The sequence below is a fragment of the Myotis myotis genome, unplaced genomic scaffold, assembly GCF_014108235.1.
Source record: "Myotis myotis isolate mMyoMyo1 unplaced genomic scaffold, mMyoMyo1.p scaffold_m19_p_3, whole genome shotgun sequence".
NCBI classification, from domain to species: domain Eukaryota; kingdom Metazoa; phylum Chordata; class Mammalia; order Chiroptera; family Vespertilionidae; genus Myotis; species Myotis myotis.
The window spans coordinates 204688422-204810317 of record NW_023416335.1 but is presented as its reverse complement, the minus strand read 5'-3'; the positions used below and the strand labels follow the sequence as shown (position 1 = coordinate 204810317).

The 121896-nt window shown below is 51.1% G+C and overlaps 1 protein-coding gene across 1 annotated transcript; it reads right to left on the bottom strand.

Annotated features, from left to right (window-relative positions):
- Window positions 1-279: 279 nt before the first annotated feature.
- On the bottom strand, window positions 280-58848 carry ISX (intestine specific homeobox). The gene is made up of 6 exons (XM_036299047.1): window positions 58739-58848; window positions 56584-56661; window positions 8861-9081; window positions 3496-3647; window positions 1504-1620; window positions 280-519 (listed from the first exon to the last, which is right to left on the bottom strand). The coding sequence occupies exons 1-6, from the start codon at window positions 58846-58848 to the stop codon at window positions 280-282; spliced, it is 918 nt and encodes a 305-aa protein (XP_036154940.1).
- Between the last annotated feature and the right edge of the window lie 63048 nt (window positions 58849-121896).

Here is a 121896-nt window from a genome sequence, read left to right as displayed (position 1 = left end):
TCACACAGCATGTTGGAGGAAGCACAGGTGCAAGACAATGACCTCCTGGTTCCAGAGCTCCCCCTGAGGTCTGAACGCCTCTGTCGTTGAGTCAAGGAGGGCCACCTTGCTGCTGAGCCTGCTGCAGCCTTCCGAGGGGCATGCGGGGCGGCTTCCTGGGATGTGGGCCGTCTCTGGTTCAGGAGGTTGACTCCCCCAGACGCCTGGGCCCCTTCCTGCCACTTGTCATCACCCGGGGAGGAGCGTGGCCCCACGGGGGAGAGGATGTCCATCAGGTCCCTATGTGGAAGTGGCGCAGATGCCGCCCCATCTGGGGTGTGGAGGTGGAAGGAAGCAGAGGGTGGGGACGCAGGTCTGCAGGATGACAGGGCCCGGGAGAGGTGGTGTCTCCCATGGGTGATGTGGGAGGAGAGTGATTCCAGCAGGAAACCAGGCAGAGGCCAGCTGACCTTGATCCGGCGGATAACACCCTGGGGGAGGCACCAGCCTGGACAGCGCAGGGGGCGGCAGCAGGGGGCCCTGTCACAGGAGAGGTCAGGAGGCCGTGAGTCCTCAGCTTTACCCTGGGCTGCCCTGGAGCTCCCCAACCTTCCCCCACCATGTGGGCAGGGGGCGGGGTAGGGGACCAACCTGGGGAGAAATGTATGCACGGGGGTGAGGTGAGGGGTGGGGAGGGGGCCCGGAAGCTGGCCCTTATTCCACCATTCACAGCAATTGCTGGACGTGGAAAAGTCACTTGGCTTCTCAGAGCCCAGTTTCTGTGTTAGCTGGAAAACAAGGATAAATAAAAAATCCTGCCCAGCTGGCCACTTAGCTGGTTGAGCATTGACCTATGAACCAGGAGATCACGGTTCGATTCCCGGTCAGGGCACATGCTAGGGTTGCGGGCTCGATCCCCAGGGTGGGGAGTGCAGAAGGCAGCGGATTAATGCTTCTCTCTCATCATTGATGTTTCTATCTCTCTCTCTCTGAAATCAATAAAAAAATATATTAAAAAAACCCCTGCCTCCTAGCATCACTGCGGGGCTGCACAAACCTTTCGCCCAGGACTGTCTATTCCGCGTAGTGCTGCCTCCCCAGAGGTTAGCATCTGGTACACAAATAGATGTCCTAATGGGCGGCCAATACGCTCATCCTCATCAAAACTATATTGACCTCGGAGGGGCGCGTGACTCTTCCTGGCCACCCTGCCGCTGAGGGCAGAGCTGGGACCCGAACCTGGGCAGTCGGACTCCAGGGTTCACCCCCTGGGTCCAGCCCTTCACTCCATGACCCAATTCTGTAAACTGTGACGTTTTACACAAGGAATCAAGGAGGAGGGAGAAGCCCGCGATGACCACTCAGGGGGTGAGGACACGGGGACAGAGGGAGGCCGCGATTTGTCGCAGGTCCCACAGACTTCCAGAACATCCCATGCTCTTTCTAAAAAAATTCCCCTGAGGTGTTTCCTCCTGTGTGGGTCTGGAGGGGATGTTCCCAGACCGTGGGTCCCCAGCCACTCACGGCCACGTCCAGCTGTGTGGCTGGGGCCACGTCGGCCTCACTTGGCTGCTGCGGGACCTCAAGGTTGCCCATTTTCTCCTGCTTCCGCCACTTGGCTCGCTGATTCTGGAACCAGATCTGATGAGAGAGAGAGAGAGAGAGAGAGAGAGAGAGAGAGAGAGAGAGAGAGAGAGAGGGAGAGAGATGATGGAGGTAAGCAAAGGGTATTTTCTCCATCCATCTAGTGTCTCCCCCAACATGCCTAATAACCACGCCTCCCGAGAGACTTTGCGGTTTAGAAAGCTCACGGCATCCAGGATTTCTCTGGCTCTGGAGGTCAGCCTTCTGAGAGGGGTTAGGGGCCACAGCCTCCAACGCCTGTAGGGCCGGATCATTTGGGAGGGCAGCAGCTGGGTGCCCCGTAATCAGGAGGGGTGGGGTCCATGGCCCCCAAGCCTAAGGGGGCAGTCTCTCAGCTTCAGCCACCAGCCACCAGCCACCACGTGAAATGTGAGCCCAGCCTTGCAGGCTCATCCAATTTCTAAGACAGAAATCTGGATTTTTCTGTGAGAGTTCTGAGCTTTAAAATACTGTGCAGACCAAATAAAACCCACCAGTGGGCTGTTGCCTGCTGGCAGGCCACCAGTTTGCAACTCCCGTGGGCCCCTGGGCATCTGCAGGAACATTGGCCATTTCCTGTATTCATGACCATCCTGATTGTCCCTGACACGTGGCCATTTGTACTGGGTCATTCTGCTGAGGCGCCGCTAAATTTTGAGCCACTTAGCTGGGGCTACCAACGTAGCTGGTGACAGATTTCTAATGGAAAGAAAAAGGGGAGAAGTCCGAGGCAGGGGCATCCTTAGCCAGAAGAAAAGTAGGTTGGGATAAGAGAAAGAGTAGAATGTTGACCTGGGCCCTCACTGAGATTTTGAATTCAGACGAGATTGGGCGCGTTCAGGGTGGTATGGCCGTAGACGAGATTTTGAATTCAAATGAGCCCATCATGTTTGTTAAAAAAAAAAAAAGAGTGATTTAGAAAACGGAGAGCATACCAACAGTGCAACCATTGGATTTGGGTTTGCTAGAACGGTACTTGCAAAACTGGGGATGTGCCAAGAGGGCAGGACCCACGCCTGGTGAGTGATAAGGGGCTACTGTAACCACAACCATGGAAAAAGCCAGAGACACTCAGGGGTGAAGAAACTGCACAAGGATTACAAGGAGGAGGGAGAAGCCTGTGGAAAGTTTCGGATTAGGCAGTCGATGTTTGAACCAGGCCTCAGACCTTGGGTCCAGGGTCCTCTCCATTTCTCTGCTGTCAAAGTGATGACAGCCATGTGGTCCAGATCAGGGGCTGGAAAACTAAGGCTTGTCGGCTAAGTCTGGCCCGCCAGCTGTTTGTGCATGGCCTCCCCATGAGTTAAGAATAGTTCTCACATTTTTAAATGGCTGCAAAAAATCCACAGAAGAATATTTTGTGACACATGCAAATTATATAAAATTCACATGTTAGTGTTTATCGATAAAGTTTTATTGGAACACTGCCATGCTCAATTATTTGTGTATGGTCTGTGGCTGCTCTGATGCTACAATGGCAGGGTTGAATAGCTATGACAGTGATCGGATGGCCCCCGAGGCCCAACATAATTACCACCTGGCCCTTTACAGAAAAAGTGTGTTGACCCCGGTCTAGATTGTCAAGAGGCATTTTGTGAATGAGGCTGCATAGTGGATGATGTTCTGAAACTGTAGCCAAGTGGAGAGGCAGGGAATGGGGGCATCTATCGATGGCCATCAGCGATGCCACCTCACTCCATTTTCATCCTCCAAGGAGAGAAATCATCTTATAACTATGGGGACCTCCTTTCCTGGAATGGAATGTTTAGCAGATATGACTGTATTTGTGGGACAAAGCCAATGGCAAGTTTCAGACAGAGCAGGCCCGGAGGTCCAGGATCCATAGCGTCTCGCTCAGTGTATTGAGGTGGGGCTAGAGCGGGAGGGTTGTACCTGCACCCGAGCTTCCGGGAGGTTGATCCTGGCTGCCAGCTGGTTGCGGACGTGGATGTCTGGGTAGTGGGTGAAGCGGAAGAGCTTCTCCAGCTCGTGCAGCTGCTCTGTGGTGAAGGTGGTTCGGACCCTCCGCTTGCTCTTCCTCTCCCCTGGATGGAAGGGGGAGGGGCCAAGGTGTGTCAGTGACCTTGCAGTTGGCTTTAGGTTACAGACCACAGTGGGCATGAAAAAGAGGAGGCAGGTGAGAGAAGGCAGAAGAGCACGAATGGAATAGGGCACAGAGAAAAGATGGCGCACAGGGCTCAGCCCGTAGAATTTTGGACCTCAGTGAACCAGAGGCTGGGAAGGCAAGCTCATGGATGGGGTGCCCGTGCACTGGGCAAGGTTCTCAATCCCCAGGAAGGGCTGCGATCTCCTGGGCCCAGTCAGAGAGGACGATGGGGGTGGTGGGCCCCATTTTCCGAGCCATGGAAGGGGAACTGGATTGGGAGGGAGAAAACTCTTGAGTTCCGGTCTAGGCCCGGCATCTCAGGCCCAGGAGCTGGTGGCCACAGTGCAGCACACCGGCTGCGCTGGCCGAGGGCACCCTGGAGGGCACCAGGTGGGGGGAGGGGGGACAGGGGTGGGGGAGGGGGGAGGAAAGTGGTGGGAAACTGCCCCCCTTCCAGGTTGCTCCTCTCCCCGTTATTAATTGTGCAGGCTGTGAATCACACTCCGGTGGGTCTTCACAGAGAACGAGTCAGCAGAACTTAATTAAACCTGAGCCGTTTAGCACATCGATCATAAGAAATACACAATTTACACAGGTGATTAGGCCACCTAATTATAAACCGATGTTTCTCCTCGCTCGGCTCCCTCCCCTGATTGCTCCTTCTCTGGGGTCTGCTAATGGGCCCTGGCTGCTCAGCTACAGGCCCTGGGGGCTTTGCACGGGCGAAGTCTCTGCAAGGGCCTGTCCTTGTCTTCCTGAGGCAGCGGGCTCGGCAGGGAGGGGATCCAGGGCACCCCTGGGAGCCCTCCTGTGGGCCGGGGACGCCTCCTGGACATGGCAGGTGGGTGAGGTGCAGGGCAGGAGTCTTCCAGGGCAGACCCGCACTGGCTTCCTCTCTCCAGTCGGTCAGGGACTTCCTGTAGTTCCCTTGTGCCCACAGCCAACCTCCTCTGGGAAATCTCCCCTGGCCTCCTCGATGGACCAAACCTCCCGTAGAACAGGCCATTAGGGTGCTGTGTCACCCCTCCCAGCACTATCGCCGCCGTCACTGCGCTTTCCTCGTGACTATCGGATGGCCATTTGTCTCCTGCTGGACGAGGCAGGGCTGCGCTTGTGCTCTGCTCTCCGCAGCGTCCCCACTCCCAGCTGATACCTGTGGTGGCTTTAAGATAAGACCCTTTGCATTCTTGTCTCCTTTAATGCGGGCCCACCTTAGTGACGCCCCTAACAGACGGGCCATTGGAAGCGGCAGCTCCCGCTTGGCTCCCTCCCTCTTGGATTGCTCGCTCTGAGCGATGCCACCCCCATTTTGGGAGGACACTCAAGCAGCATGTGGAGAGCCCTGCCTGGGGAGAAACTGAGGCCTCCTCCAACGGTTGGCGCCACTCACCAGCCATGAGCGCCAGCCACCGTGGGAACAGATCCTTTTTTCTGGTCCTGCCTTCGGGTGACAGCAAGCGACACCCTTCCTGCAATCTCACAGGGACCCTGAGCCAGACTGCCCAGTCAATTCATTCCCAGATTCCCAACCCACAGAATGTGAGTGACATAGTAAGTGTTCATGGTTATCTGAAGCCACCAAGTTTGGGGACAATTTTCGTGTGTGCAGCAATAGATAAGCCTGCCACCCAGCCACCATTCAGTAGCTCGTTGCATGCCTGGATGAAGCATATGATGAATACATCGAATTTAAATTATAGCCGATGCTAAAGCCTCTGCTGTCCACTCAGCTTTCTCCTGGCTCTGACGCGCTGGGGGCCTGTTACCATAGTAATGTTGTCAGCGCCCCGCTTGCTTCCCTCAGACCTTTGTGTGCTCCAGAGCCGCTTGCTACTGCCAGGGGATGACTTTCTAGGCTGCAAAGCCCACATAATTCCAAGGAGTATATTTGCTCCCTTTCCCAAAGGATCGAAGTTCAGTTTTGCACAGTGGTCACTGCCTTCAGCACTTGGGCTTAAATCCTCCCTTCAGCTCTGCTTTTTGGGGGATCCTACAAGAATACAATGTTTGTTTGTTTTGCAGGCAGGAGTCCAGCATTGTACTGCCTTGTACTCCTAACAGGGCCTAAGAAGGAATCGGCTTCTCAATTCTAGAACCAGCCTTCAGGTCCCCCAGACCTGTAGGAATGTCCCCATGGCCATGGTAGGTTGTGACTGGTGGCAGGGACTGAGATAAGAAGAGAGAGAGAGAGAGAGAGAGAGAGAGAGAGAGAGAGAGAGAGAGAGAGAGAGATATTACCACACTTATCCTGGGGGAAGTACAGGCTTTTAGCTCTGCATCCTTTAGCCCTGCTGCTGTCTGCTCTCATGGGAGCCCAAGGGCAGAGTCATTAATGAGCCATGAGACACACCCTAGGCCTCCAGGGAGCTGGCCTCTCTCAGAAGGAGGTAGCGGTCAGCTGGCCTCAGCATCCTCTTAAGTTGGGAGACCCTCTTGGAATTTTCCATTGGCTGAAGACCTGGGAGGGTCCAAGCCTTAGATGAGGAGGGTCCCTGTGAGCGTGGAAAGATGTGGGGAGGATGCACCTTGGCTGCTGCCAGGAGACACGGGGGAGCGGAGCACGGTCCTTGGCCTGGATGACTGGCCTGGCCCCAGCTCCTGTAGGTATTGGTTCTGCCGCTCAGAACCAGCCACTCTGCCTCCCTGGGCCTCAGCCTCCCCAAAGAGTGGTCTTTGGACCACCTGCATCCTTGGACCACTTTTGGGAGAGCTGGTTAGAACTGGGATTCCTGGGCACCGTCCTGGACCTAGAGTCAGAGTCTTGGGTGCCAGGCCTGCCATGCGGCATTTTCAGGAGCTCCCTGGATGTGCCAGGCAACCTCCACCAGCCGTACCATGGAGCCCTTAACGTGGCACGTGAGGCCAGAGGACTTTACTCTTTTGTGGTTATTACTGGGGTGATGCCAAGAGGGAAATAGGTGGAGTGGGGGTGGGGGTCCTGTGAGGGTGGTAGAGGCCGCCCCTCCTGCCACCCTGCCCTGCCCTGCCTGTGGGGAGACCCTGCTGCTGGGAGGAAGCTCTGAGTGGGAAATTGCCGTGAGTGAAACCACAAGGCTTCTCAGCACCCAGTTTGCTGGGGAGCTGGTCATGGTGTCAGAGCTGGGAGGGACCTCAGGAATGGTCCTGAATGCTCTTTCATGCTCCACATGGGGAAACTGAGGCCCAGAGATCCCAGGCTCGCCTGAGGCCTCCCGTGAACAGGTGCCAGCTGGGCGTAGAGGCCAGATTCCTGCAACCCCAGCTTCCTGTCCCCCTCGCCCAGCGTCTCACAGACTCTGCTCCTTCACAGTGTCTGCCAGTGACCTCTGTGCTTTCCGACAGGTCGGCATCCCATCTGCATTATTATTTGCTTAGCAGCTTCCCAAATAGACATTTTTGTAAACATATTTAAAAAGAAAACCTCACATTGTGACCAAAAAATGGGGAACCAGCATCCTGGGTCCTAAACAGAAGCTTCATGTACAAATAATTAGAACTATTGGCATAAATCATCTCATCTTTGTCTGCGCGCCCCTCAGAATCATCTTGAAAACCACCCGGGGGCCCTTCACTGGCCTCGGAAACACGGGATTCCCGCAGAGCGCCGTGCTCAGGAGTAGCCTGGAGGGGGTGGTCTCAGGCCTCCAGGGTGCAGTCCTCGTGCTAACACTCATGTGGTGTTGGCAGCCGATGGGTCTTCTCCTCCTGGTGCAGCATCTATAAGGTGGGGGCTCACACCTGTGACAATTTGATGGCAGGTTGGCCATGGAGTGCTGGGAGCCAGGGGCGCTGTCTCACCCACCGCAGCTCTTTGGGCGGTCACCCCTGGGGTCTGCTCTGGCTGTAGCTGGATGCACCGGCGTCTTTAGGGAGGTTCAGGATGAGTGGCCGCCTGCCTTTTTGCCAGAAGCCATTGTCAGCTAGGAGAAGGGCGGCTCCTCTGGTAGGGATATCAGACCTCTCTCTCTCTCTCTCTCTCTCTCTCTCTCTCTCTCTCTCTCTCTCTCTCTCTCCCTCCCTCCCTCTCTCCCTCCCTCCCTCTCTCGTCATGGATTCTATGAAGCTGCAGCAGGAGAGACTGAGGCTGGACCCCCCGGAAGAATGGTTTCTGTGAATGCCCGTCCACTTCACTGGAACATATGAATGAACTTCTGGCAATGACGCTGGGGATCCTTCCCCATTTATAAGCTCAGCTACAGGGGGACCCGCCACCTCCCTGGGAAGGAGGGGTCCTTCATGGTCTTCCCCTGCAGCTGGGGAAAACCCCCTCTCCGGAGACTGGACTGGGGGGCTGTGGGTTGTGTGTGGGGGTTCCCTGGATTAAAGGGGTGGGAAGGAGGAGAGAACTGGGACCCTCATGTGAGAACCGCGGGCTCATTGACTCTCAGATGCCAGTGGGCACTTGAGACATCACCTCGGTGTCCCCTTCCTTCCCTCGACCGTGTCACCGAGGATAAAGCTTGGCCCGAGGGGGAAAGGGACGTCCTGCGCTCACACAGGCCAGGCTAGCACTGAGTCAGATGTCACCGACTCCTGCTCTTAGCAGGTGCCTTCCCCAAGCCAGCTGTCAGGGAGGGGTCTGGATGTGGTCACTGCTCCTTGGGGACATGCCCTGGGGGGAGCACTGGCCTGGGGCGGGGTGCTTAGGATGGGCAGATCCGGGCAAAACCTCAGCCACTGCCGCTGAGCTGGCTGGGCTGCGCTCACGGAGGAGAATGTGTGGACTGAAGTGTTTAGGGGCGGCCTGAGCAGGCTCGGACCTCGGGTCTTCTGCTTACTCGCTGGGCAAGTCGGGGACACCGTCCACTGCTCTCCGTTCACAGATGGGTTTCCACATCTGTCAGGCTATGGTCATGATGAAGGCACATGGGAGGCACACACAGCCTCGGGGACAGTGCCTGTCACGTCGTAAACGCTGAGTAAGTGCCTGGCAGCAGCATTCCCACTGGGGCCTGGTGGCAGGACAGGCCCCGTCCCTGCATTCTGCAACTCACTGAGCCTGGTGCCGCATCAGAACAGCCACAGTTCTGGGCTGGGTAGAAAGAGATTGAAGGTCTCAGCCCCATGCCTGGCATCTCTGAATTTTAGAGCCCCCTCTCCTGTCACCACAGCGTAACCCAGCTGGGTCGTGGAGACTCAGGAAAGGATAAGAAATGACCAGAAGACACTTACCCTGGGGCTGGTCCTGGGGGGGCCTCTCCAGCCTGGAGCCTGCAACGGCCGCTTGCCCGGTGCCCCGTCCACCTGCCCCTTCCTGCCGGCCCCCGTCGCTCCTCTCGGCGGGCCTCTTTAAGATCTCCTCGATGGAGAAGGACAGGCCCAGCTTCCTGGGGGCCTCACAGCACCCCGAGTCCTTCCTCTCCATACCCCGCCTGGGCACTCTCCGTGGGCGGCTGGGAGGAGGGCAGAGGGGGCTTGTGGATGCCCAGGGTGATGCTGGTGGCGGGTGGCTGCTTCCTCCCCTGAGACTCCTGGGATCAAGAGGGCAGGCAGAGGTGGAGAGCCGGGAGCCTCATGTTGGGTTATCCGGGCACGACGCCGCCTCCCCAGGGACTTCCATGGGCCGCTGCCGCTCACTCCTGGGATCGAGGTGCGGGTCACACGGGAAGAGCTGGGCCGGCTGTACCCCAGTTGGCTTCAGTCTTACTGCAAAGGGTCTTCTCTGGGCGGGCGGCCTCAGTCTCTAGCCTAGGCCTGGGGCCCCGAGGTCACGGCCAGCGGGCAGCAGGGCATAGAGCTGGGTGGAGGAGAAGCCTGCCCCCAGAGGCGAGCTGGGGCAGCGGGGCCACCTTCTTGCCCTTTCTCTGGCTTGTGGCCTTTCCCGCTGGCTCCGGCCAGGCCTCTGGGAGGCTGCGGTGCCACCCTTGAGTCCCAGGTCCCCAACTCCGTCGGGGGCCGCACCACAGCTGAGGGTGTTCCCAGAGACCCCCCGGGATGTCTCTCAGCTCCGTGGCATCTAGTCTCCAGAATGCACCTTCCGAGCACCCGTGCTTCCGATGGCCTGCAGGTGGCGGCCGGGGCTGGGGGGGTGGGGGTCACTGGGCACTGCCAGGCGCTCTTCGCGATGGGCCGGGCTGAGTGCTGGGCCTCCCAGGCGGCTCTGGTCCCGCCCTGACTTTCTTCGCTCCCCGACCTCACTTCAGAAACCTCTCGGTGGGCACCCGGACCAGGGTGCTTCTTCTCGCCTCTGGCGTCCTTTCTGCTTTTTTCCTGCTTGCAGGCCCCTCCCTGCCCCCGAGACAGCACCAAAGGGCCTTTCTCTCTGCCCCGGAGCCGTGGGCTGGGAGCTGACAGGCATGGCCTGTCCTGGCCAGGAGCTCTGTTCCCAGTGACTGTGTAACCAGGGAGGAGGGGGCAGTAAAACGGCTGATAAGCAAGAAACTCTCCACCCTCCTTAGGGCCAGGGACGCAGGTGTCTGGGGATAGGGGCAGGGGGCAGAAGGAGGCTAGAGGACGGGTTTTGGGGGCTGGGGCTGTGCGGGGGAACTGGCCAAGCTGGAGGAGGTCAAGGGAAGGTGGGGCAGGATGGCCAGGAAGTGTCTGCGGCCCAATGAAACATGTTTACTCAGCCGGGAGGGTTTATGGGTCTCCTTCAGGCTGGAGGCTGGGCCAGGGTGCAGTCTGCTGGGTGTTGGCACAAGAAGTCTCTCTCAGGTGTGTTTGCAAATATGTGGGGACACTGAGGCCCAGGCCAAGGGGCCGTAGTGGATGCCATGACGGTGTGAGCCAAGTACCTTATTGGGGAGTTCCAGAATGCCACGCGGGGCACAGGGGCCGATGTGCATGAGAGTGACAGATGCCCCGGGAGGGAGTGTGCGCAGGAATCGGGACATTAGACTCTAGACCTCTGTCAGAGGGTGGGGGTGGCAGGTGGGCGTGGGGAAGGCTGATCCTCACACCCTGAGGAGGGTGAGTCGGGAGAGTTCGGGACTCACCTGAGAGGGGGAACAGGGCAAGTCAGGGGGTCAGTTTTAGGAGCTGTTCCCCATGGAAGTGTCAGGCTCTCGGGTCCAGCTAGGGGACTCTGGGCACACGTAAACCCTAAAATATTGGGAGCGTCATTGCTCACCCGTGTCACAGCCAAGGTAGTTGGACATTCGTTCAGGGGCCCAGGCTCCTTCCGGGTGGGATGCGACCATCCTCCCGTCCTGGGCTCCAAGTTTCCCAGGGACAGGAGGGAGCGAGGAGGGAGTTTTGTAATCGGAAGTGGAAGTGGTTCCTGGAACTGCTGCTCAAGTTCTGTGTGCGGGGTGAGTCACATGACCCTGTGCCATGCACGGGGGCTGGGAAACGGAGTTCCCCTCTGGGCCGGGAGGAAAATGACCCAGTGGGGTGGATGCACAGTGAAGTGCCTGCTGTATACCCTTTAATGTCAGGAGGCAGAGTCCTGCAGAAGCCAGCCCTCCCCTTCTTCCCCCTACCCTACGCTGGCTCGCGCTGGCTGGCTAACAGAGCTGTTGCCTTCGGAGGCAAGTTTCCTTCACTCGGGGCAGAGAGGCTCCATGAACAGACAGACACAGGACAGAACAGGGAGCTCTTTTATTTTATTTTATTTTATTTTATTTGGTAACCAGAGGCTGGACCTGGCTTAAAGTCGATTCATATTTCAATTTGCTTGGACCTGGGATTCTGGGTGATGGGTTAAAATCCTCCATTTATATCACTTACTTGCAGTCAGTCAGACTAGCCTCCGAAGACCAGAATATCAGGTTGGTGTAAGGCAGTGATGGTGAACCTTTTGAGCTCGGCGTGTCAGCATTTTGAAAAACCCTAACTTAACTCTGGTGCCGTGTCACATATAGAAATTTTTTGATATTTGCAACCATAGTAAAACAAAGACTTGTATTTTTGATATTTATTGTATATATTTAAATGCCATTTAACAAAGAAAAATCAACCAAAAAAATGAGTTCGCGTGTCACTTCTGACACGCGTGTCATAGGTTCGCCATCACTGGTGTAAGGCTTGCAGGTGCTCCTTGAAATGCTCTGGAAACAGTGGAAGAACTGTTACATATGTAATATCATATGTAATATATAGATCATACCTCCTTATGGACAGCTGTAGCAAGCTAGAGGACCATTGCTCACCATGGGATTGATTGAGTCTAGTAGTTCTGGGTGCTAGTGCATGGCAAAGGCCTTTATTCAGCAAACATTCACTTGGTGCCTACTGTGTGTCTGACACTAGGCTAAGTACTGAGTAAGACCAACATGGCTCCTGCCCTGCTACAGATCAGAAAGGAGGCTCAATAAACAAGCAGACGAATAGATAAAATAATTACAAATTATGGTAAGCAGTTTGAAGGACACAGTGCTGTAAACTGTCTTACAGTTAGTCTGTCTTATTTATTGCTATGTTCAGGAAGGTGATTTTTAGGTAGGGACGAAGTGGTAATATCCCTCCTACCTTGACCATACGTATGGCCATGTGCAAGGCTATTAGAACTCATGGTTGCACCTCAGAGAAAGGGGGTATTGCAAAGAGAGGGATGAAACTTTCAAATTGACATGAGTTGCTTTTTTTGAGATCTCTTGAAATGCCACGAGATGCCTTGGGCTTACCTCCTTACCCATTATCAAGGGCGATGTTAGCCAGTTAAAACTGGCTTTGTTGGCTCATTTTGATTTGGGTAAATGTGGATGTTGTCATTATAGCTCTTGGTTTGATAAAGACTGCCAGTAAACAAAATAAAATTATGTCACATGGTTTCCGAGGGTCTGGAATTTTGGAGTGACTTAGCTGGGTGGTACTGACTCAGGGTCTCTCATGAAGTTGTTGTCAAGATGTCAATTGGACTTTGGTTATCTGAAGGTTGGACTGTGGCCGGAAGACCTGCCTCCAAGAAGGCTCACCTACATGGGTGTTGGCTGGAGGCCTTAGTCCTCACTGTGTAGGGCTCTCCATAGAGCTGCTTACAACATAGAAGCTAAATCCCCCTGGACTAGTAATGAGAGAGAGAGAGGGAGAGGGAGAGGGAGAGGGAGAGGGAGAGGGAGAGGGAGAGGAAGAGGGAGAGAGAGGGAGAGGGAGAGAGAGAGAGAGAGGGATTAAGAAAGAGACCAAGGAAAAAGCTGCAGTGTCTTTTGGAACTTAAGTTTGGAGTGACATACCATTACTTCTGACATATTGCATTGGCCACATAGACCAAGCTGACACAACATGGGAGAGGGCTACACAAGGGTGTGGATACCAGGACGGTGGGAAATCAATGGGAGTCATCTTGGCGGTGACTTTCATGGTGTGTGTGCAAGAAATTTAAAAACTTTCTAGTTAATTCTACACATTTAGTCTTGTCTGGATGGACCCAAAGGGTGGATTATCCCACTTTCTAAAGGCTCATTCTCTAGTCCCCCCCAAATGATGGACACATTGTTTTCCTTGATATTCCAACCAAGTCATCTGTCAAGTTTCTTCCTTTATAGAGTGCAAGGCTGAGGGTCTCTGGTTGATATTTTGTAGGAAGAAACCCTTGGGTGTTCAGCATATTTATTTTGTACGACTGACCTTTTTATACCACTTGTGCAAAAACGTGTCAGGAACAATACAAGAATTGCAACAGCAATGACTGATTTCAGCCTTTAACTCAGTGACAGGGAAACTAATTGAGGGCTAAAGGACAGGCACTCAGTACTAATCCTCACCTGCCCCAGGCACTTGGGCAGAACCTGCCCCACAGCACAGGGTGAGGACGGAAGTCAGAAGGAGTGTGTCCTGGGGAAGCCAACCATGATTTCAAGCAGAGCACAAGAACCCAAGCTTTGGTCCCTGCTCCCTGTAATGGGCATTTTATGACTTGAAAGGATTTTTGGATGAGTTGTATGAATGGCCCTTTGTTACGAGGAACAGAAAGTTAAGAGTCTTTTCTATGCAGATGACATGGTTTTATTGTCACCGACCAGGAATGGCCTCATTACTGTCACAAGAAATGGCTCAGGATGAACTGCTCCAACCCCCAGTTGTCATTTTTGGCAGATGCTCTCCAATGTGGAGTTGGCTTTTATTCAACAACCTGTGGCTGGCACTCACCCTCTCAGTCATGCAGGGCTCCACTTTCCTACTCAGTCATCTGGGGGACTCATCAGGAGGTGATAGTTGCTGAATATTAGGTGTCCGTGGGTGCAGTGTTAGGGTTTCCTAAGGCCTTCTTAGGAGATTTGTAAAATGTACTTTGAAGAAAATGTTAAGCTAATATTGTCAAGACTTAGCTAGATGGACTAGGGCATTATTTCTCAGTATGAAAGCAGATTCAGAGCTGCCCTCTTAAGGGAAACAGCTTCTCACAGGCATTCCCACAAGCATTCCCACAGGCATTCCCACAGGCATTCCCACAGGCATTCCCACAGGCATTCCCACAGGCATTCCCAGAGGTATTCCCACAGGCATTCCCACAGGCATTCCCACAGACATTTTCACAGGCATTCCCACAGGCATTCCCACAGGCATTCCCACAGGTATTCCCACAGGCATTCCCACAGACATTTTCACAGGCATTCCCACAGGCATTCCCACAGTTATTCCCACAGGCATTCCCACAGGCATTCCCACAGGTGTTCCCACAGGCATTCCCACAGGTATTCCCACAGGCATTCCCACAGGCATTCCCACAGGCATTCCCACAGGTGTTCCCACAGGCGTTCCCACAAGCATTCCCACAAGTATTCCCACAGGCATTCCCACAGGTATTCCCACAAGTATTCCCACAGGCGTTCCCACAGTTATTCCCACAGGCGTTCCCACAGGCATTCCCACAAGTATTCCCACAGGCATTCCCACAGGCATTCCCACAGGCATTCCCATAGGCATTCCCACAGGCATTCCCACAGGTATTCCCACAGGCATTCCCACAGGTATTCCCATAGGTATTCCCACAGGCATTCCCACAGGCATTCTCACAGGGATTCTCACAGGCATTCTCACAGGGATTCTCACAGGCATTCCCACAGGCATTCCCACAGGCATTCCCACAGGCATTCTCACAGAGATTCTCACAGGCATTCCCACAGGCATTCCCACAGGTATTCCCACAGGGATTCTCACAGGCATTCCCACAGGTATTCCCACAGGGATTCTCACAGGCTTCCCACAGGTATTCCCACAGGTATTCCCACAGGCATTCCCACAGGTATTCCCACAGGCATTCCCACAGGCATTCCCACAGGTATTCCCACAGGTGTTCCCACAGGCATTCCCACAAGAATTCCCACAGGCATTCCCACAGGTATTCCCACAGGCATTCCCACAGGTATTCCCACAGGCATTCCCACAGGTATTCCCACAGGTGTTCCCACAGGCATTCCCACAAGAATTCCCACAGGCATTCCCACAGGTATTCCCACAGGCATTCCCACAGTTATTCCCACAGGTATTCCCACAGGCATTCCCACAGGCATTCCCATAGGTATTCCCACAGGCATTCCCACAGGCATTCCCACAGGCATTCTCACAGGGATTCTCACAGGCATTCCCACAGGCATTCCAACAGGTATTCCCACAGGCATTCCCACAGGTATTCCCACAGGCATTCCCACAGACATTTTCACAGGCATTCCCACAGGCATTCCCACAGGCATTCCCACAGGCATTCCCACAGGTATTCCCACAGGCATTCCCACAGGCATTCCCATAGGTATTCCCACAGGCATTCCCACAGGCATTCTCACAGGGATTCTCACAGGCATTCCCACAGGCATTCCAACAGGTATTCCCACAGGCATTCCCACAGGCATTCTCACAGGCATTCCCACATGCATTCCCACAGGCATTCCCACAGGCATTCCCACAGGCATTCTTACAGGGATTCTCACAGGCATTCCCACAGGCATTCCCACAGGCATTCCCACAGACATTTTCACAGGCATTCCCACAGGCATTCCCACAGGTATTCCCACAGGCATTCCCACAGGCATTCCCATAGGTATTCCCACAGGCATTCCCACAGGCATTCTCAGGGGCATTCTTTTAGCATCTCTTCATGCGGAGGTTGACCCACTTGATTGATTGTTAATGCACACAGGTCTTCCCTCAGCTGGTGACATAGAATGTGCGTGCGGCAGGCTGGTTCTTACTACAGACTATAACTCAGACTGTTTGCTACCCTCATGACATTTCCGGGGAAGGGTGTTGGATCTTCCAGGGCTCACATAATAGTTCCCTTAGGAGAACTGCCGAGCCAGGACAGGCCCAATTCTCTTGAGCTACCGGGCAGTTTTCTAAGTTTTAGAATCACTGTCATCTTGATCACTTATAGGTAGTTGTGTTTCTGTTTTCTCTGTGGCTCCTAGGAAGCTCAGTTAAAACAACCCGACTCGTTTGGCCTCTTGGGTCTTCGAGTGTGCTGAGCTTCCTTTCCCTCACCCTAGTTTCTCGATCTGTTTGTTCTTTAAAGTATGTGCTGGGTTGTCTGTATTCAAATAAGCCTCCTCGAACCTTTCTTTTTTAAAGAATCAAGCAAAGACGTGAATAAACACTAGTATAAGGAATGGGTCAATCCACCTATCATCCTAAAACAATCAATGAGTATTGGGAAGGAGCAGGACCCTGGTCTCCTGACTGCCCAGCTGATGTTTTCCTCTCAGACCGTGAAGCAGGCACATGAGTTCTGTGGAGGCAACACATCCCTGCTCCCACAGGCAGCAATCCTGGGTCAAAGGTACCCACAGACTTTGGGATACACTGGTGAGCTCCACACCTAAGCTGCTGAAACCCAAAGGACCTCAGCGAAGAACTGCGAACCCTGAGAGAAGATGAATGTTGTTAGAGATGGGCGGGGAGGGAGCCCAGCCCAGCACAGCGGAGAAGGTGTAGGCACCGCCAGGCATACTTTCAGGGAAGCTGGCCAGGGGAGGGGCTGGAGAGTGTGCCAGGCAGAGGGAACAGCCTGGGATGGCTACAGTCTCTGGGTACATGCATGTGCATGGGTATGCATGCGTGTGCACCTACGCATGTACATGCGTGTATGTGCGTGGTGTACATGGGTGGGTGTATGCTCAGGGGCGGGTGCCAGGTCCAAACCTCTCAGCCTGACAAACACGCTCTTCACCACCTGCCCTCCGCCTCTGCTTCCCGCTCTGCCCCGAGTCTCCCCGAGTGAATCCTTGCTCCTGAATGGGCACTGTGTCCTCTGGGTGGCTTTCTCTCCATCCCCCCTGCCGGGCCAGGTCCCTCCTCTGTGCCCCTCAGTTCTCCAAACTTCCCACTGTTGAAATAAAATAAAACAGAGACCAGGCTTGAGAAATCTCAAGCACATGAAAACCATTTAAGCCATGGAAGCAAAGCAAAATCTAGCTTATTTCATGAACATGAGCGAAAATCCACTTAGATTATTTCTTGTGAATGCCTCTGGTGATCATAGAAGATACTCGTCATCTTCCTACAATGGTATAAGATAATCCCTTTGAACCGACCCCCTACTGGCTGGAAACCCCCTGTAATAGCCAATCGCGGTGAAGGACACCCACCTCCTCACTTTCGCTGTGTAAGCCGCCTGTGACGCCTGCCTCTCTGAGCTGCATCTCAGGCTTGGGCTTGAAGTCTTTGGGTTCACGAACGGTTTGTTTCTTGCTCAGTAAAATATTCATGTCAAGTCAATGTTCCCTTTGACACCTCTATCATAGTTCCCTGCGGGATACCCCGCACTTCACCTTTCACCCCACACACCTGCCCAGTGGCTAGCACACAGGAGGTACTTAGCAAGGGCTTGCTGAAGGAAAGTGTGTTAGCACATTAGTTAGCATTTTGTTTGGCTGCATGGCACAGAATATGGAAATAGAAGTCTTAGAAATATCAGTGTATTTTCCTGTCATGTAAGTGGAGCCCTGGATGGCCAGGCTAAAGCTACCTACCTTCCTACAAGCCCCATCCTCAAGGTTACCTTACAGCCCTCGCTGCCTGCTGGGGCTCCAGGCGGCGGTTTGAATTCCAGGTGAAAGGGAAAAGGGACTGATTTCTAAGCTCGGTCAGCCCCTTTCCCAAGAGCTTTTCTGGAGGGAATGTCACCTAATGACTTTCTCCTGTGTCTCATTACACCTCCCCTCTCAGCTGGAAGTGGGGCTGGACTATGTAGACTTTAGCCTGGGGACATCGTCACTCTCCATAGCTTGGTGACAAGAGGGAAATGTGACTGTTGCATGAATGTAACAACCGGTGGCCTGCAGTACAGCTTGCCGTTGGGAAGCTGTAATGGACAAGTCTCCTGAGAACCTGGAGAAAGGAAGGGAGATGGCCTTTTTGGTGACGTACGTAGTCATGAGTAATGCACACAACACACGGAAAGCAGAGGGTGCAGAGAAACTTAGCGAGACCCAAGGCCTGTAACCTGCCATGCAGGTGTCAGTGTGAGAGGGCTGGTCGGCCCTGGGCACAGAGACCCCCCCAGGCGCAAATGGTGGGGAGCCTCTTTCTGACCATCGTGTCAGGGAGGGGGCCACGGGGAGAATTTTCGCAAGTGGACTTGAGTTGTTTTGGTACCACGGGGAAGACCACACCCTTGAGATGTGTGTGTCACCAATTGCATACCAGTCTGAGTCAAAGTCACCATCTTGGGTTTCAAGTCGCTATACAATTGAACAGCTCGGACCCTCAGCTCATGACTGTGAGCATGCTGGGAGTCAGACACATAAAGATGCAACGTGGCAGGCAATCAACGCTATAAAGGGACAGAAGCAGAGTAAGAAGATGAGAACGGGAGGGCAGGCATGAGAGTGAAGGAAGCATCTCAGCAAGAAGAGCATAGGCGTCAGGATGCTGGAGTCCCCACCCAGCTCTGCCGCTGCCTTGCAGCGTGGGGCTACGTCACTGGCCTCAGTGTCCACATCTGTAGAATGGGCCCAGAGGTTGTAGTGATTAGGAGCATGGACTGTTGCGTGGGTGCCTCTCACCTTTGAATCCCCTCTTGGCTGTTCACTGAACAAGTGACTTTATCTCCCTGAACCTTGGTGGTCTCATCTGTAAAATGGGGGTGGGGCAGCTACTACAAAGGCGTGTCTGGAGGTGGCTTGAATGAGGCGCCTGCTTAAAGCAGGTGCACGGCTGATAGGGGTTTCTCCCCCTTGCATGCCCCGCTGGACCTGGACACTCTGTCCTTTCTTGATAATCTGCTTTCCGCTGTCGCTGCCCCTGACTCCAGATTCCCTCTTGCAGCCCGTCTCCCTGGTGACAGTTGCTATGATTGTCTCAGAAGTTCAGCGGCTACCACCCATTGCGCAGAAGGCCCTGTGTGCTGCCGTCTGGAGTCCCTTTAACCCACAATTTATTATGTTTGTCGTCCCCAATGACTTCTCAAATGAGCCCATAAATTAGGAGGATTAATAATGTGTTCCTGGGTCTTAAACTGGTAACTTGTGTTATGGGGTCCATTTATGTACCAATTATGATCAATTGACCTTTCGGACCGTATCACCATCCATCAGGGCACAAATGGTTCTTGTCTCGGGGCTCTGAGGGTTGAAGGGAGACATGAGCCAAGGGGTGTAGCGTTATGTAGCTACAGTGATGTGGGTTCTTATTTCTTCTGCACCCACGGGCTCCATCTCTTCTCAGGCGTATCACCTAAATATGCGTCACAACTCTGCCCTGTGTGGCTCAGGGGATGTAGCATCGGCCCTCACACCAAAAGGTGGCAAATTCGATTCCCGGTCAAGGGCATGTACCTGGGTTGCAGGTTTGATCCCCAACCCCAGTCAGGGTGAGTGCGGGAGGCAACCAATTGATGTGTGTGTTTCTCTCTCTCTCACATTGGTGTTTCTCTCTCTCTCTCTCTCTCTCTCTCTCTCTCTCTCTCTCTCTCTCTCGATATGTTAGCTTGACTAATAATCATTTCACTATGTATGTACTGTATATAAAATCATCATATTGTACACCTAAATATATACAGTTTTTATTAAATAAAATTTAAAAGAAGATGAAACCACCTTATGTGGTTTCAGTGGAAGGCTAGATTAGTCACCCACCCAGAAAATCAGGGAGGACCTCCTGGAGGAGGAGGCACTTGCGCAGAACTGGGAGACCCCCTAGAGGTCATCTCTCTCACCTGACAGATGGCTAGAGAGGGGAAATGACCTGCCTGGCAAGTGGTGGGGGAGTGCCACCCAGGTTCACTTTTGAGTTCTGCCACTTATGAGCGGTATGAACTTAGTCGAGTGACATCTCTGGGCTTGTAGTCTCTCATCTCTTAACTGGGACTAGTGACGTCTATGTGCCAGGCTTGTTGCAAGTATTCACTGAGACCACACAAGCAGAGCACAGTGCCTGGCACCCGGCCGGTCTCCACCTGATGTGTGCTGTTATTTCCAAGGCCTCCCAGGGTGGGTGGCTGTGCCGTGGTGGGCGCTGTGGCCGACTCTCCACCACTCATGGCATCTTCGCCCTGTTGGGTGGCGGCACTTCAGTTTGGGGAACTGTCCTCAGCTCCAGGCCTGGGCCCAGATTGGCCAAAATCAAACACCTAGGAATTATCCAATTCCTTCCCCTCGCAGCCCGCATCTAAACCATCAGCATTCCTGTGGGTTAGACCTTTCGGCTGTGTCTGGAACCCCATCACTCCCCACCACCTGCCCCTGGGTTGAGACAGTGTGTCCCCTCCTGGGACAACTGCAGGAGGTTTCTGGTTTTTCTCCTTTCCCTTCCAGTCTAGTTCCATACAGCTGCCATATCTGGTCTCCCTGCTCAAGAACCTGACCTGACCTCCCCCCATCCCCGCTTTCCAGTGAATCCAGAAGAGAGCCAACAGCCCTGTGAAATCTGACCCCACAGCCTCTCTGCTCCAGCCACACAGACCTCCTGGAATGCACCAGACACACTTGCATCTTTGCATGTGCTGTTCCCTCTGCCCGAAATGCTTTTCCCTACACAATCTCATGGCTCACTATTGTATTCCTTCTAGCCTGCTCGAACACCACTTACCTCTCCTCTGACACCCTGATCCCCCGTTTGTTTTTCTGTAGGCTTTAGCTCCTTCTTATGTGCATCTAATTTTCTTATTTAGTTTGTCTATGGCTAAGGGCTTACCGCCTATCTCTCCTGCCAATTGGATCGAAAGCCTATGAGAGTTGGGCTTCTTTGTCCATTTGTTCATGGCGGTAGCCCAACCATCTAGGACAGCATCTGGCACAATAAGTACTAATCAAAAGAGGGAGAGGAAGCCTCCTCCTCCCATTGTCTCCTGGCCTGGGTCCCTGCTCCAGCCGCTCAGTATTTGTGTTTTGCACAGGCAAACTCCGAACTGTCCAATCGGACATCATTCTCTCTCTGCCCAGTGCCAGCCCCATGCATCATCCCCTTGGGTGAGACCAGCCTGTCGCTGAAACATAAAGCTAAATACTTTGAACCTTAGTCATTTGTATCTTATGCTTAACACCATTTTTCTATAATTAAAATAATGCACAAATTTTTAAAAGGAACAAGGAATGCGTCCCCTTTTTCTCTTTCGGGTGGAATTTTTCTGACATGATGCTATAATGGTATTTTAGGACAACCTTCCATTCTTATTAGAGTTTCACGGCACAACTAGGAAGACGGTCATTTTTGCAAAAATGCTTGAGGGCTTCCTAAGTTGTCCTCAGGGCCTCTCTTAGCACTTTGATATTTAAATTACTCTCTTTTGATGTACTTATTCATTATCTTCATTGATTTCCTCTTTGTTAATTATTAAAGGTCTCACCCTTTACCTAGAACTAATAACCAGCATGTTTTGAGTGCCCACCATATGCCAGGCTCTGCGTGTGTATTAATGGGTTTATTTTTCCCGCAGCTGTCCGTGGACACAGTATGCATGCATTATAAGGGAACTGAGGCACGTGAGGTGCAGTAGCTCGCTCATGGGGCAGCTAGTTAGCGGAGGAGTTGGGGCTGAACTACTCATTGGTCAAAGACGCTGTGTGCGATTTGAGCCACGAACTAATATCACTTTTGTTGGCCTCGTGAAGTCCTGCCTCCTTTGTGAGATTTGCATATGCAAATCAAATTAGTTTGCATTTCACCTGCCACAGCATCATGGGATGTGAATGTCCCACAGCCCATGAGGTTGACTGACCGCTGTCCCAATGGTGTGATGAGCTGGTGTGAAAGGGGGTGGGACATTCGAGCTGCCTTTACTGGGGGCCAGTTCATTGATGATTGTTATGTATGGGAGGACTTGCATGAGAAGTGCTTTAGGGACAAGTAAACTCACAGCTGTGCCTTTAGAGTGAAGAACCCAGGCCCCACCGCCCCCGTCATGCTGTTTCCTGGATTCTTTCTTGGACAAAATGTAAACCTGGTCATGATGGACCGATCATTCTGCCGGTGGGGCCAGGGCTGGAGCAGGAGATGAAGCGAGGCTGCAGGACAGGAATTGTGTGCCAGACCTTCCGGGAGATTTAGTTAGTTTTTACCACAAGCCAGAGAGAAAGGTCTGGCATGCCATTTGGCAGATGAAGAAACCAAGGCACAGGGAGGTGAGGTCACCTGGCTTAGGTACGCAGATCTAGATTCAAATTTGGGTTTGTCTGTCTCCCAAACCCATATTGCACCACCTTCTCGTTAGTACAGAAAGATTAGCTGTGTGTGTGTGTGTGGGGGGGTGGAGGGTGGGGGGGGTGGGGGAGGGGGGTGGCTTGGGGACCACTGGCAGGGTTGGGCTAGGAGGCAGCCAGGCGGGTGGTGGTGGCAGGAAGTGGGCAGCTGGGCCTGCAGGGAATGAGACAGTCCCAGATAAACGCCACTGGATCCACTGGACCCGCTTGCCAGCATCTGCTCCCATTGGCTGCCTCCTGGCCTCTCCTGTTCCGAGGACAGCATTTGAAAACATTCGTTCTCCAGGAGCAGAAAGGAAGGATGATACGATCCTCCGATGATACGATCGATTGCTGCCCCTTACAAAAGCCTGAGGATGTGTCACTTCCTAATTCTGGGGCCGCAACAAGGACCCTCTCTGCCAGCCCCCGAGACGTCAGGTTGACCGGCTGGAGCAGTGCCCGAGCGAGGCAGCAGGACACAGGGAGCCCCCGAACACGGGGGAGCGTGCCTCTTGATTCATGTAGCAATTACACGCAGCGTGTTACATTACAGGGCTAACAGGAAGTAAACCGGACGAGCATCTGTCCCCACGAGTCCACGCAGCGCCTGGCTGCTCATCCCCGCGGCCACCTGCGGCCTAGCCCCTGGAGGCTGGTGAATGGGTAATATTTTTGACACATCTAGGAATCCCTGGGGAGAGGGCCACACCCTCCCAACCTGTCTCTCCCTTGGTTTCCCTACATCAGTGGTTCTCAACCTTCCTAATGCTGCGACCCTTTAATACGGTTCCTCATGTTGTGGTGACCCCCAAACATAAAATTATTTTCGTTGCTACTTCATAACTGTAATTTTGCTACTGTTATGAATCGTCATATAAATATCTGATATGCAGGATGTATTTTCATTGTTACAAATTGAACATAATTAAAGCACAGTGATGAATCACAAAAACAATATGTAATTATATGTGTTTTCCAATGGTGTTAGGCGACCCCTGTGAAAGGGTCGTTCGACCCCCAAAGGGGTCGCGAGCCACAGGTTGAGAACCGCTGCCCTAGATGATCAGGGAGGTAGGGTGAGGGGGTCAATATCATCTTTTTGGGCCAGATCCTTTGTATTTGGTCTTTGGCTGAAGACATGAAAGATCCCCCACCCGCTCCTTCCTCCACAGTGTGAGCTGAGGCCACGGCCAGGCAGGAGGCTGCTTTCCTGGGGGATGTGGGAGGGCGCAGAGCCTGTGACTGAGGGCTGGGCTTCTGTGGGATTCTCCTGGGTTGGGCACAGCCTCCACAGTGACAGGCCCTGGTGCTGGGGGTTGGGGGGGCAGAGGGAACCCTCCTGCAGGAACGTGAGCGGTCAGGCTCCCGAGGCTGGAATGGGACTTGGGACTCCCCTCTGCCTTGCCACCCTCTTTCTCATCTCTGCTGTGGCTTCCTTCTGGTCCCTTCCCGGCTCCCTCCAGGCCCCCGACGCTGTGCTCAGGTGACTCCATTAGGACTTCGGGAAATAGTCTTGGGGTTCAAATGAATTCTGGAGGAAATGCAAATGATGATTAGGAACATGACTGAATTATTAAGTGATTCTTAAATGCACGAGGAAACAGCTTCCTCTCATCACTAACCCAGGAAACGGGCATTGAAACCACAGAGTCCTGGAAATCGGCTCCCTACGAGGGAGGGGTGTGGTGAGAATGCTTCCCAGGCAGCCGTCTGGGTTCACTGTGAACTTTTTATTCAGCATAAAACAGTCTGGGTGTGTCTCAAGATGCAAGTGATTCAAGTTTTGTATTTTTCAAAAGTCTCAAATACTGCAACCCCGAACATGGGCCCTTCGATCCCGGGGGGTGGCCCCCAAGCCTCTGCTGGGGGTGGGCTGCTCAGGAGCGAAGGCAGAGCTGGGAAGTCATCTCACCGTCTGCAGCAAGGACACATGAGTGTGACTGGGGTGGGGACGCGCAGAGCCCTGAAGGCCAGCACACCTGGGTGGCATCCAGACCGAGGCGCCGCCTCCCCCGCCCCAACTCCCCCCCATGCTGTGGCCTTCATAAGACTGGGAGCTTAGCCACAAGATAACAGCCCTGATGTGGGAGCAGCAGAGCTGCGGGGGGGTGGGGTGGAGGTGGGGGGAGGGGGGAGAGGGAGGGGAGTAAGGAAGAGAGTCCTGGCTCTGTCTCCTGGTCCTCAGTGACCTTGTCCCCAGGCTTGGTTTGTAGACACAACACCTCAGCCTCTGCCTCCACCATCACATGGCCTCGTCCCTGGAAGTCTGTCCCTGCATCTCTTCTGTGTCTATGAGGCCACTGGCCACCCTGGGTGAGGCCTGCCCTGATGACCTTGTCTTCACTTGATCACATCTGCAAAGGCCCTCAGTCGCAGGCTGGAACTTGCACATGTCGGTTTTTGTGGGGCTGCCATTCGGCCCATAACAGTCAGTAAAGCACTTAGCGTGGTGCCGGGACCTCCTCGGCTTTCAATAAATATTAGCTGTTATGATCTGAGGCTCCAAGAGACACAGCACACAGTCTCTTTGCAAATGCTAACACGCCGGGCAGAGTTACGGCCGGCTCTTTCCTTCATTCGTATTAACCGGAGGGGCCTTGACACAGAGGCAGAAGCTGCAGAAATCCTCAGGGAAGAGCTAGACGGGGAAATGACTACCTCTGAGTGCCCCGGTTAGCGACCGAAGGCAGGGAGGGGTGGGAGGGTGGCAACGGAAAGCGCACGGCCAGCAGGAGGCGTCCCCCCGCAGTTGGTGGCCGCCTGTGAGACCCAAGGCAGACACACAAGTCAGAGCACGGCCAGTCAAGTTAGAAAGAAAATAGCCACCTCTCAGGCCCGAGTCCTCATAGCCGGGACCACCTGGTCACCTGTGCGCCCCCAGAGTCCTGTCGCCTCTACTTCCCAGACAGGCCCCCAGTCACACCCCCTCCCTCCTCCGCTACTGCTGCTCTTCAAGCCGCCATTGCCTCTTACGTGGACAACCGTGAAAGCCTCCACACCCCCTCCCAGCGTCATCCTTTGGCTCCCCACCCCCTTCATGTCCTAACACAGCTGCCAGATCTCTCTTTTAATTAACATAAGTCAGGTCATGCTTACAGCTTGTCAAGGCTTCTCATTGCACTTGGATTGCCTTGACCCACACGCTCTTTCCTGACTGGTATCCCTACCACCCCGCCCCGCTTGTTCCCTCAGCACTCCCTCCCCATTTCTTTCAGTTTCTCCAACACACCAAGCCTGGGCCTGCCACAGGACCTTTGCACTCGCTGCTTCCTATGTGTGGAAAGTCCTCCCTCAGGCCTCCTCCCACTCATCAATCATGCTTGTCTCTCTTCGAATATCTTCCCTGACTGTCCCATGGAAAGGGACTCCCTGCCCCAGACCCCCCTACCCCAACCTTGGTACTTTTTCATTTTCTTTCTAATACCTGGATCTGAAATTATCTTGTATATTTTATGTATTTGCTGTGTGTCTGTCTCTGTTTTTAGAGAGCTGAGAAATGATGAATATGTTTACTTCTGTCTCTTTAGTGCCAAAACAGGGTATAGAATACCATAAGAGCTCAGGAAGATTTGTTGTATGGATGAAAAACAGGTCTGTGACCAACAGTCTGGAGGCATGAGGCAATGCAGCCCTTCTCACCATTCATCCCTTGGTCCCCAGTTTTGACCAGTAAACCTCTGCTTTGCTCCTGCAACCCAGTCCCTTGTTCTCTCACTTCCTCATTCATTCCACAACCACTGATCACCTGCAATGTGCCACGTGCTCTCACAGGTGATGAAGAGGCAGATTTCAAAAGCTCAACGGGGACAAGCACACAGAGACATCTACCCAGACCTGGAGCGGAGGAAATCAGGGAGGACTTCCTGGAGGAGAGGATGCCTAAGCTTGCATCTTCAAGGATGCGCATAAATCGGACAGGCTGGGAATGGAGGTGAGTGGAGTGTGGGGAGGCATGGCCACCAGGCAGTAGCCTAGGGAAGCAGAACAACATTGCCATGCGCTGGACGGAGCACCTGGCAGGGATGATCTCATCTGTCCACCTGGCAACCCTGGAGGCAGGTGCTGTGCCAAGCCCGTGGGGCAGAGAAGGGAACTGATGTGGAGAGAGAGATTCGGGTGTGGGAGGGAACACAGCTAATATGGGGCTGAGATCAGGCGCCAGTATGGGTGTCCCCTCTTGGCTTGAGTACTTCCCTCCCTCTTCTGTCACCTGCACACCAGGAAGTGGCCTGATGCTACAGTCCTTGCTCTATATCCAGTTCTCCCCCCCGCCACTCCCCTCCCCGACTTCACCAGACACCCCCTGTGCAGGGTTGTGAAAGCCTTCCCGGTGGGTACAGTCCAGCGGCCAGACCTTTTGGATGCTCGACTCTCCAAACCTTGGCTTTCCCCAGGCTCTGGACCTCGTGCTGGGCATACCCTCTCTGTAGTTCAGTTACGATGCTTTCGGCTGTAAGCGAGAGAAACCCCAACTCAACCTGCCTTACACAAGGGACTTTATATCTCCAGTGACAGGCATGGAGTCCTGCATCCATCTGCCCCCAGCAGCCACCGCTGCCTGTGGGAACCTGCCTGCCTCCATCCTCATTCCAGAGGGGAGCTGCTGAGGATGCCCACTGAGGCCCTCTCTCAAGGCCACGGCCACGGGAGTGACTAAGGAGGGACCACAGAGACTCAGGTGCCCAGGAAACACCCCGCTACTCCCAGGATGAAGCCCCGCGTGCAGCAGCTGCCGCAGACCCCAGGCCCCGGGTGGTCACAGCGAGACCCAGCACGAGGCAGGCCACACAGGGGCCACGGCACAGACTCTGACTCAGCGGCCTTGGTGGGAGCCTCCGTCCCCCCACTGGGAAGCTGCGGCCCCTCCGGCACGTCACTCACCTCCCAGGGCCTCCGTTTCCTCTTCTGTGAGCTGGGGCCAGTTACAGGCTGGGAAGAAAGTTCCAAGGTGATGGTGGAGCATCCTTTTAAGAAATGCTGCCTTCGTTACACAGAGGCTGCCTTTTGGGCACCAGGACAAGCGTGATTTCGAGTCAAAAGTGAATCAGAAGAGCTAGTCTCGGGGTACGAAGATACCTTAGGAGCACCTCAACCAATTTATTCTGCATCCATTTCCCTTTCTATGTTTTCACAGGGATGATACAGCGCTATGTCTAAATAGCCTAAAACAACCTTCAAAACAAGTAAGCTAAAACGTCTATGTGATACGAAAGCATTGGGCACAGTTTAGTTTGGCAGCCTCTCCCCTTGTTAGTGCTACACAGAGATCGTGCTCCTTACGAACAACGGTGCGTACTTCAGGGGTCGGCCAACGTTTATACCTGAACGGTCAGGAAGTCGGTATTTCAGGGTTCACGGCCGCTGTGGCGCGTCAGCGGGCACAGACAATCCTTAAAATGAATGAGCAAGGTGGTGTTCCAATAAAACTTTATTTATGGGATGTAGATTTCATATAATCTCCATGTGCCACAAAATATTATTCGTTTGATATTTTAATCATATAAAAATGGGGAAAAAAACCCCACTCTTGGTTCCTGGGCTGTAGGAAACAGGCCTGCAGGCTCTGTTTGTGGGATCCCGGGCCCCGTGGGTGAAAGGCGGTAACCCGGTTTGCAGCCGGGAAGCAGGCCCAGAGCATCATTGAAATGTCTCGCTGGGGGGCGGGGGGTAGGGGGGGGGGCGGGGGGGGGGCGGGGGGCGGAGGAAGACTCCTAGATCTGGGGGCTTTGAGGCACTCTCCTCCTGAATTCTGCCAGCCACTCCATCCTGCAGATGGGGAAACCAGACCCAGGCAGGTTGTACATGTTAAGCGCCTGCAGCGAGCCCCTGGCGCCCCTGGGTCAGGATGCTTGGTGTTGTATTGTGTCTTTCAGACACAATAATGGGTGTAAAAGTGCTGAGCACAGTGCAAGGAACGGATTCAGTTCTTACCGATTGTTAACCCCCCCCCCCCCCCCGCTAGCCCTCCCGTTTTGCCAACCTCCCATCCTTTTTGTAGGAGAGGAGGTACCCTCACCCCAAGGCTGTGCGCCCCTCCCAAACCCCGCCCGCACCGGCCGCCTCCGGCTGAGAGGAGACGTGTCAGGAGTGGCAGTAAAGCTCAGCTCTGCGCCTCCAGCCCCCTCCCCACGCCCCCTCCCCGTACCCCCTCCTCAGCGATTTGTGCTTCTTTAAGCCATCACCTCGGCGCTGCCTTCCTCCCTTTACCTCCCTTTCTTTCACTCTGTGCGCTCTCTCTCCACTTAGTGGTTCATTTACTGCTCAATCTGTGATTAATTAAAACAATTTAAATAACTGTGCTGATGCTAAATTCATTTACAGCCACCTCCGCCGCGCATGGCTGCGTGAGCACAGGGGAGCAGCAGTGCGGACTCGTATCGACCGCCAGGGGGCGTTGTGGTCTAAGGTTTAACGGAGACACAGAGTCTTGTCTTAGGACTAATTCCTGTGCAAGGGAACGCGTTAGGGTGGGCACCCAGTCGCCGCCACCCAGCTTGCCTTCTCCCACGTGGGCTCCCACCGTGCCCTGGCAGTCCCCAGAGCACCCCTTGGCTAGCCCAGAATAAGAAATGCCAGGGAGCCCTAACCGGTTTGGCTCACTGGAGAGAACGTGGGCTTGCCGACTGAAGGGGCCCAGGTTCGATTCCGGTCAAGGGCATGTACCTTGGTTGTGGGCACATCCCCAGTAGGGGGTGTGCAGGAGGCAGCTGATTGATGTTTCTCTCTCACCGATGTTTCTAATTCTCTATCCCTCTCCCTTCCTCCCTTTAAAAAAATCAATAAAAAATATATATGTATTTAAAAGAAATGCCAGGGAGACGAACGCCTGTCTCCTGCTCTAGGTCAGCTTGGGATAGTACCTGGGCACATTGGGCTCAGACACCAGGAAGGTCTTGCTTTCAGGGGAAGCAGAGGCTGACTGTGTGAGTTAAAGACTTGCAGGTGGCCTTTCTTGCTGTGGGGAAGGAGCAGAAGTTCAGGACAAAGGCCCCGGCCTGGGTTCCTCCACCATGAGATAAATGTGTACTGGGTTGAGTAGCGTCCCCAAAATTCATGTCTACTCGAAACCTCAGGATAGGACCTTATTTGTGAATAGGGTATTTGTGGACATGGTTCATCAAGGATCTCAGGCTGTAACCATCCTGAATTTAGGGTGGGCCCTAAACCCAATGGCCAGCGTCCTTGTCAGAGGAGAGGACACAGACTCACATGCAGAGGGAAGAAGGCTGTGTGAAGCCTGGAGTGATGCAGCCACAAGCCAAGGAAACCAGGACCGGCCCGAAACTGGAAGAGGCAGGGAAGGATTCTGCCCGCTGTGTCAAGCCAGCCAGGTTTGTGGTACTCTCTCACAGCAGCCACAGGAAACAATGGATACTAAGTGTTGAGACAGAAACCAGCATAGAAGAGCCTACTGTGTGCCAGCCGCTTTGCTGGATGTGCTCACAAATGTTTTCCCAGTGAAGCCTCACCATAGCCAGACAAGGCAGGTTAATAACATCGACATCCCCACTCCGCGGGCCACGCAGCCAGGAAGTGGCAGAACCAAATCCCAGCCCGGGCAGCCTGAACCCACACCTGGCCACCTAGCAGTTTCCTGGCCTCTGTGCCTCGCAGCCCTGCTGTCTCCCAGCATCTCACCTTGAGGGCAACGAGACCCAGGACTTGGAAGTTTGCTGGTGGGCCAGGGGCAAGGGCTCAGGATCCTCTCAGGAGGATCAGCCCGGGGGCGGGACCAGGATGGCAGGAGGACACCTGCTGTCTGCACTTGCTCTCATGGAGGTAGCTCAGCGGGGTGTGGGTTGGTCCCCCCCCACAGAACCTCAGGGCTCTGTCCTCAGGCCAGCTGCCTGCTTACGGATTAATGTGGGCTGGCATGAGTATATATGAGGCAAAGGGACCTTGGGCAGGCGACTCCCCCCCCCCCCCCCCCCGCCTCAGTTGTAACCAGGGGCGATTTTGCCCCCAGGGGACATCTGGCAATGCCTGGGGACATTTTTGGTTGTCACAACTGGGTGAGAAGGGGCTACTGGCACCTGCGAGCGGAGGCCAGGGGAGCTGCTAAAGTCCACAGAGCACCGGACAGCCCCCCACAGAGAGTGATCCCCCCCAGATGCCAGTGGCACCAGGGCCTCCAGGGCCCGCCCCCCTGCTCCTCCGCCATCCTGGGTGCGCTCCTTGGCGTTTTGGTCCCGCAGACATCTGCCTGACCTATCATCCACACCTTTCATGTCTTTGCTCAAACACTCCCTTCTCAAGGAGACCTGTTTTGACCACCTTATTTAAAATCGCAGCCCTGCCCCTCCTCTGTGGCCTCCTAATTCCTCTCACCCTGCTTTCTTTAAAATAAATCCATAGCAATATAATCTTCTAGCATCCTATGTATGTCATTTATTTATTTTGTTGCTTATTTATTACCTGTTTCCAATAAGGAATTATTTTTTAATTTTGGGGCTTATTTTATTGGTATATATATACATATATATATCCTCACCAAATAAATATTTTTATTGATTTTAGAGAGGAAAGAAGGAGAAGGGGGAGAGAGAGAGAGAAACATTGATGTGAGAGAGGAATATCTCATATGTGCCCCAACCAGCAATTGAACCCACAACCTAGGTATGTGCCCTGACCAGGAATTGAACCACAACCTTTTTGGTATATGGGACGACACTCTAACCAAGGAGTCAACTGGCTAGGGTTTGGCTAGTATATTCTTGGTGCCTAAATAATACTTGGCACATAATAGATGCTCAATAAATATTTACTGAATCAAATGATGGCTCCTAAGCTGATTTCTTAGGCCCTCGAGTGAAGAAGGCTAACAGGAAAGAAACAGGTTCATTTGAATATGGTGTTGGAGGAGAGCTCTATGGATACCCTGGACTGTCAGCAAGACGAACAAGTGGGTCCTAATGAAAACGGAGCCTGAAACATGACAGAACTGAAGCTGTCCTACTCTGGCCACATCCTGCGAAGGCAGGGTTCTTTGGAGAGGGTAATAACGCCGGGAAAAGCAGAAGGCAGCAGGAACAGAGGGAGACCAGATACCAGATGATTGACTCCGTCAGAGAAGCCATAGGCACGAGTCACAGGCGCTGAGCAGGGCTGTTGAGGAATGGACATGGTGGACGTCACTCACTCATAGCGGGGTCAGGAGTCAGGGCTGACCCATGGCATGTCTCTCACGCTCACACACACACACACACACACACACACACACACACACACACACAGCCCTGAGAAGTCTGACAGCAAAGAAACCAGTGCCACTTGGTCTTACCCAGGGTTTCTCAATCTTCTTGGCCCTGGAACCTCTCCCTCTCCCTCCACCCCCATCCACCATGCCCTCCTGCAGGCTCACTCTCACAACCACTGCTCTGTTCCAGCCCCTCCTGTGGATGTCCGAGGGCATAGATCCTGAACAGAAGAGTCAGGGATCCTTGTGATGAAGTTGTGGGGGCAGCTCTGCCACCAGGAGAGCTCCGTGGGGACAGGGGCACCAGGCCTGGTCCAGGTGGGCAGGCACCAGGTCTGGAGCCTGGATGCTGGCCGGCCAGCCGCGAGGCGAGGCACAGCTGGGCAATGCTGCCCTTGCACTTGTGTAAATATTTCTTTTTATGAGGCCTGGAGAGAGCGCGGCCACATGTGCCCAGGGGAATTTTTTGGAGGAACCGGGAAAGTAAGCTTTCGCCTCATTTGCCTGACCTGGCAGTCGTCTTGCAGAAAATCAGGGCTGTGTTTAGAAGACACTGGCCAGCCTGGGTGTCCCTTTTGAGGCCCTGTGCACTGGGAAGCGGTACCTGGGGAGCCACTCGATTTGAAGGGATGCTGGCATCCCAGCCTTCACCAGTGGGTGGGGTAAAGAGGGGGAGGTGAGAAGGGGGTGCTGAGTGAAGAGAGCCACCATGGACTGGATGGGTGGACTTGGTCACTGTGACCAAAGAGGCCAGAGCAAGGGCCAATGAGAGGACCTTACCCAGAGAGGCGGGCTCCCCCCGATAAGCCAGAACCTTCCAAGCTCTAGTCCACTTCCCGGAGGATGTATGAAGCAGAATAGTGCTGTTCCCAGTCGTGTCTGAGCAGGGTCCTACGGGCCGTCAGATATCAGAGAATCTCCTGAGATCCTGTGAGCCAGGCCTGCTCTCTCGTTTCCATTTATTCCAGGAGCAAAAGCCCCCATCCAAGTCGACATCATCATTACCAGCCGACGTCTATTTGGATCGCAAACACAGGTCGGAAGGTCCAAATGAGAAGCCCCTCCCTCCCTGGGTGGGGAGCGGGCTTTGAATGTAGGAAGGAGAGCGTCCAGGGAGAGTCAGCACCAGATGGTGTATCGGACAAACACTTGGCGGGCTCTTAGCTTCGGGGGATTTAAGACCGGTTGTGATTGCCCTCACGCCCATCTCAGTGGGCGCCAGGTTAGCCCGACAGGCAGCCTCCATGTCTTGCAAACCTCTGAAGTTACTAGTATTCCCTCCCCACTTGCCTGTTGTTCATCTTGCTCTAACTTTTTGCAGCCACGGAGGTCAGGGTTGTGAGGTGAAGAGCAGGAGCCTGGCGGTGGGAAGGTGGAGGGCAGGAGGGACAGGTGGGCAGTGCGGTGAATAAGGAGGAGGGTGCTCTGTCCCTGGAACAGGTAGTTACGGTGAATCATGATGATAGGGAGCCACGGGCTGAATTGATGTGAGGGGATGGATCGACCCTCTACCCTTCTCTGCAGTGTCTGGCACCCAGGCTTGGCAGTCTCCGTTAGGGGAGGCCAGGTCACAGCGTGGTGGGGTGGGCCGAGGGAATCCATCAAATGAGTCATTTGCTGCAGCCACCTTGAGCCCGAACAGACTGCTCGGTAATAATGATGCCATAAATGCAAAAGCAAATACTATTAACTTTTAGAATTGAGATTTATGGTGCTGATTTCCGGGGCATGGAGAGGCTGTAGCTTCTCGCTTTTAGGTTTCCCAAGCATCAACGATGAAGTTGAATGACTGGAGCCGGAAGTGGCAGCAGAGAGAAGCCAGGGGCCTCCCAGGTGCCGAAGAGGCTCTGACCTTTATGCTGGGCGGGCGGTGGAGTCCAGGAGCTTGGGCCTTGGAATCAAATTAACTCCAGTGCAGGGACGCGGCGTTGCTAAGCTTCAGCTTCCTTCTGTGCAGAGGATCAACGCCCTCAGTCCGTGACTGTTTACTGAGAACCTACTGTGTGCAAGCACTGTGTGAAACGCACCTCACAGGACTCATGAAGGGACCACGAGAGATGTGAGAAGGGCTGGTTGTAGGTCGTTACTTAAGTATCTCATGAAGAGGTGTTACTTTCTATACATACACTACTGGCCCGGTGCATGAAATTCGTGCACATTTAAAGGGAATTAATTAGAGGAAATATTTTAATATTGCTATTTGCCCTTTCTCTATAATAGAAGTGTCCGGCCAGCCCCAACCCCATTGGGTAACACCAAGACCTGGCTGGCCCCACCCCTGTCAAGCCCTACTGGGCGGGGGACACAACCTCACATCCAGGCACCAGGGCGGGGGGTGCGCCCTCAGGGGGGCATGGCCTCAGGTCCCCTGGCCCCGGCCCGGTGCCACGCAGCCTCAGGTCCCTGCTGACCGGTCCTTACGGCGTCACGGCTTGACGGCGTGATGACCATTTGCATATTAGCCTTTTATTATGATGCTCATTCACGCACTCCACTTGTTAAGCGTAAACTTTTTGCTTGAGAATACTTTCAGGTTTACAGAGAAGCTGCAAAGATAGTAGCGTGTCCCCTGTCCCCCTCACCCAGTTTCTCCCATCGTTACCATCGCACATTGCTGTTGCTACATTTGTCAACACTAAGAAGCTGATGTTGGTACCTTACCATTGACCTACCTCTGGACTTCATTTGGAGTTCATCAGTTTTCTACAAATGTCCTTTTCCTGCTCCAGGATCCCACCTCGGCTACCACATTGCAGTGGTGGTCCCGTCTCCCCAGCCCCTTCTGGTCTATGGCAGTTTCTGAGAACACCCTCTTATTGAGAAGCTACTGTACCCTGACGTGTGCTTGCAGCTCCTGCTCTTCCTGTCTTAGAGCCTCTTAATGGTTTCCTTCCCCAGTTCCCCAGCTGCCCACGTCTCAGGAGGACTCGGACTTGCAGGGCATTCTTCGCCCGGATTTCTCAGCATCGTGACTCGTGACAAGCAGTGGATTCACAGATCTGTCACTTAGTGTTAGCCCTTCCACTTGCCAGTTGATACTTCAGGGCAAATGACTCACCTCAGCTTAGATTCCGGAGACAGAAAACTCAAAAGGCTTAAGCAATCAGGAGCACGTGGTCCCTTCCATGATAAGAAGTCCTGAGGTTGGAGGGCCCAAGGCCGGTTCCTTCAGTGGCCCTGTGAGCGCCCCGGGGACGCAGGTTCTCTCCGTCTCCTCACTCTCCCACCTTTAGCTTGTCCCAGACCCTCTGGGGTCACAAGATGACCTGCTGCCTGCTTCGCTCTCCTCCCTCTGCCCCTGGAGATCAGCGGTCCGTCCTCCTCTGAGGTCACCATGGGAGGCTCCTCCCTGGCTCTCTCCCCATGGCCCACATCTGGCCCAGCTTTGCCTGTGCCCGGTGGCTGGGATGTGGCCCCTCCTCCTCCTGCCTCTGCCCCAGACCGTCAGCCGCAGCCTCCTCACCGTAGATTCTCCGGGCACCTGTCATCACTCAGCAAACCACCCAGGTCCACAGGCAGGTCTCCACGGGCCTCCGAGAAGCCCACCTCGCTGGGCCAGAGGAGAGAAAGACGCCCCCGCACCCCCATTCCAACGCCTTGGGCCAGGGTCAGTTCCCAGCACCCCGAGAACTCTCCAAACATAGTCCCTCAACATCCAGCCTTCCTGTGCCGATGTTTAATAGGGTCAGAGTGGGGCTGGTCAGCCAAGGATTGCAAAACCAGGGTTCGGTTACCTCCTCAACACCCCGGAGAGGAGGCCAGCTCGTAACGTGGGGCCTCTTGGGACTTGAAATCGATCTAGAAAGAGCCCTATTTTAGCACCTGCCACACTAGTATTACTGATTTTGTTGCTATAACGTAAGGGGCAGAGTGTGGCTCAGAGTTCTGATTCCCAGAGGGGTCTCCTCCCCCAAACACGGTCTCTCAAGTTCAGGGTCATGTCAGACGTTCCAGGGGACAGGCCCATCATTTGGAATCAGCTCCTTTCCTGCCCAAGCCAGCCAGCCTTTCTCGGGGAAAACACACACACACACACACACACACACACACACACACACACACACAGATGCTCACACGCAGGGAAGGCAATTAAAGGAACCAGCGCGGTGACACAGAGGCAGTCTGTCAACTGCGCCAAGTTGACAAATTTTGCATCGTCAAAACAAAAACAGGAGTGTCCCCCTCCCTCCTCCTGCTAAGAGTGTAATTGAAACAGCGTGTCCCTCCGTCCCTCCTACCGCGGAGGCAGGGCCGGCAGATAAATCTGGGGCCCTGATGGTACAGGCAGCATCGTGGGGTCAGGGGGGTGGGGGAGACACGCGGCCAGAGGCAGCTCTGTGGGGGCCCTGACGGGAAGGAGGCCGGCATTTACTGAGCACCTGAGACACACCAAGCAGGCGGTCTCTTTCACCTCACCACACCCTCAAGTGCGGGGTGAAACCCCCTTTCTCAGGTGAGGAAGCAGGTTCCCAGGGCTGAGGGCCAGCTCAGAGGCCGGCCACGAGACAATGTCCCCATGAGGGTTCAGACCCAGATTTGTTCGACCCCAGAGCCTGGTTTTTGAGTCCCGGGTCTCTGCACCTCACCTGGGGACAGTCTCTTCACATTTCTTCCCGTGGGACCTCACTCCGCTGCCAAGTTTGGTGCCCAGCAGAGCTCATGCTGAACAAATATTCGGGAAACTGACCTCAGCTCCGTGCCAGGATGCCATGGTGAACAAAACCGATCCCCCCAGCCCTGGCGGCTCCCGCGCTGGGGCGGAGGAAGAAAGCAGCAAATCAGAGGCTGAGGAGGACCAGCTCACGTGGGCCCTTGTGACAGCCCTACGGGCAGGTGCTGCAGTTTTATCCGTTAGGGATGAGGGAGGTAAGCAGCCATGGCCACCCAGCCAGTAGGAATCAGCTGGGACTGGAGCCCCTGACCTTGGCCCCTACATCACCTCTCCCTGCAGTCAATGGAGCAGGTTGGCACTCGGCAGGATGGAACTATTATGATGGACTGGGGGGGGGGGGGGATGGAGGGGGGAGCGTCAGGGAAGACCTCTTCAGGGGTGATCTTGGACCAGGTTCTCCCCTCTCTGCAGGGGGTGTCCATCTGGTCAGGGCTGGAGTGTTGAACATAAACAGTGGTCCATGACCCCGGATGCCCAGTGTCCACGGACCTTGTCTACCCAGTGACACTGAACACAAAGCACTAAGGAATATGAAGCATGACTCTGCTTAGGGCAGCATGGCAGACAGCACTAAGCTCACCTTGCCCTTGACCATGGCAGACATCACTAAGCGATCACCGCACTCTGTCCTCTGAGTCTGGTCCAGGATTTCAAATCCTCCCCAACTCCATGTCCCAGTAACAGCCAGTACCAATCGATGCACACAGGGATTCGAGGTGCACCTACCTGCCATGCCCGCTCCAGCGTTGTTTCCGAGAGATGCCAGGGCCTATGAGACTGGCCTGGCTCCTCAGCCCCCGCTCAGCTGGGCCTTCCCTTGCGCATCGGGGCTCCGGCCTCTGCAAGGCCTGCACTTGGCCTGTGGTTTTCTGGCCTACATATTTTCACACCATGGTGGCTCTTAAAAAATATTTTCCTGGCAGCCCAGGGGTGTCTTCCTGCTGGGAGGAAAGGGGAAGAAGAATTAGCAGCTTCCCATCTGAGAACTTCCCCTGGAATTGATTTATCCCAGCAGAAAGAGCCCGGCATTTTCCTTCCAAATTAATATGCAAATGAGGGTAAGCAACACCTCCCACGGGCAGGTTCAGAACACAGCGGTATTATCCCGGAACATTTATTAGCGCTATTAATAGAGTTCACCGCCTGCCTCCTCCCCCCTGCTTTTATTGCCATTCTAATTATGGACCGTTTTGTTTCATTTAATTTTCCTCCCCGGTTCTGGTGCAGGCCCATTGTCCCCGGTTAGAAAGGAGGCTCTGGCATGCGAATGGGCTGGGAGGGTGGGGGCTGCATCCTTTGTGGGTGCCTCTCTCCGGGACACTGTTCTCCTCGCTGTCACCCCATGTTTCTGGCACCACAGTCATGCAGAGAGGAAAGCCACTGAGCTGGGGACCGCCAAGGGGGTTGCTGTTATAACCAAGCAGCCTTCGAAAGAGGGGCTTTCAGAGGAGACGATACCTTGGGGAGCTCCAGCCCTCGGGGATCCTTGTCACGGACGAGGCTCTGTTTCTGGTACCCACCATGGCCCAAGAAGGCGAGGGACCATTAGCATCCCCATTTCCTGAGGAGGAAACTGAGGCAGAGACATTAAGGGACTGCTCCTGGGTTAGCCAAGTCCGGCTCCAGACCCGGTGTTGGCAGTCAGCTGTCCTCACCCAGATTTCCTGCGGGGAGCCTCGCCTTCTCTCTCCTTTTCCTTGGCAAAGAGTTCAGCTCAGCCTGGGCTCCTTCCGGGAGGCATACCCTCCCCTGCTCAGGAGCACAAGACCCCGGAGTCACCAGGATTCACCTCTTTGGGGGACATAGGGAGTGGTGAATAGTAAATCAATTACGTTTCCATTGTTGTAGGGAATCTGCGTTTACTCTAAGTTAAAATCCTTCCTATAGCGCCACCCCATTCACAAGCCTCCCCAGCTTATCTGGCCCCACCCCCTGCAACCCTAACATTCCAGATCCCACAATCATCGGCCTGGGCTGTGTACAGGGCAGCACCTCCCGCCCGCCCCCAATGCCCAGGTCATAGATTTTTGGACTCGGTTGGAGTCAAGTGAAGCGCTTTATTTATGAACTAATTTAGTTCTGGGGCCCATCAGTAAGATGCCCATTCTGGAAGAGTTTCAAGTTCCCCCAGGACCCAGTTCCCTCTGTTCTACTGTGTCCCTTTTAGGAAGCCACACTATACCAAATCATGGTGAGAGGGGAGAAGAGGCAATGAAAGATATTAGCTGGAAAGGCAAGGGAGGGTAAGCCAGCTCCGGGGAGCACAGTGTGGGCCGGCAGCCCCGGGGGCCAGGCTGTCTGGGGGAGGGGAGGGAGGAGGATGCCACCTGAGGGCAGGCAACCCATTGTCAAGCCCTCATCCTTTGTTCAGTTTCCTCCAAGGACCAACATTCTAGGGCTGCTCCAGGCAGCAGCACATTCCATTTCCTCGTCTCTTTACACCATTTCCCACCCTGGCTTAGGAGGTCATAAGTGCTTTTATTTATTTACTAGTGGCCTGGTGCATGAAATTCGTGCATGGGAGGGGGATGTCCCTCAGCCCGGCCTGCACCCTCTCCAATCTGGGACCCTTTGGGGGATGTCCTACTGCCGGTTTAGGCCTGATCGCTGGGGTGACCCAGGAAGCCAAGCCTTCCTGTCTGCTCTCCAGCTGGCTCCATGGCTCTGGCTGGTGCCGCCATCTTTATTGCGAAGTGATGGTTAATTTTCATATTACTTTTATTAGATAGGATTATTATTTTAAAAAATATATTTTCATTAATCTCAGAGAGGAAGGGCGAGGGAGAGAGAGACAGAAATATCAATGAAGAGAGAGAATCATTGATTGGCTGCCTCCTGCATGCCCCCACTGGGGATTGAGCCTACAACCCGGGCATGTGCCCTGACCGGGAATCAGGGAATCGAACCGTGTCCTCCTGGTTCATAGGTTGACGCTCAACACTGAGCCACGCTGGCCGGACCATAAGTGCTTTTATTCCCAGCATCAGGAACAGATGCCAGACTCCTGCTCTCAGCCGAGAGCCGGTGGGGGTTCTTGGGGCAGCACATTCCATTTCTGAGCCTCAGTTCTCTCCTGTGTAAAATGAGTGGGTTGGACCAGAAATGATTGTTTCATACCTTGCTGCCCTGAGGTACTAGGGGTTAGGATTTCAACATGTGAATTGGAGGGGGACACAGTTAAGCCCTCAATAGCTGCCTCTAGCTCCAAGGGAACTGTTGGAAAGATATTAGGGGATGTATGAGATAAGCAGTAGGTGGCTAGACACACCGCATCAGTGGGACCCACAGCAGCAGCTGGGCCATAGGAACAACCTGGAAAGCTTGCAGTTCTGGCCCCTGGTGGTCTGGATCCCTGGCCGACCCCTCCCCTCCCCTCCCGAGAGAGCCCCTGACTCACTGAACCTGAGTCATATGTCCGGGCACCTGAACACTAAGGGGCTGGGAGAGAGGTTAGGTCCTTCAGCCTTCCACTGGGCAGGTGAGCGCTAATGCCCACCCACATCGTCCACCCCGGTCATGCCTGCAAGGCAGGAGGGTGCTATTATGCAGGTTTGGATTCCAGACCATCCTCATGACTCCCAGGTCCACCCCTAAGTAACAAAGGTCTCCCCTATGTGTTGACTTGTCTTCCGAAGCCAGGCTCCAGGTTCCTTAAGAGCGCCTGCCTGGGCCCCAGATAAGTGACGCTTGGCAGGGAGGAGCCAGAGGATGACAGATCCGGGGATTCCGCCAGGATCCCTCCGCTGGTAAATAAGTTCACTCATTCATTCAGTCAGCAAACATTCAGGCTTGATGCTAGGCTAGGGTACCCAATAGTGCGAGCGAGGCACGGCCCGACTTTCATGGAGATATAGGTCAGCAGCAGGGAAGGCATTCTGGCTGCTCTCTGATGTCCCAAACCCAGGCTTTTATCCCTTGTTTCAGAATGACTTCTAAGAGGACAGAGCGCTTCTATCCAGAAGAGGGCTGTAGCCTGGTGGCTGAGGGCACAGACTCTGAGCCTTGGTGCTATGGGTTCAAATCCCAGCACTGTGATTCACTAGCTGGGTGGCCTTGCGCATGTTACTTAACCTCTGCGAGCTTTGCTTTCATCTTCTGTAGCAAAGGGATGCTAACAGTGCCTATCGCAGACAGCTCTTGAGAGAATTAGGGAGATAATTTATGTAGGCCACGAGTGAGGGCTCTCTCTTGTGTACCTAGAACAGTGCCAAGCACCTGCTGAGAAAAATGTCTGTTGGATGAAAGACTGTAAATTACCCACGTGGAGTTGCTAAATTCAACATTCTTACACTAAGCACTTAAATGAAGGGAATGGTGTCTCTTTGTCTGACTCAGGGGCCGCCTGCCTTCCTTTTGCTCCCATTTCCTGCGTGGTGGGGAGGACAACGGAAATGCTGGGTTGAGTCTCAGGGTTTCATCGGACCAGGATGGGTTTGCATGCTGACCTTCTGCGGTCCTGGGCTTGGGTCAGAAGCTCAGACCCTTCATCTCCCCGCCCCAGCTCCATTCAACAGAGCTTTGCTCTCTCTGCCCGGCTCCCATGAGGCGGTTACGTCAGGAAGGAGGGCTTTGAGTCCTATAGAATCCCTTACTTCTAAGACCAACGCAGAGGGAAGAGGGCTTGATTTCTACTGGCTCTGTACTTTATTTCACTTTGGGAGACAAAGTTTAATAACATGTAGGAATTAGGACACTTTTTTTCTAGGTCAGGTTCTGCTGACCAGTGCTAAGTTTTCTCTGATTCATCACAGCTCCTAAATCACAGGGACCCAGTGTGGGTTTTACTTCCTCCTTTTCCTCAGAAGAGAAAACCATAAACAACGTGTGTGACCTGAGCTCTCCCGCTCGCTTCCTCCCAATCGGGTACTTACACACATAAATCCTGGGGCTCCATGTGGCCCAGCCTCGGCGCAGGGTCTCACCTGAGACACCCTCAGTCGATTGTTAAGCTAATTAAACGAGGAGGCTGTTAATGCCATGGGGGCCTGTGTCAGCAACCCAAAGTCTAAGCCTGCAAATGCCTCGAGATTACAAAATCCAAACCTTGGGATGACCAATGAAGAACATTGGCTATAGCCAATCAATCATTTCCTTGCTTTGCTTCCTCCTTTTCTCGATAAAAGGCCCTCCCTTAGCTCCTAGTCACTTCCTATTTGTTGTTGCCCGATTCTAATCAAATTTTGCTCAAATAAACTCTTAAACATTTAAAATATGCCTCAGTTTATCTTTCAACACCACCCAAAGGAAAGGAACAGTACTTCGTTTATCCCTTGGCCTCTCGGTGGGATGCCAATGAAGGGAACATACTTCAATTATTTGTCCCTGTGAAAGAGGACCTAAGATATTGACGATTATCCTATGTAATAAAAGGCTAATATGCAAATCGACCGAACGGCGGAACCGAACAACCGGTCGCTATGACATGTGCTGACCACCTGACATTGGAACATGTCAGGCATCGGCAGCAAGTGGCATAGCATGGAATATGGTGGGCGTTGGCTGTGGCGGGATGGTGGAGCAGGTGAGCAGGGGTTGCCAGACCAAGGCAGGGTGCTGGTTGCTGTCATGGGGCAAGTTTCTGGTGGTTACTGAAAATTCTTTGCTCCTGAGTGCCATGGTCCGGCCTGGCGCTTGCACTTGCTGCTGGCACCGGCCTGACCCCACCCGCTGCTGGAGCCAGAGCTGCTGCTCGCACCTGCTGCCGGTGCCTGGCGCTGGTCCCGATCACCCCAGAGGGCTTCTCCCCCTCCCCCTGCTCCTGAGGGCGATCAGGCAGCAGCCGCTGCTCACACCCGCTGACATCGCCGGCCATTTGGCGCCGTGAGCGGGGTGGTGCTATCAGCGTATGGGAGCGGCAGCAGCAGGAGCAGAGGCTGCCAGTAGACAGAGGACCCGGGTCTGTGGTGGGAGGGGCTGGTGGGCAGGGGCATGGAGGATGGGACGAGACCTGCCCCTGTGTCCACCAGAGCTTCACAGCCCACAGTTCAGGTGAACGAATTTGTGCACTGGGCCCCTAGTAAGTTACAAGGTAAAACATCATTTTTTGTAGCATCAAGGAAGAAATAACTCTGGGGGTTCACTTGGCTCCCAGGTGGCTCTGGGCCCCCAGGTGGCACAGGGAGAGCTCAGCAGTCACCTCAGTGGGTGTCCTCAACCTGGTCCCAGACCCTTGACCTTCTCTTTGGCCACGCCTCACCTCTCTCTCTTCTATTCCAAGTTCAGTTTTGACCTATAATTTCAAAAAGTTAAAAACATGACACTTGTACAGATGTGAAATGAACAAAGATTTTATTTAACTCACGAATTAATGGAGGGACTAGTGAGATAGTAAAACCAGAACACACACACACACACACACACACACACACACACACACACACCCACCACCAAGTAGGGTTGCTAAAATAAATTTGCAAATAGATGCAAAATTAATATTCTACAGGGCAGCCGTTCTTGAACTTTTTGGTCTCAGGATGCCTTTACACACTCACAAATCAGTGAGGCCCTCCACGAGCTCTTTTTTGTGGGTTAGATCTACCAATATTCGCCGTGTGAGAAATTAAAACCCGAACATTGCAAAACTCAAGCATACCCACGTGCACGTTCCTTAGCTGTTAGTCAGCGCTATGGTGGCAACATCCCAGGTCATTTAGTCTCTGGAAAACGCCACTGTATGCTTGCAAGTAAGTGAGAGAAAAATAGGCAAACAATCCCTTACAATGTCATGCAAGTAGATCTGACCTAACAGACTCCCTGGGAGCACCTCGGGCTCGGGCAATCCCCAGATGCACCCCGCTGATGCCACGCACGCTGCCATTGGGAGGAAAATGTAATGGCTGGCGTGGTTTGTTTCCTACCGGGTGGAAATCAATCATGTCTCTACCAGATGCAACTCCCCTTCATTGCCGTGGACAGGAGTCATTTGCATCGCCCTGCTTCCCACAGCGGCCCCTCCATAGGGCTCTAAAACAGCCTGGGTGATGACCGTCTGATGACCGTCTGCCCAAGGTACTCCTCCTCTAGGAGCAGCTATCCCTCCAGATCCACGAGACGATACCGAGAACTCGGCTGAAAGGACACCGGGCCCTTGCTTTGCTCATTTCCGAGTCTTTGTGAATTTCCTTGGCAGCAGGGAGCCTGCCTCTGTCTCCCTGGTGACGGGACGGTCTGGTTCTCTCTGTTCTTTTTCTGGTCTGTTGTTACGGTATAAGCTGCACATGGAGCTTCCCTTGGGTCTGTCCCTTTGTCGGAATCAGGGGCCGCCTGCCTCCCGTTGGCTCCCATTTCCTGCGTGGTGGGGAGGACAACAGAAGAGCTGGGTTGAGTCTCAGGGTTTCATCGGACCAGGATGGGTTTGCATCCTGACCTTCTGCGGTCCCGGGCTTGGGTCAGAAACTCAGATCCTTCATCTCCCGCCCCAGCTCCTGAGTCCGACAAAGAGACGCCATTCCCTTCATCTGTAAAAGCTCACCAAGGAGCTAGAAACAACTACAGTAAGAACAGCATCATAATCCTGATGATCCTCACGGCAGTGCCGAGAAGAGGAGGCACAGGGTAGAGATATTGCGATGTGCTCTTGGCTACAGCATAGTTCCTGGAATGGCCCTTCTGAAGCCCAACGTTCCGAGACCCGTGGTGTTTTCACATGGCAGACGGAGCCGCCAGGATGCTGGAACTGAAACAGCATCGGCCGAAACCACAGCGGCCACATCAACGTGCAAGTCATTTCTACTCGAGTCTCCCCCCAGAAAGAATTATTAGTCTCCCCTCAGTGATAATTATTCCTTGCGCCCTACTCAGGAGGCAGAGGAAATATCCTGATCACGAGTCCAGGATCACGGCTGGGAAGAGAAGTGTAACTGTGCATGGGCAGGCATGCGCGTCTTCACGACTTCAGTTGGGAATGTCTAGATTTGAAGATCAGATCGGCCCCAGGAGAAGAGGAGGCAGGGGAATCAGCAGAGAACTGTCCGGAGCAGGGCTGCCTCGATAAATGGCTAGCAAGTCCTTGCGTGTTCTAGGATGGCATTGGGCTACACAGCCTGGAAAACCCTCCATGGTGGCTCAACAAGAATTACTTGCCAAGCCCTAACAGTTTGGCTCAGTGGATAGAGCGTCGGCTTGTGGACTCAAGGGTCCCAGGTTCGATTCTAGTCAAGGGCATGTACCTTGGTTGCAGGCACATCCCCAGTGGGGAGTGTGCAGGAGGCAGCTGATGGATGTTTCTCTCTCATCGATGTTTCTGGCTCTCTATCTCTCTCCCTTCCTCTCTGTGAAAAATCAATAAAATATTAAAAAAAATATTTTAAAGAATTACTTGCCAAGTAAAATAAGTGCTCCCCTTCCTTACCATATAAACCTACACCTCACGCTGTCACTGCAATGCCGCATAGTGGCTGCTGCGTCCCCAGGAGTCTTCCGGTAGAAAAAAGAGGGAAAGAGCAACACACACGCACAGAAACACACCCATACACACGCATGTGCGCACACACACGTGTGCGCATGACTTCTCCTAGAAAGGAAAAGATCCCCCGGGTGGTTACCTCTGTGTGTGTGTGTATGGCCATATCTGTGTATGTAACTCTTCAGGCAGGTGGCAAAGAGGTTTGTTTTAGCTTTCCAGCCTCAGTAATAGAGGGAGACAAGCAGATATTGGCTGTAGGCAGCCTTTGGGTAAATGATTGGCAGTGTTCACCCAGCTCCCTTGTGAGAAATGCAGGGTGCAGAGACTTGACACAGCGCTGCAGGTGAGGATCCCGGTGGGAAAGGGCAGGGCCTTCGTATGCCCCCAGGTTGCTGCCTCTCCCTTCTCTGTCAATGCCCCACCTACTTCCCCACCCCAAACACCTTAGCATGTGAGGCCATACCGACGGCCTCAGGGACCCCATCTATCAAGTAAGCATCAAATGGGAAATTTTCTACGCTGGTGTCGAATAAGCCTCTCAAATACCTTATTTGGAACCCAGAGGCATGCGTTTTTTTGTGTTTTGGGGCGGGGCGTGGGGTGGGGTAGGATCCTTGCCATGGCTGGCAGAGGCTCAAGCTCAGTTCTGGCTCCTGGGTGTTTGGCCATGTGGTTTTCCACAACATTCAGTTCTGGAAAATGAGGACAAAATACCTACTTCACGGTTTTGCTAGGAGGGTCAACACCAACATACATGATAATAATGAAACAATCCACCACTGAAGGACCACTTGCCATGTGCTAGGACCTGTGCTCATCCCTTTTCCCATGAAGACGTACAGCAACACATCAAAGCACGTGTTATTATGCCCATTTTTCTGATGGAGAGAGAGAGTTGAGTAACTGGCCCCAGGTTATGCAGATGGTCAGGCCTGATTTCAACTCAGACTTGGCTCCCAAGACTTTGCTCCCAAATGGCTGTGCTACAGTGAAACCGGGTGAATACTAAGTGCTGTGAAATGTGAGTCAGGTGCCCAACCTAGGCGTGTGCATGAATGAATGAACAGACACATCTTGTCCATCTTTTATCCCCGCCCACCTCGTGTCCAGCAGAGTGCCAGGCACATATCAGGCACGTGGTGTTTATTCACACCCCACAACCACTGGGATGAGTGGGCTTATCCACTGGGCATTCTTCTGGCTGCCGGCACTATTCCCAAGGTTGGGGATGAGCTCAGAAGAAGGGATAAAATAGTTGCTCAGGAAATAGTTTGCTGAACTAAGATGAGGAGAACACAGAAGACTTTTCCCCAGCAGACATCACAACTGGCCACTCAAACTTCCTGTGAGATAGAGACAAGTGCTCCAACTCTCTAGCCCTCAGTTTATTCATCTTTCAAATGGGGTGACAACTCTTGCCCTACCATTCTGCCTGCGTCCACTCTTCCAGCACAAGCTTTCCTGCCTCGAACTTTGGCTTGACATTCCCTGTGTGTGCAATGCTCTCCTCTCTTCTCTTTGCATGGATGGCTGCCCTTCATCCTTAAGGCCTTGGCTGAAAAGTCACCTCCTCAGCGAGGCAGGTCTAAAGGGGACTCGCCCTACTTAACCCCCCAGTTACGCTTCAGCTTCATCAGGTGACTGTGATGATCATATCACTTCTGAAATGATTCTCTTCATTTATTTGTAAACATGTTCATTATTTATTCTCTCCCCTACAATACAAGCTTCCTGAACTGTGTCTCTTCCCCCCCCCCCCCCCCCCGTATGTCCCCAGGACCTGGCTCAGTGCCCAGAACAAAGGAAACACTCAATAAATATTTGTTGAGTGGATCAATATAGGCAGCCAGTAAATTAAGTTATTTCTAGTGGCACCGATATCATCATTAGAGAGGGACAGAGATCTGGCTGGGGAGATGGTGGACATCTGGTACCGAACGGCGTTCTCTGCTAGGGCATCAACAAGTACATCTTCATTCTCTGGGCGGCAGGAGGACCAGGGATGAAAGAGCGTGGGCCAAGGGGGTAAGTCATGTTATCAGGAGACCCGCGTTGGATTCTGGTCCAGCTGATTTGCCCTCTCAATCCACATGGAAGACTGAGTGTCTGATATCTAGATAAGGAGAGAGAATTGCTCCTGGGTGAATTCATTTGTGGGGGTGCAAAATGAGCTCAACTGGTATAGGAGGCCTGGTTTGAGTCTTAGTTCTACCACGTAGGAGCTGTGTGGCCCTGGGCAGTACCTTCACTTCCGTGAGCCTCATTTCCCCTTCTTTATGAAGCTGGGATAGAGTGAGTTGAATATAATACTAACAGACATAAAGGTGTTTGTCAGATGCCAAATGCAAAGCATGCATGAGAGATTTTCTCCTTTCCCGCCTCCTCCTTCTTCTTCCTCTCATTCTCCCGCCATCTCCTCCTCTTTCTCCTCCTCTTCCTGACTCTCATGTACTATTACCTCCGAAGTCCAGATTTCCACTACATACAGCGAAGCAGGTTTAAGAACATGACAGGAGGGAAGGGCTGCAGGATCGCCGGTCTCTCAATCGCACGGCACAGAAGCACGGACACTAGACTGAACACCTACCTTTTGTTTTGAGTCCCACACTAGAGGGACTGTCTAGAGATTTTAAAGGGATAGCCCTGGAGTAAACATCTTGGACTAATCGCTTCTACTCTGGGGGGACCTCATTTTCATCTTATATAAAGGGGTGAGGTCTATGGGGATAGCCAAGCTGAGCCTATGCTGGGAAACAGTCTGGGGCCCTAATGGGACTCAGAGGGCAATGGGGCTGTGATGGACTAGTGATGCCTGCCATGGACTTGTCGGGGGCAGGGGTGGCACAGATGCCCACACTGGCCCTCCTGGTCCACAGTGCTGATCAGGTGCCTCTCTGCAGTGCTTCTCTAGCTGAATTGTCACAGTGAGTCACCCCAGAGACATATGCAGCCCAGTATCTTGCCCATGACAGAGGTGCAGAGAGGACCACAGGGGAGCACACGTGTTTTCCAGGACGTCCACCTTCAACTTTAGTAATTTGCTTCCTAACAGGCTTGGTTAATTCATTAGGAGCCAATCACTTGTGAATTTAACTAAGCTTTTTGGGGGAAATTACTTAGAATTTCCACCTCAGCAGCTTATGGAGGAAATGAATCCTAGAAGTTTATTAGTGGCTGCATCACCTGGGGTTTCTGTTTAAGTTATCCAAGCTACAGAAAGGTGGACAGGGAGGGTGGAGGCCCTGCCTCTAACCAGGCGCTGACAAGTGTGGCCACTGTCACCTTTCTGTGGATCTCGCCTCCGCCCTTCTCAGTCTGTACCTCTCATGGATGAAGAGGATGGCCTGGTTGTCAGGCAACAGCCCATGGAGTAACGATAGCTCTGATCCCTTAAAGCTTGGATTAAATGCCACCTCCTCTAGGAAGCCCATTCTAATCTCCGAGGGTAAGAATTAATCTGTGTTTATTCTGAGCTTCCCAAGCACTGGGCCATGTAACAACCATCTGCCGAATAGAGAAAAAGTCATTATTCTTTATGAAGCACTTCCAAGTCCTTGCGGGCCCCAACAACTTATAATAGTGATGAGGTAATAATTAACAATAATAGTATATATATGTATATTAGAGGCCCGGTGCACGAAATTCATGCACAGGTAGGGTTCCTAGGCCTGGCTGGCAATCAGGGCCAATCGGGGCCTTCCTTCCCCCGGCTGCTGGCTGCCAGCTGGGGCCTTCCTTTATTCTGCACTGCTCTCTGCTGGTCAGTGCATGTCATAGTGAGTGGTTGAACTCCTGGTTGGTTGAACTCCCAAGGGGACAATTTGCATATTAGCCTTTTATTATGTAGGATATTTGCTATGTGTCAGGCACTATCTTTTTACATGGACTATCTCACCTGCACAGAAAACTTTTGAGGGAAGCAGTATTATTTCCATTTACTAGATGAGGAGACTGAGGCACTGAGAGTTGAAGTTATTTTCTGCAATTTGAATGTGAGAAAACAGAAGCGAAGGTAAGGAAGTTAACCAGGGTGGTATAGTCAACAAAAGGTGGAGCTGAGTCTCAGTGCTAAGTGCCGTTACATCAGGCGGCCTCTCTCCCTCTCTCTCTGTCTCCCTGTCTCCCCATCTCTCTCAAGAATATTTCATATTGCATCATGTGTTATAATTAGTTGCTACTTGCTTGCTTGCACTTAATTTATCAAAATTATATCACAAAACTGGGGCGAGATGAAGGATGGCGGTTTCAGTACATTAGCAATTACTTGAGGTCAAGGCTGTTCTTTTTTAAAATATATTTTTATTGATTTCAGAGAGGAAGGGAGAGGGACAGAGAGATAGAAACATCAGTGATGAGAGAGAATCATTGACTGGCTGCTTCCGGCACACCCCACACTGGGGATTGAGCCCACAACCTGGATATGTGCCTTGACCAGGAATTGAACCATGACTTCCTGGTTCATAGGTAGACACTCAACCACTGAGCAACACTGGCTGGGAAAGGCTGTTCTTGATTATTTTTTTATCATTACGAATTCCATTTCTGGAGCAGAGACAAGTCCGGGTTCACCGATCCCCTTCCTATTCTTTGTGGGCTCGAGCTAGACTACATTGCCAGCATCCCTTGTAGTCAAGTGAACCAATGTGACAGAGTTGTGGTCAAGGAAAGGTCCATTTCCTGACCCCCCGACCCCCCAATTGCACAGCCACCCCATGGTTCTTCATGTGCCTCTCTTTCCCTGTCTGCCAGCTGGATGCAGAGGACCCAGTGGAAGACTCCGAGGCCTAGGGGATGGGGAAGCATAGATGGCAGGAGCTGGGTCCCCTCATGACTAGATGGGGCAGAGGTCAGCTCCCTTCTTCCTCCTCTACCCCTTGCGCTGGGTTCTGATTCGAGTGAAAAATAAACTTTCATTGCGTTAAACCTCATTAAGGTCTTGGAGTTGTTTGTTATCGTGGTTGGCCTACCCTGATGAATGAACCCTCCTTACCAGTTCTCAGCCCAATTAGCTAATCCTCTGCATAAATAGAGCTTAAAATAGATATATGTGTGTTGATTCAAATTGTCTTGGTCTGCCCCCTTTGCCAATTAGAAATATTTTCTAATTTTGATTCATTGAGTCATTAATTCATTCACTTAGTGCTTACCATATACATCAGCTATCTACTGCCGCGTAACAATATTACTATAAACTTGTGGCTTAAAACAACTCACATTTATTATCTCACAGTTTCTGCGAGTTATAATCTGAATGTGACTTAGGTGGCTCCTTTGCAAGATTGTAATTAAAGGTGATGGCAAAGGTGGGGCTCTCACCTGGATGCTGGACAGAAGAAGGCTCCACTTCCAAAGTCACAGGTTTCTTGTAGATTTTAGTTTTCTAAGTTCTGGGACTGGGGAGTTCCGTTTCTTGATGGCTGTTTGTGGAGGCCACCCTGAGATCCCAGAGTCTGTCTGTGGTTCCATCACACACAGGGTGGCTGTTTGCTTACTCGAAACCAGCAAGAGGGAGAGAGTCCACCAAGATGGGCACCATATCCTAACATAACCTAGTCACATAATCACATTTTAAATCACCTATATCCCATCACGTTTGCTGTAGTCTATTGGCTAGAGCCAAGTCGCAGGCCACACCCACACTCAGGGTTCTGAGTTATTGTTTTCTTATTTACCCCCTACCTTGTAGCTGTTGCAGGGGTGACTAGCGCTGAGGAAGTCTTGCGTGTGAGTGTAAACGGGTAGTAGGGATGTTGTTTCTGGGAATGAGAGTAATTTCCTCATGTCTAGGGGTCTCAACCAAGGCCCCAAGAGTTAAAGAGATATATCTAAGCTTCTCTCTTACCAACGCTGTTTCCTCCTTATTAGCCCAGACATATGAACTCATGGTCCAATAGGGCCTAAGCAATAGCTTGAGGCTGCCCAACAGCTGCCGTGACCTGCCAGGAGGCGTGGAGCAGCTAGTAATTGCCACTGAAGCTGAACATAATGAATTAGATGACTCTTGACTATTTGCACTTAATTTATCAAAATTATATCACAAAACTGGGGCACCATGAAGGATTGCTGCCAAGTAGGAAACTCGGTGTAAATAGGTCCTCAGGCACCTAAGGAGGGAGGATTGGGCAGGAAATGGAGCCCATCTCCCTCGAGCTCGCTCTGTGTGCCCGGCACTGTCCCAGCCTTCAGACGCACAATGTCACTTAAATTTCATAAGTGCTCAGTGAGCTAATGTAATATATTCATTTTTCAAACGAGGAAGCTGAAGTTCAGAGAGGTTAAGTAACTTGTGCAAGGCCACACAGCCAATAAGTGCCAAAGGCAGGAATAGAACTTGGCTCTGTTTGACTCTAGGGCAACGTGCTTGCCCTAGGTGGTGCCAGTGTGAGGTCTCTTCACTTACCTTCATTATCCACACAAATTTATAGGGCTCATCTGCATATGGATTTCACAGCAGGGGCCCAGTGCTGGGAAGCTTGGCTGGATCTGCCCTGGAGGGAGGCTGGGAAAGGAGAAGGGAAGGGAAGGAGGGAGAACTTGTTATAACCCCCGGAAGGAGGAGCAGAGAAGTGGCAGACAGCGTGGAGATCTTCCAGATAAGGCTTTGGAAGCTTCCTGAGAAATGATAATCTGTTTAGAGAGTGCTTGAATTGTATCTCGAAATGGCCTCTCAAACCCCTTTACTTTCTCCATCCCCATGGTCACCTTCATAGATCTACATCTCCTCTCTCCTGTGAACAGTGGTAACACCGAATGGGTGGTTGGCTCCAGCTTTATTCCTGCCTGATCCATCAAAGTAGGATGATCGCAGGATCCCTTTAAAACAAGTGAACCATTTAAATCTCCTGCTTGAATGTGTCAAGGGCTTTCCTTTGCTTTTAGTATAGTAATACATCCCAACTTCTAGACATGGTTTGTTTGGTCCACAAAGTTAATCCATATACCTCCCCATTTCTCATCATTTCTTTCTTGCTCTTTCCAATGGAATAGAACTTCTTTCTTATCCTTAAACTAGTGGCCCGGTGCATGAAATTCATGCACATTAAAAGGGAATTAATTCGAGGAAATATTTTAATATTGCTATTTGCCCTTTCTCTATAATAGAAGTGTCAGAGATGAAAGGAAATGAGTAAAATGTATATGAAAATAATATATGAATTTATTAATAAATAAACAATAATGAAATGATATAACAACAAAGACATGATATAGAAACAACAAAAACATGATATGAAAACAACAAAGACATGATATAAAAACAACAAAATCATGATATAAAAACAACAAAAACATTATATAAAAAAACATTGATGCAAACAATGACTGATAGTTATTAAACGTATTCTAATATCTCCCTGTACACCACATTAAGAGTGAAAACCCTTTCAGAGTGCTGGACTAATTTCCCTTGTGATGAAGTATTTACAACTTTAACTTTAACATCACATGCTCTTTGAACTTGAGAGAAAGCAACATATAACTGACCTACTCCAAAAACGGGTTCAGGTAGGAATATTCCTACTCTGCCTAGAGTTTGTCTTTGTGATTTATTAATAGTCATCACAAATGCTGGCATCATGGGAAACTGTCTTCGAATCAATTTAAATGGGAGGCCAGTGTCAGATGGGGACAAATCAATTCTTAGAATCAGAACAATCTCTCCTTCCGCTGGTCCTATTAATACTTCAGCTTTGATAATGTTAGATTGTAATCTTTTGATAATAAATCTAGTATCATTACAAAGACCCAGGCTTGTGCTCTTATTGGGGGTTGAACTGTGGTCTTCTGGTTCATAGGTCAATATGTAACCACTGAGCCATGCTGGTGGGATTATATTTTCTTTTAAAATTCTTTGACATGTTTATAACAGTTATTTTAGAGGTTTTGTTTGTTCATTACCATGTCTGGGTTATCTGTGGATCTATCTATATTGACTATCTTTTCTCTTGATTATGGGTCTTATTTTTTCTTCCTCTTTGTATGTCTCCTTATTTTTAACTAGAGGCCTGGTGCACGAATTCATGCATGGGTGGGATCTCTCAGCCTGGCCAGTGATCAAGGCCTAATGGGGGGCTGTCCAGCTGGGGGGAGGGACCCCAGTAGGTTGGCCAGTGGGTCCGGGGCAGGAGGTGGGGGGGGGGGCGGCTGGGGGGATGGGCTGCGGGAAGTTGGTTGTGGGAGCACACTGACCACCAGGGGGAAGATACTGCATTGAGTGTCTGCCTCCTGGTGGTCAGTGTGCATCATAGTGGTTGGTCCACCAGTTGTTCTGGTCGTTCTGGTCATTCTGGTTTTTCAGTCGTAATGGTTACTTAGGCTTTTATATATATAGATTGTATGTTGGAAATTTTAATTAAACAAGCAGTAGAGACTGAACTAGATTATATATAATTTTTCCCCCCAGAGAGGCACACTCTTTTCCTTGTCAGGAATCAGGATGAGTGGGTGATCCTTCAGATCGCACCATGTTCAAGCTGAGCTGGGCTGAGGTAAAGCTTAATTAATTTAGTTGACTTTTGGTTTCAAATGAGATAACAGAGATCTGTTAACCTTCATCCCAGCATCTAACTTTCCATGCTGCCACTGCCAAGAGACCATTTCTTTGATCTTATCAGAATTTGGGTCAGGAGGGTCTTGGCTTACAGCTTTGGTTAATTTCAGTTCATCTCTAGATTCAACCTAAGCACAAAACTACAAGACCCATCTCTGCTTCTCAGCCCCAACTCCACAGCTGCCTACGCAGCACGATTCCTGTGGGGAACTGGTTGGTCAAGAGATTTATTGTTGCATTTGGACTCTTCTAGATTCCAATCTGTCATGCCAGCCCACATTGTCACTAAAAGTTCGCTGGTGTACCTTCGTTTCAGCAAAGTCCCTCTGCCAACTTCTCTGCCCATATAAACCCAGATCAGGCCACCGACCTCAGGTGTGGGGATGGTGGTGCTCTTTCCTCACTGGTGCAGAGCTGGTTCCTCCATGGAATTTGGCTCATTTAAACTTCTTTGCATCCACGACTCATCGGTGATTTTAAAGAAAAGTGTGACATTAAGTTTATCTGGTGTTTTCTTCTGCTAATGACGGAACAGTGGTCTTTTGCAACCTTGTGCATCTAACCAGCAGTGATTCCCCCTTCATAACAGCTATAACATTTGTAATTCCCTCTAACACTCCAGACTCCTCTTCCAGGCTGTAAACATGATGAGGGCATCACGTGTCTGCCTTGTTCAGTGAAGTACACCAGGTCCTGGCACATTGTGAGTGCTCAGGTGTATCCCCGAGGCCCTGTGCTAGGTGCTGGGGCAGCAGGTTGGTTCAGAACAGTCCAGTTGTCCATCTGCTCATGGTTGAGATGTGAGCCTGGGTCAAGGCACATCCATTTCTTCAACAGGGAAGGGATCGTCAATGCTCAGATGGTCTGGACTATGTCTCCAGGTTCATCATGATTTAGGGAAATCATCACCTTTGTCTTAGGGCAGCGGTTCTCAACCTGTGGGTCACGACCCCTTTGGCGGTCGAACGACCCTTTCACAGGGGTCGCCTAAGACCATCCTGCATATCAGATGTTTACATGGCCATTCATAACAGTAGCAACAGTACAGTTATGAAGTAGCAATGAAAATAATTTTATGGTTGGGTCACAACATGAGGAACTGTATTTAAAGGGCCAGAAGGTTGAGAACCACTGTCTTAGGACATGGAGGGGCCAAGCTTCTTTTCCTCCAGCCAGGCCTCCGAGCATGATCTATCAGCCAAGGGCTGCTCTCCTCTCTGGGTGGAGGAAGAGTCAGATTGGGTGGGGGAGGGGGAGGGGTGGGAGCCAAGTCTGTCACAATATCAGTGATCTGGCTGCTCCGGACTTGTGAGTCTGCCTTGGAGAGAATTGCAAGCATGGAAGAGGCTCTGCTGAATGGAGACCTGAACTTCAAGTTCAACAGCCCCTGATATGGGGAAAGAAATCTAAAAGAGGGAAACGCCTCCAGGCACACCTGTGAGTTACTTTCTACTCGTCTTTACCAGCAACCAGAAGAGCAATGGGAGCAGTTTACTGACACTTCCTGTTCTAGGTACTGTGCCGAACCCTTCACATATACAGTTTAGCTAACGTGTTCTTTTTTTTTTTTTATTGTTTTATTGCTTAAAGTATTACAAAGGGTATTACATATGTGTCCTTTTTTTCCCCCCGCCCTTGACAATCCCCTGGCCTCCCCTACCCCCCAGTGTCTTATGTCCATTGGTTATGCTTATATGCATACATACAAGTCCTTCGGTTGATCTCTTACCCCCTCCCTCCTATCCCGCAACCCTCCCAGGCCTTCCCGCTGCAGTTTGACAATCTGTTTGAGGCAGCTCTGCCTCTGTATCTATTATTGTTCATAAGTTTATAATGGTCTTTATTATCCCTGAATGAGTGAGATCATGTGGTATTTTTCCTTCATTGACTGGCTTATTTCACTTAGCATAATGCTCTCCAGTTCCATCCATGACGTTGCAAATGGTAAGAGTTCCTTCTTTTTTACAGCAGCATAGTATTCCATCGTGTAGATGTACCACAGTTTTCTAATCCATTCATCTACTGATGAGCACTTAGGCTGTTTCCAGATCTTAGCTATGGTGAATTGTTCTGCTATGAACATAGGGGTGCATATATCCTTTCTGATTGGTGTTTCTGGTTTCTTGGGATATATTCCTAGAAGTGGGATCACAGGGTCAAATGGGAGTTCCATTTTTAGTTTTTTGAGGAAACTCCATACTGTCTTCCATAGTGGCTGCACCAGTCTGCATTCCCACCAGCAGTGCACGAGTGTTCCTTTCTCTCCACATCCTCTCCAGCACTTGTCGTTTGACATGTTCTTATAAATACCTCTTTCGAAGGTGACATGCTTGGTTCAGATAGGTTGAGTTCCTTGCCACAAGTCACACACTGGGGAGTGTCGGAGCCAGGAGGGGAAACCCAGGTGTCCGACTGCAAAGCCTGTGTTTTTTCCAGCCACCTGCTCGTCGTTGATGGTTGCCTCTTCTGTGCCAGCCACTCATTCAACATTAATACTGACTTTCCAAATTGGACAATATGCCTTCAATAGGCAAGGGTACTGAGGTTCAGAAATGTGAGGGTTTGCTCAGTGTCACTTATATGTGCGAGAGCTGAAATCTGATCGTAGATCAGTACTGCCAGAACCTAGAGCTTCTCGTCTGCCCACATCCTCCCTCACCCTTGCCCAGCCCTGCTCCATGGACTAGGCTCCTGCTCTTCCAGAGGGGCACCTGCAGGGCTCTTGACCTTGGTCTCCTGGTTGGGTTTAGCCAGCGGGGAAGCCAGAGGCTGGGAGGAGAGGAGGTTGGGGTGCTTCCCTGTGGTTTTGGCAGTGGATGTTGGTGGCCTCCAGCCCTCAGACTCTGAGAGTAACTTTCCCCCCTTGTCGCTCAGACCTGGGGGGAGGGGGCGTCCCAGTTCCTGCCGTTGCTAGTCCCTGGGTGCCTCCGCATCCCTTGTGGGCCCTCTGAATCCTGCCCACCCCTGTGTGGCCACCAGAGTCCCTTCATTAAAAATATCTTCAAAACTACCATCTGAGTGAGCGCCTGTTTCCTGCCAAGACGCTGGCTGATATAATTTCTCATCAGAGATCCAAAATTCAGGAATAAGATTTCAAAAGCTAGCTTGGCTCGGAGCCCGTTTTGAGAAAATGTTCACTTCCTTCCAGAAAAACAGCTTCCACGCTGGCCTCATCTCGTTTTGCCGTCTGCAGGCCTCTGTGCTTGGACTCCAGGCTCCTGACACCAGCCAAGTGCCCGGTCCGGGGTCAGCACTCCCAGCATCTGTGCCTGGAGCCACCCTGTGGCCGCGTGTCCATGGCGCCGATCCTGGCGGCAGTGAAAGAAGATGCAGTCTAATTAGGCTCCTTCTGGGCGCTGGTGGGAAGGAGGGTGCAGATGTCTCTTCCCCGTGGCCTGGGGCTGCTCCTGCCTGGAGGAGGATGCGTGAGCTGATCACTGGGCAGAGCGTCCAGGACGGCAGCTTTCCAGCCTGTCTGGGCCAAGATGGGGGAGGTTTGGCCGGGGATCCCTGGGGAGGGAGCCCTGGCTCCCCATCACTGTGACCTGCATTTCTCTCCTTGTGTCTGTCTCTGGCATTACTGGGTGGGTTGGACATATTCGGCATCCAGCAGGGCTTGGAAGCGCAGGCTAGGGATGGAGAGTGGGGTGGGCGGGGAGCTGCAGTGAATCAGACCAGAGGTGGGAGCTTGGCAGACAGTGGGTGCTCTTGCTCAGTTGGCAGAGAAAGGGGAGGGAGGGAAGTAGCACTTACGGCACACGTGTCACCGATGGGCACTGCTTGGCATTGTCTTGTGGAGTCCTCGCCACAACCTGTGAGGCAGGCGGCCGTGACCCTGCCTTGCCATTGACCTACGAAGGTTCAGAGAGCCATGCAACCTCTGAGTGTGGGAGAGGAAGCTGGTTGCTGAGTCTCCTTGCATGAAATGGAATCTTTCTTTGGTGCAGAAGACATTTAAATCTTCTGAACTTCAGATTTGGGGTCTGTGAAATGGGAGCCCTGACACTTGCTTCAGAGTTGGGGTAAGAGTCAAGGAGGTAAAGGCGTGTTAAGACTAAATGCTTCCCTGGGTCAACAGTTGCCTTTGGTGACTTAGCCTCCCAAGGAATGCAATCAAAAAACAGGCCAGCTCTGGATGCTAATAAGGTGTGCATTGATGTTACGGGTGGACCAACGAGAGGTAGATATGAGTCTTCTAACACGGTTAGGCCTAAAATACAACCCTAAAAGCCCAGGCTAAGCCAACCCCTCAGAATCCCATATGAAAATAAACTTTATGTTAAAACGTTTGAAAAGACTGACTACTTTAAGAAATGCTGAGCCAATGTGGGAGGCTGTGGAGGCAGCGACATGCCTACGTAGGAAGAGTTAGGGACACGGTACGGTTATGTAGGGCAGCCAGACAAAGAGTTATAAAACTTGTTTGTACAGAAAACATTTTTAAAGGGAAATTTTCATTTTTTTTTCCCCTGGTGGCTTTGCGGGGTGGCTGACGGAAGTTGTGGGGGTGGTTACTGTAGGTATATTACTGGTAATACTGAATGGGCTTCCATGTCTTGTGGGACCCAGAGGTTCTCTTGATATTCATTCTAGAATTGCAGTGCCCAATACATTTGTGAATACACACATGTGGCTACTTAAATGGAAATCATTTCAGCTTATAGGAAGCGAACAATTCCTTAGGCTACATCTCAAGTGCCAGCAGCCACATGTGGCCAGTGGCTGCCCTGCTGGACCGCACGGGTTTAGCGCATTTCTACCACCTCTGTGAACAGTGTTGATCCAGAAGATCTGGCAGTGCTAGAGCTGACCTGGTTATCAGGACCAACCTCATCTGATCCCCAATTTTACTGAGAAAGGAAGCGTGGCCCAGAGAAGTCCGACGGCGCTGGCATCCAGGTGCTAAACGTGCCCAGGCAGTGACTTAAATAATCAGCGGACGCTCTGGCACGGGGCCAGCTGCTCAGGTGTCTCCAGAAGGGAAGGGCTCTCCCTCCTGCCGAGTCCTCAGAGAGCCAGGCGGGAGCAGAGAGGGTGGGAGAGGTAGGTACCCGCCCGGGTGATGGTGGGCGGTTGTCTGCTCAGACTCCTGGCTGTGAATGGCGCCCCTCATGATGGGGCTGCCATTTTCTGAGCTTCTTGCCTCTTGCCTCTCTGCCTGTTGTTCTCAGGGCTTGCTGAGGGGCCCTGACATCATTCCAGGACTCAGAGACTCCAAGCTTTTAAATGTTTCCATTGATTTTTTTTTTTTTTGAAGAGGGTAGAAGGGAGGGGGAGGGACAAAGAGATAGAAACATGGATGTGAGAGAGACACATCAATTGGTTGTCTCCTGTCCATGCCCCGATCAGGGTCTGGGATCGAGCCTGCAACTGAGGTACATGCCCTTGACCAGAATTGAACCCCGGGACCCTTCAGTCTGCGGGCCAATGCTCTATCCACTGAGCCATACCGGCTAGGGCCTGGATTTTAAACTCCACAAGGTAGATGGCCTGGCCAACCAAAGCGAGGTTTGACTGGTAGTCTTGCAGATAACATGGACCCTCAGGAGTCCCCAGACCTGGGGGCAGATCCGTGGTCCAATGTCAAGGGTTGTGAATCCCTACGCGGCCATTTGAAATTTTGTGTCCTCCACTGTAAAATGTGAGTGCACACTGGACGCAGGGGACCCTCTGTCCTCCACCCAGTGACTTGTACTGTCTCTTGTGTCTTCTTGTCTTGGCCTGCAAGGCCCTCACAGGGTCTTGTCTGCTGGGTTAGCTTCTGTGTCCAGGGACCGCTGGTGGGTCACTGTACCTGGGAAGCTTCCTTTGAGCCCCATCTCCACAGCAGGCAGAGTTCTGGCCATCTCCGCTTGCAGAGGACCCTTCCCGAACACAGCTAGCACCTGAGGACCACATGGTGTGGGATCCTTTGCTTTTTGATCTCACAGTCAACCTGTGAGCCTCTTGAGGGCAGAAACGGTGCTGGGTCCACTCTGATGCCCACCACTTAGTCGGACACATAGCAGGTACTGACAATGATCCGGGGTGAAAGACTAAGCGATTCAGCTCCCTGAGGGCAAGAGCCACAGCTCCTAACTCTGTGCACCCCTCCCTTGTACCCCACCTTCACCCCTGCAGTGCCTGGCGCAAACCGAGTAGCTGATAAGTGCTTATGGAATAAATGATTATTTTAATTACTCAGTGAGTCACCACAGGGTTCCTTTAAATAGCACTTATTCTGATGCATTTAAATGTTCATTTATAAATAACCATTCACCAGGAAGCTCAGAGAAGGGAAACGCACGGGGCGGGGAGGCGTTGGCAGAAAGACTTTCTGCTAAAGGCTCCCAGGACAGCGGAGAGGAGAGAGTGCGGAACCTGAGCCCGAGGCCCGGGCACTGACGCTCGTTAGCTGCATGGCATCAAACTCTCACAGCCATCGGCACACGGGGATCACCCTTTGCCTTCACTGCATCTCAGGGTGGCTGCAGGGTCAGATGTATTCGACAATCTTCCAGGACTGGCATGCCACAGGGCAGGCTGCAGCTGAGCTGGGCTCGAGGGGCTTACCATCGAAGGAGTCAACTGAGGTAGACTTCCCATTGGTGGCTTCCCACGAACCACGTTCCCGGTGCTCACGCCCTGTGTCGTCTGTGCCCATGTGACATGGGACATTGGCCAGCACAGTGCAAGGGAAGGATGACACACTCTTGCACGTTGGGCTTCTCTGGGAACCCTCACTCTGCTGGAGGAGAAGCTGGGCCCCTGGGTCGACTGTCGGATGAAGAGGCCACGTGGACAGAGCCCGGCATGTTCCCCCCCCACGGTGCTCCCAGCTAAGCTCCCGAGTCAGTGTGGAGAGACCTCAGCTGTACCGCGTGGAGCAGGAGGGCCCAGACTCAGCCAACCACAGCACATAAACCAGGGTCGGTTTAATCCCCCGAGTTAACAGAAATCTACATGACAATGTGTTACACCAATCTCTCTGCTATTGCTCTCTGTGAATTCATTTCTAGGGGAAGCGACAGGAAGCTGAATAAATGTAAGTAAGTGGGGGATTTACAAGCTTATAATGTGCCGCAAAGCTCACCAATAACAATAATCATAGCTCCATCATTTATTGAGGTGTTTTTTTATGCATCAGGCATTGTGCTAAGTGACTTAGGTGGATCGTGTCCTTTAATCCTAAAAAAGCAGCTCCATGGGGTAGCAGTGCACTGATACACATGTTTACATACGGAGAAAATGCGGCACAGGGAGGTTCAGAAACTTGCAGGTATTATGCAGCGAGTAGTGGCGACGCTGGGGTTCGAGCACTGGCAGCTTCACTCCAGACCTCACAACTCTGAAGTGTGGTCCAGGGCCAGCAGCATCCATGCCACCTGGAGCTCATTACAAGTGCAAACTCTCCCCCTCCCCCGTCTTGGGCTGCTGGATCGGAACCTGCACTTTAAGGAGACGCCTGGAAGATGTGTGCGCACAGGAACACTGGGCAGAACTGGTCTAGGCCACACCGGAGCTTGTGTTTGGCTCAGTTAATGAGCTCCCAGGTGATTCTTATGCTCCTTAAATGTTGACAGCCACGGGCCTCGGGGAGCTGCCTTGCTTCCAAAGGGCCCAGGCCAACTCTCTCCACACCGGGGAGCGAGCAAAGACAGCTCCTGGGTGAGGACGAACTTGACATAACGAAAATCATACACCTTTCTGTGCTCGGCTGACTCGAATTTGAAGCCGGCTCTGACACCTGTTGGCTGTGGTAACGAGCAAGTCGCTTCTTATCACCTCAGCCTCCTCATCTGTAAAATGGGTGTGGTGATAGCCAATGAGTTCTCACCTTCACCCTCCCTTATTCGATCCATCCGAGGAACCCTTGTTCTTGGGTGTTGGCCGGAAGGCTGGTCACAAACGTCTTTAACGTTTAAAGCACATTTGGAGTGTTTATGTGTCAGGTAGTGAGGACCTGGCCACTTGGCCAGTGGCCCTCCATTATGTGTGAAACCGGAGTGTTGGCTGGCATCATCTCGAATGAACGGGCTGACTGGGCTTTTAAAGATCCTCAATGGATCCTCGTGACGTGTGTGTGTGTCTGTGTGTGTGTGTGTGTGTGTGTGTGTGTGTGTGTGTGTGATGGGGAGGGCATGGGGGAAAGGGCTTCTGGACACTTGATGAATTTTCTTCTCAATTTCTCGGGAGGAAGTTTATCTCCTTCCCAGCTCCTCAGGGCAGCTGGGTTAACCCAGAGGTCATTTCCAAGCCGACTAGGAATCCTTAGTTGCAGGAAATGGTTTTGAGGATTTTGGCTTTGTTGTCCTGAGGGTAGGGGATGCCCAGCTTTAGGAAACAGAAGGAATGGCACTTTAAAATGGAAAAGTCCCAAGTTCCAAGCGAGGCTGGTGAACGAATAGGGGAGGTGCTTTTGGAACCAAGGTTGGCGTATGCTGGGGTCCCACCAGGGCAGCAGGCGAGTGTGGTGTCCCTCTGGGCGAGGCTGGCCTTGGCCCAGCAGACCGATGCTCACCTCCCATCTTGAGGAAGGGCCTGGGGAGGCAGTGAGGAGACAGTGCCTGCCTGGGACAGAGTGCTCAGCCTTCTCTCCCACCGGGGGAGCACTGCCTTCCTCTGAGCGATGCAGACCCGCACTCAGGGTGGTGGATTTTCAGCTCGAACACCAGGCCTGCCTTCTTCACGGTCCTTTAGTCCTAGTTTTTGTTTTTTCCCTCCTCTCAATAGCAGCTTCCCCTTAGGCATGGCTATTAAGACCTCCCTCCCTGGGAAATAGCCTGGGCTCTGCGAGGCAGGGCCTTAATGGGGAGCGATGCTGCGACCAGCATTTAATCCTGGCGCGCAAGGACGGAGCTATGGTTGGTTTTGCGCACTAATCTGCTTAATGAGCGCATCTCCAGGGTAACCTGGGGACCACTGGGAGCCTATGATGGAGATGGGGAGGGCCGGAGGGGGGGCACGTTGCTGTTTCAGACTCGGCTGCGTACAAGGCCTGCTCAAGGCCTGCTCGTGTACAGTACATTGTTTAATTCTCACCCCCGTTACTTGAAATGGATATGATTATTCTTTTTAAAAAAATCTTTATTGTTTAAAGTATTCCATAGGTCCTCCTTTTCCCCCCATTAACCTCTTCCTCTCCCCACCTCAAGCCCTCACCACCCCATTGTCTGTGTCCACAGGTGAGATATGATTATTCCTGAGTCACAGATGAGGACAGCCTCCGAGAGAGCCAATCACTTGCTCCAAGTCACGTAACTAAGCACCAAATGATGAAGTTAGGACTCTTCTTGCAAATCTCATCCCTTGGGACTTCAGGGTCATGCAAACATAGACTGTGAGCCTGGGAGGGGCCCGTGGAGTTCACTCAGCCCATGTGTCCGCTGCACACAGGAATCCCATCAATACCATCTCACCAGTGCACATATGACCGTTGCACATACGCCCGCTGCTGGGGTCATTCCAGTGTGACGGGGTGCTCACTACCTCGCCAGGCAGGGGGCTCCTTTGTCACACAGCTTACTTACATCGACAAGGTTCTTTCCATCGGCTGAGTCTCTCTCCGTGGCCTTCCAACTGGGGTCCTAGTTCTGCTCCGGGGGCTTCCTCTCTCGCCGCCTTTCAGAGCCGCAGGCCCCACTGCCTCTGCTCACTGGTCCAACCTGGGAGACCCAGCCTTACTCTCTTAGCTCCTGGCTGTGCCATCACAGGTGAGGGAGCCCGCCTGCCACTGTCCTTGCCCACAAAGGGCCGATTCATCCAAAGGGGCAGGCTAACGGCAATATACAGACCTTGTAACATAGAACCCCACACCTGGAGCCTGTAGATTCATGTTGACCAACGTCACCCCAAACCACTTTAATAAAAATAGAAACAAAAACCAAAACACCAGGCCTGAAAGACGAATTTCTAAGAAGCAGGAGCGAGAGCCAGGCTGGCGGGGGAACACTGTTTAATAGCGAAACTCTCATTTATTCTGTCTGCTTAACGGTCCATGGCAGAGGGGGGCTGGGCACCCGGGGGTGTGACTCCGAGGCTTGCTCACCTTCCCTTCCACGTGCTTCCTCCCACAGACTTCTCTCCACAGCGGGCTGTGTCGGTGTCCCCTGCTGCCTGTTCCCTGCCAGGACACCCTGCAGGAAGGTCCTGGCCTCTATTGGTCACCCAGGAGCTGGCACATCCTTGCTGGGCCAGGAGCTTCTGGGAAGAGCCCTCCCGGCGAGCACTGACCATGCTCTCCCTGGCGTCCTAGGCCGGCCAGCAAACACAAAGAAACCCTTCTGGCCAGCCCTGAGAGTCTGCCTGCGGAATGTTATGCTGGGATGGGGCAGGCGTGGGGCGAAAGACACTCAGAGGGGAAATAACCTGCTGTGTGAGCTCGGGCAAGACTCCTGCCCTCTCTGGGCCTTGCCTTCCTCTCCTGTGGGACGGGAGCCTGGGCCAGCTCAGGGCTCTCTAGTGGCTGCTGGTGGTGCCGAGGCCCCAGTCCCGGAGGTGCCGTCCACTTGGCCTGGCCAGAGAGGTGGGCACTGGCAGTTTTTAGAAGCTCCCTGGGGGTTCCCACGTGCAACCAAGTTTGTGACCCAGTGGGCTAGATAATAGCAATTTTTTTTTGCGAGGGGAGGGAGGGTTTGCAACAAGTTTGGGAGTTTATCCAATCTCACATATGTCATCTTACTTGACTGTCACAAGGAGAGGTGGGTGGGATAGGGACTCCACTTGGGAGAGGAGGACATCGGTGTTTAGAGAGTTTAGGTGACTCGCCCACGGCCACGAAGAGGGACAGTAATGAACTGGGATTCTCCATTAGAAATGCTGATCCCTGTCAGTAGGCTCCCTTTCCATAGCCTCTTCCAGCCATTCCATGCCCAACGGACCGGCCTTCTCCAGGGCAAACCTTCTACTGTCCAAGGAGAATAATGACATAGTTTACTAGGCACCACCATGCACCATGCCCTCCATGGGCACTGGTCTTGGAGCTTTCCCAGCAAGCCCCCAAGGTGGGTGTGTTATTCTTGGGTTCACAGTTGAAGAATTTGAAGAACAGAGAGGTTTAGGCCAGTGGCTCTCAACCTTCCTATTGCCGTGACCCTTTAATACAGTTCCTCATGTTGTGGTGACCCCCAATTTCATTGTTACTAATTGAACATAATTAAAGCATAGTGATTAACCACAAAAACAATATGTAATTATAGTATATGTGTTTTCCGATGGTCTTAGGCGACCCCTGTGAAAGGGTCGTTCGACCCCCAAAGGGGTCGCGACCCACAGGTTGAGAACCGCTGGTTTAGACATTTGCCCTGGGTCACACAGCTGGCTGGCTCAGGACAGACCTGGGATCTGACCCCTGGTTCATCTGATTGGCCAAGTCCGGGCACCCTCCCCGGCACCACGCTGCCTGACCCCAGGAGCCCGGTGGGGTGCACGCCTGTCCTCCGCCCACACAGCCTGTGGCCTTGGAAATGACTGTCACTCACTCCTGTGTATTGACGGCTCTCTGTCTTCCCTGGCAAGGCTCTGCCGAGCCGTGGCTGGGATTCAATTACACAATCGAGAAGACAAACAAATTAAAAGAAGAGCCGGGCTCTGTAAACAGCTTCTTTAATGACTCCGAGGACCAAGCCTGCCTCTCCCCTGGGCACGAGCATCTCCCAGCATCTCGGATGCCTGGGCTTTCGGAGAGACACCTGCAGTGTGCGAGGTCAGTGTGGAAGGGCAGGTGCGGCTCACGGCCAAGGCCAGAGTGGACAGTCCTTAGAGTAATACACACACGTTGCTCTAGAAGGGCTGTTAGGGTGTGTGTTTAGACCTAGAGATTCTCAAAACTGGGTGGCCTTTCAGGGTCCCTCTCCTGGGGAGCTGTCCCCAGAGATGCTGGTCTGTCCGCCTGGGGGAGGTGTCCAGGAGTCTGCACACGACACAGGCCTTCCCCAGGGCTTTATTTGGGGAATTTAGTCTCTGGTGCTGGAGATAAGGGATTGCAGTGGCCGGGTGCGGGTATTAGTTTCCCGCAGCTGCTGTAACAAAGTTCACACATTGGGTGGCTGAACCAACAGAAGTCAGCAGGGCCACGCTTCCTCGGAAGCCTCGGGGGAGCCTCCTTCTTGCCTCCTCCAGCTTCCGGTGGCTCCCGCAACCCTCGGTGTTCCTTGGCTGGTGGCAGCTGCATGCCAATCTCTGCCTCTTGTCACATGTCCTGCTTCCCTGTGTGTCCACATCTCTTCTCTTCTTATAACGACGCTAGTCATATGGGATGTACGGCCCACCCTCCTCCAGTAGGACCTCATCATCACCAATTCCATCTGAAAAGACCTTTATTTCAAAGTAAGGTCACATTCTGAGGTTCTGGGTGGACATGAATGTTGGTGGCACACGATTCAACCCACAGCACCAGGTAACATGCCCTTTCACCCCAACTCTTCAAATAGCAGGACTCTCCCCAACTTTCAGGTTCTAGGGGGAAAATAACACCTCCCCAGAGAAGCCCTCCTTGACTGTTCCGTCCACACTGAGGGCCTCTTGCTCAATTATTCTTTATCAAGCCTCCTCGGACTTCCTACCCAGCAATAGCTCCATCATCAGTCCGAACCCAGACCCTGAGCCCTCTGAGAACTGGAAATGCTGGCCGGGCTCAGTCCCAGCCCTGCCCCGCCCACCGTGTGACCCCAGGAAGTCTCTGAGCAGCTCGGTGCCTCAGTCGCTTCATTTGTAAGAGGCGGCCCGTGGGCATCTCTCCAGGGCCCATCATTTCCAGAGAAATTTGTCACTGTTTTCATCATCATCATCATGACGTCAAGGTCCCCGGTGTTCAGAAACCCCCTCGGGGGAGCTCTCGCCGTCTCCCCGCCCTCCCCCGGGGCTTCTCGATTCATTTTCCATCCAGCTAATTCCGGTGATTTTGCTTTTCTCAGCATTTATAAACACTCCCCTTTTCTCCTCCACCTCCCCCCACCCCCTCAACCAATTTCTTTCCCTTCCTCCCATCTCTGCTGTTACGAAGTGAGGTCAGGTGCTCACGGCACCCAGTGAGTCTAATTACCCGGGAAAGTAATTAACATTTCTAATAGGAACTGCCACTTCTCATTTTCATCGGGGCCACACAAACGCAGTAAGGGAAAGGAGTTTCGTAATTAAAGACTCGTTACTGTGGGCTCCCCGCTCCGTTCTGCAGCGAATATGTCTTTTGCTGGGGAAGTGGGTGGGCTGAGTGGCAGGAGATGGGCCGGGCCCTGCTGGAAACCCTCTCACCGCTTTTCTTTTGTTTCCGGCAAGGCTTCCCCTTCAGCTGGGACTGCACCTTCTGGCGTCCACTCCGCCCTCCAAGATAAAGTCACCTTTCAGAAGTGAAGGCAGGACGACCCATCAAAGCTCTTGGCCGTGACCTCGCAGATGACTCCGCGTAGCTTGGGAATCTGAGGCTGAATTATTGGGTCAAGGATGCGGAAGTGAGGTGGGAGGGGGCGGGCAAGAGCTGTTGGAGGAGCCACGTGGGGTCGGATGGACAGAATGGGGGTGGGCGGAGTTTTTTTTTTTTTTTTTTCTTTTATTGAGGGGGCACAGGTGGGGGAGTCTGCAGTGACTGGGGAGGCACCACTGTGACAGGGGTCTGGACAATGAGGTCTGGGGTGATGGTGGAGAAGGAGTGAGGTGTGGCCTGCACAGGTGGAGGGTTTTGCTGAGAGGTCTGTGTCTGCGGAGGAGTCGATGCTTGCGTTGTGTTTGGTACCGTAGAGACGCCAGGTTTTGCCGGCCCTGCTTCTTTCCTCCCACGTCCTCTTCCTTTTGCTGGAACTATCATATCTCTGTTTCTTCTGTGGGCAGTTCGTTGATTTTTTGCAAGAAGAGCTTCTCCAGAGCTTCTGCCATTAAGACTATGTCATCTCCAGGCTTGTTGTAGATGTAACAATTTGTAAACATAGTGCTGAAGTCCTGGATACATTCCTGAGCATTCCGGTAATAGTTGTTTTCCAAGCGCTTCTTTATTGTTCCCATATCCATAGGTGTTTTAATGATCTTATAGTAATCGGGGAGGTTTAGCTTGACGGCGTCCACAGGCTGCTGGAAAGGCCACGCAAATTGGTGTTTCCATAGTGTCTTGAGCACCACTTTGAGCAGATATTGCAGTTGGTCGGTCTGCCTCTTGGGCTTGTTGGGGTTGGAGGTCTCCGGGGGCGGGGGGTTGGTGCTGGCTGCGTTGGCTTGCTGGGGTTGGGCTTGGGCCTGCGTTGTAGACATTTGGGTAGTTTCTAGTCCATCCCCCATTACGGGCAGATTTCTTAATCTCGTCCCAGGGCCGCTCTCCGAAGACATGCTACTGATCCCATCACATTCTTCACCGGGCACTCTGGAACGCTGGGCCGCACGCCGCCCCCACCGGCCGCCGCAGCCTCCTCCTGGAGCTGCTATGCGGCGCCGGGGCCCGCCCGTCGCCCCGCCGCGCTCACCGGCCCCGGCGAGCACCGCCGGCAGCCGCCACCGTCGCAGCCACTGCTTCGGCACCTCGGCTGGCTGCGGGAGAGCAGAACGCACAGCCCTAGAGCCGCCACCGCCACTGCCGCCGCCTCCGCCGCCGCCGCCGCCAGCGCACTGACGTCACGGTGCACGCTGTGCGCGCGCCCGGCGTCGCCGCTGCCCGGCGTGCGCGCCCCCGAGATCGCGCCGGAGCGTGCGAGTTCGGGAGAGCCCGCGGCCGCGAGGTAAGTGCGCGAGGCGGGCGGGCGGGCGTGCGTGCGGGGCTCTCGTGGCTGGATTTTATTGAGCACGTACTATGTGCCCGCCGCTTCCGGGTGTTTCTCAGGCTTTCACTCCTTTAATTCTCATAGCAACCTTAGGAGTTGAGGTCTGTGTATTGCCCGCATTTTCCATATGAGGAAATTGAGGCCCAGCCCTCTATGTCAAAAACACAAAACACCTGGCTAATAAGTCCTACCTCACAGAGGTACATAAGGATGAAGGAACTAATCAATACCAACTTTTCCAGCATGTCTCCTGATAGAGCAGTAGGTGAACAAGAAATGTTTCAGGACGCATTCTGGCCTCCTGGCTTCTTCCGTCACTGCTGGTTTCAACGCCACCAGCATCAACACGGTGGCAGGAGGTCCGTGAGGGTCTGCACGTCCATTTTTAGTACTTTCCCGAAGGCTAAGGCATCTGTTTGGATAGCCGGCACAAAATGAGACATCGGCTATTTGGGCTTACTTCAGCGTCATCTGGAGAGAGTGCACCTGGCCTTCTGTTTGTAATATCTCTGTCTTTTTCGGTTGGTTTTATGATTTATATCTCCCAAGTCTCTCTGTGCTTTTTCCTTCCCCTCCTTCTGTTGCAATTTGACCAGATGATAGGAGGGCGCTGCAGACACTTGTCCCTTTAATTACAGCTGTCCCCCTCCCCTAGGCCAGAGCAGGTGCTAGAGTAATTCCTGGGGGACTCCTTTTCAAACAAAATGGCACACGGCACCCAGAGACAGTCTTTCCCGCCAATGGCGCCCATCAGAGGTTGTAGGAGCGGGGACTTCAGTGCTGGGGCCGGGGCGGTTTCCAGGTGTCTGAGTGAAAGTGGACAGAAGTCCCTTTCTTTAGAGATATGCTTGATTGTATAGGACGGGTGCATTTCAGATATTTGCCGAGTAACTTACGGTTTTGAAAGAGTGAAGGGCAAGAGCTTTTGACTCCAGAGAAGGGCTTTCCCAGATGAATCTCAGCAGGGTGCTCCGGGAGAAGGAGCCCTCCACATCTCGTCTCTACAGGACCTGCATCTGCTCAACAGCGCCGTCCTCTGGGGATGCAGGTGTCCATCGAGTCCAGGAAAAGGCTGGCGTGGCCACTCCCAACGTGCTCCGGACTCAGCCCTTAAACTCCAAGAATAATCGGTGTCATTTCTTCATCATGTACTATGTGCCAGGTGCTTTCTGGGCGTGGCCTGATTTGCATAATGACCTAATTTCGCTCTCACGGGTGACCTATGGGCAAGGTGTTACCATTACTTTTGACAGAAGAGGCAATAGAGATTTGGCTCAGACATGGTGATTTGGGTTGGGAATGCATGTTGGCCAGTCTCTCTCATGTTTTAATTGAGGTGAAATTCACATAACATAAAATTAGCCATTTTATAGAGAACATTTCAGTGACATTTAATGCATTCACAGTGTTGTAAAATTACCTTCTCTATTTGGTTCCAAAACATTTTATCATCTCAAAAGGAAACCCTGAGCCCATTAAGCAGTTACTCCCCATCCTCCTGCCTCCCACCAGCCCCTGGCAACTAGGAGTCTGTGTTCTGAGTCTAAGGATTCAGGCTGGTCAGTTTTTAACCATAACGCCACACTAATATCCAAGATGTATTTAGTGCTTACTGCTGGGCACGGCCTAGGAACTTTGCATATGCTAATTTGTTTTATCCTTTCTACCATGTGAAAGGTACTGTTATTACCTGATTTATAGATAAGAAAATGGAGGCACAGAGAGGTCTAGAAAGTCTTCCTAAGTCACACAGCAACCAAGAGCCAGCCCTTGGAAAGAATGAATGAATGAAAAGTATTGAGAATAGAATCACAAACAGCTGTGTATCCATCACCCAGTTTAATAAGTGTTGGCATGCTGCCTTATTTATCTTGGTTCTTTTTTTCTAAATAAATTAAATGCTCTAGATCAGCGGTTCTCAACCTGTGGGTTTCGACCCCTTTGGCGGTTGAACGACTCTTTCACAGGAGTCACCTAAGACCATCCTGCATATCAGATATTTACATTACGATTCATAACAGTAGCAAAATTACAGTTATGAAGTCGCAACGAAAATAATTTTATGGTTGGGTCACAACATGAGGAACTGTATTTAAAGGGCCAGAAGGTTGAGAACCACTGCTCTAGAAACTGTTGGAGGCTCCCTTGCTGACCTATTCACTCCTTGACCCCTTCCTACCTCCCAAGAGGTAGCCCTATCCTAATGTTGGTGGGTAGTCTGTAACTTTACACCTTTTTTTTTTTTAAAGAATATTTTTTTTTTGAGAAAGAGAAGAAGGGAGAGGGAGAGAGAGAAACACTGATGTGATAGCAAAACATTGATCTGCTGCCTCCTGTATGCCCCCTACTGGGGATCAAGCCCATCACCCCGATGTGTGCCCTGACCAGGAATCAAACCGGGTAACCTTTTGGTGCATGGGATGATGCCCAACCATCTGAGCCACACCAGCCAGGGCATGTATACTTTTTTTCCACATATCCAGGATTGTTCTAGAGTTTTAAAATTTTACATAAACTGAATATTTTACCTAACCTTCTAACATTTGCTTTTTATACCAACATATTTTATTCATGACAATACATGCAAATTTAATTCACTCATTTTAAGATTGGTATAGAATCCCACTGTATGAATATGTCATGATTTATTTATTACTTCCTCTCTAAATGGATACCTAGGTTGTTTCTAATTTTTTGCTATTACAAGCGATGCCACCCTGGGCATGCTGTCTGTGCATGTCTGACGAGATTTTTTGTTTTAGATCTGGGATGTGGAATGGCTGGGTCTCAGGGTATGTGCCTCTTCCAGTTTCTCACCAAAGTGGCTGTACGAATTCATGCTCCCCCGGTGATGACTTTTGCCTACCTGGTAGGGGAGTGAGTGGGTATCTTCAAATTAGTGGCCCGGTGCATGAAATTCATGCGGGGGGGTGTGTGTGTGTCCCTTAGCCCAGCCTGCACCCCTTCCAATCTGGGACCCCTCAGGGGATGTCTGACTGCCAGTTTAGGCCCAATCCCTGCTAAACCGGCAGTCGGAGATCCCTCTCACAATCCGGGACTGCTGGCTCCTAACCACTCACCTGCCTGCCTACCTGATCTCCCCTAACCACTCTGTCTGCTGGCCTGATTGCCCCCAACTGCCCCCCACCCCCCGCCAGCCTGATTGTCCCCAACTGCCCCCCCTCCCCGCTGGCCTGCTCTCCCCTAGCTCCCCCCCTGCCCCCCCTCCCCCGCTGGACTAGATTGCCCCAACTGCCCCCTCCCCCCCCACTGGCCTGATCACCCCTAACCACCTCTGCCTCAGCCCTGCAACCATGGCTTTGTCCGGAAGGATGTCTGGAAGGTCTCCCAGTCTAATTAGCATATTACCCTTTTATTAGTATAGATTGCTTCTTGTCTTTCTCTCCCTGACTCCCAGTGAGGCTGAGCTCCTTGTCGTACATCTATTGGCCATTCAGGTGAACTCATCCGTGCATTGTCTTTTGATGGCTTTTATCCATCATTGTTCTGAGCGGTTTGTCTTTCTGTTATTGGCTTGTAGAAATTCTTTATATATATGGACACTAACCTTTTGTCCGTCGTGTGCTTTGCAAACACCTCCCAGGAAATTGCCTTTTCGCTTTGGCTACACTGGCTTTGTTACTCAGACCGTATACATGTTAATGTCAGAGCATTTTCCATCACTCGGAACGAAGGGCAGAATTTCAGGCGTCAGCTTGGCAGGTTATGGAGGAAGGAGGGTGCACTTTCTGAGGCTGGAACCTTCCTTGGAGGCCTCCCACCCCCATCATGCCACTAGCCAGTCCTATAAAACCTCCTCGACTCCTGAACCCCGATTTCCGTAAGTGAGGACGGGGCAGCTCCCCGCAGCAGGTCCCAGGCTGCGGCTCTGTCTGGAAGGCACCCTGCAGAGTACACTCCATTAAAGCCGCGGTCCCAGGGGCCGCCTTTGCTGCAGAGCCACCACACCGATTGCCAAGTGAGCGCTTAGCGGACGTGCAGAGACAACCACGTCTCCTTTCTGATATGTTTGTGTGCTAATGGGAAACAGCAAGGAGGAGGGGAGAAGCAAAGCTGACCTGAGCTGTAGAAATGACAAACAGAACATTCCTGCCCCTTCCGGGGTTCAGACAGGCCAGCTAGGGGAAGGGGTACCCCATACCCACAGATGTTGGGGAGCCTTTCCCATGGCAGGGAGACCCTCCCTATATTGTTTTATTTTATTTTTTAAATTATTACTGTTGGAAGTATTATGTATGTCCCATTCCCCCCCATCTCATTGGCCCCCTCCAACCGGCCGTCCCCCCCAGGCCTTCAGCACCCCGTTGTCTGTGGCCATGGGTTATGCATATATGCATACAAGGTCTTTGCTTGATCACCTCCCAACCACCTGCCCTCCCCCGCCTTTCCTCTGAGATGCTGCAGTCTATTTTATGCTTCCATGTCTCTGGATCCACTCCGTTCGTCAGTTTATTTTGTTACTTAGATTCCACATATGAGTGCGATCATGTGATATTTGGACAGACCCTCCCTTTACAAGCAGAACCCTGATGGTTTGGGGGCACCTGTCTTATCATTTAGTGTTTGCCATGGAACAGGCTACGCCAATACTTAATGACTTAAGGATGGAGCCATTATTAGCTCACGATTCCGTGGGTGGCGTTTGGGGCTGGGCTCCAGGGCGTGGTTAGTTTCTTCCGAGCCTGGCTGGTGTCATTTCCGTGCCTGTGGCCAGCTGTTGGTCAGCTGGATGGCTCTGTTTTGGGGGTGGGCTGGCTGTGGTATAAGCAGTGGGGGTGACTGGACCACTGCCTCGCCTCCCCCAGGAGCCACACCTGGACTTGCTCATGTGCGTCTCAAGGCTAAGCCACCAGAGCAGAAGCTGCGAGGCCGATGGAGAGCTGGGCTCAGGACTCAGACAGGCCACGTCTGCCACCTTCTGTGGGCCAGACCAAGCCACAAGGCCACTCCAGGCCCAGAAGTGAGAGACAGGTGCCTCTTCTTCGTGGGAGAAGCTGGAGAGCAGGGTGGCCATTTCTCAACCCACCGGAGAGAAGTCTGAGATGCCAACCTCAACTCAAGGCGGTTTCCAGACTCTCCTCATTGACAAACTTCACTCACAGGTTTAATTATCATCAGAAAATGTGTATCATGGGACAGAACTGTGCATGCGTGCATATCCATGCCCTCTGTCTCCCTGCACACCAAGGCAGCATCGAGCATTGTCGAATGGGCTGTTTTCCAACCCTGCCCTCCCCTCCCCACATACACACACAGATACACAGCTATTAATTCAAAATCTCCCTGCAACTCCGTGAGGGTTGTATTCATCCCAAGGCTCATCTCCAGGGGGCGCTGTTCCCGTGTGCTTTGTACACGATCCCCTCTGGAGTTGCGTAGATGGTGGCTCTGTAAGAGTTATAAGCGGCCCATCTAACCATGGAAAAGGAAGCTCAGCAAGACTGGGTAATCCCTGAGCGCCTGTTATCATTAAAGGCAGAGGAGGGATCAGACCCAGACTTCTACCTCTACACCCCGAGCCTTTGCCAGAACAGTAGGCTGCCATCCCCAGACCAGATGACTTCTTCTTGGGAGAGGATGTGGAACGGGCTGGGGAGGTCTGGGTTTGGGTCCCAGCTCTGCGACTGTGAGGAGGCCATGGAACCCCTTCGGGCCTCAGTTTCCTCATCGGTAAAGTGGGGTCATACTCATCCCTAGTCCATAGGCTTACATTAAATGAGGTAATGTGTGTGGTGTCCCTAGAACCGTTTCTGGCACGTGCCAGGCACGCAGGAGGCACCAGGCGCAAGTGGAAAACACCTTTCGCCGCGGAGGGAAGCTGCTGAGCACCTTCCGGAGGATGCTGCGCCCCATGGCCGGCCGAGGCGGCTGGGGATCAGCAAGGCCTTTTGAAGGGGATTGTCTTTGCCAACAGAACATGACACAGCTGCAGGGAAAGTTGTTTTAATTCCACTTAGTTTGATTTATTATTGATAATGTTGGAGATAAATTAGAATCATTAAAACAAGAGGCTTAGTCTGCAAACTGTTTATAATTCCAGAGCTGTCTGCTTTGCATTTGCTGGGACCAGAGCGCATACATGTGTGCCCAGAGGAAGAGGCCCCGGGAGTCGGGAAAGGCTGGGCAGTGTGAGAGGAGACACAGGTGGGTGGCATAAGCCACAGAAATGCACTTTCTCATAGTTCTTGGAGGCTGGCAGGTCCGAGATCAAGATGCCGGCCGGTTCTCTTCCTGGGCTTGAGGATATTTAACTTCTATCCTGATGAAGCTGTCCTGAAAGACACGACATGGTCAGGCCCCTACTGCCTCTCCTTCTCAGCTTCCTTCCTTCCTTCCTTCCTTCCTCTTCCTTCCTTTCCTTCCTTCCTTCCTTCCTTTCCTTCCTTTCCTTCCCTTCCTTTTCTTTCCTTCCCTTCCCTCCTTCCCTCCCTTCCTTCCTTCCTTCCTTCCTTCCTCCTTCCTTTCCTTCCTTCCTTTCCTTCCTTCCTCCTTCTTTCTTCCTTCCTTCCTTCCTTCCTTCCTTCCTTCCTTCCTTCCTTCCTTCCTTCCTTCCTTCCTTCCTTCCTTCCCATGTCCCAGCTATATGCTCCTCCTTCTTTGACCTTGATCATGCTAAGCACACGCCTGCCTCAGGGCCTTTGCACTTGCTGTTTTCTCCTCGGGAATGTTCTTCCTGTAAATAGTCATGAGGCTCCTTCTCTTAGGTCTCTGAGTAATTGTCACCCCCTAAGGAGGCCTGCCCTGGGGACACCCTGTCATTTTATTCTCTTGCCCTGCTTTCCTTTTCTTAGCAGTGTTAAAAGTGTTTGTTTGTTTATTTATTTATGGTTTTCTCCCTATTCTGGTTGTCTATCGATACAAACCACCCTCAAACTTACTGTCGTAGCGCCACATGAATTATTTCCTTTCCTGGTTTCTGTGGGTCAGGAAGGTAGGAAAGTCTCCTCTGGGTGGTTCTGGCTTGGGGTCTCTCATGTGGTTGAAGCCAGATGGTGGCTGGGGCAGCTGGCGACTGGAGCAGGTGGGACCTGCTCTGGCATCTCTCTCCATTCCTGTAGGTTCAGGACTTCCCCAGGCGGGCTAGTTGGGCTTCCTCACAGTATGGCAGCCTCAGGATGGTCAGACTTCTCACAGGGCAGCTCTAGCACAAGCGTTCCATTGGCCAGGAAGAAGCTGTGTTGGCTTTTATGACCCAGCCTGGAAGCCACATTGTATCACTGCCTCTTTGCTCTATTGACCAACCAATCATTAAAGCTGGACCAGGGTCAAGGTGAGGGATATAGATCCCACCTCTTTATGAGAAGATGACCGAAGAATCTGCAGACATGTCTGAAAACCACCACACCTCCCAACTAGATAGGGCTCCCTGGAGGCAGAGTCTTTGCTTTCCTTACTCATAGATCACCTGACACCTGACACAGTGCCCGGAACATACGGAAGGGCCAGTAAATACCTATTGAATGAATCAAACAGGTAAGGATGCACTAAAGTTCAAACCCAAAAGGTACTATTATCCCCATAGTTATCCACGGTCTTAACAATTCACTGAACCAATTGCCGAGCACATGGAAGAAATGACGCTAATTAAGCACGAGGAAACAAAGTTAATTCAGAAAGCAAAATGCAATATTACCTGTATAGACGTATTCACCAGGGGCTTATTCTTGGAGGTTCATGTCTTATTCATCTCTGTCTCTTTTAGAGCTGAGCACAGAGCCTAGCACAAGGCAGGTGATCAATGAAATGAATGCTTTTCAAAGAATGACCAAGTTCACTCTGGCCCGGAGGTAATCACATATCGTCTTTATTAAAAAGTTAATAAAAACCCCCACTTCTGGGGCAACTGGTTTCAGGGAAACAGGCGCATTGGAGAGAAATGTGTCAACTACCCTGCATTAAGCCCCTGCTGTGTGCCAGGGAGCCGGACAAGCTCCTCGTAGGCACAGGATTGCTATTCTTCACAGGAACCCATGGACTTCGGTACCACTGCTGTCTCGCAGCCCCCATTTGGCACGTGTTGAACATGAGGCTCAGAGAGATACTGCACACCCCTCTTCCCATTGGGTTTGCAGGTAGTAAGTGGAAGGGAAGCACTCATGTTCATTTGGCTCCAAAAGCTGAGTTCTTTGCCAGGCTCCGTGCTGCCTCCTTGGGGCTTCAGGGGTCTAGCCAGGACCTGGCACAGCCAAGGGCTCTTCCTCATCTCACCTACCCCTTGACTTTTACCAGCGAGTGCCCATTAAGTAGTGTTTTGGCTATTGGAGTTGCTATTTAGCCAAAATCAGGTAACACGTGGACCATTGCTCCCACTGCTTGTCCCTTTAAGATGCTATTAAGGTGGGCAGCGTCTTTCCAAGTGTGTCCATTATCAGCTGCTTAAAGGAAATAATTTCAAAAGGATGGCAGACAAGCTCAAAGCATTTGATCTTGGCAAATGGGACTTCTGATATCAGATCCTGGAGGCGTGGCGGGGGTCATGTACGTGGCTGGCACCCTGATGAGCTGGAGTTCGTGGCCCCATCGTTCTGCAGGGTTTAGGCCGAGCTCTCATCCTAAGGGGATGTGGGTAACTCAGAGTCACTTCTAACAGGGTCGCTTCTAAGGAGGCAGCTGATCCATGTGGATTCAAAGCCAGGCCGGCCTCTTCCTAGCTGCCAAACCCTGGACAGTGGCTCCATTTTTTGGAACCTCCATTTCCTTATCTGTCAAATGGGAACCACGGTCCTACTTCCGGCGCTGGATTAAGTGAGATAACCGAGCAATATTTATAAAGCACCTACTATGCGTGGAGCCCTATTCTAGGTGCTGGGGATGCGGTGGTGTATAAGACCAAGTCATGGACATCATGGAGCTGACATTCTAGGGCAGGGGTGGGCAAACTTTTTGACTCGAGGGCCACAATGGGTTCTTAAACTGGACCGGAGGGCCGGAACAAAAGCATGGATGGAGTGTTTGTGTGAACTAATATAAATTCAAAGTAAACATCATTACATAAAAGGGTACGGTCTTTTTTTTTTTAGTTTTATTCATTTCAAATGGGCCGGATCCGGCCCGTGGGCCGTAGTTTGCCCACGGCTGGGCTAGGGGCTTGACAAGAACATGGCAAACAAGTTTTAAAAAATCATTCCAAGTGTTAATAAGCCCCGTGAGCCAAAAGGAATCATGGAGAGAGAATACAGAGGCAATAGGGCTGCTGTTTCACACAGGGGGTCGGGAGCCCTTTCTGGGGAGGGGAGCAGAGACCCGAGTCCAGTGAGGAGGGGATCTGATTTCAGGCCAAGGGAACAGCCAGGGATGAGCCCACCTGCTCCGGTGGAAGAACAGTAGGGCCAGGTGGCCGATGTGGCCGCAGGGGTCTGAGGAGAGAGTGGGAGGAACTGAGATGAGAGGGGGCAGCTCTGGGTCGTGAAGCGCCCCCGAGCTCAGCGTGAGATCTTGGAATCCGTCGACAAAATGGTTCGTGTACAGTGCCTGAGGTAGTGGGTGCTCCTAGGCCCCTCGGACAAGGAAACCTTGCCACCTGCCACCTGCCAGTCCCCTCTGCTGGGGAAGGGCACAGAGAGGGGTGAGCGATACTCCCCTTTCTTCAACCCCCTGGTTTCTTTGCCAGCCTCCATTCCCATCCTCTAGGTCGTATCCTAAAAGGCAAAGACCGCCTGGGAGGTTTCCAGATTCCGAGCATTTTGCTCTGTTCTGGCATCGCAGTCGAAAACGCACCCGAAGAAGGTCCTCGCTGGTGAAAAGGGTCTATTTTCTCTCACCAGATGCGTGAAACAACGACGGAAAGGAGAGCTTCCTCTGTTACTGACCTTTCCACCCCATGTGCAGAGTCTGGAGGGCAGGGGTGCCAGGCACGTGCCTCGGAGGTGCCGTCTTGGTGGGGAAGTGAAGGGGACTCCGGCACAGAGCGTGGGAACAGCCTCGCTCTCACGTCGCAGCTTCAGAAGCAACCGACAAACCTCAGTGCATGAGGCCTCGCCCAGCCCTCGCGCTGAAGGCCTGCGAGGATGGCCGCTGACGTGGACAGGGACGGACTATGTCATCGGGCACCCTTCTAGGCCCCCTGGGGGGAGGCAGAGAGCCACGTTTCCCTGCAGAGGGCTTCATCGGATCCTCCTTATGCTTTGAGGTGGAAATCAGATGCTGTCTGCATTTTGGAAGAAAGAAAGCCCCACTTCAGAGCAGTGAAGTGACTCCCCCAGGGTCATACAGCTCAGAGGTGGGTGGCCACGTGCTCACCATTACCCATAGACTTGGCTTGAGTGAATTTTAGGCAAACCTCCCTCCTTCCTATAGGCTCCTAAACATTTTGTTAAAATTAAATTGCATTTTTTCCCATCACCGTTTACCCCCTCTATGCCCGTTCCCCCCTCCACCCACCCCTTCCCCTGCAATCACCACATTGCTGTCCATGTCCATGAAGTCTCTCTTTCTTCTTTTCTTGCTCAATCCCTCCACTTCCCTAACACCCCCTCTCCCACCACCAGAGCTGCCTGCCTGCTCTCTATCTATGAGTCTAGCCATCTCTATTTTGCTTGGTATGGCTCACCCCCAAGCTTAAGCCAGCACCACGGCACAGGATACCTTGTTCCACGAGGCCGGCCACAAAGAGAAATCCCGCTAAACCGCCTCAGTCATGCTGTTTGCTCAGCCTCACCATTTGCCCGCCTTCTCCCAAGTCCTTCCAAGCCCGAAACCCCTCCGTATGAAAGAAAAGCCTTTTTCGGTTGGATTTTGAGATGCTTGAAGATTCTGAAGTCCAAGTGTTCTCCCTACTGCAATTGTCTTTTTGAATAAAGTCTCTCCCATCCTAAGCCCAGATTGGTTTTACACTTGACACAGGGGAGCTGGGATTTGAATGTAGAATTCTCTGAACTCTTATGTATTCAGGGTCGGAGCACTTAGAAACATTTGCTTCTGTATGGAATACTGCGACAGACAGATGTATGTTCTACAAATCAAACGAGGAGTGATATTGCAGATAATAGTCAGATTAAAAATCCGACTGTATTATGTGCATGTTGATTTTTAAACCCAAATAAATAATACATGAAAAAATCTTGACGACATCAGAGCCAGTTTTTCTCCTCTTAAAAACATGTTTCCGTTTCTTCATTTGTTTTTGCTTTGCTCACCCAGAGCAGAGATATCTGGTATTTTAAGAAAGATTATGGGGAACAAGCTTAAGTGTGAGAAGATTAATATTTTTGTGTGTGAAATATGGCAGAACTACCTTATTTGAATTCCACAGGGCTGAAGAAAGCCACTGGTTTCCTGAGCTCATTAAGCACCGTTTCTGGGTTGGCAGAATTGTTGTGGTGGCCAAGGACATGGATCAGAACCAGAGGGATCTCAGCGTGAGTCCGAGCTTCGGCATTGGCCGACTGTGAGGCCTTGGGCAGTGTCTTCTGTTTCCCTGTCTGTAAAATGAGGATTGAAAGAACACCTTCCCGTCTTTTGCTGCTGTGGTAAGGCAGGAGCATAATCATACACGGGAAGGGATTGGAGGAAACCTGGGCCCCTGTCAGCTTGGACCACATCTTTGATCATCAGGTAAAAAGATGCCAGCTGTTATCTTGTTTACATCAGCTTCTTTATTACAGTAGTTCAGTCTGCACTAATGTACTGGATCTCAACCTGCACCATACCTGGAGGAAGAATCAGCCAGCTAATGCAGTCCCCCTCTCAGAAGCAGAAAGGAAATGGAGAGGGAGAGGGAAGCTGGATTCAGAGAGGAGGCGGCTGAATTTATTCATAGCAAATTGATAATTTTGCTAATTTAGTAATTCAACAATTATTTATTGAGGAGGCAGTGGAGCATCCACTCAGTTATATCTTCCCCCTTGCTCTATTTTCTTCATCTCACGATCACTCTCTGAAATTACATTATCTCTCTCGAGTGGAGTAGTATTTACCAGAAGCTAAATTTATGGCATCGGAGAAAGGAAACTTATCAAGTTTTGCAAGAAGAAATATAAAGTGGGAAGTTAGTGAATTCATGAGCACGGGTATAAATCATCATGACTGTGGAGAAATAGACAGGAAATACGAGGGGTGTGCAGCTCAGTGGAGGCCAGCTCGCTGATGGGCACAGGGGTGAGGTGAGCCAGGAACACAGTTGGGGTTTGGTAGGATGGGTCCAGGGGTACAACGGCCACTGGGAGTTCATCTCCCACACTCAGTTGCTCATGGGGCCCATTCAAATGGTCAAGAGGAAAATCCTCTGCAATGGAAGTAAACAACAATGAAGACAGACAACTCAAGGCTGGGGGAGGGATGGAGAGGAGCTGGATACGCACGCCATCACAAACGGGTGGCACTGAATGATGTATAGAAGAAACTGACCTTGAGCTGGATCTGTACATACTTTATATCTGTATATACTGTATATCTGTTAACTCTTCCTCTATGTCACTGGCAGCCAATTCTAATAAGTCCAGTGTAGTCTCAAGCTTACGTAGTCTTCCTTGGTTAATCTGCTGACCACACACCCAGGGAGAGCAAGGTCTGTGGGCCACAGGGTAGTGCCCATTCCCTGTCTCCCCCACTAGAAGGAAAGTCCATGAGGGTAAGGATTGGGTCTGCCTTCTTCACTGCTGTCTCCCCAGCATCTAGATCAAATCCTGGCCCATAATAAGAGCTCAATAAATAACTTTTGGGTAAATAAGGTGGAGAGATAAAGAAATAAAACATCACCCAGTTTCAGTAATTCTAAGAAAGAGATAAGTTTGAGTTGCAACGAACAGAAGGAGCCTTCCTTTGGAAATATGGTTAGAGGGGGGTAGACTTTAAGACGAGATCAAGGAAGAGAAAGAGTCAGTCATGCTACGAGCAAAGGGAAAAGCATTTCAGGCAGGGGAACCAGCATGTGGGAAGACCTCAGGTGGGAAGGAGTTTGACATGTTCCAAAAACTGGAAGGAGAGTGGGAGAGTCAGCTGGGGCTGGCAGGCATCTTTAGGAGTTAGGGTTTTAGTCTAAGATTGACCCATGCTCTATATCCAGGAAGACGTAATTCAATTTTGCTTTGAGAAAAGAATCCTAACCTCTGGGTAGAGAACGGATTAGAGTCAGGCAAGAGTGCAGGTGAGAGAACAGTGATTAGGCGACTGTGGCGGTCTACCTGAGAAATGATGTTGAAATGGACTAAGTCGGTGGCTTTGGAGTTGGAAAAAAAGTGAGTGGATTTATTTGGAGCTTGCTGATGGATTGGCTATAGGGAGTGAGGGCGAGAGGAATCAAGGATACTGTATTAGGTAGCTATTGCTGTGTAACAAAACATCCCCCGATAGTCAGTGGCTTATAACAACAATAATTTATTATGATAGCTTATGTTTCTGTGGATTGGAAATGGATTGGCTGGTCCAAGGTGAGTTCCCTATTGATCTCAGCTGGACTTGTTCATGTTTTGTGGCTCAGCAGGGTGGGAGTCACGAGCGGTCTGCTTTATTTATTTATTTTTGCTTTCTTTTTTTTTTATTGTTTTATTGCTTAAAGTATTACAAAGGGTATTACATATGTGTCCTTCCCCGCCCCCCCCCTTGACAATCCCCTGGCCTCCCCTACCCCCCAGTGTCTTATGTCCATTGGTTATGCTTATATGCATGCATACAAGTCCTTCGGTTGATCTCTTACCCCCCTCCCTCCTGCCCCCCAACCCTCCCTGGCCTTCCCGCTGCAGTTTGACAATCAGTTTGAGGCAGCTCTGCGAGCGGTCTGCTTTAACATAGGCTGGTCTAAATTGAGGCATCTCTGGCCCAATCTACTCTTCTGTTTTTTTTGAGTGAGCAGGTATGTTCTTCTTGTGGTGACGACAGAGGCAGCAAGCTCCATTCCTTTGGCCAAAGAATATCCCACACGTCCATAGAATGATGCCCTAGCAGCGGGAAAGCTCTGTTGCCTAGTTACATGGCAAAAGGTGTGGAGACCCCGAGGGGTGAAGAATTGGACTGTTCATGCAATCTACCACAAGTGCCTGTCATGCTTCTGACTAGTTTTCATTATAATTTCCCCCTTGGTTCACTCCAAACAATTCTCCTCCCTCCTCACCCACAGGTCACCACTCCTTTTGCTTATGCTCCGAGCTCCAGAGGAGGGAGGAGACAGAACTGCGGACCTGTTCCTGGGGTTTGGCCTTCCCGCAGAGGATGGGCGGGGGAAGGTACCCCTCCCCCTTGAGTTTGGCTCTGAGTCCAAGGGGCTGAGGATGGATGTGGAATCTGGCACAATGTTGTGTGGGCTGAGGCGGAACATGGGACACACAAGTGCAGGTTTACAAAAGCGATTCAGAGAGGCCTTGGCTGAAAGCAGAGAATATCTGCAGCTTAAATACTGGAGCGATTATATCATTTGTGGGGCTTTGCAAGCTAATTTGTTTGCTGCCTTTTCAATTTGCCATTCAGTTTCCATGGTTTCACGGTTGGTCAGAGATGGAATATTCAAACCCGATAGACAAAGCTTGAAGTTGAAGAGCTAAAATGGCCATGGAATTGTTTTAGAGCACAGACCGGTGGAAAGAGGCCATCGAAGGGATGAAGAGAGCCGGGTCTGGTCCCAGCTTTGCCATCTCCACGCAGAATTCCTCCTCTGTGGCTCCATGTCCCCATCTGTGATGTGGTGTGAGCCTGAAGGTGGCTCCTTCCAGCTCTATGTCAGCAGTGGCAGTAACAACAGCAATAACGAGTAAAAGAAGTAACAGGAGTGAGAATAGCTAGCGTTGCTTTGTGCCAGGCACGTGTGAGGTATGGTCAGGATCTCATTTCATTCTCACAGTTGGCACAGAGAAGGAGATGCTAGTCGATGCCCGCTTTAGGGCTGGGAAGTTGATTCCTGCCCAGTGTCATACAGCTGATGTGTCTAAGCTGGGATGGGAACCACACCTGTCCCAGGAGAGTTCGCCTACCCCGGGCAGTCTCACTGCGGGGAAATGAATGGTCTTCAGCGGGCCTTTGGAGTGACCGGAAAATAGCTGTAAGTCTCACACCATTTCCTAGCCCAGCGCTGTCCATAGTGCCTGCTGTGGTGGCGGGGATGTTCCACACCCGCTCTGCCTCCCACAGTAGCCACTAGCCGCGTGGGGCTATTGAGAGCCTGCGATGTGGCTGGTGCAATTGAGGAACTAAATCTGCATTTTTATGTAGTTTTATTTAATTTAAGTTTAAAAATAAGTGGCTGGGAGAGGCTAGCACCTCCCACCCTGGTTGGTGCAGCTCTGCAGGTTTGCTCTAGGGTCGCAGGTGTACAAGTAGGAAATCGCTGATGTTGGCTGAACCAAAACCCAAACCAAACAAACACACATGAACGAATTGGACGATACATAGGGCAAAGGAGTGCATTGATGGGAAGGCCATATTGGCGACCATTGGTTGAATATCTACTGTGCGCTGGAGGTGACCCTCCCACCAGCCTTGCAGTAGCTGCTGCTATCCCCACTGAACAGGTGAGAGAATTCCACTTTCGAGGGCTGAGGGAACTTGGCCAAGGTGCATCGTGCGGTCCGGATTAGACTCAGGGCTGGCTGACTCGAAGTCCACGCATGCTTTTTTGCATTGTTCAGACTTCCTTTCATAGTGCCTTCAACAACCTATTCATCTTTACACAGGGCATGCAACACCTCACTTGTTCACTGCCCTTCTCTCTGCTGGGTGACAGTAACATGCACGTTTTACCAGACACCTAAGGCTTTGCTATTGTCAAGCCCGAATAGAATTGTCATTGCCTCAGAGGTTTGTTTCAGTACACACACACACACACACACACACACACGTACACATTATACAGACACACACACAGACATGTATATCAGTGGTTCTCAACCTTCCTAATGCCATGACCCTTTAATACAGTTCCTCACGTTGTGGTGACCCCCAATTTCATTGTTACAAATTGAACATAATTAAAGCATAGTGATTAATCACAAAACAATATGTATTATATATGTGTTTTCCGATGGTCTTAGGTGACCCCTGTGAAAGGGTCGTTCAACCCCCAAAGGGGTCGCGACCCACAGGTTGAGAACCGCTGATGTATATACAGCTTGGCTTTTCCCCTTCAACTGCCGAGGTAGAAATTACACCTGGCCTTTTTCCCTAGGGAGAGGACTCCTATAATAAGGGGAAAGATTCAATACTCAGCACCAAAGAGAAAGCGGTGGCCAGTGGTCTGAGAGAGGCATAGATCTCCTGAATATTTGCCCTTCATTTAGGTTCCTCCCTGTTACTGGAAATTTCCAAATGTGAAACTGACGAGGACCAGAAAACGACCAATCCCAAACCTCTGCTGACTTGGAACCTGGACTAATGCCCACCATAGAGAGCCTGCTGTCCCCGTATGTCAGCGATTGGAAGGGGGTTCACAGGACCCGCCCAGCATACCAGAGATTGACAGGCGGCAGCTCCCAGGTCTGCAAGATCTCCAAGCGGACCCTGCAGTAGAATCTTTATGAAGAAGCCTAAGGCTTAGGTATTCTCTCAGCAACTCAGGCTGTGTCTCTGCTCTGCTCGCAGCTGGCCCAGGAGGAGGGGGATGACGGAGCAGTAGTGAGTGATAAAACGTAACTGGGGATCCCAGGATGGAGGGCCCCCTTGCCAAGACCCCAGCCCTCATGATGGGCTCCTGCTGTGCCTCTATCCTGTCCCAACAAATTTAGCATCTCCTCTTTGAGAGATGATCTCCAGGGTTACAAGTCAAGTCTTGCTTTCTGCAACTCCAATGATGAGAAAGTCAACCCAAACTGTCTTTGAGGAAATAAGCCAAATGCCAGGGTGAGTGCTGCCTTAATTAATGCAACATTAGTTGCTGTTAATACGTACATTCCAAAGCCCAGGGACACATATAGAAGTGTATTTCACCCCCGTAGGAAGTCCACTGAACGAGAGAGTGAAGATGACAGTGGGCTCTGCTCCACACAGTTCTCAGGGATCCAGGCTGGTGGTGGCTTCACCTTCTTCCACAGGCGGCTTCCATGGCTGCTCTGGGCACTGAGGTCCAATAAGCCGATAGCAATGGAGAGAACGTACACTCACCTGGAAGTTTTTATGGGGCCAGCATGGGTGTGGCATACATCGCTTCTGCCCACAACCCATTGGCAGGACTCAGCCGTAAGGCCCCAACCAGCCACAGAGGAGGCTGGGAAAGGTTGTCTCGCTGTGGTCCCAGAGTGGAAGGAACAGCCAGTCAGTTTTTGCTCTGGACCTTAATCTCTCAGCTGCTGGTTAGGCTTAAAGAAGAGACCTGTGCTTTGTGGAACAATTCTCTTCATGGCCAATTGGTTGCATTAAGTTTTTTTTCTTTCTTTCTTCCAGAACATTGCTTTAGAAGACATTTAAGATGCATGTAAAACAAGCAAGCAAACAAACAAACAAACAAACAAACAAAAAACTATAAGAGGGAAGATCTTATAACATGAGTTGGGAAAGATCTGATTATTTATTGGACTCTGTATGTGCCAACCAATCACGTCTGCTCAGCAGATGCGCCGAAATAAGCCCAACGCTGGTGCCATCAATCACGTAGTAAGCAGCGTGACCTTCGAGGCCCAGCATGCTTTGGCCATTGATCTTTCCCCAGTTCCACCCACTGGCATTCATCCTTCTCCCACTAAGTGTCCCAGCCATACTGGCCTTTGGTTCCTTGAATACTCTGTGTCATTGCTACCGCAGTACTTTTGCAGAAGCTCTTTGCATTCCCTAAATGCACCAGGCATCCTGATGCCCCCACTCACGACAAGCAAGAGGCAGGCCACGGTCCAATTTCTTCACATTGTCTCTTCCTTGCAGTGTCTGTGCCCAACAGGGCGGCCTTGTGTTCTAGGGGCAGGAAATGTTGCACATGGATTAAGCGAAGATTCTGTGTTTTACATAGAAGGTAAAGTGCCGTTTACGCCCACGGCCCACCGAATGCAAATGCCTGGTAATAATGTTAATGCAGAAATTAAAGAACAGAAGCCGGCCAGCTTTGTGCTTTTATTAACTGCAGTTTCTAGGCATTAGTACTTTTTCTTTGTTTCATGCCATTTCCTTTCAGTGAGAAATATGCCTAGCACATTTATTTGCTTTGGATAATAATATGGTGTGTGCGTGCGCGCGCGTGCGTGCGTACCACTTAAAAAATTGTGCCTGGGCCAGGTTGGCACTCATAGACATTTAAGATAAATAATGCTTTTTCTGGGTCTAAATTTCCCCCATTATCTTTCTCGCTCACATTCTGTGCCGCTGCTAATTTTCTGCGGAGTCACCCAGTGGTGCTTCTGGCCAGAGCTCTTGAGTGGAGGTGGAGCAAATTGAAAGTTTAACAAAATCAAACAAATATTTATTGAACACCCACGTTTTCTAGCTTAAGCCTCCCTGGAGCCCAGGAGAGAGCATTGTTTCCTCTGTGCTTTCCTCTCCACCTGCCTTCTGTGCCGTCTCCCGCTGTCTCCAAACCGCCTCCCTCCCCGCCCCCCCGCAGTTCCCAGTGCCAAGTAGTGGAATATCCAGCACCTGTGGCAGCCAGATGAGCTGCGAGGTGTGCTTTTTTCTCCGTTTCCACCCAGATCACTGAGAACGAAGATGCCAGCTTCCTCAAGACTAAGCTCGAAGGAGACCCGTGAAGTGTGAGAATGGCTGTGAGTCCCACCCCCACAGAGGACAAGTGAGGCTGCTGTGAAGGTGACAGGGAGCTCTGCTGGAGAGAGACCATCCTAACCCCTCCCTCTTTTTAAAAAATACATATTTTTATTGATTTCAGAGAAGAAGGGAGAGGGAGAGAGAAACATCAGTGATGAAAGAGAATCATCGATTGGCTGCTCGCCCCCTACTGGGGATCAGGCCGCAACCCAGGCATGTGCCCTGACAGGGAATTGAACTGTGACCTCTTGGTTCGTAGGTTGATGCTCAACCACTGAGCCCCGCTGGCTGGGCATAACCCTTCCTTCTCTCCTTATGAGGGAAACGGGGGGGGGGGGGGCTCGTGTCTCCCCAGGAGGGTTGAGAAGCCTGCCCTCTGCTTCCTGTGGGAGGGGACACAGAGACCCCGCATGAGCCAGGCATAAAGCACAGTGAGGGGGACTTCAGAGAGAGGTCGGCCCAGGTTCCCTCTGTGTGGGTGGCAGAGTTGGGGTGGCCGGCACGTTATTGCTCCCAGTCGTCCATCCCTCCTGTTTCCATGCCCTTTGCCAGTGACACTGCAGCCCCTCCCATGAGAGGTGGAGTGTAATCCTCTGCTCCATCCAGCCAGCTCCGTCCCTTGTGTTAGCCAGTGACCCAGGTCTGAGCCTGGACCGGAGAAGCATGGTGTGTTTCTCTCCCTCTTTTTGCACTAATGCCATCACTGCAAGGAGAACAGCATCCTGGGTAGCTGGCTGTTCCAGAAAAACGAGAAACATGGGGCATAAGACCCCAGCAGCCTCTCCCAGACCTGAAGCCCAGACAGGCCTTCCTGCTGGCCCATGGACCTGTGAGCATGACGACACATGCCTGCCGCTGTCAGCCGCTGAGTTTGGGGTAGTTTGTTATGCGGCACTGTGTGGCTAGGTAACTGATACAGCTTGCAGGGGCCTGAGTGGAGCCTGCAGTGAGGTAGGGCCAGGCTGGCTCTCTACCCTGGACACTTGCCAGTGCAGTGAGGGACCAGAAGCTCTGGGAAAGGAAGGGCCCTGAGTTGATGTAATTACCCACAGTGGGGGGGCTGCACGGGAGACCCCACTGGGGGCCCAGGGACCACGACATATGTCATGTGCTGGATGCAGCAGCTGGATGTGCCCAGAGTGGGCAGCAGGGAGTCCCCTCAGGGTCAGAAGAAGAGTGTGTATCTGGTGTCCAACAAATATTTACTGAGCACCTACTATGAACCAGGGAATGCTCTCGGGGTTGTGTATATGGTGGTGAGCAAATCAGTCCATGCCCCTCCTCTCACAGCTCCCATTCTAATTACCAATCACGAGGAGGAGGAGGAGGATGGTAACACCTACATTAGGTTGAACATTTACCGGAGATAAGACTAAGTCTTAAAGTAGAAGGAACTGAAAAATGACTGCCCATGCTGCATGAACTGGACTCCATTTAACTTTCTCTCCGCCAAGGAGGAGGAGAGGTGGAGGAGAGGCTTGTCAAACAACAGGCAAATAAAACTGAAGCGAGGGTGCGTGCTTCTGTTTGTGACTTGTGACCATCCCTTCTGACGGTGACACCAGCAAACCCACGCCCCGAGCCCTGGCTGCTCTCCCTGCCTCCTGTTCTTCTCTGACGGCTGCCTGTGCCCCACCCCGGGAGGAGCAGCACAGGGCACTGAGGCCATAGAACATTCTCCTGCCTCAGATGCTCCCTCGTGGGCCCCCCGTTTTCATGTGGAAGCGCTTCTTCTGAGACTCATGTTGCTCTCCGGCTCCCCCATCTTTTCTCAACGTCCTGGCCCCTCTTTTAAGTTCCTGAAGACCTGACTCGTGGACTTCCTGGCCTCAGCGAGTCCATCATTAGCTTGAGGGACCCTGATGCCTCTGAGGGTGGCGCTTCTGGTACTTCCCTCTCAGACTCATTGACCTTTTCAAGGGCAGTGACCTTGGCCTCCACACACTTGTCCACCAAAGCACATGTGTAGCTTTCCTCCCTCCCTCCCTCCTCCCTCCTCCTCCCTCCCTCTTCTGCCCCCTCCCATGCACCTCCCTCCCTTCTTCCCTCCCTCCCTCCCTCCTTCCCTCCCTCCCTCCCTTCTTCCCTTCCTTCCTTCCTCTCTTCTAATTCCTCCCTCCCCCGGCCCCTCCCAATAGCTACTGTGTATCAACTCTATGGATGCTACACTGGGCTTTGGGAATACAACAGTGATAAGAACACAGCCCGGATCCTCCAGGGGCCCACCTCTGACGACAGTCTATTCCCTCAGTCCCCTGTCCACATTGCTGGCCCCATGATGCCCATCGCTGACCTCCGCGCATAGTCCCTGCCAGGCCTGCGTCTGGTTCTCACACAAACCCTGCCAAGCACACGCGGCTGCTGTTACTGCAAACGACTGCTGACCCTGATCCAGTGCTTCAGAGAGGCCGGCCCTGCGCAGGCGTTTCATCTGGGCCCACTGGGCCCTCCCAAGCCCCGCTCGGAGATGTCACTGTTACCCTCATTCGGAGGAAACAGGTACTCACAGCAGCGAGGGTGGAGGGGAGGCAGGTGGCCACAGCGTGGTGTGGGGACCGGGGCCTGGGGAAGGCAGCATGGGGAGAGGCCAGGAAACGAAGGGGAGGGAGCTCAGTGTGGCCTCAGCCATAAGCAGGTCTTTCTGGGAGAAAAGAGGGCCGGTCAGGCGGGTGAGGGGGCTTGGGGAGAAGTGCGTGCACCCCCCATCCCCGGGCGAAGCTGCAAAGCCACAGTGGAATAATTCCGAGGAGGAAGGCGCCTTTGTCATCCTCAGGAAGCCTGGAAACGCTTACAGACCACCTTGCATTGAGGGCTTCAGAGGCTTATCTTATTTGAATAGAAAAATGCATGGGGTCTCTCCAGCCTGTGACACCCCAGAGGCTCCTCCGCTCCTCGGCTCCCGAGTGGCCACGACAGGCATCACACCGTCCTGGCATTTATCTGCCCAGAGCATTCCCTCTGGTTCTCGCCACCCCTTTCACGGGGCTGAAAGCTGGTCATACAGCCCATGGTGGCAACCCAGAGGGCCGTAGTTTACTTTTTATCTTTGTAGGTATTTCGATTCTAAAATTACGGCCTGTATCCAAGTTTAGGACAATCAGAAATGATGCCAACGAATCTTGAGTCACAGAGCAGGTCAAGGGAGAGGGGGAGAGAGAGAGAGAAACATTAATGATGAGAATCATCCATGGGCTGCCTCCCATGCGCCCCCTCCTGGGGGTGGAGACTACAACCCAGGCATGTGCCCTGACTAGGAATCGAACTGTGACCTCCTGGTTCATGGGTAGATCGATGCTCAACCATTGAGCCACACCAGCCGGGTGAGAGCCGGTCAGTTTAAACCTCCTTGCTGTCAGCGGAGAAAGGCGCCTCTGTGTTCTGAGGACCAGGCTGAGCATCCTCCACGCACTGTGCAACTATTTCAAGTCTGTTCCTCCTGCTAGATTCTCAGTGTGATGAAGGCACGTTCCCTCTCGTGTACTGCAACTTCCCGGTATGTGGCCGACACAGCACGATCAATAAATATTTGTTAAATATGAATAAATGGATGACGGGAGGAGGCCAGTGAAATCCGCAGCTGGCAGAGCTGGTGGAGCTCCTGTTTGCATTCGTTGTCTCTCTGCCCTGGGTTTCTGTGCTTGCTGCGGGGCATGATGAGAGAGTATTCTGGGAGGGAAGTGCTTATCTGTGCTTGGGTAGGCTCGGGGATCAGTGTGCTGGGGTGTGGGCAGTGCAGGCTTCATAATTGGGAGCAGGGAGCTGGGACCGGGGAGGCGGGAGCTGCAGAAATTGGCTCGGACGCAGAGGCTGGCTCTGAGAAGCACAGCTGGATGCCCAGGTGTAGGCTTCGAGGAGCTGCGTCCATCCCAGACCCTATTCAGACAGTGGGGCTCATGGATGGAGCTGAGCAGGTGGGTAGCCAGGAGCAGAGGGTACCAGGCTGGGGCTGACCTCATGAGGAGGATGTGGACTTGGGGGGCATTAGTGGTAAGTGGTCCTTGGGGTTGAGACAGACTCAGCAGCTGGAGGTACAGAGGGGCAGACCCGGGACCAAAGGAGGAGTCACGTGAGGATCCCGTAAAGGGCCTGGGTGTGGTGAGTCCCAGGTTCCGGAGGCACTGGGACATGACACAGGCCACCCAGCAAGCTGGAGTGTGTAACTAGGGAGAGCCAGAATAGATCGTGAGGGTGAAGGCAGCAGCAGGAAGAATAAGAAAAAATAACAACAGCAGCAATTGCTCTTTATCGAGCGTGTGCCGCCGGCATTTTTCATTCATCATGTATGTTGGGCGGTACTGCTCTCATCTTAACAAACAAGGAAACCAACTCAGAGAGGTGAAACCATTTGCCAGAGGTAGCACAGGATGTAGTAGGAAACGGCTGAGCTGGGATGCAGCGCTGGGCTTTCTCTGACCATTCCCTCCAATCCCCCCTGTAACGATCCCACCATGTTGCCTGCCTTGGTTAGTCCAAGGAGAGACCGTCCAGAACGGCACTGGCCCTCAGCAGGATGATGCTGTTAGTTCCCTTCCTCCCTGCCGTCCGAGTCCTTGCTCTCCAGGGCCTCCTTTCCCCCTTCGATACACACCTCAGCCCTCCCTTTCGAAACATCCTATTCTGGACCCAGTGTTTCAAAGGAAGTCATTTATTCCCCATCACTCTCTCCCCAGAGGGGCCCAGCTTCCCTCCTGCTCTGGCTCACTTTCCTGTGGCCGCCACACTTGCAGCGATAGCCCCACCCCTTTTCCATGGCTGCAGGCTCCGGCTTTTCTGGCCCCTCCATCACTTCTGCTCTGCTGGGTGTCCAGGGGAAAAATGGTTTCCTTCTCCAGACTTCCGGGACAGCCCTCATGCACCTCACGTCAGAGCACTGGGCAGCGTCCAGGGCATCGTGGGCGGCGGGCTCTGTGCCTGCCCGCAGCATTTTCCATCGCTGACCTACATCCATCACCTGCCACGGGCAGTGACCAGACTGTCAGGTGCCACCTCAGAGCCCAGAAGGAGAGAGGAAGAGTAGCCGATCATAATTGCTTTGATGGTAAGAGCATTTCCTGGTTGCTTGGAAGGGCTAGGCCCTCGTGAGAGTCTGGGAGGGAAGATCAGGAAGAATTCATGAGTCTCATTCCTGAATCAGAGGGTCTGCCCTCCAGCGGGGGCAGAAGGCCCTGAGTTCAATCCCTCTTTTTCCATGTTCTAGCCATAGAGTGGGGTGAAATCATTTAAAATCTCTGGGTGTTAATTTCCCAGGGTGAAAACGAGGGTAATCCACACCTAAAAGGGCTCTTCAATGAAAGGGAATTCAATTAAATACATTGACCCACAGTAGAGCTTTAATAAATAATTATCTTTGTGATTCATAACAGTGATTTTGGATGTTATCCAAATTAGTCTGAAGTCTGGGTCATTTGCTCTGTCAGAATTATCTACTGGGAAAAATGGATGCTTTTACTTACTGTATAACCTTGGCACGTTACTTCACCTTTCTGTGTCTCAGTGTCTTCATCAGTAAAATGAGTTAAGAATACTTGCATCATAGAAAAGTTAAGAAGGTTCACTGTCTTCTCACAGGTAAGATGTTTATAATGGTGCCTGGCATGTAGTAGGACTCAATATATGGTGGCTTTATCATCATCATCACCATTATTATTACTAGAGGCCCGGTGCACAAAATTTGTGCACAGAGGTGTCCCTTAGCCCAGCCTGCACCCTCTCCAATCCAGGACCCCTCAGGGATGCCCAACTGCTGGTTTAGGCTTGATCCTACAGGGATGGGGCCTAAACCGGCAGTCAGACATCTCTTTTGTAATCCAAAACCACTGGCTCCTAACCACTCACCTGCCTGCCTGCCTGATCACCCCTAACTGCCTCTGCCTGCATGCATATGGCTGGGGTCCCTCATCCTGGCCTATGCCCTCTCACAGTCCAGGAGGCCTCGGGGGATGTCCTCAGGGGAGTGAGCCTAAGCCAGCAGTCAGACATCCTTAGCTCTGCTAGGGAGGCGGGAGAGGCTCCCACCACTGCTGCTGCACTTGTCAACTGTGAGCCCAGCTCAGGGCTTCTGGCTGAGCGGCACTCCCCGTGTGGGAGCACACTGACCCACCAGGGGGCAACTCCTGCATTGAGCATCTGCCCCCTGGTGATCACTGTGTGTCATAGCAACTGGTTGTTCCACCATTTGGTCGATTTGCATATTAGCCTTTTATTATATAGGATTATTATTGTTTTATTATTATTGTTGTTACTAGATGCCCGATGCACAAAAATTCATGCAAGAGTAGGCCTTTCTTCCCCTGGCTGCCGGCACTGGCTTCCCTCCGGCACCCAGGACCCGGGTTGCTTCCCTCCACCTGCCATCCACAGGCACCCGGTACTGGGGCTGGCTTTCCTCTGTCAGGAAGGATGTCTGGAAGACGTCTGGTCTAATTAGCATATTACCCTTTTATTATTATAGATTATTATAATTCTGTTACTTTTCAACAGGGAATATAATAGTTTCTCACAGCAAGGTCTCAGATACTAAACAGTGCAGATGCTGAGGGAGGAATATTCAGCTTAGACTAGAAATATTTAATAACCCAGGAAGATAGATGGAAGGGAAATGGTACTCGTTTTGCAGATCGTTGTAACTGGAGGACGAACAGAAGAAAGGAGCTTGCTAAGAATGAAGTTTGTCACACTTCTCCATCCCTCACCTTCCCGAGGCCCCTCAGCTTCCGTGAGATTCAAGAGCACCTGCTCCCTCCCCTCCAGCCGGGACATGGGAGGGCTGCCCTTTCTGGACTCATCTGACTGTGTGAACTTTCCCAGGGACCCACTGGAGAGCCTGGGTCACCAAAGGACCCAAGGGATCCTCAGGGACCCTGGCTGGCCAACCTCCCACATCCCTCCCTGGCCTCGATCGTGCACCGGTGGAGTCCCTCGGCCTGGCCTGTGCCTTCTTGCAATCGGGACCCCTCAGGGGGTGTCAGAGAGCTGGTTTTGGCCCAATCCCGCAGGCCAGGCCGAGGGACTCCACTGGTGCACGGATTCGTGCACCAGGCCTCTAGTTAATTATATAGAATCTGTTTTATACCATTGAATTTCTCAGCCAGCAAAAGGAGCCTTGGTTGGGAGAGTTGCTGACCTCAGAGCAGCTACCATGAAGTGGGAAACTAAGCTCTCAGTCAGGGAACACACAATAAAAGACACGAGGGTGTCAGAGCTAGACTGGCTGTGAAACTTTTCAACTCTAACTATATGGAGCATGTCAAAGAATTCCCAGTCTCTGACAGTTGGAGCCAGGGTGTCAAACCAGGCCAGCTTCAATGGTTCCCTATGTGCACGTCCTCCCATAGGCAGAGGAGAAGAAATATTAACAAAAAAGAGATGTTTGAGAGGACACACACAGAGAATAGAAATATTGAAGAAGAGGAATCAGATCACATGTGGCTGCTTGATTAGGTTCATTCTTATCCCTATGATACAGGTGAAGAAAACAAAGCTGTAAAAAAAGTTATTTTCCAAAGATCACATTTAGGAATAATGATAATAATGACCATTTACCAAATGCTTGCTTAGTGCAAGGTACTCTATGAGGCATTTTGCATTTCTATCTCATTTGATTCTTGTAACCACACCTTATAATTGGCAGTTAAGATTTGAACTCGGGTGTCCATAATTTCAAAGTCCATACTCTTCCCCCAAAATCATATTGACTCTCCAGGAGTTATTGTTCCTGAATAAGATAGTCTCTGGTTTTAAAGACTTTCTATCTATAGGGGGCACCTGTCATGTAATAAGACTGCTACAAAATAATATAATCAGTACTGTAGTAGAAGAAAGCATGGGATGCCATGGGAGCCACAGCAGGGACCTATATCCTAGCTCTCCTGGGACCCAAGGAAGGCTTTTTTTTTTTTTTTTTAAACTATATTTAATTGATTTTTTACAGAGAGGAAGGGAGAGAGATAGAGAGTTAGAAACATCGATGAGAGAGAAACATCGATCAGCTGCCTCCTGCACATCTCCCACTGGGGATGTGCCCGCAACCCAGGTACATGCCCTTGACCGGAATCGAACCTGGGACCTTTCAGTCCACAGACCGACGCTCTATCCACCGAGCCAAACCGGTTTCAGCAGGAAGGCTTCTTGAAGAAGGGACACATGAGCTAAGGTTGGGGAAGAGTGGAATTAACCAGAGGAAAGAAGGTATTGGGGAAGTCTAAGTTTGCAGATAACATGATTTTATATATCGAAAACCATAAAGACTACACACACTCACACACACACTGTCTGAACTGATAAACAAATTCAGTAATGTTGCAGGAGGCAAAACCAACATAACAAATAAGGTGTGTTTCTACACTCTAACAATGAACTGAAAAGAACATTTAAAGAACAATTCCATTTCCAATACATTCAAAAAGAATAAAATATTTGAGTAAACTTAAGCAAGGAAGTGAAAAACTTATACACCAAAAACAACATAACGTTGATGAAAGAAATTAAAGACAAAAATATATATGGAAGATAGTCCATGTCCATGGATTGGAATATTTAATATTGTTCAAATGTCCATACTACCCATAGCAACCTCCTGATTCAATACAATGCCCATAAAAATCCCAATGGCTGTATTCACAGAAACAAAAAAAAATAATTCTACAATTTACATGGAACTACAAAAAGAACCTGAGTACCCAAAGCAATCTTGAGAAAGAAAATAAATGGCTTGAGGCATCATACTTTCTGAGTTTAAAATATATTACAAAGCTACAGTCATTAAAACAGTATGGTTTTGGCATAAAAACAAACATATAGACCAATGGAACAGAATAAAGAGCCCAGAAATAAACCCACACGTATACACTTGACTTATCTTTGACATGAGGGCCAATAATGCACAATGGGGAGAGGGCAGTCTCTTCAACAAACGGTGCTGGGAAAACTGGAGGTCCACATGCAAGGCAATGAAATGGGACCCTTATACCATACACAAAAGTCAACTCAAAATGGATTAAATATTTAAACATTAAGACCTGAAACTATAAAAATCATAAAAGAAAACATAGGGGGAAAGCTTAATGACATCAGTCTAGGCAGTAATTTGTTGGGTCTGACACCAAGAACACATACAACACAAAAGCAAAACTAGGCAATTAGGACCATACTAGACATGTCCTGGATTTTGACACCACCAAAAACCTGCTCTACCTGTAGTACCAAACTCTTTCTTGATCTCATTCCCTCACTGAGGTCTCTACTTTCTTGAACACTTGATTTCTACCCCCACCCCCCAAATCCATTCCTCTTCCTACCTGCCCTGGAATCAGTGATTTGGTTGCTCTTGTGACATTACCCTCTAACTCATTTCTGCCTGTTGATTTCTCACACCTGCCTGACAAGATCCCATACCTGGATTAAGCCACCACTGGAGCCTGGTGCTACAAGGTATAACAGCATAATAATTTGATTGAGGATGTGAGGAGGGGCAGGACCTTAGTTGTACTCTCAGAGGAGCCCAGCAATCCTATGTAATAAAAGCCTAATATGCAAATTGCTCAACCATAAGTTTGACCGGGAGTTCGACCCCTGGCTATCATGTGTGCTGACCACCAGGGGGCGGCGCGGAACATGGTGGGTGTTGGCAACATGGCGCTGGCAGCAGGCGGCAGTGGAAGTGCTGCTGGCCCTGATGGGCCGTGACTAGAGCCAGACCACCGCGGTGGGATGGTGGAGCAGGTGAGGGGACAGCACCAGGCCACAGCGGGGTGCCAGGTGGGGCTGTGAGGCTGGAGGCACCAACTGGGGCCCAATTCCCTCAGGCCACCCTGAGGGACCCCGCCCATGCACAGGCCTCTAGTTCTTAATATTCATAGTAAGGCACTCTTCCCCCATGGAGCAATTTGACTCCTTTACTTTTGCTAACCTTTCTACCTTCCCACTTCCAGCCACCAGGTCTCTCCCCGACCTGACTCCAGCCTATGATCTCCTTTATGCTTCACAGAAGAACTATAAGCCAAGGGCAAAGGGCCATCCAAATGCCCTGCTCTGACCATGATCCCACTTCTATCCGATGTCATCTGAAACATTTATCTTTTTTAATAGTTGGAAGAAATGTCGCTCTCCTCCTTAAGACTAAACTCACCATTTTTTTTTTTCCTAATTCCTCTCTGCTTCTACCTTCTCAGAGACCTTATTCCTTGACATTGGTCTTGATAATGACTTTTTGGATTTACACCAAAAGCAAAAATAAACTAAATCACACTAAAAATTTTCTGTACCACAAAGGAAACAATCATCAAAATGAGAAAGCACCCTGCAGAATGGGAGAAAAAAATTGCAAAGCAGATATCCAATAAGGAATAAATATTCAAAATATACAAGGAAATTTTACAACTCCATAGTATAAAAAACAAATAATCCAATGTAAAAACGGGCAAAGGACCTGAATAGACATTGTTTCAATGAAGACATAGAACTGGCCAGCAGGTACATCACTAATTACCAGAAAAATGAAAATAAAACCACAATGAGGTATCATCTTATACGTTTTAGAACATCAATTATCAAAAAAATAAGAGACACATTTGGCAAGAATATGGAATAACTGGAATCCTTGTACACTGTTGATGCAATTGTAAATTGGTGCAGCCAATATGGAAACCAGTATGGAAGTTGCACATAAAAAAAAATTAAAAAGAAAACTACCATATAATCCAACAATCCCACTTGAGTATATATCCAAAGGAAGCAAAATCACTATCTCAAAGAGATTCCCGAGTTACCATACTTATTGCATCATTGTTTACAATAGCCAACACAAGGAAACAACCTAGATGTTTATCTGTGGATGAATGGATAAGAGAAAACCTATGCATATGAGACTAGACGGCATTATGCTAAATGAAATAAGCCCGACAGTGAAAGACAAATATTGCATGCTATCGCTTAGGTATGGATTCTTTTTTTTTAAAGTTGAACTCATAGAAACAGAGAGTTGATTGGTGGTTGCCAGGGGTTGAGAGTGAGAATGGAAATGGGGAGGTGTTGGTCAACGGGTACAAACTTTCAATGATAAGCTGAATAATAAGTTCTCAGGATCTAGTTCAGCATGCTGGCTGTAGTGAATAAAACGGTATTGTGTCCATGAAACGTGCTGAAAGTAAATCTGAAGCATTCTCACATATTTTTTTTAAAAGTAACTACATGAGGTGACAGATGTGTTAATTAACTTCATTATAGGAATCAGTTACATGTCATCACATTGTACACTGTAAATATATTAATTTTGTCAGTTATACCTCAGTAAAGCCGGAAAACATTAGTTTCCAAGTCTACTATTAATATAAACACATTACTACAAATAAATAAAATGTTTCCCGAGAATAAGCTATAAGTAAGTAAAAATTTTAAATTAAAAATAATATTAAAAGAAGGTACTGGGGAATGTTCCAGGCTCAGGAGGTTGTGTGTTGAAAAGTTCCCAGGAAGGGGACTTGGCCTTCATGGAGGTGCCTCGTGTGAGGCACGTGACATGGCTCGTGTCGACTAAAGTGAGGTCCAAGGAGGGCTCGGAAAGAGACGGGGTCAGGCAGGAAGTGAGAGTCAGGGAAGGGCGCTGTTGGTCACACTCAACAATCAGGGCAAGGGGGTGGGGCTAAAGATGTTTACATAAGGCATTGGCTAGATTTGATTTGCATTTAAGAAATAGCCTTCTGGCTATTATGTGGATAATTAAATGGAGGGAAATCGGTTAGCAGTTATTGCAATCATCTCGCCAAGAAGTGGTGAGAGGTAGAGAGAGGACGGAACTGAAAGACAGCGCAGAGGGAGAATTCGTAGCACGTGGTGACCAACTGCACCTGGAGATGAAGGGAGGCGAGGTTGAGAAGGATGGTGATGAGTTGTGCTCTGTGACAGTGGAATGGGTGTCAGCGCTGAAATGCGGAACAGAAGAAACAGGGCCGGTTTGGAGAGAAAGACACAAGTCAGTGTTAGACAGGTTGCATTTCTGCTGCCCATAACACTCCCAGGTGGTGGGTATTCAGAAGCAGTGGATTTTTCAGGTCTGAAGCTCATGAGAGAGTTTTTTTGTGAAAATCACAGAGACCTGTGCGTCATCAGTAAGGAGACGGTGGTTAGGGGACAGGGATGACTTAACCTGAGGAGGGTGCTAGAGGGAGAGGAGAAAGGACCTAGAAGGGGACCCGTCAGAGAAGGGAAGATGGAGGGAACGTTCCCTGGTCTGCCTGCTTCTCTGCTCACCCCTTCCCCACTTCTCACGGGGTGAAGAGGTGGTCAAAGAGTCAGTTCCTGGCCCAGTTATACTGCACTTGCTTTGTGAGAAAAGAAGGAAAAGAAAGACAAGACAGAGAGAAGGGAGCATCCCCATGCTAAGATCAACGTTTTACTCCCTGTGTTTATCACATGACCTTTTTGGGACTCTTTCTCCCAACACATTGACCTTGAACTTGACTCACCTGGGCCAGCTCTTCTTTCCTTGCAGAGAGGATGGGGAGAGACATGAGAAACCCAGGGAGGCTTCCGCTCGCTCATCGAACCCACAACACGGCATTGGTACTCAGCCTTGAAATGCCCCGTGCTTCCCACAGCAGCTCATCACGTTCTGCGGACAGACAAAGCAGGGATGAAACCAACCCACTGTGCCAGTTCCACCGCAAATGGAAAGCCTTGGGCATTCAGGGGCAGAGCCGGGATGGGAAGCGGTGGCCTTCACAAGCACTTTCAACACAAAATGGATACGGCCCTCCCCACCAGCAAGCAGGCCCCTAGTTTCACCTGAGAAACGCTGGGATTGGGTGACGGGGAACTGGCCTGCTCTGCAGCACGCGGCGTGGGAGTTGATGATTTGATGGGCAGTGCGCAGCCACGGGCTAATTGAAGGGCTCACACGGTGGGGTGGTGGGGTAATTGCCAGATTGATGGTTGGAGCTTTTGTTTCCAGTCCAGACCACCATTATAGACCCTGGCACGGCTCTTATTAACCAGACATCCAGGTGGCTACAGGCTTGTCCGCACGTGGTGATTTGTGGCAGACCCTCCCGACCCCAGCTGGCTCTGCAAACAGCCCCCCTTCCCCCAGGGAGGGCACACCCCTCTCTGCTGGAGGCGAGGGCTTGTCCAGCACCTTACACTCACTCTGCAGTGGAGAGCTGCAGGGTTCCTCACCCCCCACCCCACCCCGCTTAACAAAGACCTAAGCGTCTAATTTAAAAAGACAGTGGCATGATTCGCTTCAAGTTTTTCCGCCGTGTACAGGAGCAGGCCTGGGGAAGCGAGAGGCGTGCTTTGTCTGGGAGCCTTTTCCCAATTTCATTGCGGTCAGTATTTCTCCTGCTCCTGTTTGCAGACCTCGCCTTCGTTCTATCTTCCCAAGATTACAAGCGGCAGCTGTTTGTATAGCTGAGTCCCAGGGGGGAGTCAAGTCTTATCTGTTAGTTCAGAACGTTTTCCACTTATTTTTAAGGGAGAAAAGTCAACAACTCAGAAACCATTAAAAAGGAGTGAACGGCAAAATGGCAGGTAGCGCTTGAGTTTTCTTTCATAGGCTTCCTGGCCAGGCGGCTGCGGGCGGGGAGGCGAGGTGGGGAGGGCAGCTGAGGGCTGACATTCAGCCTTTCTGTCGGCAGCTGATTATATAGGGCACTGCCCGGCTCCCCAGGCCCAGCCATCTCACCGCTGCCAGAGTGGTGTTTTTTCTTTACATCGATGCATGTATTTTTACTTTGGTAAATGTGTTTTTAAAAGAAACTCTGTGTTAAGGGCAAGAAAAATTCCTTATTTTGAGCCTAAAAGGGATGCACAGGAAATTGAACCTGGGTAGGGACCCAGAGGGGGCGGGGGTGAGCGAGCCCCGGGCAGGGAGCGGATAGAGGGCTCTCAGTCTCCAGGCATGACTGGCCCCTCTCCTGCCTGCCCCAGAGAGAGGTTGCCTAGGTCAGTGGTTGGCAAACTGTGGCTTGTGAGCCACATGCGGCTCTTTGGCCCCTTGAGTGTGGCTCCTCCACAAAATACCGACTTCTGCGCATGGGCCACGAAGTTTCAATCGCACTGTACATGTGCGCCCGCACGTGGCTCTTCCTAAGCCTTAGGAGTACCCCAATTAAGTTAATAACAATGTACCTACCTATATAGTTTAAGTTTAAAAAATTTGGCTCTCAAAAGAAATTTCAATCATTGTACTGTTGATATTTGGCTCTGTTGACTGATGAGTTTGCCAACCACTGCCCTAGGTCATCATTGCGAGAACCGGACAAGAGAAGCCATTGCTAAGTGAAATAAGCCAATCAAAGAAGGATAAGTATCACATGATCTCACTCATGTGGCATCTAATGAACAAAATAAACTGATGAACAAACTAGATCCAGAGACATAGAGGCGTGGAACAGAGGGAAGGTGGCTGGGGGTGTTGGAGGGGTGGGGAGCTCAACCAAAGACCTTATACGCATATATGCGTAACCCATGGACACAGACAATAGTGTGGTGAAGGCCTGGGGCGGTGGGTAGGGGCAGGCTGGAGAGGTCAGTGGGGGAAAAAAGGGGACATATGTAATACCTTCAACAATAAAGATTTTTTTAAAAAGAGAGAGAAGCCATTGCCCCCGTGCATTAACACAGACACGTCCCAGTGCGTACACCCCTCTCCTGAGTGCCTGTTCTCCGTCCTCTCCCCTCTACGACCCCAACCTCCAGGGCCCTCCACTGGCCAGGTTCCCGGGGAGGAGGGAGAGGCATCGTAACGTCGGCAAACAATAGTACAGCCTCCCACAGTATTAGAGTGAAAAGTGGATTCTTCACCATGAAAAAAGTCATTATGCAACCCTTCTTACTGGGTGTCGTGGTGAAGGCTCTTCCAGTTGGACCATTTGGTGCCCGTTATCTTGTGGCCCAGTGATATTCAACCTTTTTCATCTCATGGCACACATGAACTAATTACTAAAATTCTGTGCCACAGCAAAAAATATATTTTTTGCCGATATGACACCAAAAATAAAAACAGGTATAATTTTGATTCATTCACCCCGGGGTGGCTATTGCTGTGTTGGCTACTGTTGTGTGTGTGTGTGTGTGTGTGTGTGTTTTTTTTTTATTTGGCAATCTAAGGAAAAAGAGGGCATTGCCCCTGATTTAATAATCAAGTACTGCATGTTTTACAAGTTCCTTCGGCACCCCAGGGTGCCACAGCACACCAGCTGAAAATGGCTGAGATAGACCATGAGAGCCCTAAAGAACTGCAGGCAACTTTAAGCAGAATGACCGCATGTTAAATGACCAACGCAGTGGGAAATAGGAAGAGTGGAATTAGGAGACAAAGTTGAAAGTCAAGTTGGGAATAAACATGCAGTGGAGTGCCCCTGGGTAGTAAAAATACACAAGCTGTATTTTTTATTCCCATTTTACCGATGCAGAAACAGAGACTGAAGTCATTGGCTCAAGTTTTCTCTACCAGTAAGTTGTTACGATTTTACCACGTGTTTAATTCCAAGCGTATTCACTGAAAACTATATAATACTGCCTTTCCATGACCCTCATGTGTATTTTTAATATTAAGATTTTTTTTAAAAGGAAATGTTATTTTATAAACACACTAGAAGCCCAGTGCACGAAATTCATACACGGGTAGGGTCCCTAGTGGCTGCCAGCTGGGGCTTTCCTTCGTTCCACTCCACCCCTTGGTGGTCAGCACATGTCATAGCAAGCGATCAAATTCCAGTTGGTCAAACTCCCTAGGGGACACTTTGCATATTAGGCTTTTATATATATATAGATATACACAGAAAACATATACAATGATCTTTTTGCAAAGATTCTCATTTCGAGTTCTCTTCTCTAGTTTGTCATTTGCATTTACATGTCCGCCTTGTGATCACAGATCCGGTTTTAGCCCTTCTTCCTCTTCATACTACGCTGCACACATTTTTATTGTTTCTATGATCTTTCTAGTCACTTTTTAATAACTGTGTAATATTTCAGTGAGTGACTATACAATGAATAAGTAAACTTATGTGATGATTCTCCCACTGTTGGAGGTCATTTCCAATTTCACATAATATAGCAAACACTGCCTGCAAGAGTTTGGGGCATGGCAGGTAGTTTTTCTCTTTTATTGAATTATTTCTTCATTTTCCATACCAATAAGAGAATATGCTACAGGCCAACAGGTCTGAAGCGTCTTCGAGTCCTGGATGTGTCCTGCTGAATTGCCCTGCAAACGTGTTTGACTAATTTGCAGTCTCTAAGTTACCGTTAGTAAACTACCCTGCCAGCCCCGGGCGCGGGCCAGCTTCTGTTTTTCATTATACAATAGAGACAAACGGAACCCCGTATTTTCTTCTGATAACCAGCGCAGTGAACACTGTTCTGTATTTAACTCCCACTTGTATTTCCTCACATGTGAGTGATCTGTTTACGCCCTCCACCCATCTGCTTTAGGAGTTTTCGGTGGTGTGCTGCCATGGAGGGCTAGGAGGTGGGGTCCATTTAAGGGGGTTTGTGTGAAATCAAAGCGCTTCCATGAAGCGTGGGCTTCTTAAGGCCCGAGCCCATTTCGAGCAAACGACAGCGAGGCATGGATGTGAGGGCCCCTAATGAGGCTGTTAGGGGAGATGTTGTTACGGAGAATTATTGGGCTCATTCCAGGCTTTAAATTCATTTCCTAGCTCAGTTTCACCATGTGCCATAAATAACGCGAGCTCTGCAAACAAATGTCACCCAGGCACAGGAGCCAACTGAAATTAGATTTTAAAAATAATAATAACCTGGAGCAGTTACTTGATTGTTGCGTATGTCATATACCAAGGTCACCACTGACCCCTCCAAGCCTGCACACACACGCACACACACACACACACACATATACACACACGCAGAGACACATACACAAACATACACACATACACAGGCACACATATACTGTACACACGTACAGAGACACACATATACACAAACATACACATGCAAAAAGACACATATTTATATACACATACAGATCCACACACACACACATACACATGTACACACACATGAACACACAGCATGGTTCCTGAGAGAAAAACAGCCTCATAGAGTCATTCTAAGCAAGTGCAAGGGGGATGGAGAAAGATGCTGACAGATAAATAATTGCTAGAAAAAAGTAACATTTTTGCTTACACAGTCCCTCAGATCTAATAGAGGGTCGTTACCGGGAGGTGTGTGAGAAGATGAAAAGGGGAGTCAGAAACAGGGGCGTGTTGCCAGCTTGGCTCTCACGTGTGTCTTCCCAGGTGAGGGAATGTGGGGGTTTAATTGGGTAACTCAGTGGGAAGTGAAAACGAATAGACGTACACAAGTCAAGGCGAAACCCAATCGGGAGGTGATTTAGTGACTCCGGTTTGCAGTCACGGGCTTCAGCGGCCCCTCGGCCTCACTCAGTTCTGAGGGATCCTTAATGGTCCAGGGACCCAGAGTTTCCATGCAAATCAGAGAGATGCACGCCGCCCTGCGGGACCTCTCAGGCCCAGTGCAAGCAGCCATTTGAAATGATCTGTTCGCACCGGAAGGAATCCCTCCCGTGTGCCCAGAACTGAGGTTTCACCCTCAGAACAACCCTGGCCGCAGCCTCGAGGGGCGGGCTGGGGGTCTTGGTCTCGGGTCAGCCTGGCTGCAGCTCGGTCTCCTCCGGCTCTGTGCTGAGGAGGCACTGGCCACCGTGTCAGCATCAAGATTGAGGAGATTGCCCTGTGCCTTGTCTTATCAGAGGCATGAGGGAGGAAGGGGAGCCACCTTGGCACCCAAGTCTGCGACCTTTCTTTCTTTTTTTGTAATGTTTTTATTGACTTCAGAGAGGAAGGGGAGAGGGAGAGAGAGATAGAAACATCAATGGTAAGAAGAGAGAATCATTGATTGGCTGCTTCCTGCACACCACCCACTGTGGATCGAGCCCACAACGCTGGCATGTGCCCTGACCGGGAATTGAACTGTGACCTCCTGGTTCATAGGTTGACGCTCAACCACTGAGCCATGCTGGCCAGGCTGCAACCTTTCTTAAATGATGCATGCATGATGGGGGTGAAGGGGAGGGCTGGTGTTCAAAGGCAACCGCCGCATGAACCAGCCACTCCTGTGCGACAAGGGGTTGGGTAAATGACGTCCCCTCTTTGAATCCCCGTGACCTCTTTTGCTAAATGAGGTCATTGGTTACTATGGACTTGAAAATCCTTCCTGGCTCTATATCTCTGGCGTGGATCCTGTAAGTTAGAGTGGATTAGAGAGTTTCCATAACCAAAGACTACAACTAGAAAGCATTTTTGTCTCTGCCACCTTGGAAACCAGAAATGGGTTTTGTGAGGGACAATTCAGGAATGGAATGTGTCGAGGGCAGTGGAATGGTGGCCGTAGGCCAGACACTGATGTCCCCCAGACCAGCAGCGGTAGGCCCTTGTCTTTGCCTTGCCAGTGCCCAGCCCACAACTGGCATCTAAAGTCTGTAGAGAGAAAGAGAAGGCCCTGGCCAGGTGGCTCAGTTGGTTGGAGCTTCCTCCCATACACCAAAAACGTTGTGGGTTCAATTCCCGGTCCGGCCACACACCTAGGTTGCAGGGTCAATCCCCGGTTGGAGCGTATAACAGGAGACAACTGATCAATGTTTCTCTCTTTCTCCCTCTCTCTCTCTCTCTCTCTCTCTCTCTCATCAATAAACATAACTTGCGTGAGGATTAAAAAACAAAACAAAGAAAAGAGAGGGAAAGGAGAAAAGGGAGATAGAGAAGGAGGACAAAACAAGGCAGTTGGACTAGTCTCTGGGAAGTGCTATGGTACTTCCTTTATTTTGACTTAAAAATGCCTCAACCTTAGGCAGCAATGAGGATGCTTCTAAACTTGTGCAAATGAACCTGCAAGAGTGGACAGAGGAGGAAGCACCCAGAGAGGGAGGAGAAAGAGCAAGTGAGACCTCTGTCCCAGGGCCCATTGGAGGCCCAGGGGGTGTGGTCAGCAGAGCCACACCTGCCGGCAAGTCCTGCGTAAAAGGATAGAAGATTCTTGGCTTTGTCAACGAGGTGACTGGCAGCTTTCTGGGCAGGTGCAGCCCCTGATTCCGTGAACTTTCATTCACTCCCGAGGCAGGGCTCTCCCGTAGGAGCCTGGCAGGGGCTGGGGGGGGGGGGGGGGAGTGGAGGATGGGAAGGGAGGGGAGAGGGAGGCAGCACCAGGAGAAGGGACTCGGGGATCACGCATCCCCACACGGGTAATGAAATCCTGCTCAAATTGCCCCCCAAGCAGACCCCCTCCCAAGCCAGGAATTGGAGCGAATGGGAAAAGCATTCCATATGTTCTGATTAGCTACAACCTCATTACCATGCTTCGCCTCGCAGTGCAGCCCTTCAGTTAATGAAATCTGGTGCTGGAGCGATGAGTGCATGGCAGAGAGGGGGTTCTGAGGGAGGCAGCCGAGCTGTGGTTTTCTTCACTTGTGAGGCCTCCCCCCACCCTCATCCCGGAAAGAGAAAGAGCTAGAAAAAAAAAGGGGGGGGGTGGAGACAGAACTTGAAACAATCTCCAAATCCAAACAACAAAAACAGCGATTGCTATATTTCAAAGCCAGTGCAAATTAGACTAAGCGGCCGCAGAAGCCAAATGGAAATCGTAAGTCTTCCAGTCCCTTGCTGCTCTGACACGTGTAATAGGTTTGGCAGGGAGTCAAGGAAACCGGGGGCCAAGCGGCGGTTTGTTTCAAAGAATCTACAGGCTGCGCGCTGTGGGGAAGCCAGACTTCTGCCCAGCTGGGCGGAGGTGGCAGGATTGGGCTGGACTGGTCCGATCCCCATTGGAGGAGGGTCCTGGAGCCTCTGAGAGACCAGAAGCCTGCAAGAGGCAGATGTGTGCCCTGTGAACAGGAGTCTGGCCCGGCCAGGGGAAGCCTGCAGACCGACCACCCAGGACCTGAGACCAGTGAAGCCGCCTCCTTCCAGGAAGGCCGGAGGCTGTGGAGGAGGCTGCCAGGATTCGTCCTGCTTATGTTCCTCACAGAGGTCTGAGAGAGGAGCAGGAGGAGACGGGAAGCATTCTGATTTAACCCTGGGAGGTGTCGGGGGAGGGCAGGTAGCTGTCAGCCTGCCTGCTTCCCAGAGCAGGGAAGTGAGGGCCAGGGAGCTCAAGGGGCAGGGGCAGGATCACAGAGCTGGGAAACAGCCAGGGCCAGGATGCAATCCAGTTCCACCGAATGGCAAAGCTCATGCTCTCTCCCCTACCCCAGGGGCAGCTCTCCGCTTTTCTGTCAAGCACCAGCTAGCAAATATTTTCAGTGCTGCAGACCAGATGGTCTCTGCTGCAACCACTCACCTCTGCTATTTCAGTGCAAAAACAGCCATAGTGCCGCAGACTCTATGTCAATGAATGGGCATGGCTGTGTTCCAATAAAACTTTATTTATAAAAACAGGTGGTGGGCCAAATTTAGCATGTGGGCTACAATTTGCCAACCCTGCTCCACACTAATACAAAAAGGGGGGAAAGGATATTGCAGAGACTCATGGGTGGGGGGAAGAGTAATCTTAAGACTGTAACAAACGCAATCATAGGATATAAGGGTTCAGGCAGAACTCAGTCCTGTGTGGGAGTCCAGCTTTGCACCCACACAAGTTAAATAATCTACTAAGGTTTTAGTGTCTCCTATGGTATTAAATGGAGATAATAGCCATGCCTATCTCCTTGGAGTCATAAGAATTAAACAAATTGATACTTGTACTTAGTATAGTCCCTGATACATAGTAAATATTCAGTAAATATTAGGTGCGATTATTTCAGCAGATACGCAATCATCATGGCTGAGGACACCAAGTCCCTGTCGGATTAAGGATGGTGCCCGTGGTCACACAGCTGGGAAGGGTCAGCGCTGGGTGAGGAGCTGGTCTCTCCCTGAGTCAGGAGCTTATTCTCACTTCCCCCCACTGTGGCCGGAAGGACAAGACTTTGGAAGGACAGGAACATAAGCAGAAAGACGTAATGGCCAGCACCAACGTGTGGGCATCTGATCTCTCACGGGGTTGCCTTCACAGTCTACAGCGATCATTTCCGGAGCTTCTGCTGGAAGGCGGCCGGTCCTGCCACACAGCGCGATGTGGCCAGCCTGGAAAGTACCGCGTGGGTGTGGAAAGCCAGCTCCCTGGTTGCTGGGCAGAGTTGCAGAAGCCTGTGGCTGCAGACCAGTCAGCTGGCCGCTTCCCACTGGTCTGCCCCGCTCCAGACCCTGCTGGAAGGGGTACTGGCATTCCATCCTTGTGCGGGGGGGGGGGGGGGGGGGTGTTCGGGCGGGGAACGTCCAGGTGTTCCCGGAGCTGAGTTATTAAGTGCTCATGCTCAAAGTGGACTGGACAGAAAGCTCCGGCGAAGAAGCTGAAGGGTCTTAATTCAGAAAAATTAGGTGGAATTTGAAAAATCGCTGCTTTGTGTGATTCCTGGCTCGGGTCCCTCTTTCTGCACGACTTTGGGGTGTTTATTAGTTTCCTGGAGCTGCCTGGCAAATTACCACAAACGGGGCGGCTTTGAAAACCAGAAGTGTATTTCCTCACCGCTCTGGAGCTTGAAGCCTGAAGTCCAGGTGTGGCCAGGCCCGCGCTCCATCTGGGCTCCGTACCTCCCCCAGCTCCTGTGGCTGCCCTCGCATCCCTGGGCTTGTGGGCCGCCCCCCCCCCCCCCCCCCCAGTGTCTGCCTCCATCTTCACAGTGCCTTTCCCACCGTGTCTCCCTCGGAAAAGGACACTTGTGCCGGGCCAGTGTGGCTCAGTGGTTGAGTGTCAACCTATGAACCTGGAGGTCACGGTTTGATTCCTGGTCAGGGCACATGCCTGACTTGTGGGTTCGGCCCCCCGCCCATGTGGGGTGTGCAGGAGGCAGCCAATCAATGATTCTCTCCTATCATAGATGTTTCCATCTCTCTCTCCCTCTTCCTTTTTCTCTGAAATCAATAAAAACATTTTTTTAAAAAGAACACTCGTCATTGAATTCAAGACCCACCCAAATCATCCAGGTTGACCTCCCCATCTCAAGACCCTTACCTTCAGTACATCTGCAGAGATAAATTCGCATTCACAGGCACTGGCGGTTGGGACATGGCTGTATCTTTTGGGAGAACCCTGCTCAATCACTGCAGGGTATCTCATTGTCTGGTGCAGAATCAAAGCCGTGTTTCCTGCTTCCATTGCATCCCTGAATGCCACTGTGACAAGACCTTAAGGAGCATCGAAGGCACCCCTCTCCACTGCTCCTTCATTTTTCCTATGAGAAGTTACGTAATTTGCCCATGTCGCCCTACTCGGGGCAGCAGAGCTGAGCCGAGACCCTGGCTCCTAGTCCTGCTCTCTCTCCTTGTATTTTTCCATCGTTCTCCCTGGGAAAGTAAACGCCTCCAATTCTCTACCCCCCGTGTTCTGGCTGGTCTGATTAGGTCGACTACGGCCAGCTCAATGGGATTTTGCTTTTAGAAAATGCGCCATGCCGTGCCAGCGAAGGGCGTCTTTTCCCTTGAATGTGCGTTGCAGTGAGCTTCAGCTCGGTTCTGAAAACAGCTTTGGGATGCAGAATCTCGGCCGGCAGTACTGATGCTTCTTGCTCTGCCCTCTCTGCTCAAGTGCCACTTTACGGCCATCAAATGGACGGGGGAAATGGTTGGCTTGAATGCAGGCATTATGGCTGGAGACGGGTAGGAGAGGGCTCCTCCCACCGCTCCTCTGTGAACACATTACCATCGGGTACAGGCGACTGAAATAAACAAGAGAGGGTGGGGAGGAAGGCAGCTGGCTGTCAAGCCCTGGAGTTTGACAGAAAATTAATGCCGTGCCTATTGTGTGACAAACACCGAGTGAGCAAATTTTTATGGAAAAATAAATGATCGCTCAATAAATATCTATTAAGTGCCTATCATGTGTTCTGGACCATATAAATGGAGCTGATAATTTAAGAGTTTACTTAAGGCAAGCATTTCTGTGTTTATCTACCCGGCTGTGATGGGAATTTGGCCTGGCACTGGCTCAAGTCTTGCCACCAATACAAGAAATTTCATCGGGAGATGGGGCTGTGGGAATAGCGGGAAGTTGTATGCACTGAAGGCTCTGAGGGCTGGGGTCTGGTCTGGTTAGAAGCGGGAATATGTCCCTACAAAGGCCATTGCCTGAGGAGTCCAGAGAAAGCATGCCTGGTGGGGTGCCGGGCTGCCAGAGCACGGGGAAGCCTTGAGGCCTGGACTCTTGAAATAGCTACACTTTTCCCGTGTAGTGGAGGTAAATGGATTTTTGCTGACTGAAGGTCGCCCAGAAATTCCCGTTGCCTGTCAGCAGCAAGATACTTAATGAAGCAACACACTTAATGGAGGATATGCATGTGCCATGGTGTCTTCTCTTAATTAAAATTTTAATATGTTTGTGGTGAGAGGGCTCGAGGTCATGTGAGGAAAGAGAATTAAATGCACTCGAAGTGTTTAATACAATGGCAGGGATGTGGGAGACGCCCCCAAAGTGGCAGCCATCATTATTAGGTGGATCCTGTATATGGGACGCCTGTATAACACTCACTCCCTGGGGGAATTCATCGAAGGCAGCCCAGAGGGAGCCATAGGTGGTGTGTCTGACTTCCCATCTCTGCTCAACATAGAGTGAAGGCTGCGTTCCCTCCCCTCTGGGTCTCCATCTCCTAGTGGCAAAGAAATGAATGACTGGTGCCTCTGAAATCGCATGGCCCCCAACAGTGGGGAGCGAGACCACTGGTTCTAATGGGTTGTGTGATGGTGGGAAAGGCATGGCTGCTGCCTGGGCTTCAGAGCTTTCACCTGAGGACTGGGGTTTCTGATCGTTCTGGCAAGCGTAAATATCAGTGATTCCATGACTCTTGCTTCAAAGCCGTAAATCTCAGTTCAATTGCGTTGGAGTTGGAGTCACCGTGCTCGAAGTCTGGGGCCACTTAAAGATGAACACGAGCCTGTACCCTGAAGTGTTTTCCAATCTCGTGAAGGAAATAGAGCCCAGACATCATGGGCCAATATTAAAGGTACAGACAATGCATTGCTTTATGGCTGAAGGTAACTCTACACAGGACGTTATTTTTCACAGAATAAATGGTCTAGATCAGGGATGGGCAAACAGCTGCCCAGGGACCAAGCTCTGCCCGCCCCCCCCCCCCCCACCTGATTTTATAGGCAGCTTTACTGGAACACATCTGCCCTGTTTATTTAATTATTGTCTATGGTGACTTTTGTGCTATTCAACCCATGGCAGAGTTGAGTAGTTCCAACAAAAACCATTTGGTACATAAAGCCTAAAATATTTACTATCTGTCCCTTTAAGACCAAATTGACTGGCCCCTGGTAGAAATGAAAAAGGATATACGTATCTTCCCAAAAGGTTCCATCGTGGTGAGCTGCAGTGGTCTGGGAAGGCTCTCCAGAAGAAATGGTTTTGGGAGAGAGCCCTGAGAAGTTGGGGCGGGGGCGGCGGCGGGGGGGGGGGGGGGGGGTAGTGGAGAGGCAAAGAGAATAAGGGGAAATCCTAGAATAGAATCCTAGAGTGGAAGGAACCTTGGGGGCACCTGGGCAGCTTGTCCTCGGGATGGAATCCTCTCTGGATCCCACCTGACAGTTACCTGTTCAGAAAACCTTCGCAGGAACCTTGTGGCTAAGGCAAGCATGCCCTGCACGAAGACAACAGCCACCACAGTCTCCACCCCAGGGTGGCTGGGGAGCCATGACGCCCAGTGAGCACTACCTTCTGGGAGACTGAAATCTGCTTTCCTGGAACTCTGCCTGGCTGTCCTTCCCTGGGCCAACCCTCGGGTATTTGGGGATGATAAATCAGTGGCTTCCAGAGTTCTCTCTATACCAGACTGAAGTCTCCATAGGACAGTTCCCATCTGTGGTGCTCGGGCTCTTGACCATCATCACTGGCTCCCTCTGAACACACTCTTGTTTTGAACCCGTTTCCAGGACAGTGCCACACACTGGCCTCCCTGCTCTGGGGATCTTGTTGTTCGGTGGACCTTCAGCTCCCTTCCTCGCTCCCCCAACGACTTCCCTCGAGTGCAATGTGGTTAAAAAAAACCCTGACATTACTATCAGTCCAGACCTTCATAGAATCCTGCCTCCTCTTTTTATATCTCTCTAAGCCTCTGTCCCCCATCTTTTAAACACAGGCTGCAGGATTACGATGAGGGCTGGCGGTGATGGTTATAAAGAGCCCAGGACATACTGAACACTCACTAAGTGGTAGTTATCTTTATTGTTCTAGGTAGCCCCGTCTACTAATGAAGTCTGCTATCACAGGGCAGTCAGTCTGCAAGGCAAGCTTTACACTCTTTGCCAAAAGTCCCTGCATCTGTTCCCATAAAAAATTTATAATTTATTTTTTTCTGGGAAAAGCTGCCTCCTAATTTGCCCCAACAGAGGTCTGAATCCAATTACGAGCTGCCCTTCTAGGTTGCATGGCTCTCCCTGCGCTCATTCTCCTCGGGTTCCTGCGAGCAGCTCCGGCTGCCTGTGCAGTTCCACAAACTTGGCTTCCTCGCTTTGACCTCCTCCCTCCCTTCTGGCTCATCGGAGCAGCGCAATGGGCTCTGACTGTAACTCCTTCTGTGGACTCCATTCTGCTCCCCTGAGTGGCTGGACCACAAACCTGAATGACAATGCTCCATCGCCAGCGCAACATGGGGGCCCCACGATGCTGGACCAACTTCATTTCCATTGTTATGCTCCTTTTAGTCCCAGTAGCTCCACATGATTTGGTTAAAACTTTTACCTACATCCTCAGTCCAGTGGAGGAAGGTCATAGGACTCAGGTCCAGCCAATTAAAGTGTTCCATCACTATGGCCAATGTGATTGGTTGAAGAATGGACATGTGACCCAAGTCAGGCCTGAGAGACTCATCTCCAGCATACTCTTCCCCACCCCACTCAGATCACTGAGAGGCTATAAGCTGGCAGCTACCCTGTTACGATAAGCAGACTTTTCTGAGCATGGTGTCAAAACAGAAGTTCAAAATTAAGTTGTAAGAAGGAAAGAGACAAAGTCTCAATGATATCCTCTGAGTTCCTAATACACCATGTACAAACTCAGTAGTAGCCCTGGACTTCGTAGTTTGATGAGCCACTCTAGTCCCTTTTATTTCAGCAAGTTTGAGTTGTGGTTTCAATCAATTGCAAACCCAAGAGTCTAGCCCATCCGTGGGCAAACTACGGCCCGCGGGGCGGATTCGGCCCGTTTGAAATGAATAAAACTAAAAAAAGAAAAAGACCGTACCCTTTTATGTAATGATGTTTACTTTGAATTTATATTAGTTCACACAAACACTCCATCCATGCTTTTGTTCCGGCCCTCCGGTCCAGTTTAAGAACCCATTGTGGTCCTCGAGTCAAAAAGTTTGCCCACCCCTGGTCTAGCCCAATACACTGGGTCTAAAGATAATAGTCTAAAGCCAGAATCTACAAGAGACATTAGGAGCCACCCTTCTTCCCAGTCTTTGTGTTTCTATACCCATGGAGAAACCGTATGTAAGTAACTCCCACCTCCCCTTTCTGGTATAGTGATCACTTATCTGATAGGTGACATCAGGAAATGGAAATCAACACATATGGCCTCCGGTTCCCCCTGGGCCTCCCTTTCTGACCAATCTGTCTTTCCCACACGCACGCACACATCAGGGTCAGGGCCCACGCCTGCCTTCTAGTGGATGGTCTTCAGGCTCATCCTTGTCTCACCTCACTCTTTGGCCTTCTTTGAAGCTTTAATGCAGCTATTCGGGGCAAGGGGACAACTCCACAGACTCCGCCCACTCCCCTTGGACGCTTTATCCCGAGGTCTTAACTCAGAGGTGAAAACAAGGGTGCCTGATTGTCACTGAAGATCCAGGACACACTCCCCACTTAAGCACTGCCTGCAGAAGACGTGGCATTCGTCCCACTCTGGGCTCCACGTTGAGAGAAAGGGTGCAACGAATCCTCACCTCTCAGATCCAGGCGGCAGAATGGGTTGGAGGATGGAGTGTGAAGAACCACGTTTGGGGACCTCCCATGACAGAAGTCATTTTATGTTCCTCGTATAATGCCTCACCTGCGTGTGGGGACTGAGAAGTGTGCACGGACAGTGTGTCTTTCTAAACCTATAAGAGGGCGCAAGAACTGGCTCCTGAAGGAATAAACCCTTGCTGCTGAGTAGCAAGGCAAGTGCCCATATAAGACTAGCAGAAAATTCCTTGATGTCTTTCCTGCTGCCCAGAACAATAACTAAATTGGAATAAAAGGCATGATTCCATAAAGCAATAAGTAAGCTATAGGGTGAAGTGAGCTGGACCCGTCCAGGGATTTCTTTAGCCACGGGTCTTGAACAGGCATCCTCATGAGACTTTTCTGGCCCCTTTATCTGTGCCAGAGGAACACGAACTTCTCCCATGTTTATGAGACAGTGGCTGCAAAAACCAACTTGGTTGATGTTTCTGAAGTGCTGGGCAAGGACTAGGAATTGCAATAAGGGGGGCGGGTGGGCAGAAGGCAGGAGTGAGGTCTGAGAAAGTTCACTTTCCTTTTGCATAAATGACTTGTACCATTATCTCAGTTTCTACTCAGAATTTCTTCTGTAAATAATTCACAGTCACAGGCAGCGAGCTCGCTGTGAGGGGGCGGTGAATTATTTACAGCCGTGGTGGAATGTGAAACCTGACAAGATCTGGATGGAAAATCGGGGAAGGTGTTGGAGATAAACAAGATCAGGCTCCGCTGGAGGAGCAGATGATCACAAACAGGCTGAACAATGTTCGTGCACTTCTTAGCGAGCTGGGACCTGCTGAGCGTAGCTGCCGGAGTGGAGCCGAATCCAAAGAGCAGAGTTCAAACAGTCATTTCAGGAAGCACTTGCCTGCATGACTTGAACCCCAGGCAAGGTCCACATAAGGAATATATACATATGCACAGGGTGTCTCCTCCACTGGGCGAGGTAGGAAGCAGGGGGAGACGGAGCGGGGCTACATCTGAATTCATTTTAGCAGCCAGGAGCAGGGAGAACGTCTGAGAGCTCTCAAGCCCTAATAACTCCCATCATTGCACAAAGGCACCACCTGTACCTAAGGACCTGCCCTTGGTAACCAGCTCTGTATCGTTTTACTCTCACCACAACCACCTGGCGACCATCACCCTCCTTTTGTGGATAACAGAGCAGGTGGGTAAGGGCTGTGGCACGCAGCTGGGACCTAGACTCAGGGCGGGCTTTGCCACCGTTTCACACGCCAGCCCCGCCAGAGTTTCTTCCAGTTGGAATATGTACCACCCTTCATCCTTTTTTATTTTTGCCCACAGAGATACAGACCCAGCGTTGCCCAGGGGGTCGTATGAACGCCAGGCTGAGACAAAACCTGAGTTAGAACCCTTGCCCCTTTGTTTCATAGCTGTGTGACTCCGGCCAAGTTATTCAACTACTTGGGGCCTGTTGCCCTCACTGGTTCATCCCACAGAGACCTGCCGAGCACCTGGTCAAGGTGAAGGAAACACACACACACGCGTGCCTGCCTCCTGGAGCCATTGTCCCACTGGTACGCTGAGGAGACGGTGGGGGGAGAGGGACATGGTCGCTGCGAGGAGGCCCAGAAAAGCAGCGTAGAGAACCAAGAGAACCGAACGATTAAAGAGGAGGGAAGGAGGGGAGCTTAATGCTGCGTTCTAGGGCGAGACCCACCAGCCCAAAAGGTGGGGCCAGTGAATTTGCGCCCCCAGGGAGGGAGGGGCTTCTTTTTATACAGGTGTTTGGTGAGGGGTGGAGGGGCCTGAGTTGAGGAAGTCTCTGCTGCAGGGATCATCAAGGTATTCAGCTGAGGAAGTCTCCACCACAGGGGGTGGGCAGGGTATTCAGGAAGGAGTCAGTATCTGTGTGGGGGTCCTGTGGATTCCAGGGAGAAACCGGTATTTGTGTCCTGTTAGACATTCCAGGGGATGGGGGGGGAGGTCCATTATCTCATCACACGTCTGCATGTAGCCGATCCTGGGCTCTCTCCGACCTAAGAGTCACAAGCAACAAAAGCAAGCAGACTCTATAGGGGTGGGCAAAAGTAGGCTGACAGTTGTAATACAAATAAATAATACGACAATTAATAAGCAATAATACAAGGGTAAACTGTGTCTGGCATACTCACACCTGTAAACCTACTTTTGCCCACCCCATGTTAGAAGGCGTTGCCTGCGGAGGGGATCCAGAAAGCAAGAGGAAGGAGGAGCGGAGGCAATGTGCTTGTGCCGTAGGGCCCGGTTTTAAAGATCATGGCCAAGGGCTCATTCAGATGCGGATATTCAACACAGACTCGAAGGAATGACGCACAAACCATGCAGGTATCTGGCGGGAGGATTCCAGGCAGAGGGAAGACCAAGGGCAAAGACCCTGCGATGGCGATGGGTGAGGTGATAAGAACTCACCTGGCAGGTTGGGGGAGCAGTAAGGAGGCCAGAAGGGCTGGTGCGGGAAGCGCGAGTGGGCGGCGATGAGCCCTGAAGGGTGGTGTGGCACACAGGGCAGGTGAGCCTGCCTGCGCTGAGGGAGCCCTTCTCCTGGTGTCAGGCAGGGAGCCCAGGTGGTTTTCAGTGGAGGAGCCATGTGATCAGACTTTGGCTTGAAAAGGCCTGTGTTAACTATTATGAGGTGAGTAGCGTTCGAGAGACAAGCGTTTGCTTTCCCCCAGACACAAAGCAACAGTGGAGGGTGACAGTACCAGCAGGGCCCGGCTGGTGAGCGTTCAGTGCAGTGGTGCCGGGAAAGCACCCAGCACACAGTAGGGCTCACAGTACCCAGCACACAGTAGGGCTCAATCAATGACAGCTATTATTACATAGACCCCTTTTCACGGGAAAATCGCTTTCATCCTTATTCCCATTCCCATCTTCCCCAGGGGGCTTTATCATGTCAAGGGCACATTGAGTGTATGACTTTGGGGTTTTCTTTGCATAGGTCCACTTATTACTAAGGAAAAAAAAACACCAAAAAAAAAAAAAAACCCAAGTCATAGACCAGATTCTCTTTCTGGAGGATAATGTAGAATTGAACAATGAGCTGCTTCTGTAAGAAAGGAGTCGGTTTTAATCAGTAAAAGGCTTTGCTATCTGGAATTGTTCTGCTAAGAATAGCAAGTCCCAAACCCAACTGCGTTTCTACTTCATGCTATTCTTTCTGACTCTCTAAACTCCTAGACACCCAGGGAGGGAAACAGCAACAACGGCACCAACAAGTCCTTTTGGCCTTGACCATGTTTTTCTCTAAGAGAGAATTCACAGTAGGATCCTTTTGACTAGTTAGGTTCAAGTTTATGAAACATGTTTAAGTAAATACGTAAGCCATAAAACAATGACAGTGTGAAAATGTGTGTATATTCATAAATGTTATCAGCTGTAGGACTATGCTTTTGCTTTTATACTTTATTTTTATTGTTGTTATTGCAGATATCCCCAATCCCCCGCCCTTGCTCATCTCCACCCAGCCCCGACACCCCCTTCCCTCTGGCCATCACCACATGTCTGGGTCCATGGGCTTTGCATACGTGTTCTTTAGTAATCCTTTCACCTCCTTTCATCCAGTCCTCCCCATGCTTATTTCTATAGAAGCATTGTCTTCAGAACCTTAGAAAGCTTATTGATCTCTTTCTGGTAGACATGGAGGATTTTCCTGGTTCCTATTCTTGCTGCTCAGGATCATTTAGTAAGTGAGTTCTAACTGTTTTCCTGAAATCTAAACAAAATGCTAAGCTTTGGGCTTTATTTTTTTTTTTCTGACACTGGGAACTTAATGGAGTTGGTGGTTATTGGTATTGTTGCTCTTAGATTTTGTATCAATTCAAAGATATGTTTATTCATTCACTCATTCATTCCACAGATAATCACTGACCACCTGCCTGCCACATTAGGTTGGATGCTTAATATACAAAGAAAAAACACAACCACTGCCCTCAAAAGGCTCCCAGCCCAGTGACAGAGAGTCAGCCAATAGACAAGTCAGCCAAAAGCAATCGGTACCTAGGTGGTCTGTGCGAAGCAATGTGGAAACGAGAGAACAGGGACTTTAAAACAGAGAGTGAGGAAACCTTCACAGAGGAGATGACATTTGACATTAAGATTCAGAGACGAAAGGGCATTTATTTCCAACCCAACATCAAATAGGGGCAGGAACCAGTCCTCCAGGAAAAGGAATCACTTATGTAAGAAGGAGCAGAGGGCCTGAGGGAGGCGGGTCTATGGAGAGAGCTATACAGATTTCAGAGCAGGGACAGTGAGACCATCCCTTTGGAAGGCATGTAAGATATGGGATAGAGTTCATGTCCTCAAATGTCTGTTTCCACCCCGAGAATCTGATGACTAGCCAATCACCCAACATGCGTTGAGTCTTTAGCATGTGCCAGAGGCCTCCGTCCTGTGGGAAACGCTGGGTGTGTGTGCTTTATGTACCAAGTCCTAGGAACATGATTCTGAGTGGTCTCTTTTCCTGGGGAAATTTAAAAGAAGTGTATTAGTCAGCTCAGGCTACCATAACAAAATACCGCAGACCAAGTGGCTTAAACAGCAGGCGTGTGTTTCTCACATTCTGGAGGATAGGAAGTCCAAGATCAAGGTGCCAGAAAGGTAAGTGGCCTCCTGAGGCCTTTCTCTCTTGGCTTGTGAGTGGCCACCCTCTCACTATGTGCTCATGTGACCTTTTCCTTGTGCCTGTTCTGGGGGGGGGGGGTAGAGGGGGCGGGCAGGGGAGGGGGTTTGAGAGAGAGAGAGAGAGAGAGAGAGAGAGCTCATGCTCTGCTGTTTCTTCTTATGAGGGCACTAATATCATCAGACCAGGGCCCTGCCCTTATGACTTCATTTCACCCTAATTACCTCCAAAAGGCCCCATCTCCAAATACTATCAACTTGGGAGTAAGGACTTCCAAATACGAATTTGGGTGGCCCACATTCAGTCCATAATATGAAATCTGTCTTAGGTTTCTCCAGAGAAACAGAACCAATAAAGTGTGTGTGTGTGTGTGTGTGTGTGTGTGTGTGTGTGTGTGTGTGTGTGTATCTGTGTGTGTGTTTATACAATAAATCTATAAAAAACACAGAGATTTATTAGCATTGACTCATGTGATTACAGAGGCTGAGAAGTCCCAAGATCTGCAGTCAGCAAGTTGGAGACCCAGGAGAGCTGATGGTGTAAGTTCTAGTCCAGCCATGGGCAAACTACGGCCCGCGGGCCGGATCCGGCCCGTTTGAAATGAATAAAACTAAAAAAAAAAAAAGACCGTACCCTTTTATGTAATGATGTTTATTTGATTTTATATTAGATCACACAAACACTCCATCCATGCTTTTGTTCCGGCCCTCCGGTCCAGTTTAAGAACCCATTGTGGCCCTCGAGTCAAAAAGTTTGCCCACCCCTGTTCTAGTCAGAAGGTCAACAGGCCCAAGATCAGCAAAGGCCAATATTTAGGTTCCAATGCAAAGGCCAGAAAAGACCAATGTCCCAGCTCCAGTAGACAGAGCGGCAGAGTCCCCGACTACTCAGCCTTTCTGTTGCATCAGGGCTTCAACTGACTAGATAAGGCTCGCCCACATGCGGGAGGGCAATCTGCTTTACTCAGTCTGCCTATTTACACCTTACACTCACCCAGAAACACCTTCACAGGCACACCCAGGATAATGCTTGGCCAAATTTCTGAGAGCCCCATGGCCTAGTCAAGCTGACACATGAAATTAACCATGACAAGAAAATTGGACACGGACAATGGCAGTCTCTGAATGTCACACCAAGGTATCCCGTAGGGTCTCCTGTGGGAAGGGTGTGATGTCTCCACTGTCATGGCGTGGAAGCTTCGGGAAAGGGGTCTAGATGGGAAGAGCATGCTCAGTGCCCCCATTCGTGTTCAGGAGTTTTGAAAAGCTCCCATCATTCCCTGTGTTCCCGGAAACGTTCCCCCTCTTCCACTCAGGGCTCTCTATTTACCTAATTTTTTGTTGTAAACCAGAAAGCTATTCAGCCCCCTGCTGTGGTACAAGACACTGTGACAGATGGCAGTGTCCAGGCTGGGGAGTAAGTTGTATGTTTCTGCCAATAAAACCAGCCAGGAAAACAGAGAGGTCATCACTGGTGGGCAAATTAGGCCTGGGGTTGTTTTAGATGCGGGGTGATGTGGAATAAAGGCGGCAGCTACATTTCCCAACAGTGGGGCTGGGAGGTCCCCCAACCTTGTGTGAGTATGAGGCAGAACTCCAACGAGTCCCACTGGCAGTCACAGTCGTGCACAGCAGAAGCCCACACGGGGATTTAATTAGATCGTGTATATTCTGATGACTGGGCTTGGGATATAAATAAATGAAGGGAAGGTGAAGATGGTCAGACAGTCTTGTGGAAGGACGGAGGACTGTTCTCACTGACTCATCTGTTAGACCTAGAAAGAAACCTGGCAGACACCTCGCCCTTGCAGGGACAGGAAAGACCAGGCTCTGTAACTGGCTTTCACTTACGACTGTTTCATCCTCTTCCAAGGATTCAAACTCCTCTGCTTTTATGGCTCATCTCACACATCTCCCAGCTTACCCGCCAGTAGCATGCACCCACATCTCACATTCATATAATTTATGTTATATTAATATATGATAGAGTAAATTAACGTAATTTACTATTCCTCTGCTATAGTAAATTACTGTAATTTACTATACCAAAGTGAAGTTGCAAAGGACAAGTTGACCTACTATCCAATTCCGTAAGTAACTAAATGGATATTGATTTGGATTGTACGGCGTTCTTTGACAATGTTTGAACGAATCATCACTTCTCTGGTCTCAAATCTTTTGAAAGCTTAGATGCTCCTGGCCCTGCTCTCAGAGTACCTAGTGGAGAGATTGGCTCCATAACTTCATAACTGGGTGACCTCAGCAAGTGGCACAGCTGAACCCCACTTTCTTCATCTATGGCACTGAGTGAGTAATACCTACTTCTCGCAGCTTCTGTGAAAGGCCCCATAGTGCTTAGTATAGAAGTGACGGTGCTGGAACTGGAACTCAGGACTGGACTTCAACTTCTATGTTGGTCTCACTCTAGAGAACAGCCTCCTCCGTTGCCCTGACACCCACACAACGAAGCGTCTTTTGAAGTCAGGGTGCCGGGCGGGTGACCAGCTAAATAGAAATGCAGGAGCTTCTGGGGAAAGCACTGAGGGTGGTTCCCATTGACATGAGCGCATTTCTGAGCTCTCACTTCTCAGAACTCCTTGAGATGTTCCGCTGCCCTCCATGCTGATCGCGTAAATGAGTTCCACCAACACACACTGCCCACAGGAGAAGGCGGCGCTGAGCCGTGACTTCCAGGCTTAATGACGAAGCTGTAACTGTGTCCCTGGGCCAGACAGCTGCCAGCTTCCTCAGGACGGAGATGAGATCCTTTAAATGTTAAGGAGGCTTTGTTTAAAAATGAACACAGGAAGAGTCCTGGTTTTGCTCACTCTCCTCCCCCTTTTCCAAGGTGGAAGGACAGCCGAAAGGATTGTAATTGGCCCAGGTATCTGCTAAATAAAGTAACACAGGCGCTTGGCTTCCGCAACCGTGCAAGGGGAGGCTCAGAATGTGATATCAGTTGGGGAAAATGCGACAACAGAAATAGACTCCACCATCCTGAGTAGAGGTCATAAATAAAGCAGCAACCCCATGTTAATGGGCATGGCATGGGATGTGAATCTTGATCCGAAACCTAATGGGCAGAAGCAGGCAAGAAGCGCCTCTTGACTTGCTTTGAGTGATGTCTTGGAAATGGTTCCTAACAACCATGAATTTCAATTCGGCTTTAATAATTCTGTCCAAAGCAGAACCTAATAAGGAAGTAATCAGGAAATCAGATGGCAGCAGACTTTAGGAGACTATGCGCGAATTGTGTGGGAGCTAATCAATAAGTGGGTAATCGGGGATGCTCTGGTCCTGCCCCGCGCTCCACCCCCCTGAGATGAGCAGGGACTGGCGGTAAGAAGCGTGTCTGAACTGAGAGCAAACCCAGTGAAGATAAGCAAAGCGAAAGGGAATGGGATGAGAAGCAATGCACTGGGGGTGGGGGGGGGGATATTTTCTCTGGTATTATTATTGTTACCACTGTTATTTTATAATCCCATGGGCAGATGTGCTCCAATAAGCATCTTAGGAAATGACTGAGAAAACACTGAGCCTCCATGGTCCCTTTCAGTCTCAGGCTTGGTACCTGATGGGGTCTAGGGGGTTCGGCTATGTTCCTTTTACTCTAAAATTGCTGTCCCCGCCCAGCCAGTGTGGTTCAGTGGTTGAGCGTCAGTCAACCTATGGATCACGGTTTGATTCCAGGTCAGGGCACATGCCCAGGTTGCATGCTCAATCCCTAGTAGGGAGCATGTAGGAGGCAGCCGATCAATGATTCTCTCTCCTCATTGATGTCTCTCTCTCTCTCTCTCCCTCTCCCTTCCTCTCTGTGAAATCAATAAAAACATATAAAAAATAAAATAAAGTTGCGATCCCCTGCTCATTCCCCAGGGGAGGGGCTCTCCTAAGCCTGGTTGCAGAGAGGGACCAGGCCCCCAGC

What these genes read in the sequence shown, in the direction of transcription:
- ISX (XM_036299047.1), bottom strand. Translation starts at nt 58,848, where the DNA reads ATGGCCAGAACTCTGCCTGCTGTGGAGATGGGGCTCAAAGGAAGCTTC. An exon ending in CCCCCAGGACCAGCCCCAGG is followed by an intron (nt 3,648 to 8,860) that starts GTAAGTGTCTTC and finishes CCTTCCATCCAG; the next exon opens with GGGAGAGGAAGAGCAAGCGG. An exon ending in TCCCGGAAGCTCGGGTGCAG is followed by an intron (nt 1,621 to 3,495) that starts GTACAACCCTCC and finishes CTCTCTCATCAG; the next exon opens with ATCTGGTTCCAGAATCAGCG.